This window comes from Drosophila willistoni (assembly GCF_018902025.1).
Source record: "Drosophila willistoni isolate 14030-0811.24 chromosome XL unlocalized genomic scaffold, UCI_dwil_1.1 Seg142, whole genome shotgun sequence".
Classification (NCBI taxonomy): Eukaryota; Metazoa; Arthropoda; class Insecta; order Diptera; family Drosophilidae; genus Drosophila; species Drosophila willistoni.
The window spans coordinates 4,099,657-4,243,835 of record NW_025814053.1 but is presented as its reverse complement, the minus strand read 5'-3'; the positions used below and the strand labels follow the sequence as shown (position 1 = coordinate 4,243,835).

General features: G+C 35.4%; 8 protein-coding genes across 13 annotated transcripts; 2 read left to right on the top strand and 6 right to left on the bottom strand.

The window, feature by feature from the left end:
* Positions 1-46,247: 46,247 nt before the first annotated feature.
* Positions 46,248-48,956, bottom strand: LOC6652884 (DNA repair protein XRCC1). Its single transcript, XM_002075481.4, has 5 exons — positions 48,793-48,956; positions 47,536-48,729; positions 47,384-47,472; positions 46,996-47,327; positions 46,248-46,931 (listed from the first exon to the last, which is right to left on the bottom strand). Exons 1-5 carry the CDS (start codon positions 48,841-48,843, stop codon positions 46,804-46,806), a joined length of 1,794 nt encoding a protein of 597 aa, XP_002075517.1. The 5' UTR covers positions 48,844-48,956; the 3' UTR covers positions 46,248-46,803.
* Positions 48,957-49,431: 475 nt separating this feature from the next.
* On the top strand, positions 49,432-52,917 carry LOC6652883 (protein DENND6B). Its single transcript, XM_023181366.2, has 2 exons — positions 49,432-50,727; positions 50,793-52,917. The coding sequence occupies exons 1-2, from the start codon at positions 49,534-49,536 to the stop codon at positions 51,630-51,632; spliced, it is 2,034 nt and encodes a 677-aa protein (XP_023037134.2). The 5' UTR covers positions 49,432-49,533; the 3' UTR covers positions 51,633-52,917.
* LOC6652882 (DNA replication licensing factor Mcm3) lies at positions 52,785-55,756 on the bottom strand. Its single transcript, XM_002075479.4, has 3 exons — positions 54,252-55,756; positions 53,958-54,191; positions 52,785-53,896 (listed from the first exon to the last, which is right to left on the bottom strand). Exons 1-3 carry the CDS (start codon positions 55,608-55,610, stop codon positions 53,015-53,017), a joined length of 2,475 nt encoding a protein of 824 aa, XP_002075515.1. The 5' UTR covers positions 55,611-55,756; the 3' UTR covers positions 52,785-53,014.
* Positions 55,757-56,160: 404 nt separating this feature from the next.
* LOC6652881 (protein MMS22-like) lies at positions 56,161-59,748 on the bottom strand. The gene is made up of 3 exons (XM_023181337.2): positions 59,330-59,748; positions 58,625-59,262; positions 56,161-58,567 (listed from the first exon to the last, which is right to left on the bottom strand). The coding sequence occupies exons 1-3, from the start codon at positions 59,674-59,676 to the stop codon at positions 56,181-56,183; spliced, it is 3,372 nt and encodes a 1,123-aa protein (XP_023037105.1). The 5' UTR covers positions 59,677-59,748; the 3' UTR covers positions 56,161-56,180.
* A 460-nt stretch (positions 59,749-60,208) lies between these two features.
* Positions 60,209-61,291, top strand: LOC6652880 (nucleoside diphosphate kinase 6). Its single transcript, XM_002075477.3, has 2 exons — positions 60,209-60,517; positions 60,581-61,291. The coding sequence occupies exons 1-2, from the start codon at positions 60,318-60,320 to the stop codon at positions 60,837-60,839; spliced, it is 459 nt and encodes a 152-aa protein (XP_002075513.1). The 5' UTR covers positions 60,209-60,317; the 3' UTR covers positions 60,840-61,291.
* A 2,633-nt stretch (positions 61,292-63,924) lies between these two features.
* Positions 63,925-82,655, bottom strand: LOC6652879 (b(0,+)-type amino acid transporter 1). Of its 5 annotated transcripts, none has more exons than XM_002075476.4 (9): positions 82,251-82,654; positions 68,644-68,818; positions 68,486-68,532; positions 67,699-67,800; positions 65,473-65,715; positions 64,910-65,408; positions 64,734-64,830; positions 64,192-64,510; positions 63,925-64,122 (listed from the first exon to the last, which is right to left on the bottom strand). In XM_002075476.4, exons 1-9 carry the CDS (start codon positions 82,300-82,302, stop codon positions 64,052-64,054), a joined length of 1,605 nt encoding a protein of 534 aa, XP_002075512.1. In that variant the 5' UTR covers positions 82,303-82,654; the 3' UTR covers positions 63,925-64,051. The 5 variants fall into 5 exon arrangements, with proteins under 5 accessions (XP_002075512.1, XP_015031958.1, XP_023037087.1 ...); XM_015176472.3 differs by lacking the exon at positions 82,251-82,654 and adding an exon at positions 68,970-69,565; XM_023181318.2 differs by lacking the exon at positions 63,925-64,122 and having other exon boundaries at positions 64,287-64,448; positions 82,251-82,655.
* Positions 82,656-83,538: 883 nt separating this feature from the next.
* Positions 83,539-85,967, bottom strand: LOC6652913 (zinc finger protein 664). The gene is made up of 4 exons (XM_023181406.2): positions 85,498-85,967; positions 85,195-85,438; positions 84,767-85,126; positions 83,539-84,699 (listed from the first exon to the last, which is right to left on the bottom strand). Exons 1-4 carry the CDS (start codon positions 85,898-85,900, stop codon positions 84,639-84,641), a joined length of 1,068 nt encoding a protein of 355 aa, XP_023037174.1. The 5' UTR covers positions 85,901-85,967; the 3' UTR covers positions 83,539-84,638.
* A 1,053-nt stretch (positions 85,968-87,020) lies between these two features.
* Positions 87,021-140,894, bottom strand: LOC6652912 (netrin-A). 2 transcript variants are annotated; one of them, XM_002075474.4, is made up of 7 exons: positions 139,661-140,894; positions 105,065-105,253; positions 93,124-93,273; positions 92,882-93,061; positions 88,101-88,166; positions 87,699-88,026; positions 87,021-87,633 (listed from the first exon to the last, which is right to left on the bottom strand). In XM_002075474.4, the coding sequence occupies exons 1-7, from the start codon at positions 140,835-140,837 to the stop codon at positions 87,492-87,494; spliced, it is 2,232 nt and encodes a 743-aa protein (XP_002075510.2). In that variant the 5' UTR covers positions 140,838-140,894; the 3' UTR covers positions 87,021-87,491. The 2 variants fall into 2 exon arrangements, with proteins under 2 accessions (XP_002075510.2, XP_046867595.1); XM_047011639.1 differs by having other exon boundaries at positions 87,572-87,633; positions 92,878-93,061.
* Between the last annotated feature and the right edge of the window lie 3,285 nt (positions 140,895-144,179).

Genomic DNA, 144,179 nt, shown 5'->3' with positions numbered 1-144,179 from the left:
TTTTAATAGGATGCGAAAAAATAAGGAAAATAGTTGAGTTCCCAAAATGGCAACAGATTAAATGTTCCTTGCATTTGCTCAAGTGTTAATTTGAGTCACTTTATATGATTTGTCGTTGTGGACTGGAATAGTATTAACTATTTTTCAGTAAATTTTAATAGGATGCGAAAAAATAAGGAAAATAGTGGAGTTCCCAAAATGGCAACAGATTAAATGTTCCTTGCATTTGCTCAAGTGTTAATTTGAGTCACTTTATATGATTTGTCGTTGTGGACTGGAATAGTATTAACTATTTTTCAGTAAATTTTAATAGGATGCGAAAAAATAAGGAAAATAGTTGAGTTCCCAAAATGGCAACAGATTAAATGTTCCTTGCATTTGCTCAAGTGTTAATTTGAGTCACTTTATATGATTTGTCGTTGTGGACTGGAATAGTATTAACTATTTTTCAGTAAATTTTAATAGGATGCGAAAAAATAAGGAAAATAGAGGAGTTCCCAAAATGGCAACAGATTAAATGTTCCTTGCATTTGCTCAAGTGTTAATTTGAGTCACTTTATATGATTTGTCGTTGTGGACTGGAATAGTATTAACTATTTTTCAGTAAATTTTAATAGGATGCGAAAAAATAAGGAAAATAGTTGAGTTCCTAAGATGGCAACAGATTAAATGTTCCTTGCATTTGCTCAAGTGTTAATTTGAGTCACTTTATATGATTTGTCGTTGTGGACTGGAATAGTATTAACTATTTTTCAGTAAATTTTAATAGGATGCGAAAAAATAAGGAAAATAGTTGAGTTCCCAAAATGGCAACAGATTAAATGTTCCTTGCATTTGCTCAAGTGTTAATTTGAGTCACTTTATATGATTTGTCGTTGTGGACTGGAATAGTATTAACTATTTTTCAGTAAATTTTAATAGGATGCGAAAAAATAAGGAAAATAGTGGAGTTCCCAAAATGGCAACAGATTAAATGTTCCTTGCATTTGCTCAAGTGTTAATTTGAGTCACTTTATATGATTTGTCGTTGTGGACTGGAATAGTATTAACTATTTTTCAGTAAATTTTAATAGGATGCGAAAAAATAAGGAAAATAGTGGAGTTCCCAAAATGGCAACAGATTAAATGTTCCTTGCATTTGCTCAAGTGTTAATTTGAGTCACTTTATATGATTTGTCGTTGTGGACTGGAATAGTATTAACTATTTTTCAGTAAATTTTAATAGGATGCGAAAAAATAAGGAAAATAGTGGAGTTCCCAAAATGGCAACAGATTAAATGTTCCTTGCATTTGCTCAAGTGTTAATTTGAGTCACTTTATATGATTTGTCGTTGTGGACTGGAATAGTATTAACTATTTTTCAGTAAATTTTAATAGGATGCAAAAAAATAAGGAAAATAGTTGAGTTCCTAAGATGGCAACAGATTAAATGTTCCTTGCATTTGCTCAAGTGTTAATTTGAGTCACTTTATATGATTTGTCGTTGTGGACTGGAATAGTATTAACTATTTTTCAGTAAATTTTAATAGGATGCGAAAAAATAAGGAAAATAGTGGAGTTCCCAAAATGGCAACAGATTAAATGTTCCTTGCATTTGCTCAAGTGTTAATTTGAGTCACTTTATATGATTTGTCGTTGTGGACTGGAATAGTATTAACTATTTTTCAGTAAATTTTAATAGGATGCGAAAAAATAAGGAAAATAGTTGAGTTCCCAAAATGGCAACAGATTAAATGTTCCTTGCATTTGCTCAAGTGTTAATTTGAGTCACTTTATATGATTTGTCGTTGTGGACTGGAATAGTATTAACTATTTTTCAGTAAATTTTAATAGAATGCGAAAAAATATGGAAAATAGTGGAGTTCCCAAAATGGCAACAGATTAAATGTTCCTTGCATTTGCTCAAGTGTTAATTTGAGTCACTTTATATGATTTGTCGTTGTGGACTGGAATAGTATTAACTATTTTTCAGTAAATTTTAATAGGATGCGAAAAAATAAGGAAAATAGTTGAGTTCCTAAGATGGCAACAGATTAAATGTTCCTTGCATTTGCTCAAGTGTTAATTTGAGTCACTTTATATGATTTGTCGTTGTGGACTGGAATGGTATTAACTATTTTTCAGTAAATTTTAATAGGATGCGAAAAAATAAGGAAAATAGTGGAGTTCCCAAAATGGCAACAGATTAAATGTTCCTTGCATTTGCTCAAGTGTTAATTTGAGTCACTTTATATGATTTGTCGTTGTGGACTGGAATAGTATTAACTATTTTTCAGTAAATTTTAATAGGATGCGAAAAAATAAGGAAAATAGTTGAGTTCCTAAGATGGCAACAGATTAAATGTTCCTTGCATTTGCTCAAGTGTTAATTTGAGTCACTTTATATGATTTGTCGTTGTGGACTGGAATAGTATTAACTATTTTTCAGTAAATTTTAATAGGATGCGAAAAAATAAGGAAAATAGTGGAGTTCCCAAAATGGCAACAGATTAAATGTTCCTTGCATTTGCTCAAGTGTTAATTTGAGTCACTTTATATGATTTGTCGTTGTGGACTGGAATAGTATTAACTATTTTTCAGTAAATTTTAATAGGATGCGAAAAAATAAGGAAAATAGTTGAGTTCCCAAAATGGCAACAGATTAAATGTTCCTTGCATTTGCTCAAGTGTTAATTTGAGTCACTTTATATGATTTGTCGTTGTGGACTGGAATAGTATTAACTATTTTTCAGTAAATTTTAATACGATGCGAAAAAATAAGGAAAATAGTTGAGTTCCTAAGATTGCAACAGATTAAATGTTCCTTGCATTTGCTCAAGTGTTAATTTGAGTCACTTTATATGATTTGTCGTTGTGGACTGGAATAGTATTAACTATTTTTCAGTAAATTTTAATAGGATGCGAAAAAATAAGGAAAATAGTTGAGTTCCTAAGATGGCAACAGATTAAATGTTCCTTGCATTTGCTCAAGTGTTAATTTGAGTCACTTTATATGATTTGTCGTTGTGGACTGGAATGGTATTAACTATTTTTCAGTAAATTTTAATAGGATGCGAAAAAATAAGGAAAATAGTGGAGTTCCCAAAATGGCAACAGATTAAATGTTCCTTGCATTTGCTCAAGTGTTAATTTGAGTCACTTTATATGATTTGTCGTTGTGGACTGGAATAGTATTAACTATTTTTCAGTAAATTTTAATAGGATGTGAAAAAATAAGGAAAATAGTTGAGTTCCCAAAATTTCAACATATTAAATGTTTCTTGCATTTGCTCAAGTGTTAATTTGAGTCACTTTATATGATTTGTCGTTGTGGACTGGAATAGTATTAACTATTTTTCAGTAAATTTTAATAGGATGTGAAAAAATAAGGAAAATAGTTGAGTTCCCAAAATTTCAACATATTAAATGTTCCTTGCATTTGCTCAAGTGTTAATTTGAGTCACTTTATATGATTTGTCGTTGTGGACTGGAATAGTATTAACTATTTTTCAGTAAATTTTAATAGGTTGTGAAAAAATAAGGAAAATAGTTGAGTTCCCAAAATGGCAACGGATTAAATGTTCCTTGCATTTGCTCAAGTGTTAATTTGAGTCACTTTATATGATTTGTCGTTGTGGACTGGAATAGTATTAACTATTTTTCAGTAAATTTTAATAGGATGCGAAAAAATAAGGAAAATAGTTGAGTTCCTAAGATGGCAACAGATTAAATGTTCCTTGCATTTGCTCAAGTGTTAATTTGAGTCACTTTATATGATTTGTCGTTGTGGACTGGAATAGTATTAACTATTTTTCAGTAAATTTTAATAGGATGTGAAAAAATAAGGAAAATAGTTGAGTTCCCAAAATTTCAACATATAAAATGTTTCTTGCATTTGCTCAAGTGTTAATTTGAGTCACTTTATATGATTTGTCGTTGTGGACTGGAATAGTATTAACTATTTTTCAGTAAATTTTAATAGGATGCGAAAAAATAAGGAAAATAGTTGAGTTCCTAAGATGGCAACAGATTAAATGTTCCTTGCATTTGCTCAAGTGTTAATTTGAGTCACTTTATATGATTTGTCGTTGTGGACTGGAATAGTATTAACTATTTTTCAGTAAATTTTAATAGGATGCGAAAAAATAAGGAAAATAGTTGAGTTCCTAAGATGGCAACAGATTAAATGTTCCTTGCATTTGCTCAAGTGTTAATTTGAGTCACTTTATATGATTTGTCGTTGTGGACTGGAATAGTATTAACTATTTTTCAGTAAATTTTAATAGGATGCGAAAAAATAAGGAAAATAGTTGAGTTCCTAAGATGGCAACAGATTAAATGTTCCTTGCATTTGCTCAAGTGTTAATTTGAGTCACTTTATATGATTTGTCGTTGTGGACTGGAATAGTATTAACTATTTTTCAGTAAATTTTAATAGGATGCGAAAAAATAAGGAAAATAGTTGAGTTCCTAAGATGGCAACAGATTAAATGTTCCTTGCATTTGCTCAAGTGTTAATTTGAGTCACTTTATATGATTTGTCGTTGTGGACTGGAATAGTATTAACTATTTTTCAGTAAATTTTAATAGGATGCGAAAAAATAAGGAAAATAGTTGAGTTCCTAAGATGGCAACAGATTAAATGTTCCTTGCATTTGCTCAAGTGTTCATTTGAGTCACTTTATATGATTTGTCGTTGTGGACTGGAATAGTATTAACTATTTTTCAGTAAATTTTAATAGGATGCGAAAAAATAAGGAAAATAGTTGAGTTCCTAAGATGGCAACAGATTAAATGTTCCTTGCATTTGCTCAAGTGTTATTTTGAGTCACTTTATATGATTTGTCGTTGTGGACTGGAATAGTATTAACTATTTTTCAGTAAATTTTAATAGGATGCGAAAAAATAAGGAAAATAGTTGAGTTCCTAAGATGGCAACAGATTAAATGTTCCTTGCATTTGCTCAAGTGTTAATTTGAGTCACTTTATATGATTTGTCGTTGTGGACTGGAATAGTATTAACTATTTTTCAGTAAATTTTAATAGGATGCGAAAAAATAAGGAAAATAGTTGAGTTCCTAAGATGGCAACAGATTAAATGTTCCTTGCATTTGCTCAAGTGTTCATTTGAGTCACTTTATATGATTTGTCGTTGTGGACTGGAATAGTATTAACTATTTTTCAGTAAATTTTAATAGGATGCGAAAAAATAAGGAAAATAGTTGAGTTCCTAAGATGGCAACAGATTAAATGTTCCTTGCATTTGCTCAAGTGTTAATTTGAGTCACTTTATATGATTTGTCGTTGTGGACTGGAATAGTATTAACTATTTTTCAATATAATTTAATGCGATGCGAAAAAATAAGGAAAATAGTGGAGTTCCCAAAATGGCAACGGATTAAATGTTCCTTGCATTTGGTCAAGTGTTAATTTGAATCACTTTATATGATTTGTCGTTGTGGACTGGAATAGTATTAACTATTTTTCAGTAAATTTTAATAGGATGCGAAAAAATAAGGAAAATAGTTGAGTTCCTAAGATGGCAACAGATTAAATGTTCCTTGCATTTGCTCAAGTGTTAATTTGAGTCACTTTATATGATTTGTCGTTGTGGACTGGAATAGTATTAACTATTTTTCAGTAAATTTTAATAGGATGCGAAAAAATAAGGAAAATAGTTGAGTTCCTAAGATGGCAACAGATTAAATGTTCCTTGCATTTGCTCAAGTGTTAATTTGAGTCACTTTATATGATTTGTCGTTGTGGACTGGAATAGTATTAACTATTTTTCAGTAAATTTTAATAGGATGCGAAAAAATAAGGAAAATAGTTGAGTTCCTAAGATGGCAACAGATTAAATGTTCCTTGCATTTGCTCAAGTGTTCATTTGAGTCACTTTATATGATTTGTCGTTGTGGACTGGAATAGTATTAACTATTTTTCAGTAAATTTTAATAGGATGTGAAAAAATAAGGAAAATAGTTGAGTTCCCAAAATGGCAACGGATTAAATGTTCCTTGCATTTGCTCAAGTGTTCATTTGAGTCACTTTATATGATTTGTCGTTGTGGACTGGAATAGTATTAACTATTTTTCAGTAAATTTTAATAGGATGTGAAAAAATAAGGAAAATAGTTGAGTTCCCAAAATGGCAACGGATTAAATGTTCCTTGCATTTGCTCAAGTGTTAATTTGAGTCACTTTATATGATTTGTCGTTGTGGACTGGAATAGTATTAACTATTTTTCAGTAAATTTTAATAGGATGTGAAAAAATAAGGAAAATAGTTGAGTTCCCAAAATGGCAACGGATTAAATGTTCCTTGCATTTGCTCAAGTGTTCATTTGAGTCACTTTATATGATTTGTCGTTGTGGACTGGAATAGTATTAACTATTTTTCAGTAAATTTTAATAGGATGTGAAAAAATAAGGAAAATAGTTGAGTTCCCAAAATGGCAACGGATTAAATGTTCCTTGCATTTGCTCAAGTGTTAATTTGAGTCACTTTATATGATTTGTCGTTGTGGACTGGAATAGTATTAACTATTTTTCAGTAAATTTTAATAGGATGCGAAAAAATAAGGAAAATAGTGGAGTTCCCAAAATGGCAACAGATTAAATGTTCCTTGCATTTGCTCAAGTGTTAATTTGAGTCACTTTATATGATTTGTCGTTGTGGACTGGAATAGTATTAACTATTTTTCAGTAAATTTTAATAGGATGTGAAAAAATAAGGAAAATAGTTGAGTTCCCAAAATGGCAACGGATTAAATGTTCCTTGCATTTGCTCAAGTGTTCATTTGAGTCACTTTATATGATTTGTCGTTGTGGACTGGAATAGTATTAACTATTTTTCAGTAAATTTTAATAGGATGTGAAAAAATAAGGAAAATAGTTGAGTTCCCAAAATGGCAACGGATTAAATGTTCCTTGCATTTGCTCAAGTGTTAATTTGAGTCACTTTATATGATTTGTCGTTGTGGACTGGAATAGTATTAACTATTTTTCAGTAAATTTTAATAGGATGTGAAAAAATAAGGAAAATAGTTGAGTTCCCAAAATGGCAACGGATTAAATGTTCCTTGCATTTGCTCAAGTGTTAATTTGAGTCACTTTATATGATTTGTCGTTGTGGACTGGAATAGTATTAACTATTTTTCAGTAAATTTTAATAGGATGCGAAAAAATAAGGAAAATAAAAGAATTCAAAAGGGATGGACTCTAAAATGAAGTGCCCGTTGAACCTAATAAACAAAATTCATATATTTAAAGATTGCCATGCCATTGTGGATTGGAAGAGTCAAAAATATTTTATAATAAATTTTAAAGTGATGCGAAAAAATAAGGAAAATAATAGATGTTGACTCTGCTGCTCCGACCAAATGAATGATGTTAATGCCACAAAATACTCATATTTATACCAGTCGAAGCCACAGCCTACTTGACGATAAAAGAAAATAGTGTGACTGTAGTCGTTCACAACGAAAAATGCATGGCTGAAATTTCAACCGAATCTTAACCTGGTCACTTTAATTTTTTGGTAAATATTTACTTAAGTTACTCGAGCCCAAAATGCGCTTAAACTACATAAATACGGTATCAAACGAAAGAGAAAAATGCGCCTTTGCGATTTATTATGTAGTTTTTGTGTAATTACCAAAAGAAAAATTAAGTTTATAGCGCGATTATAGCTAAAAGTAGCTATTTCCGGCTAAAAGAAGCTGTCAAATTTGGAGATAGTGTTGCCAGATGCCAAATTTCGGATACTCGAATACGCGGGCTTTTTGAAACTTTTGTTCGCACTATTCTCAACAAACGAAAATATTGTTGAGTTTACATTATTTTTTTGATTACAATACAATATTCGGCTGCCAGAGCAGCGGAATATTCCCTAATCTTATAATTTAGTGTAAAATATTTAGCTGCCAGGGCGGTCAAACAACGCGCCAAATAAAAAATAACATTTGCCAACACTAAAATCGAGCTTTAGCCGTTTTTCACTTTTCAACACTGAAATCTCGAGTAGCTTAAGTAAGTATTTACCAACACAGGAAACAAGACGCAATCGAACCGGGCATATTTTCTAAGCGAGCTCTTTTAAATTCACTATGCGTTTTCGACCACTTCAAGTCTATTTGCCACAATAATAATAACTAACATGCCTTCACCGTAATTTTCTTGGATTTAAAAAAACAAGCTAAAATTTTCTTGAGACATTTACCTAAGAGTGTGGGGTGATTACAGTATTTAGTTTGGTTTCAGGCATCGCAGGACTCAAAAGTTCCAAATTATTACAATAAAATTATTGTGTGTGCCTTTTATTCGAAAGAACAAAATAAATTCGATAGTTTTTGGTTAGATAAACTAAGAAAACTTTAACTTTAATCACCATCTCAAAGTTATTTGCAATTATCTTTATAGCCATTGAAGTTTACATCAAATAAATAAATAAATTAAGAATTTTGCATATTTTTGTATACAGTTGAAAATAAATGTGTGTATATACCAAAATCCAAAATAGATAGATAGATGGGTTAGCATCTTAAAGTAATTTGAACCTATCTTTATGGACATTGAATTTTTGCCAAATCGAAATATGTTTATATACAATTTATGTGTTTTCTAGCAATTTTGGTTTTAAAAGTTCAACTCATTTGTCATCCTATCGTTGCTTACAAATCTTGAGCCGTAAAACAAAAGGTCTGGCGCTCTGTCGCTTCGTCTTCCCAGGCACATCTCATCGCCTCTCATCGCATACAAATATTGTTAAGCCTTTTGGTATACTCTTAAAAACAAAAGTGGGTATACACATATTGACAACTTACTTGTGACGGTAGCCAGGTTTTACGAAGATGTAGAAATTTATGTCCTTAGAATTATAGAATTAGTTCATAAAATGCAGAAAATTTAGAATTTAATTCAATATCCGGCAAAAAAGAAAAGTTATTGGAAAATATATGAAGAAAACAAAAATTATTTCATTTTTTTTGCATTTTTTTTGTATCAAATTTTCGTGCATAAAATTAACCTTTAAATATATAAGATTAACTGTTTCTTTTTTTGTTTTTGTTAGTTGTTTTATATAAAGATCTTAGAAAATCTATTTTTCTAGTTCTAGTTATATTTGTTTTTGGGTTTACAACTTAATAAATTTATATTCGAATTAGTAACGTGGTATATTCGTTTCAACTTGTACTTGTAGAGTATAAGAACTTCGGCTGAAATGAAAAATAGTCTTTTTGGTTGGCTTATTTTTTCTTTGTATTTGTGTTTTTTTTTTTTTGTTTATTCTCTAAAGTATGGCTCCCAACTGACCGAGAGTAACCATATCATGGGATCATCGTAAAAATGTAGCGAATTTATGTAGTTTGTGGGAGGGGGAGGACGGGCGGGCAACCCTATGGAAAATAGGCAACAATATATTTATTATTTTCATGCAATTTCATTTGGGAACAGAGCGCGAAATATTATTACCCCAAAAAGTAGCCGCTGATGCAATCGCAGAATGGATGCTACTGCTCTACTCAACTCAACTCAACTCTCTGACAACGATGATGATGATTATGGCCTGTGCCTTCTGTCTATTGTCAGGGAAGAGCTCAGCGACTCAGGGCCTTTCGTCCAAAACATATGTGTAATGACTTTTTTATAGCCAAAACAACAAAAAATTGTATATAAACATATACATATAAAGAAGAAAGAAGAAATATTTTATGACATGTTATTAAAATTGTTTGCCATCGACTGTGTGGGGAGGTCCAGGGACCATCATGCTGGTCTTGGCTGTCAGGTGTAGGCAATGGTTTCCCCGAAAAAAAAGCCCAGAAAATGGAGATGAAGATGAAGCAGATAGATGGAATGGGGGGGAGGGGAGGGGTCGACATCAAGATGCAAGCGAAGCGATATGTATCCGTTGATTATTAGAAAGAAATTACTTGTCCTGTCTCGCCTGGATCCGGCAGAGTTCTTGAAAGAGCGATAGAGAAAGAGAGAGAGAGTGTGACTGAGAAAGAGAGTGAGGGGTAGGAGTTGCATTTTTATGTTATGCCAAAATGATGTTCTATAACATTTTTTATTATGAATAACGGTTATAAAAATGTTGAGGCAAAACAAAAGCAACAACAGCAGCAACAGTCGCAAGTCAAAAGGAAACGGGAACCAACAGCCAGTTACAGAGCAAACTGAAGATGGGCCACAAAAAATAAAAAATAAAAAAGTAAAAATTACAAAAAAAAAAAAAAAAGAAAGCCAAGCCAACACACGAAATGCAAATTGTAAATTACAAATTTGCAATAAAAATTTTTAATAGAATGAAACATTTTGCCTTTATGAGTTTGTCTTTCGGGTGAATTTATCTGCTTTTATGATAACGTTATGGCCTTGCTGTTGCTGCTGCTGCTTCTTCCACCTTCTCCAACCATCAACCACCCACTCAACATACATCCATCCATCCATCCATCCCTTGGCCTCCTTTCTATTTTACTTCTTTTCGTTTACGTTTCAGTTCCTTCACTTTCTACGCCGTCATCATTTTGTCGTATTGTTCTTGTTTGTCGTAACAGTTTTGCATTAACATTAACGTAATTCTTTTTAGCATTATCATAAATACATTTTACGCATATTACTTACAAGAGCGGATGCAAAAAAAAAAAAAAATGGAGGACCAAAGAGTGGATCCCAACTGGAAAGCAAATCATCATATCATCAGACATGTATGTATTTAAATTTGATGTCATTTCATCTATGGATTAGTTTGTAACCAGACATATGTACATATGTAAATACACTAAATAGTTTCAGTTATGACAAGATCGATCCCATTCAAATATATAATCCTCAACATTAAGTAGGATTATTTTGATCAAAGTTTGATGATCTTCAATAGACATAAGATATAGTTTTCCCTTTCTTGATTACCCTTGGGAGTTGAATGATTTGATCTTGAACGAAGTACTAGATTTTTCAAAGTTCCGTACTACTAAGAACTGAAAAATTTAGTTTTGCTTTGAATTCAAAATCAATTCGGCCTAAATCTATTCTTTTTCCCCACTTTTACAGATAATCCGAGATATATATTTCAAGGCTCTACCTACCAAATAATGTAACATTTTCATGACCCAAACAGAAAAACAAAAAGAAAGTCAAACGCGAGTGCTATGAGTTTTATAAGGACTCTTTCCACTGTCTGTTGGCTGTCAGTTTACGAGTATGTGTGGATGAATTTGTGCGTGTGGGTGTGTGTGTTTGTGGCATCAACAGCATCTGCTATCATTTGGGCTCAAGTGCCTTTGCTATGATTTTAGTGCTAATTTTTACAGTTTATCACGCAACATGCATAGAATGTTTATGAATTAACACACAAAAAGACAAAGAGAGAAAGAAGAACAAAAAAAATAAAAAAGAAAACAGAATACATAAAAACCAACACAGAGCAAGTCAAAAAAAAAATGGGAAATAGAAACAGAAAATTATAACATTCATCTTGAAATGGTAAAAGAAAATGAAATCATAGTTAATCAAAAAGCATTACGAACTTTTAAAAAAATTGAATGAAGAGTATTTCTAATAGAAAATTTCTATCTATCTATATTTTCAAACAAAAGGCCAAGTTAAGTGAAAGTAATTTAAAGAAACGTATTCACAATATTAATGTCTTGAGATTTAAATGTTACATTTTTCTGTTCCTGTGTTCTGTTTCTTATTTTTAACAAAGGCCACAAGAGCTCAAAGGAATATCATTTCTATAATAGAACAATGTTAAAGTATCAATAAGGGAATACATTTTTTTAGATGCCTCTAAAATGAGCAGTACGAAAATAAGAGTTCATGAAAAAGATGAAGAAGGTGTAAGAAGGAGCAGTTAAGTAGCATCAAAAAGCTGACAGTATTGCAGTTGGTGATATTAAAATTTACATTTATTTATATATTTACCTACAGTATATGCAGTTAAATAAATCATAAATAATAATGGAAGGTCAAAGATTATCTAATTTATGGATTTAAATTGGTATTTATATTATCAGAATGTTACAACATTAAAATGGTTAAAATGGTTTTTAATGTAGTAACATTCTAATAATATAAAAATATAAAAATCATGTCCTTAATTATATGAATACTTGAATTTTTGTTTAGTTCGAGAAAATAAAAAAACCAATTAAGTTTTGATGATTTTGTAATGCACTTTCTTTATCAAATTTTCGCAAATGTATCTAATGTAAGATCAAAACCCCATCCACTTCTGTATAATCTAAACACAGGAATCTTTACAAAGTATATAAAATCAAGGCGATAATTCTTTTTATAAGGTCCTAGAGGCAATAACTTTCAACTTCTGATTTTAAAAATTGTACATAAACTAGGTGAAAGTTTAGTGATGGCAATTAAATTGATTTTTCGATTTCGATACAGCGGTTAATGAGGATCTTTTTTCAGTGAATTAAACTTAGCATGGGAGTTATTATTAGGAACCAATTTCAACAAACGTAAAGTGGAGTAAGCAGTATGTATCACCTCCCAGGCATTTGCATGGTTCCCAAAAAGTTAAACACGTCTTGAATTTGGGAATAATGATTGGACTTTATACGGCACTTGTGTGCCAGACTCTTATGGTATATAAATCGTTTCTAAGGGTTCATTAAATTCATTCATTTCATTTTTTACTGAATCCAACTAAATCAAAGCGGTGGTCCGATATCAGAGAACCTTATCTCTGCATAAAATAGTAAATATTAAAACTATTGATGAGCTCCTCACTCACTCAAACACCAAGTTTATAATTACAAAATCATATTTAACTTACGATACGGGTTAATAGTGCCCTTGTCCTACTATTTTGTATAAAGTGCCTTCCCTTCTAGTTTTAAGTTACTATTTAAGTCGCAACTAAAGGCTTTTCATCCATTTTCTTTTAGCATCTTAATATATCAAACAATATTCAAATTCTATGTAAATATGATATCTCAGCTGCACAGTCCACACTCTGTATAAAGGCAAAAAAAAAAACTAGCTTTTGTATTCATTTGGAAAAAAAGCATAAATTGAAATTGCATTGGCGGCCATTTAAGAAATTGTCGATTTTATCGTTTACTAGAGCAAAAGAATCGATTGTAGCGTTGCATATAATTAATCGTGCCGTCACTATAAAAGCCTGAGCTGTGTTGGCTAGTCAAAAATCACATATTTTTAGCACGGACCTCTTGAACAGTTCTTGTTATTGGCTCAACTGCCTTTCGAGCACAAGTGCTTAGAGTTGTACAAATGATTAACTAAAGAAAAGCTGACATTTATGATTCAAGTCCAAAGACTGGAGTTGCCTAATATAAATATTCATAATATTTGGATTAAATATTTAAGTCTAAGTAGAGGTATATAATTCAGTTACGACCTATAATATTAGGTTTATATGTTTAATAATGTTTGTAATAAGTTGTAAAGAGTTAAAATCAAAGTAGTTTACTTTGTGTTCATTGTCACTAACGATAAATTTCATTATGAGGTGGCATCATTTCGATATGACCCTCTCATATCGATAGTTTAGCAACTCTGTTTTATATATGGATTTGTATTTGATGTACCTTGACAAATGATTTCAACTGCCTTTTAATTAGTTCTCTAGTCCACCTTTACATATGTAATTATTATTAGAAACATTTTAATATTTTAGATAAATTATCTATGAAAATTAAATGGCAAAAACTCAAAAAACCAAGCTTTATAACAGATCAACCAACCATAATTTCGCGTTCAGCCATTCGCTGGCTTCATATGTGGAGGTATTTTGCCCGTGTGTGTGTGTGTGTGTGTGTGTGGAGGAATGCAGGTCTGTCGAATTAGTTTCCATAGCTGAATGCCCAACCCTTACAACAGATTTGCCGTGCCCTATAGCCTTGGCAAATGGCTAGGCTAGAACAAAATGCTCGTGCGCCAATCAACGTTGCCAATGAAGACTTAGAAGCCTTTCAAATCGTTGCATTCACATTCGGCAGGCTCGTCGGGACCGCACACACACACACACACACACACACACACACAGGATGAATGCCAGGCATCCAACGCATCCTCGTCAGAAAGTCTCGTATTCGGTTGTCGTCGGGCCTTTTTGCACAAAAGCAAAACTTTTGCGCTTTGCGCTTTTTAGTCGCTCTCTAATCAGAGAGTGGCCAGTGTGTGGGTCATAGGGACAGCCAAGTGTGCCAGGGGCTTGGGGACTTGGTGAGGGCAGAGGGAGGGATTGCTTAGTCGGTTCGTTCGTTCGGTTGCGCTTTGCTTCCATAGGTTCTAGTTCACACACATGAGGATAGAGAGATATAGACGAAAAGATGGGAATAGGAAGAGAAGGATGTGGTCACATACAAGCACACACCTACACACACACACATGTGAATATTTAGTTGGGTCGCTTATACATATACATAACTAGCATCCCCCACCCCCAAAAAATGTAAAGCAACCGCCCAACCACTTTTCTCTTGCTCGCTCTTACACATTTTGATAGACTCTCTCAAAAGTTCTCGTTCTTTCTCTCTCTCACACTCGAATGAGCTGGTTCTCTCACTCTCGCTAGCTCCCTACACCCACTTGAAACATCGTATATTCGCTTCGTGGCTCGTCTCGTTGATTCGGCTCAAGTCCCCTCCAGGCGCCTCATCTAGTCTCTCTCTTTCTCTCTCTCACACTTTCCCTGGGTGTGTATGTGTATGTGTGTGAGTGGGTGGTTGGGCAGTGTAGTGGTTTATGTCGGTTAGAGAAGTAGGCGTTGGGATAATAGAGATGGGAGAAGGCTTCGCTGGTGTCCTAGATTTGTTTAAATTATTTGCGATAGTGTGATTGGCTTTTGCTTGTGCCCCACCAACCGCACCGACACACCGCCCCTTACCCACCCTACGCCCTCCCGCCCACACCACCATTACCCCCAAAGGCCATCGTGTTGCGTGCCGGCATGTATTTGTTGCTGCTTTGGCCATCAACCAATGGGAGAGTTGCACATGTTTAGTCGCACTAGAGTTCTGTCCTGACCTAAATGCGTGTCTCGGTATCTCGGTGTGTTGTTGTCGTTGCCGTCGTCGTTGTCGTTGGTGTCGGTTTGTCGTTGTTACCGAATAGTGCAAGCGGCAGACAAAAACGACTACGAACTACGTCAAAACGGCAAACGACTACGAGACTACGGGCCGGGGTCCTGTGGTTGGCGCAGCGTTGAGCATGTGTACGGGTTTTGATTCTATTTTTTGTGTTTTTAGAGTTTGAGCATGGGTTTTTTGGGTGGTCTGTGTGTATGTATGTATGTATGTGTGTGTATGTGTGTGTGTGTGTGTGTGTTTAGTTTTCGTGATAGGCCAGGCCATCCGTGTTTGGGGCTGAATTTGCATTCCGAACAAGTTGGGCGGCCGAGTGCTTAGAAGAGCAAGCATACAATATTGTGACTGGTGCAAATGCCATCCAAGCAATCAAAATGCGTTGCTCTGGTTTAGTCCAATCGTCATGCAGCACTCAAAACAATGACATCATTTGCCAACAAAAATAGATAGAAATAGATAATACAACAGACCCCCATACGATCTGATACATTAGTAAGTCTTCTTCTTTTGGCTTTCTACATATTGAACGACATTTTAGAAGAAGAATTAGTTTATGTATAGCAAAATATAGCATACTTTTTAGCGTGAATAGAGAAATTTTTGAATTAGAGAAATGGAAATGGTTTAAAAAGCTAAAATTGACTTTTAGTTTAGGAGAATGATAACTATTTTTTACTCTACATAGCACATGTATCATAAAGATCGTTTACATGTTCAATTTGTTTGTGGTCTGCATTTAAATTGGACGTTTAGTCCTAAAATGTTAAAGTATCGTTACCATTATCTCATTTAGTTCAACTTAGATGTACAGTTTAATTGTTATGTTAATGTTTTATAAAGAAAATAAAAGGAAATCTATTTGAAAACTTGCTTAGTTTTCCTTAAAGATACAATTAACTAGATAATCTTATGTCGTATTTTTTTAAAAGTAATCGCTTGTTACTATCTTTTTTCATTGAGAAAGACACGAGAGGAAGAAAGTTAAGCAAATTTTAGTTTTACCTTACTGAATTCTACGAATTTTTTGCGAGTTTTAGACTTTGGGGAATTAGTCAAAAGAAGCTTAAAACATCTCGAATATATTTAAATGAGCTTTCTTAAAAAAAATGTTTGCGGTAATGTGAAACGAAAAGAACAAAAAAAAAAAAAAAAGAGGGGGAACAGAAGATGAAGAATGAGAGTGATGGCAACATGCGAAGGCATTTAAATTAATTTCAAAATAATCATGAGCAGGAACTGTATATATATGTATGTACATACATGTATGCTCATATATGCATAAGTAGCTGGGTTCAGCCCAACTTCCTTAATTCTTTACCAAGGGGCCACCCTAACACACACATACACACACACACTGGGGTAATTTTTTCCTTAAGACAAAAGACAAAACAACAACAACAACAAAGTAAGATGGGCGAACATCCGGAATGGGTGTGAGTTTAAGAATTTTTCAGGGTTAAATTAGCTGACAGTCAGTTGCCCCCACACAATGTCTACCCACCCCAGCCCCCCTTGGGTTACTTTGCGTTGCGGTTAATGTTGGTGCCACGATGGAGGCAGCCAAAGGCATCCCATGATGTTGTTGATGATGGGCACGAACGATCTTGCTTGACATTTGAAATGCTAACACAGCGCCCTATGCCATCACATACACCCAACAAACACACACACACACACATGCTCTATATACTCTACCCCTACTACTCATCATCACCGTATGTAATGAAATATGCTTAAGAAGTAGACGACGCTCTTTCCGCCCATTCGCCCTTATTGTGTAGGGAAAGGCGCCTCTGCGCCCAATTCTCAAGTTCCTTTCATTCTACTATATGTTTGACGTTATTGCATCATTGTGAAAAGTAAATGATAGCCATATCATGAATACCCTTAATTGTAGCAAATTAGAGAGTCAGAAATTGATATTTAGCTAGGTCTTTTATGATTGCATCAACAAATCGAAGGACTTACATCAAATTGCTTAACATCATTTAATAAAATAGTTTAGTCAAGTAATACCTATTTTACAGATTATACAAATCTTAAAAATCTTTAAACCATTTCCACACAAATTCTAAATATATTTTAGAAACATATTTCTATCACCTTTCTGAAATTATATAATAAAAACATGAATTATTTTAGATAAACAATTCAAACTTAGCAGAGCGATAATGTGAGTCAAAATTACGAAAGGGCATAACAAGCATATGAAAAGTTTGTTAAGAATTCTTTCTGCGTGTGTGTGTGTGAGTGTGTGCACAGCAACATTTGCGGTTTTAATTCTTTGGCATTTCAAAATTTTTGTAGATTTTGTTGTTGTTGTTTTTTTTGGTTTGGCTGGTGAACGAAAGAAGCTCTACTCAGATATATAGACATTTACATATACATACGTATATTCACGTATACAATGGGCAAGGTTAAGAAGTTTTCAGCCAAATTTTTTCTTAATGAACAAGTTTTTTTATCTTCACATTGGATTGTTCAATTTTTCAAATATTGTTTAACAAATTTCTGTTCATAAAATTTGATATGTACATATGTATGTAGAATTGCATTTAGGTCTAAAACTAATAATCAGCTATATATTTTTTGGAAAGAAGAAGATCGCACAACTTATTTCCACAACATTGAAGAAAACAGAATTTAAATATAATAAATAATAATATACATACATAAATTGAATAGTTAAAAACTGCAAGATCTTATTAATTCAAATTTGATTAAATGGAATATTTCTTGTTTTAATTTCTTTCTTAGAACTGTATTAACATTTTGATAAAGATTGAATTGCTATATATCGATAAATGATTAAGTTATTATTGAGTTTCTGATATTATTTAATTATTAGTGATTTTTTTAAATTGAACCAAAATTATTAAAGTGTTTCATTATCATTAAGAAGAATATTTCTATGTTAATAATGAAAGGTCTTGAGGTATGGCAAAGGTTTACTATAACGAAAACCCCAACACACCTTGAGTTTTTTGGAATATCGTTCGAACTATTCAATATTTTTCCACGAAATATTGGCCAAACATTGTTAATAAAGTGTACTATTAAAAAATAAAAACATTCGTCTAATGAATTAATTGCCACATACCTAAAAAAAAAAACCAACCTTTCCACTTTTTCTTCGACAAAGAAGGTTTATAACCCCTTAAATCAAATCAGAGGAGCAAAAATAGTAACAAATTTCTTTAGTTTTAAAAATTAAAAGTGTCAATTTTAAATACCTTGTAGCATCATTCACTCGAGATATTTCACAGTCAAGCCCTTTCGATTGTTATATCTAAATTGGCGCTTATCACCTTGTTGTAGGTATACAAAACTCAAAAATATTAATGTTTATGACAATAGCTAAGAAAACAACGAAATTCGCAAGAAAAGCCACCGTTCGTGGCATATGTGATATATTGATCCGATCCAGTTGAAGTACATAAAAGCTAACATGCAAAATTTCAGCTCTGTAGCTCTAGACGAATGGAAAAAGGGGATAAAATCTCCCATATTAATAGGCAAACAAATATTTAGAATTTTTATCCGATTTAAAGGAAAAATATGTAATTTGACGGGAAATTTAATTTACTTACTTTCGTTGTTCAAAGAAAAAAATACTTTGGTACAACCTAGTGTAGCAAAACACTAAAAATGTACATACAAAATTCTGAATTTCAATTGGCTCCAGATCGAAAGTTGGGGCTAAATTAATTCATGGTATGCAGTTTTTTTTAGTTTTGCTAGATCTACAACTTCTTCAAAAAGTTCATACTTGTGTCTGTAATATTTAAGATTTTACCAAAAACGTTTTAAATATGTGCCCCCCAAAAAACGGACTTTTCTTTATTCAAACGGACCCGTGAAAAAAACGGATTAAACTATAAAGACCATTTTCATAGTTCATTATCTGAAAACAATAACCAACAAATTACAGAAACAATTATTCCATTAAGTTATTTAGAAGTTGAGAAAATCAGAACTAATGTAAAAAAAAACTAATGACTGAACAAGTACTACTGACTGAATCCGTAATACAGTTTTGGAGTAAAGAATGCTTCATAGTGTGGTGTCATCTTTAAATACGAAGAATTATTTATAAGTTTTTTCCTCAAATAACTAAAACCAAATATAGATAATTCAAAAAAGTAACATAAGATCAACTGAACTTAACTTGATTTCTTAACCCTTATATCCTATCGGATTTCGTAACATTTTTATCCTATGATATAATAAAGGTCTCAAGACATTTAGGATTTATTCGTTATCTTGACCTTGGCACAGAGCAAAATGAACACATGAGACTAAAGAAAGAAATCGATGTGTTTAAGGTTACAGGGCTCAATTCAATCAAGGCTAATGGATAATTTTCATATGATGCCATCTAAATTCACTTTCCGAATCCGTCTAACTAAATGTGTGTGTGTGTGTGTGTGTGTAGTATATATATATATGTACTCTACTGTCCACATATGTATGTACGTATGGAAAGAATTCCATATAAATGAATTTTAACTTATCCCTAACGGCAACGGCAACGGCAACGGAAAAAACAATGCTGCGGTTTTCTTTCCCAGGCAAATGAACGAATGGATGAGGTGTAAGGGGGGAAGGCGAGGAGGGGTTAAAAAAAGAATGGTGAGGACCTTGGTTGCCAAGACAGTTTAGCGCAAGCATGTGGGTGTGGGCGATGTGTGTGTGTGTGTGTGCCTCAGTTGCCTTGAGGCAAATTAAAAATTTCGTTTCTCGACTTTTTCTCTATGGTCTTTACTTTCTTTTTTTTTTTTTTTTGGGCGTTCTTTTGCAACTTTTTGTTTTGTTTTTTTGTTCTTCTCTTCTTTTTTTTGCGCGCGCACACGCATCCCGTTCCCTATCACCCTATTGCCATCACTCATACCACTTATGGTCCACCGCCTTCTCAGGATTCGTCTGTGTATGCTTAATTTTTTCGGTTTTGGCTACAAGTTGCTCCATTTCCGCTCTCCTTCTCTGCAGTTCTGTTCTGTTCTGTTCTGCTCGCGCGGCAATGGAAAACTTTCTAATAATGTTGTACACAATTTAAATAGAATTTGCCCGAGCTGCTCTTACCCCTATCATACCGTTACCCCCTTGCCCAACATTTTGCCACACATCATGGCGTAAAATACTTGCGCAAAAAGAGGCACAATCAAGTTGCTTATATACAGATATATATATATATATATATATACAGATGTATATACATATGTATAATGTATATTCTTAGCTGCTCATGTGGGCGTGCAAATGTATGTGTGTTTGTGCGTATTTTTGTGTGCTGGTGGATATGAACACGCGGTTTCTCATTATGCTAACGAAGTAAAAACTTTACAAGCACATATGAGCACCGAGCACCAAAAAAAGGAAAAAGGAAGAAAAACCCACACACTGGCATAAAACAAGTGCGCAAGAAATTGAAAAGAAGACTACGCAGCATCCAGAGACAACAACCAAACTACCAACTCTCTAGCCCCCCCCCCCCCCCCCCATGAAAAAAAAAAAAGTCGAAATCAACTAAGTACGAGTATGTATAATAATAATATGCACAATAATACATGCATATGCCGCCCATCATCCATTCACCCAACCATTGCGTGTATGTCTCCTTATCACTCATCATCATCATTATCATCATCATCATCATCATCATCATCATCGTCGTCATCATCATCGTCATCTTGCCGGCTTGTCGCTTAACTCTGCGGCATGGCACGGCACGGCATTGAGTTTTGGATTTTTTTATTTTAATTTTTTATTTCTTTCTTCTTTTTTTTTTTTGGTGGTTTGTTTCTTGGGCTCTTCAGTGCTGCGGTGCGTGCGGTTGCCTCTGCCAAGTTGCTAACAAGCTTAGTTCCCCTTGCGCAACTTGCTCATTTTGTTCACACACACACACACACATGCACACCCATACCCTCGAGCTCTTTTTTTTTTTTTAACTATGAACAGCACAAGACAAGTCCATGACTTCCAACACTTCTCCACTTCCGAAGCAACTTAAGAAGAGCTCCTTACCCAAGAGATATATGTATAAGAAAGAAAGAAAAAAATATTAATTAATTTAGTTGCCCCAATCCGTCGAAAAAAAAAATGAAGAAAGAAAATGTTTCCATTTTATTTGGAACATTCTTAGCAAGTTTTCCATTTTGTGTTCTCTCCTTTTTTGAAGTGAACTTTGGCTTAAAAGCAACTTCTTTGCGAAAGATACTTGCTATTTAGTTAATATTCATAATGGTAAGTAATTTATGCTCACGATACAATATTTTAACTGAAATTTGACTCTTTATAGTCTTATAAGTGTGGAAATTTATATGAATTGTAATAAAAAAACCCATTGCAGGCCATAAAACCGAAACAATAATCTTAATAGTCTAACTTAGTTATGTAAAATGTTTGACAAATGTAAGTTAATTTGATCAATACCATAATCTTGATTCAGTAAAGTTGTAGATTTTTTTGAACCGGTTTTAGAATTCAAATCTTAATTAATGTTGATAGCTTTTCCAATAACTATATGGACAGCCTGTTTACATTTTTGTGTGTCCTTTTGAGCTTATATTTTTTACAAGATTGACCTGATTAAGTGAATGTTTTGCTTAAAGAAGCCCGATAGCCTCGATAGGCCATCTAGACAGGTTTTAGTTATACTTAGTTGACTTGTATTTATGTTTTTTATTCATTAATTAAGTATTTTAATTTTGATATGTACCTTTGATGTGTCAAAGTTTAGATAACTTCGAGCGTTAGGAGTCCCATGTAAGGATTTTTTACTTTAATTGGGTATATATATATATGTAAAAATATTTATAAAGAATTAACCTCATGGTTTATTTGTAAGTAAGATGAAAATGTCAGCAAAAACACCTTCCATATCTCTGTTTATCTTCTTTTTTTATCCCTAACCTAATTTTTCTAACTCGTTGATAAGTACTCTTTGCCCTTTTCTTTTATGCCGAGTATATATGCATGTGGTTGACCTTTTCAAGTATCTAAATATATATTGCAAACTCTCATGAGTTTGCTTTTTCGTTAAATATAAAGTTACAAAATCTTTGTGACAAACAAATTCTTGGAAGTCAAAACGAAACCAATGTCTCATTTTTAGGTCTGCTGTCACTGCTACCTGCTATCTTTCTATATTTTTATATTTGAAACGTTAGTTAATTATATTAATTGATCTAGTAGTTACTATAAAAAGTACAATAAACTTATTGCTTGAGAAATATTTGTACTTATTAAGTCATAAAACTATGCACTTATTTATATGATCGACCGATAATCAGTTTAACAGATCGATAAATGTCTAATCAATGTTACGTTGAGCTTATTTTTTTATGCAACATAGATATTGAGCTTGATAACTGATTAATCTGTTGTTTACTTGCTTTTAAGAATTGCCTTTAAAGAAAGATTAGAGAATCTTCAGTGTTGTTAAGCAATGTAATGCTGTCCTTATGTAAGATCGATAAACAAATAAAGAGATCGATAACACAAAACTACATAATGATATTGAATAAACTACATAATGATAGTGAGCTTGATAACTGATCAATCGCTTGTTTCTTCTCTATTATGCCTTGCCTTTCTTCCACGTTTAGTATTTTGAAGCAATGTAATGCCTTCTTCATGAAGGATCAATTTACAAATCAACATATCGATAACACTAATCGTGATAGCGATATTAAGCTTGATAACTGATCAATTGGTTGTTTTATTTGCTTTTATTGAAAAGCATTCAAATATATTTCCTATGTAAGATCGATAGACAAAATAACAAATCGAATAATTTTTCGATTCGTCTGCTCGATAAAACATAATTTTTATTCTTTGTTAATTTCTCTTATTAAGAGATTAGATAACCCCACTAATTCAATATTTCTCTATTCTATTACAACCCGAAGATCTTGCATACAATATTGTTTATTCCATTTATTGATTTTATAGTTTAAACTTTAAAAAATTCTTGTTTGTCACTTTCTTGGTTTCTGATCGGAGTCAAATTTTTGCTGGGATTAAGGAATCTTTATTTTTTACATTTAATGAAATTAGTATTTCTCTTGTATATGAAATTGAAATAATCTGAAAGTTAAGACTTACCAGCTAGTCCTTGTTTCTATAGACAATAAAAGATCTGAATGCCGAATCTAGAATCTTTGAGCAACAAAAGAAGGTCTAACATCACCTCTCTGAATTGATAATTCATGATAATTACTTAAAACCATAAATACATTGTAATTCCATTATTCTAGAGAAACAAAAGAAATATGGACACTTAATGAAATACAAAAAAGTGACAAATGGGAAATGAAAAAATGCTTCTTGACAAATACAACAAGAATAAAAAAGGATAAATGTGTCGAAACGTCTTTGCCTGGTCTCATTTTGAATCATACTTTATGATGTTAGCAAAAGCCGAAAGGATATTACAATAAACCAGACAATATTTAACAACAATAGGACACAAGTATTATTTAAGTGCATTAAGAATGCATCAGCTTGATGACAGGATACAACGAAGAGAAAGAAAGGATAAAGCATACAAAGTGCCCATTCTTAAGCATATCTTAATATCCTCTAGCCAATTACCATTAACGGAGGCATAAAGTTAAAGCTATGTAGACACCAACAGACAGGCAGACATACACAAGACAAGTTTAGATGACAATTTCCTCGAAATTGCCGACATTTACACTCACTGGCCAATATCGATTGACCGAAAAAAATCTGTGTCACTGGGAGTCGCACGGGGGTGAACAAATTTTTTCTTAAACCAAAAGAGCGGAAAAAACCGAAACCCCCAAAAAAAAGTGTGTGTCCTTGAAGTACCCAAAACAAGAAGAAAGCAACCCAACAGAAAAAAAAAATGAAAAGAAAAAAAAACCAACAAAAAAAAGGAACAAATAACCTTACACTTGCCTGTTGCTACCGCTATTGACTTGGATTGTACACTGCAAGAAATCGTTAGCCATATGGAAGCAAGTAAACCAAACTGAGCTCAAAACAAGCATAAACTTATTGAGCAGCCTATACAAATAAAATGCCTTATTTCGGTTATTCGAGTTAAGCTATATATTTAAGTTTAACCAACTAATGCGACTTAAAGCCAAATTTAGTCAATGAAGATTAACCACGAGTCGTAAATAACCCGATTATTCTTGCTTATCTATTGGCTCAGATAATGAAACCATTCTTATCGGTTATTCTAACTAATCAATGATTATATAGGAATAGGCTTTTTACTTTGAACACTTCGACAGTGAACCGAGACCAATAACATGATCATTCTCAGTCATAATTAAACCAATTTAAAAATTGGAAAAATCAAGGAGTGCTTTATAAAGGAATATTCACTCTATTGATAGGCATTTATCGATAGTTATGGACCTTATGGGTTAGCCAAAAAGAACCTTGCAATTTATAATCGATAGCTTAGGGTCCATAACTATCGATAAGTGTCTATCAATTGAGTAAATATGTTATCATAGATTAACTTAGATATATTAAAATATTGTTTTCGAGTTTTTCAACTTTATAGATTACCTGAGACAGTTATTAAAACAATATTTATTGTTTGATAACATCGAAAATGAACCGAAACAAATAAAATGATCCTTTTTGATTATTCTTTAAATATTTATTCTTTCGTTAAAGCATTATGAATATGTATGTATGTATGTAATTATCAACCTTAAACCGATGTAAATCATAAGGTTTTTTTCGATTATTCTAGTCAATCCATAAACTCACAAGATAAATCAAATGGTTATTATCGGTTATTCTAGCTAACCTAGGCTTTTCAAAAAAATATCTATTCTTTGAAAACAAATAAAATGAATCTTTTCGGTTATTCAAGCTCATTGCTGAGTGCAAATATTTGATTTGAATTTGAGATAATCCAAATTCAATCTGTATTCAATTACTCAATTCGTCCATCATTTTTTTTTTGGCAGTGTATGTCTCGTTGTCTGTGTCCATGTCCGGTTTGGTGTTCGAGTCTGTCTGTGATGGACTCTGAATGTTGAAAGTGAGGTCTGGGTCTGGGGTTGGTCTACTCACTTCTTCTTCTTATTGGGTTTTCCTTTTGGGAGAACATTACTCAGCACCCATCAGCTAGCACCGTACTCCCCCCTCCTGCCTGCCTCTTGTACCTCTGTCGTATATCTGTGTTGCTTACTTTTGTTTTTCTTTCTTTGTTATTATTATTATTTTTTGTTTTTTGAGGGGGGGAGACACACGTGTGTGTGTGTGTGTGTGTGTGTGTATGGGTCTGTGTGATATGCGTGAAGGCTATGCGAGCAGGTGCAACAGTTGCTACATTTTCCACTCGTTGCCACCTTTAAATCATGATAACTATTCAATTTTGTTTTCTTTTATAGTTTGCCTCCTTTTGATGCTGTTTATTTTTGTGTTCGGTTTCAGTTTCGGTTCTTAATTTGTCAATTTTTTTGTGTGTTGTTTTCTTGACTTTTTTGTGAGTTCACATTGTACATATTTGAGTTGCTTGGTTGAACTGTGAATGCGGTTAACAAAGTCGGAGAAGGAGAAGGAAGCTTTTAGAATTCGAAATGAGGCCGCAGTTACCTGAGTGCCGCAGCTTGGGCAATTAGCATTAAATTAATAACAAAAACGAATGCAAGACTTGACTGCAAAACTGAAAAAAAATAACAAGAACGTTTATAGTCTTGACTCTATTTGTCTGTCATTTTTTGTCTTTTCTCTTTTTGGTTCTCTTGGGAAATGTTGGAGATTTCGGAGATGGGGTCTCCAGCTACTGCTGCTGCTGCTGCTTGACCGAGGCGAATGACTTGTATATTGGTGCACTGCACTTGGCCTAAGAGTACACACAACAAATGCGGCGCAATTTGCGGGCCCAGTGACAACAACACTGCAACCTGAACATGGACATGAACACTGAAACATTGCTAAAGGATACGGATACGGATGCGCGGCTAGGGATAGGGATAGGTATAGCTACACGTACAGATACAGGTGCTGTGCTGTGCTGTAGATGGGCCGGACTGGACCGGACCGAGCCGGACCGGATTGGGACAGGGACCCGTCAAAAGACAGAGAACGAGAACAGAGGCTTGGTTTGGATGGCAATCAGGCAGGCGTAAGTCAAACAACGCAGAGAAATGAATTATAAAATAACATGCCAGCGAAAAACCATCGGGAGTAGAGTGAAAAGAGAGGGGCGGGAATTTCTCTTCTCTTCTCTTCTCGTATTTTTTTTTGTGTCAGGGTACACAGTTTGTTTGTTAGGGTGGGAAGGGGTGGGGGGGAAGTAGGTAGGTATAGGAGGGCGCCACATGAAATTTTTATTTTATTTAAATGTAATTATCTGCTTGAATACAACAACAACAATAATAAACACACCAACAACACAAAAATGCTCATCATGATGAGCAACCCGTACATGAAGTAAAAACAACCCACACACACACACGCTCAAACACACTCAAACACACCCACATACATGTGAGCAAAAAAATCCATTAAAATTGTGCAGGAAATACAACCAAAAAAAAAAAAAACATCAACAACAACAAAAAGCAAAGAAAAAGAGTAAAAAATAGAGGGAAAATCGCCAGCAACCAAATAAAAAACGAAAAAAAAACCCACAACCAACCTCAAATGTGCCCAACCTTCTCACAAGGCCTCGCAGTGCAAAAAGGTGAAAAAAAAAAACGTAAAAAAATATAAAACAGAAAAAAAACGGAAAACACGGAATAAAAAAAATAAATTAAAATAAAGAAAAAGCAGCACAGCAAAGGCAGAGGACCAGGCAAGGCATGTGTGTGTGTACGCGGGGGGAGGGAGGCATTTCCCTTTTTCCAACAGGCGTGGCCTTTTTGTGCTCATTTGCAACGCACTTTGGGTAATTCCGCGCTGGCTGCGCAGTCGCCGCTGCAGTTTCGCGGAAGTCTTGCCACATTCCGACACCCAACGCCCTACCCCACCACACACCCATCCACTTACCCACCCACTCATCAGCAGCAACAACAACCCTTTGCCCCACCCCATCGCCCCGTTGACCAAAGCAAGGCCCACGACCAGGCCCAAAAGGCCCAGATCCACCTATTCGGTTTGAAAAGTTTCGCATCGTCCTTGGTCCGTTTCCTTAGTTGCCTGGGTTTTCGGGCCTATGCCTACGCCTATCGACCATGGTCGGCGCTTGATTATGCACATGCCACCAATGACGTGTTGCCTTTTCGATTTATTTTTCGACAGCCGCCTTCTCCCGCTTTTGGATCCAACTTCTTCTCTCTCACTCTCACTCTCGGTCTCTTTCTCTCTATCTCTATCCTTACCCCTTCCTTCTTCTTCTTTCACATACACGCACACAAACCGCCTATATACGCACACACACACGCACACACTCACACACACACACCCGCGAGGGCTTTCATATGCACTTGGTCATGTGTGTGGGTTGGGGTGATTTTTTTTCTTTTTTTTTTTTGTGTTTTATTTTATTTTTTACTCTTTTTGTGTAAACTTTTTTGCCTGCTTTTTCGTGTTTTTTTGTTTTTTCGGCGGCCGACAAAAAAAAATGTTCAAAAATAAAATAAAGCATACCCGCATTACGTGCGACACCCCCTGCCCACTGCCCACTGCCCACTGCCCACTGCCCATTGCCTTCTGCTGCCCAAAGTCCGTCATCCGCTTGACCACCATGCGTCTCCTTCTCCTGCTCCTGCTTCTGCTCCTCATCTGTCACCACCCTCATGGATGTATATGTCAGTCCCAGTGGAGTTCCGTCAGAGTTCAGAAACTTCAAGCACAGACTTCGATCATAAACTAAATTTAAACAAAATGTTTGTTAAACATTAAACCTAATTAATTGCTCACTTCTTTTGTTTCCGTAATTTTTCAATTAATTAATAAACTTACTCTGTGCTTATCTTTCATTTGCTATCATTATGAGATGCTAATAATTCATATTAAAATAACTAGTTAAAGTCTCTCAACTACAAATCATCTCAAGACTTTTTCTCGTCCTTTAAACTTAAACTTAACTATTCGAATTATTTTCGAACTTTCAAGTGAAAAAAGTCAACTTAAGCTATAACATACACAAAAAAAAAACTACAACTGAATTGATCATGAATGGAATATAAGTCAGACTTTATACAACAGATTTAAAATAATAAACTAAGCAACTATTCATGTCAAATTTGCAAAACAAAAGGCAAAATCCATCAAATTGATTGATCTTGAAGTGATCACATATTGTTAATTGTCTGGACGTTGACGCGTACAATGCGAAATATGTTCAAGTGGCCCATACGATCGCGTGGACAAATACAAATAAAACGGACAAACAATTAAAATATGATTAACTACTGCTAATTACGAGCTAAGTGTGCTAAAATAGAGGTTTTCACAAGAGAAAGAGAGGCTTCTGTTCTGATTACGGGACACAGAAGATTGTAATCAGAACATAGGACTCGAAAAGGTTCATGCAAAGAATAGTTAGAAGTACAGTGTTTTAAGGATAGAGGAATAAAATTTCTAGTACAGATAGGTTTAACTGGTTCAATACGCCAAATTCCAAGGATTTCTTAATAATTAGGTGAACAATAATTTAAAATTTTTAAACCCTTGCAAATAGTGTCAGAAAAAAGCACCTTCTACCATAAAAATTATATACATATTCTTGATCAGCGAGAGGACTTTTATGTAGCTAAGTCCGTTTGGCTCAACACAAACTTCTTCTTGACCCTTAAAGCTACTGCTTTTGCATGCAGCATGTCTTGGATTTAGTCGGATCGGATTACTTTATCTTATAGCTCCCGGTCGAACACAAGTACGAACGCGTTTATCATATGGCTTCTATTGAAACAATCGGTAAAAAATACAGACTTTTTATTTTTAAAACAATTTCACATTTAATATTTGTTAGTTCTGAACAACGAGGATACGGGTTCGAATTCCAGGCTAGTGTATGGATGTAGTTTTTGTTGCCAGTTGCCAGTGCTTGTAAAATGTAGTTAGGTTGATAGTTAATAATAATAATATTTGTTAGTTTAATAAAGTTTCATATGGCTCCCATACAAACAATCTGACAAAAATAGGGACTTTTTATCAGTAGCTTTATCTCAAGAATAAAGTTGAGAGAATTGTTAGACAAAATGCATATTTCTTGGTTAATGATTATGACCAATTTCATAAATGTCGCTTTACTTTGCAGGGTATATAAACTTTTGTTTTGTGTAGACTCAAATTTTACATAAAACTTTCTCTTTTCTATAGGAATATAGAGAATCCGTGACTTAATAAATCTATAATTCTGTTGTTTCCAGTTCGAGACCCCAATATAGGTGACCTTTACCGTAAGATGAAGCCGTGCTGAAAGAAAGTTCTATGGAGGAAATTGGAAAGAATTGTGGATTATCGAATAATTTTACGTTGCTTGCTTTGTCAGAGTTTTCTATTTTTATTTTTAACTTTATTTATTGTAAGAATTACCATTAGATCTTATAGTTTATTAGCTTAAACTAGTCCCCCCAAAAAGGCAATCAAGTAAGTCATAACGTTTACTTGAGTTTCTCATATACAAAAAACCACTTCAAATTGATATTCCGCGACAGCAAAAGCAAGCTATCTTGCACTTTAGCGCACCTAGCGGCTAACGTTGTACGTATCAACCTTTAAAGTACATATGACAATATATTCCGTCAAAGTATATATATTTTATTTCGATATTTCTAAAATTTATTATTGATAAAGGAGGTGGAGTTTTGTAATTGGATAACAAAACGTTTAAAACTGCGAAAATGAAACATCGATATAACAAACACATTTATCATTGTAAAACTTTTCTTTGAAAGCTTACTATAACGAATTCTCTGTTGAGTTCATTTGAAAAAACTTACAATCACTTTAAAAACTATATAGCGGGTCAATAGATATAACGCTGAAATTTAAAGATCGTTATATCGAGGTTTAACTGTGAATGTGAAAGAAGCCTATGAGTCTGTACTATATCATTTTGTCATTAAGTTCGGTATGGTTACCGAAAATTTTGTTTTTCATACAGGAAGAAAATTAATAACTATATTTTAAGCGGTTAAGAGTGCTTTCTTATCATAATGAAAACAGTTATTTTAAGTTATTAGTTTTCTTCTAAACTTGATCTCATTTAATACATCAACTTAATTGTTATCCATAATACCACTATATAAAGTGTTAAATATTTTAAAAGAATTCGGTATATGTGTTTAAAGGAAAGTAATTTGAAACATTTAATAATTCGATACTACAGCTCTTAAAAGTATGCTAAGAAAAATTCAACTAATTGACTATTTAGTGTCTAGCAACCAAAAAACAAGCATAAACAAATACAAAATTGCACAAAACATGGAAAAATAAATACACAAAAAAAGGGGAAAAAATAAACAGAAAGCGACACAAAAAAATCAACAACAACAATGAAATGATGGTGACAAACAAGTGCGAAATACTTGTATGCACATTTATGTTTTGTTTGCTGGAAGCGATTTGGAGAACATCACACGGATGCAGCAAAAACTCGTTTTTCTCGCTTTTTGTTGCATTTTTCACGCGTGCCATTGCATAGCGGCTAAAAGAGTCAGAGAAAGAGCGAGAGGGAGAGAGTGAAAAAGGGGGAGAAGGCGGCAAGGCTTTGGCAAGTTTGGTATACACTCTTCTTCTCGTCGTTGTAATTAAAATCATGTTAGAATGCTTTGTGAGCGCAATTGCAATTGCTGCACTTGCTCAAGCCCTTGAGTGGTGCTTGGCTTTTGGCGAGTTGAGAATGAAGGAGGTGGCGGATGAGAGGATCCAGAGCGTCTGGTGACTTGGAGAAAGTTGGCAAATTGTGGGGATTGGGTGTTTTGGGGATTGCGGTTTGCAGTTGACAGGCGATGAGCTCAAAGAGATATACACACACACACACACACAAAGGGAAGAGAAAGAGAATTTCAAATTCGGTTGCAAAGTCTTTTACTTTGTCCTGCTTTTGCCTCATCCTCTATTTGACTGCAGTTTGCAGTTAAAAATTAAAAAAAAAAAGATAAAATAAAATAAAAACGACACAAAACAAAACAAACACTTTGCAGCTTTTGATGCAAAATTGTGTCTTTGATTTTAGTAGTCACTGTCATCCGCATAGCTTTTATCTTTTATTCAGTCCAGCCTGAAGCTGCTCCAAAAAGATGAAAAAATATGTTATTAACCACCAAATAACAGTAATAATTAAAACAATTTATAAAAACAAACAAAATGCGGTAAAACAAAAAACATTCAAAGTAAAGAAAATAATAATAACAATTAGAAAACTATAAAATAAATCACAAAAAGAAAAAAACTAATAAAATAAATTTAATTCATCCATAAGAGAAACAATAAAAGGGAACATAAAAAACTTAAAAGGCAAGAATAAACACAATGAAAATTTAGAAAACAAATTATAACAAACAGAAAGTATTTATAACAAATTTAATAATAATAATAAAAACAAAATAGAAACATTCAAAAAGAAACCATCCCACTCAATTAGACAAAAAAATTACTACTTTATTTTGTAATAGTATTAGTAAGAACACAAAAAAAAACCTTAAAAAGGAAAAGAGTATAAACTATAAAATAAAAGTACACAAAAAAAGATTTAGAAAACAGAATAAACAAAGAAATCATGGGAACAGGATTAACTAAGGCCAGATATATCTACGATCCGGGGCCACAGTTCGATTTGAAATTTTAAAAGTAAGTTTAAAGTTTAAGTAATAAATAAAACTCAAAGTCAGACTAACTTCAAAAGGGGACGTACATAAATTACATGGGTTTCTATACTTTTATCTGTTTTTTCATTTTAAATTTAAATGCATTTATTGAAACACACCTAAACTCTTTTAGTTCCCTAATTTGCAGAAACAGATATACTTTTTAGTGTAAGTCTCACGATTTGGGAAGAAGTTTGATTTTATTAAGATTTGGTGCAGTTCTCGGTAGATGAGTTGTCTAAGTGGCCCAGTCATTTAGTCAACTGAACAACGAGGATCCGGGTTCGAATCCCAGGCTAGTGTATCGATCTAGTTTTCGTCTAACAATAAGCCGAAGGCCTAAGTTGCCAGAGCTTGTAAAATATAGTTAGGTTGATAGTTTACAACTATATCATACACTTTAATATTATTATTATTATTAATAATACTAAGATTTGGTGTTTTGCTTTTCTTGGGTGTTATGAATTTGAAATTCGGTTTTTATACCCTTGCAGAGGGTATTATAAAATTGGTCAGATGTTTGTAACGCACAGAAGGGGACGTTTCCGATCCCATAAAGTGTATATATTCTTGATCAGCATGAGAAGCTGAGTCGATATAGCCATGTCCGTCTGTCCGTCTGTCCGTCCGTGCATATGCGTTTTACTCAGCCGTCTTAAGAGCTATCTGTGCTTTTTATTATCTGGAGCAGATCAAGTATGAAAACCATTAGGATCAGACCACTACAACATATAGGTCTGGAAGAAACATTTTCATAAAAATTGGAGTATCCCCATAAAATTTACCAATGTGATAGTAATGTAAAATATCAGATCCCAAAATTTCAATCCGATCGGATAAATAGAACACAAGTTACAGTCAAATATATATTTGAAATTGATAAATTGATTGAAATTTGATAAATCGGCTCAAGTGCTGCCTATTACGTCATCATCAAAACAACAGATCACATGCATACAGGGCCGTCGAGAAGATATCAGGGCCCGGTGGTAGTAAGCTCCTTTTGTATGTTACATAATTTTTAGTGACTTTAATATCCTAAATGTGTGTAGATATAGATAATAGTGATATCCTTCGTTTTAGCAGGGAAAATTAGTCTTGGGTATCTTGGCTTGCCAACGAGATAAAATATAGTTTTTCCATTTCCTTCGCTACAGTGTGTGCATTGTATGGTGACTTAAAGATTCGTAACCTCGATTGAGATCGGCAACATCCGGATTGCCGGGGATCTTTGAGTGTGAAGTTACGGATTTTAGGTTAAGATATGGACAAGACTACGCAACTATGGATGCAATTTGTTCAAAATTTGTTTTTTTAACATAGTAAAGTTGAGCTTTGCAATCTCCTATATCTATGCCCGTGTTCATTTTTGGGTACATGTCATAACGCCCAGTGTCATAAGGCCCTTGGGCCTTATGACACACATTTTGCGACATAAAGCCCACGGGCGCAATGACACTTTTAAATGTGACATAAAGCACGCCGGACTTTATTTCACTTTTTTATGGGCGTTATGACACGATTAAAGGGCAAACAATTACATTTTTTAAATATTTTATTGAATATTCTTCAATTGTGTCGTAGCGCCCTCGGGCGCTATTTCGTTTTTGGAGTGGGCGCTAGTTCACATTTAAAAGTGTCTTAGCGCCCATGGGCGCTAAGACACACATTTTTGCGACATAAAGCCCATGGGCCTTATGACACTGGGCGTTTTGACATGTACCCTTCATTTTTACTTCAATAATAAACAAATCGTTAATAATGTTATGTGTAATACAATACAACTCATTAGCCGCAAAACCCTTTCTATATGCTGAATAAAAATACATCATTTGATGGGTAAATAGAATGAATTCTATTATAAAAACAAGAACCTTCAAATCTCTAAATAAAATCAAGCGATAAGCAATTGCTTCTTTTGCATTCAATAGATTCACTATTTGACTACATCTATGAGATGAAATTTAAAAAATTGGGGGCATCTTGAAGGCACGTTTGATTAATGCAATGAGGTGTATGAGTGTGTGTGTGTGTGTGTGAATGTGTGCAGAGTCCAATGTCCAAAGTGGTGTCGAGTGGTGAAAGCCGAGTGCCGGAAAAAGGATCATTCCCCACTAATATCTGTCACATACAACCCTAAAAACATGTGGCATGTAAAATCCCATTAAAAATAAAGCCTCCATTCGCTATCCATTTGCTATCCACTGACCACCTTCAGCGGCATCGCACACACATACACACACACACACACAACCCCCCGTTGTAGTCATGGTGGAAATATATGTGCTATAAAAACTTGTGCATTAAAATTCCAAACAATCGCCGCTAGTCACCTTATCTAAAACGAGCTTATGCCACAAAGCATTTGTTTGTGTGAGTGCTTGAGGGTTAAGAGTGTGTGTGTGTGTGTGTGTGTGGGGGGGGGGGCCATAGCAAAGGGATATAATTTTTGTGTGCTGCTTTTGGTGGAGCACATCAAAATCGCCAAAATACAATGAAGGAAAATCCTTTCATTTTTTTCGGTTCCCTTTTTTTTTGCGTTGTTGTTTTTAGTGTGGGCAAGAGAGGACTGACGGCGGCGGAGTAGGGGGAGAATGAGTACAGGTGCCAGCTCCCCATTATGTGTACATACATATGTACATATGTATGTATGTGTGTATAAATAAATATATAGAGGAACATATCTATATATGCATCCTGCTTCTGGTTTTTTTCCTCTCAATTTTGTGTGTGTGTTTTTTTGGGCTTTTTTTTAAATTTTAATACGCGCATTTCACACATGTCGACGGTTGCGGTAGCGGCAACGTCAACGTCGACTTTTTATCGATCTGCCTGCATAGTAATGGCTCTCTAGCTGGCCAACAGGGAGGTAGATGGCCAAATATATGCCTAGGTTGAAGGCAAATTGTTTGTCTCCCAACCCTTCCCCTCCCCTCGCCTCCCCTCCCTCACCGTACACCGTCCACCAAAACAAACCATTCGCAACGCATCACCAAATAAGTCTAGAGTATGAGGATGGACCCCCGAAAAAAAAAACCCCCCAAGTGATTAATTCCACATACAAGTATTCATATGTGCGTGACGTTCAGGCTCGGGCAGCATCCGCCAGTGGCCAGCGTAATGAGCAAAAAAAAAAAAAAAATTAAATAAATAAAATAACAAGCAACCAAAAAATAAAAACAGGAAAAAAGAGGAAAATAATAAAAATGCTGTTGACCAAAAAGAGCGGCTTCCTGGTAGACTGAGTCGTATGGGTTAGGGTTGGAGTTTCTGTTTTTTTCGGCTGGTAGAAGGAGCATTGAAAAATGAGCGGGCGCTGCGTAGATGCCGAGTTGCCGTTTTGACCAGCGACCGCAGCTACTTTCTAATTAAGCGTGTTTAGTTGTTGCAAAGTGACACGGGCAAAAGGAGGGTAAAGCGGCGAGGGGGGGGGGGGCACATACACATTGTATAGAGATTGGGGGTTGGTCCAAGGACCAACATGTCAGGAACAGACCATGTCTTTTTTTTCATTTTAGGGTAGGGTGACGACGTCGCGACGGAATTTTGCACACGCATGTCTAAAATATCTAAATCGCCGTTCGCGTTTATCTCTCCGAAAAAGTAATGTTACGGGCACGGGCATGGTTACGGGTACGGGTACCCGTGTATGGGTTTAGGTTTAGGTCAGAATGCAGTGGCTTAGTCAGAAGGCACAACAAATTTAATACTATTCAAACTTTTTCCAAGGTATTTGTAGAGTTATACCCACCTAACATTTGGAAAACAGTTTTGAGAGGAAATGAGTCTTTTTTGAATCGTTTTGACGATCATATGACATATGACTCTCTTTCATATGACTCGAAACTGATTAAATCAGGGGACTTTTCATGAAGAGTTGAGACTAGGATAGCCACGAATGGGTGATTTATGATCATTTTCACCAGCAAGACGGGAGAAATCATTAAGGAAACAATAAGGAAACATCAAGGAAACATAAAGGAATCTTTAGGGGATCATTAATGAAAAATTAATGAAATTTTAAGGAATCATAACTGAATCATTAGTTAATCATTCATCAATTATAAGCAAATCATTCATGAGTCCCTAAGGAATCTTTAAAAAATCATTAACGAATCAATAATGCATCATTATGGGATCAAAATGATTAATAATTAAATACATATGTTTGGGATGAACAGCAAAAGAAGGCCTAGAAAAAATTAATTTAAAACCGGAATCAATAAGAATTTAACTCGGGCAACATATTTCTAAATAAAACATCGATAAAAGATCATTCACTGCAAATTTAAATTTTAAAAAAAATAATAAAGAAAATATTAAAAGTCAAAGAGAATTTTATTTTCTTTGTTCCCTTTGAATGGGTACTCGAAACCCCTTAATCAGCCTTCCCATAGGCTAAAACTAATGCTGTCTTTACACACCCACACACACACACACAGACACACACACTCAATGGGTGTAGTATGTGGAGATGAACCCTTTTTGTTTTAACGTTTTTGCTGAAAATGATGTTGGCAAAAACAAAAACCTGCTCAAAAAGTTTTCTAATGAAAACTCCTTACTCCAACTGCCTAAAACTGAAAAGTAAAAGGGACTCGAAGCTAACGGGAGACCCCCACTAACACGCGGACACACACACACACACACACACATAAACATACTCACAAGGAGGGTTGACCTCCCATTCCTAAAGGTTACTCTTACCTTTTATTTGGCCAGCAAAACCGAAAAGCTCACTGGACTAGCCTCGCTCATTACACACAATGTGTATAAATTTACTTTCACACACACACACACACACACACACACTCATGCACACAACATAGATGTGTATGTATGTATATACAACATATGTATATGAATATGCAAATAAAATCTCACATACTTTGAGGCGCTTGGCTGTGTCTCTCTCTCGTTTGTTGTTTGCCTAAGCAGCTGCAATAGACGACACAGACGATACCCCATGGTCCTTTTTTTTTGTTGTTTTTTTTTGTGAAGCAAACTGCAATTGCTTGCATCCCTTAATAGCACAAAAAACAAATGAGCCCCCGCCCCCATAATGCCCCCCTCTAACACTGCACATTGGCACAAGCAACTTACATCACGTACATTTATCGTTATCGGTTGCGTTTGTCGTGTAGTTCAAGTGCAGCTCTTCCTTCTCCGTTCTCCTTACACTTATCCACCTTGTTGTACTTCATGTCCATCTCACCCTGCCGCTGCCCTCCATTCTCCTGCTTCGTCTTAAATGTGACACATGTACAAGTATAACAAGCAAGATGACAAAACAAAAGACGAAACAAAAGACCCAGAACCAGACCCAAACCCAAACCCAAACTCAGCTCCTTCTCTTCATTTTCACTTTTTTCCACAGTTTTTGCGTTCGTTTTTTGTTTTTTTTTTTTTTTTCGTGCAGGCTTTACAATCAGTTTTTCTTTTCACATTCTTTACACTTGGTTCCTTTTGGCCTGCTGGATAGAATGGTTGGAATGGATTCCTGGTTGCTGCTGGGCTCGTTATTTCAATAGCGTCTCAAACTTTATGTTTTGTTGCATTGACAAATAATTTAGCTTTGTGTATATATGCTGGCTGGCTGTGCGACAAGTAGGGGGTAAATCTGCATACATACATACATGTACGTATATGTATGCATGTGTTTTGACATTCATTAGCTTGTCCTTGCATTACACTTGCAGAAAAAGGCAAGAAATCTCTTAACTTCTAGTTGCAAATAACTTTTAGATGATCAATTTCATTAGTCAACAAATAAACCAAACGGAACGCTTAATAAATTATAAAAGACATTTTTAAGAACCTTCTAAGATAAATTTAAAACCAACAATGAGAGAAGGATAATAATATAAAGAATCCAGACGACGCGTCGTCTTCAATCTCACCTAGAAGCTTAAAAGAAGAGATTCACAAAAAGGTCTTAAATTGACTTACATTATAATTATAGAGTAGATTTTGCTCCAAACTGATCGATGTGCTTCTAAAGACATGCACAGCATAGTTAGCGACGAGGTAAATGTAATAATGAATCGCTAGTTCACTTACTTATTCACTTGTTTTTTGACTCATTACTTGAATTGTTTGCCCACATACTTATTTGATCACTTACTTGTTTATTAAGTATCTTCTTTAGTTGTGCTCTGTCTTATTCGCTTGTCTTGCTTGGTTGTCTTGAACGTCCTCGATCCTTAATATATAAAATTATCATATCATATGGGAAAGCGTCAACCATTGTAAGTGTTAAAATGTTTCTTCTTGTTGTTAGTGTGGTATTTTGAATTGGGAGAAAAGATGGAAAAAGTTACTTAGTTAGTGATCATTTAACATGGAAACATGTAACTATTTAAACATAATATGCAATATACTGAAAGTGTTTAATATTTGCAAAAAGTTTATAACTTTTCGTACGTCTCTTAAATTAAGAATTGTGTTCAAGCAATGGTTGATTTTAGAATTTTTTTCATCCTCAAAATTTTCCAAAACTTCAGTTTTAAAAATCGAATTTTTCGTCAGCTTACTGCATACTTTTGGGAGCAAATTTCCCTTATTTTCTCCGACTAAATCCACCTATGAACATATGCTAATACGCTTTTTCAAACATGTAAAGAAGTATTGGAATATTCTGTAGATAAAATCAAATCTTTAAAGTCAACGTAGCTTGTAGAACATTTTGTAAGTTACAAAGCATTCGAAAAGATATAAATTTGGTGCAAAACTTGACAACTTTTGCAGCCTATGGCATACGTTAAGGGGCAAAGACCTAAAACCATCTAGTTTGGATAGAGACGTTAACTTGAGAGGTTCTTAACTAATTCGGGTACGCTGATTCTGGCTGCATACTTGGTTTTTGTTTATTACGTCCAGATTTTGTGAAATTAGGGGATCTGGAAAATAGGCACCCAAAAGTATACTTTAGAAAGTTAAAAAAAGTGTAAGATATTATGAATTACTACCCCTTTGATACTTTGTAAATTGCTTTTAAATTATACTTGTTATATTAATGGGTTAAAATAAATCTGTGTTTAGCATAATATGCTATGCAAATGCGGTCAATTTGATTAATTTCAACACACTTTTCTCAAAAACCTGACGTGATGAACCAAAACTAAGTAAGGCCCTCAATTTCTATAGGACATCATTATATTAAATTACTATTATTATAAATTGTCGGCCTGTGTAATTCAAACCTGAGGTAGAATAAATCCCATATTTTAGAGATCTTTTCTATGAATTAAAATTTAGTTTCTGTAACCTTTTAAATGGGTTTTATTTTTCCTGAGTGTATGCAAATTACTTAGACTTTCAGCTTTTCTTCCTGTTCTTGTTTTCCGTCTTGTTTTCGCTTTTTCTTTTCTTAGTTTGCAACTTAACCCTTTGGACTGGCTATGGTGGTGAATGTGTTTTTTTCATCCTCCTTTTTTTTGTTTGTGCGACTGGCATTGCAATTAAATGTTAGACATCTGAGGATTGCTCCTAATCTTTATACGTTGCTACCACTTGGGCAAACGAGAGGCGTCAATTGCAGTAAAATAGGAGTGGAAAAAAAGTGAAATTTCACACACACACAAGCGCACACACACACAGGGGGCACAGGAAGAGGTAAAGCCATTCGGAGTTGGAGTAGGAAGTGTGCGTCATCAGGTTTATATGTGGTAGTGGTGCTTAGATGTTGCTGCTGCTGCAGCTGTTCCCTAAAACAAAATGGGGTTAAATTGTACAGAAATCACGCGTCATGTATCCCCCCACCAAACACACAGAAAGAGAGGGATGGGTGAAGAGGTGAAGGGAAAGCGTGTGATATAGTGTGGGACTAGGGTTATGGGTTGCCTGCTTTGTTTGGGAGCACTTAACACGACGGGCAAACGGGGCGCTGAGTCCAACGACGACTACGACGACTACAACGAGGACGATGACGACGACGACTACGATGACGATGATGATGATGATGACGACATGCACTTGAGTTGCACAAAAGGCTGCCACCCACTCAGCACAGTTTGCACCGTTAGATGCACTAGACAGACACGAGACAAATAACCAAAAATAAGAGGGAATGGGCAAGAGTAAGAGACGACGAGAGTTTCTAACCCCTTTTTATTTCTGTTACCGTTTTTCTGTTTAGCATCCCCCAAGCAAAACGTCAACGTCGACTGCTCTGCTCTGCTCCGCTCTGGTTTGCACCGAGGCATTGCAGCTCTTGATGTCATGTTGACATAGAATCATTTTCTGGCCGCAGGTTTAGTTGCAACCACCCAGAGACACTCGTGTTGCAGGTGCAAAAGTGCCTCAAGCTCAACTTAAAACTAGAGTATGAGAAATCACTGGAGATGTGAATGAAAGTGAAATGGTGGTGGCTATGCACAATGCTCAAGTGGTGTGATGGAGCATGGAAAGGGAAAGGTTCGTTGCTTCTGCTGGTTGAGTGCACTTTTTTGCACTATTCAAAAGTGAAATATGATGGGGAGGAGAGGAGAGGGTAGAGATTGGAGGACTGAGTTGCATTGGTGGTGCGTCGTCTACTGGCACTTCTTTTGAGGGTGCGTCTCGTCTGGCATTTACCACCTACCCAGCTACCTACCTCCCACTCACTCACTCACTCACTCACTCTTCCTTTCTATCTCTTTCTCTCTGTGTGATTGACAGAACGGGGTGCGAGCCTCAACCAGACGAATGTTGGCTTAATGCAAAGATGCCAATGTCGCGGCCGAGACCGAGACCGAGACCAAGGCCTTCAACTGAAGATAAAGGAACTCACATTCAGTTTCTTTTATGCAAGCATCCTCCACAGGGTGGATGGCTACCGTAAAGGGCACAAAGGGTACATTAATGAGGTTAATATCCATATAACAGGAGGAAGTGCCAAGTGCGATCAAACTTAGTTGGACGATCAATTCCATAATCTTTCTTTTCTTAAGTTTAAGCCTTAAAATTCTCTGACTTTTATTGGAGCTTCATCTATAAATTCCACAATATTGAAATGATTTTTGTCCAAACTAAAGCCATTCATTGTATTTACTTAAGCATTATTTGAGGTTATTTCATTTTCAGTTGTTCCATCAATAAAAATGGCCGAATTTGATTTTTGGATATAAAAGAACAAAAATAAGAGTGTTCCATATGCTTTGTTCCATCGATTCAACACGGCTTTGGCTTAAAGCTTCTCTTACCTATTCGCCTTAAAGATTGAAACGATCTTTAATCTGTCTAGAATTATGACTATCTCAGTTCCAAATTGTTTTCTTTTGCTTCGAAAACGATCTTTAACCTATTTCTTTAACTAATGTTATACCATACACCCATAGGGTGAAATGGTATATTAAAGTCGCCAAAATGTATGTAACAGGCAGAAGGAAGCATCTCCGACCCCACAAAGTATATATATTCTTGATCAGGATCAACAACCGAGTCGATCTAGCCATGTCCGTCTGTCCGTCCGTCCGTCCGTCCGTCCGTATGAACACCTAGATCTCGGAGACTATAAGAGCTAGAGCCACCAAATTTGGCTAGTGGCGGCGCTAGAGTGCTCGTGTGTTTGTAGAGTGAGCGAGATAGCATATGGTATGAGGGCATGTTAAAACAATTTAATAGACATACATTTGGTTTTCGAAATTTTAAATATTTGTTTCACCTGGTGTATGGTATACCCAAATCGGCGAGACGACTTACTTCCTTCATTTTCTTTTGAATTCAAAAACGATCTTATGCCGGTGTATAATAATCACTTTTTCATTTCTAAATAGTTTTCTTTTGCATTCGAAAACAATATTCAACCTGTCTATAATGATAACTGTTTCATTTTCAATTCAGTTTATTTTGCATTCTCATTTTAATCACAGATGTTTCTTTACTAATTGTTCCAAGTCGCAGTCCTTTTTGCATTCTCTCTCTCTCGATTTTACCAATTCAAATTCAATTAAGAGTGTTTCATTTTTCAGAAGTTTTTTTGTTTCTCTTCTCTTGTTCATTATCTTCTTTAGAGATCCTTAAGGCTATTTCCTTTTTATCTGTTTCTTTAACAATCTTTACGAAATCGTATTTAAGTAATAGTCATCTTAGGTTATCTAACCAAATACATTTCAAATACTTTATTTGAAAACGAAACAATAATATAAAATATCACGAGCATACAATACATAAATGCATATTAAATGAGATGGGGCGAGAGATTTGAATGTGTAGAGTAATGGCAAAGTCGGCATTGCCTCTAGACATAAATGTGGAAAGTGAAAGCAATGAAATTTCGCTTAGGCTCTGATGCCCGACCTGCGCTTTACGAGCCCTCAGGAACAGGAACAGGAGCAGTAACATGGACAAGGACACGGGCACGGACACGGACCACGGATCGTACATAGCTGGGCCAACTGTAAAAACTTGAAATAAAAACCAACTGAAATACACAACACTAATGTCCTTAACGGCCAAATGCGTTTGACTTGGGAATAAAAATAAAACAAAAAATAACAGAAGAAACTTTGGCTTTACCCACACCTACCCACCTAATCCTCCATCCAACCACATCATGCTACTCCTCCTCCTTCTTCTTCCTCTTCTTCTCATTCTCCTTCAACTCCAATAGATGCTGGTCTCATGTGTCGAGGACGACGATGAAACGCACAACTTTTTTTTTATTCCTTTGTTTAGAATAAATATAAATGTGCACGTGTTTTTGGCAAATGTCCTGCTGCTGCTCCTGCTCCTGCTCCTGCTACACTGCTCTTGCCCGTTTTTAGTGGTGGCGCACAAAAACCGCCGTTCATGCAAGGGGGCGAGGGGACAGAGGGCATTGGGGTTGTTGCTGTTAAATTTTAATGCCATCATATCGATATAGTACATATGTATGTCTGTATGTATTCTGCATACTTAGATGCTACTATGTATGTGTGTGTGTATTTATATGTGTATGTGTGTGTATGCGTGCATAAATGCCAATGGAATCTATAAAATCCACAAAGAAGATGCTTCGATGCGGCAATGATGCGGTCGCTGCGCAGTCGCGATAAGAATGACGACGCTTCCAATGTTGGCAAAAAGGAATCACTGGGCACACACACACACACACACAGGCACATGCACACCCACTTTGCCACACCTATGAATATCCCATGAGCCTATGCGAAACTCAAGCAACTGAACATTTGTTTTCACTTTACATAAATTTGCAATTGCTTCAAATTTGTAATCAATACCTACCCCCGGTGTATAACAGGAGCATCGCGCTTACCCTTCCCCACCTCCACCCCCCCCTTCATAGTGTCTAACATCCGCTTTTGCTTACCACGAAATCACAACATGTAATCTTAAAATATCTCAAAACAGTTTTTTTTTCCCATCCACATAGTGGAAGAAAAACTACAAATTGTCTTGTATTTTTTTTTTTTTTGAAAGTTTCTTCAAATTCAAAACGATATTTTGTACTTCAAGCCTGGCATTTAAGCCGGATCGAGGTCAATTAACCACCAAGTTCTATTATCAGCAGGCTTTGCTAAAGATCTCCAGAATTGCAATAGCCATACAGTGTCTACAATGTCTGTCGCTAAAACTAGTTGGGAATTTCAACTAAATAAAACGTAAAAAATTGGCAAACTCTACAATACCCAAGTATTAAAAAGGTCGTAATCTAACCAGATATTTTTCTAACAGTTTAATAGTTTAAATTAAGTTATAAGAATAAAACTTTTCCTGGATTGAAAACCTAATTAATTTCGATTCACTCGGCTTACCCTTAAACATGATCTAAAAAGGTTTCTAAAATATGGACAATCATAAAAACCAGAGGGCCGGGGCTAACTTCGACCGCGTCAAAGTTTGTATACCCTTGCAACATTTTTGGTAACTCTTTCCTTACCTATAGCCATCAAAAGTGGAAAAACGTTTAAGCTAAAAAGGCTAATGTTTGCGAAAGAACGGCCTACATAGGAAATAACGGAGTTATTGATGAAAGTCACTGTTTTCCACCGATCGTTCCTATGGGAGCTATATGATATAGTTACCCGATCCTTATCAAATTTGGCACAATCATTTACAGATATATTAAACTAACAAATGTTTAATTTGAAAGCAATCGCGTCAAAAGTAACGAAGTTATTTACCAAAGTCACTGTTTTCGAAAGATCGTTCCTATGGGAGCTATATGATATAATCACCCGATCTTGATCTTGGCGTAGTCGTTTATATGTGTAATTAACTCACCAATATTAAATTTCACGACAATAGCTCAAAAAATTACGAAGTTATTAAGAAAAGTCACTGTTCGTGACTTTGCCATTTGTATGGGAGCTATATGATATAGTGATCCGATCCGGCTGAATCCGAGATATACAACGCCTGCAGTATATACAAGCCTACATACAAAATTTCAGCTCTGTAGCTCTTACGGTCTATGAGGAGTTTGCGTTGATCCAGACGGACAGACGGACGGACGGACGGACGGACGGACGGACGGACGGACATGGCTATTTGAACTCGTCTCGTCGTGCTGATCAAGAATATATATACTTTATATGGTCGGAGATGCTTCCTTCTATGCGTTGCACACTTTTGACCAAAATTAATATACCCTTTTTGCAAGGGTATAAAAATGTTTTTTTGAATAGATTGTTTTAATTAGTTTTAATAACAATTTTCATCCGATTCTAAACATTCCGGTTTTATTCTCATTTTCTAATCGTTTTCGAACTGAAATCAGTTTAATAATCAAGACGTTTTGGAACTAAAAATTAAAATAAAAATGTGTTTGAGACAAGGATTCCAAGGATTTAAAGTAAAATAATGTATTAAAAAAAAAAACCAAACAAAACTAGTATTTAACATCGTTTCCGATTCGGACACATTTATTCGGAATCGAAACGCAGAAGAGGAACATGATTTTCTTGCCAAGTGAATAAGGTTTTAGCTATGTATGCCTTTTTAATTTATGATTTTTAAATTAATAAATGATAAATATGCAAAAATCTGTTGATTTCCTTTTGAACATTTGTTAAAGACTTTATTAGAGTTTAATAAAAAAGAAAGAATCTATTAATATTTACTGAGATTCTAGCAACTTTTAAAACATTTATTATACCCTTGCAAAAAAGGGTATATTAATTTTGGTCAGAAGTGTGCAACGCATAGAAGAAAGCATCTCCGACCATATAAAGTGTATATAATCTTGATCAGCACGACGAGACGAGTTCAAATAGCCATGTCCGTCCGACTGTCCGTCCGTCCGTCTGGATCAGCGCGAACTCCTCCTAGCATGTAGGCTTGTATATACTGCACAGTTTGTACATCTCGGATTCAGACGGATCGGACCACTATATCATATACATAGCTCCCATACAAACGGCAAAGTCAGGAACAGTGACTTTTCTCAATAACTTCGTTATTTTCTGAGCTATTGTCGTGAATATTGGTGAGTTATTTATACATATAAACGACTATGCCAAATTTGATCAAGATCGGGTGACTATATTATATAGCTCCCATAGGAACGATTGGATGAAAACAGTGACTTTCGTCAATAACTTCGTTACTTTTAACGCGATTGCTTTCAAATTAAACATTTGTTAGTTCAATATATCGTTAATGACTGTCCCGAATTTGATAAAGATTGGGTGACTATATCATATAGCTGAAAAAAGTTGCAAGGGTATTTAAACTCTGACGCGGTGAAAGTTAGCCCCGGCCTTCTGGTTTTATCATCATTTCGTGGCTTGAATGACTGTAGGAGTCCATGTCTCGGCTACAGGACCCCAAACACATCCTGCAGTTTCCGAGGCCATAGGAATTCAAGTATTATTTGTCTATTCCTCCAAAAGGTTAATGAAAGCAATAGTTTATACCTTTTTCACAGGAAATAACAGATATAGTCGAAATTCGAAACAACCAACAACAATTTCACTTCATCTCCCTCATTTAAGAATGGAGTTAAGCCTAAGGCTTAAATACTTAAGGCTTCTTAAAAATGAAATTGAAATGAAAGCGGTTCATTAATGCACAATTCTTTGCATTGAAATTGAGATTTGTTTGTTGCTCCACATGTAATCAGAGGACCAATACCATGACAAAGCTTTAGATACCCAATTTGCAGAAAATCTATTAATTTTTGTATATTCATAGAATATCAAAACATCTTTGACTCTGAAAAATACTTTCAGTTTCTCACTAAAAGTATTTTGATCGAGTATTTCACATTGCTTTTTGTACTGCAAGCTGCACTTACCCATACAAGATACACACTTTAATTCGTCAAAACAAACAGTAGATAAAATATCGACCATCTATTAAATTAAAAAATATTAAAGAAAAACGTTTAAGTAATATTTTCATAAATTTCAATAAAGATACCAAGATTATCGTCATTGTCTTCTTTTTTTTAAATTATGTGAAAAAAGAATCATTTTAACCAAAACACAAACCCTTTTTGAAAAGCTTTTAGCTTAAAGTTGTTTCAGGATGTGACTCCTTTGAGCTTTACTGGAGCTTTTAAAAGCCTATTATCTAAAGGACAATCGTTCTTATGCTAAGTTTAAAACCTAACTAAAAAGACAAATGATTAAATATAGAGAAATGGTTAGACAGTTGGATGAAAAATTGGATATCTATATACTTGTTCATATCCTTAATAAAGGATAAGCAAAAACTCCATTAGAAGTTTTCATACTTAAAAAGATTTTCACACGCAAATCATCAGACATATGTATAATTAAAAAAACAGACAGCAGCAAAAGTTAATAATAATTATTAAATTATCAAGTAACACACAAAAAAATGGAGCTCCTTTTCAAAATTATGTGTAAGAAATTATGGATTTAGAAAACTAAAAACGTTTGTTTAGTAGGTGGGAATACTCGTACTATATTCTCTTAGTGACCCCGAACGCTTTAAAATTATCTTGACTGAAGCATTAAACAATTCATATTGATATTAACTTACTAGAGAATTTCATGTAACAAACAATTTAGGGTAAATAAATATGTATATATATGTATAAACTTAATGATCAATACCATCATGAATCTGTTTCCTCTTTTCATCTAAATAATCCTCCTCATCTGTGCTAACTTCGTAGACATCCCGAGATTTGGTTTTTATCTCATTTTGTTTCTTCTTTCGATTGTTTTCTGTAAGAAAGATTAAATTGAATAAACATTTAATGAAATCAAGTGCAAAATAAGTTTGTTTAACCTTCAGTTACTCGCTCGAGTTCATCTTCAGTATCAATGCCTGACGAAATATTGTGTGTAATGTTTTCTTTGTCCTGCGGTACGAATTCCACATCCATTTCATCATCATCATCATTGTCGTCGTTCTGATTGGTTAATTTAGTTTGCGGTTTCATTGATTCGTCAAGTAACTCAACATCACTTTCCGGTTGACCCAAATCATTGGTATCCAAGGCATAACGTCGCCAGGGTAAATACTTTTTCAAAGCATAACATTTCTCAATCCAACTGCGTGTCACAATTTTCCCCTTGCCTCTAACTTGATTGTATTTGGGTGTATTCTTAAAGGCACATCTGGAGAATGGAGATGAATATACATTATCCCTATGAGTGACTTTTGTTAAACTTACATAAGATGAGTACAACCAGATTCCCAGTCTGCTTTATATTTTGCACCCAGTGCCGTAGCTTTGGAACGTAAATCAGCACGATCGGGATTCTGGTAAGAAAAAATGTATGAATATTTTTTAAAAAATTTAATTCAATTCTAGTGGAAAATCACCTGTATACCACTTATAACTAAAACCACACCACGCAACAATTGATTAAAGGGTCGATACTGAAGTTCAATCTCTTCCTTTTTATGCTTCTTGGCTGGAGTACCTTCTTGATTGCCCTGATCTATGAGGGAGGAGGATAAACGTTTTGGCGCTCGACTTGGACTTTCTTTGGGCTTCGCCTTGGCCTTGGCATCAATAGTTTCGACTTTTGCCTCTGTCTTGTCTATGGATAAACGTTTTGTTTTGTTCTTCTTGTTATTGTTTTCCAATTCCTTCTCTTTTTCGTTCTCCCGTCGACTCTTGTCTGCCTCTATGTGTTTACTTAGACGCCGTAGTTTGGCATCTTCAATGGGAACTTTATCCGAGTTCTCGTCTTCGTTATCATCATCATTGTCGTCGCCAAACAAAAGAGATTCTCGATTGCGATCAAGTGTCTTGGTCTCTGATTTAGTTTCTGCTCCAGATGGCTTTGCCTTGGGCTTAGGTGTTACAGTTAATGGAGAGGGTCTTGTTTGACTCAATCGCCGTAATCCTGATCCACTTGATGCATCGCGTATGGCCGCAGCTGTTGTCGCTGGTGTGGGAGTCGGAGTGGGAGCTGATGCTGTTGCTTCACCTTTGGTTGACTTCCAACGTTGAAAGAGTGCCACCTGACTCTCTGATTCCGAATCGGGTGATTCCTCACGCATTTTAAATATACCAAACTGTTTAAATTTCTCCGGCACCAAGGATTTTGTTTTGGGAGTCGCCGAAGCGCTAACCGTATTACTAGCCACCGCCGCTGGGGGACTTCCATGAACATGTATTTTGATGAAGGAAAGACCATATTGAACATGCTTGTTAAATGGTTGAGTGCATATAATCTTAACCAGTTTCCATTTATCTGGCAATGCAGTCGAACACAAGGCATCGCCATTGAAGCAACGCACACGATTCAAATTGCTGGAATTCTTACTCTCAATGGGAGTCATAAACGAGCTGGACAAGAGAAGGGCATTAAAGTCATTCGGTTGGCAGCCACTGCGACTGACCATTACCTCAATAAAGGCCGAATGCTCGTTTCCTATATCAATGCCCGTAATTTGTTGGGGTTCATTGAATTCTAATATCACATAGGCAGACTTTTCGCCAGTCTGTTGGGTCTTCCATTTCAATTTGCCGGACTGCTCCTTGAGTAGATTTGCCGCCACATGCACCTAGGCGGGAAAAAGAATAAAATCAATCCATCAACAAAACGGACTGCCGTGGGGACTACTCACTGTATCTTCGCTGCTAACTTCACGCACGGCTTGGAATACACCAATGGGCATTCTGAGCAAATTTCTCCAAGAGATTGGACTGGAGAATCAAAACAACAATAAACTTATTTATGGCGGTTTGATGAAATTTCCTATTAGTGTTGAGAAATGTATCGTTGTGGCTTATCGATTGTCTAGAATTCTGACACTATCGATAGTTAATTTTATTTTCGTGTGTGCTTGGATTAAAATTTGATTAAATCTGTAATTAGTTCAATGTTTTAGTTTTAGTTTTAGTTCATTATGGATTCTATATAGACTATTATTTTATAGTTGCAGGTATTCTTTTTTATATACAAATAAATATATATTCCAAATAATAATTAGTATTACTTTATGCAACTAGTTCTTATACCTGTCAAACAAGAACACATTTTCAACACATTTGTTTTCAATGAATTTTTCAAGTATACTTATATGTTTATTTTTTTTTTCAATTAATGAATTTTCTATGTTAATTTCGTTTATATTTTTATAGTTTTCCATTTAGTGCAGGGTATACCTCAAGTCGAGCCGATAGTATCGATATTGTGGACATACTATCGATTTCTTTTTTCACAATTATAGCAAAGACAATCGACAATCGTTTGTTGATTTCTATCGATGTGTCTCCCACCGCTAGTTTACGTGTGTAAATAAATATAAAAGTGAAAGTAGAGATTAAGCAATTCCTATGCGAATGTAAATGTTGCTTTTATAATAATGAACACCGAACGCCAGTTCAAAGAGTCTACAACATCGGATCACCGCCATCCTGCAGATATGGCGACGACCACGGCCACAGCAAGAGTTAACCCAAGAGAGAAGCAACCAGCAGAGGATTTGGAATCCAATAGCAATATCAACAATCCCAATACCAGCAGTCTGAACGACAATGCCACCAACGATTGGATACACTTTTCCCAATGGATCCACTGCTTTTGTGTGGTCACATTTGATTTGAATTTAGGCCAGGCGCTGGAGCATGTGTATCCACCACAGTTTGTGCCCAGTGATCAGGAAGTTAGCAACATTTGCTATATGGCATTCCCCGACTCGAATTCGGGCTGTATGGGCGACACCAAATTCCATATGCGTTTGCGTGCCCTGTCCAAACCCAGAGCCTATGCGCCCATTACCCAATACAATGGAGATTGTGCCCCAGCCATGCGCCAGGATGCTTCCCATTTCTGGGGTTTTGTCTATTTTCGACAGAAACGTGATGCAAATCTGCCGCGTGGTTATTTCCAAAAGAGTTTCATTATAATCACAAGGCTACCGTTTTTCAATCTCTACTACGATATGCTCTCCCAGCTGGCACCTCGTTACTTTGACGAGGGCATGGATGTGATAATGCGGGCCAGCGAACAGATTAACAATCATTGGCCCGGTCTGAGGGTCGGACATATGCTAAATTTACCCCTACTTGGTTATAATTATCAAATAACCATACCCAGAGCCCAGAGCAGCAGTCGTAGCAGCAGTAAATCATCATCGTTATCCCACATTGAACAACAGTCCAATAACAAATCTTCCAGTGCCGAAGTGGCCACAATGATGACCATAATTTTGCCATCGGTCAATGAAATTGATTTATTTCGTAGTTTAAGCATGGTCCTTGAGCAAATCTATACACTCTGGGAGCTTGTCATAACCGCCGAACCCATTGTGGTGGTGGCCACCTCACCATCGGATTGCTCACATATGGTGCAATCCCTGTTGGCACTTATAGCACCCTTGGAATATTGTGCCGAGGCGCGTCCATATTTCACAATCCATGATAGTGAATTTCGGGAATTTACCCATGATTGTTCCAATAAGACGGGACCACCGGCCTGCATTTTGGGTGTAACGAATCCATTTTTCATTAAATTGCTCAAAGATTGGCCACATATGCTGCGTCTGGTGGACAATCAGGTATGAATCTCATCACCCATAATGAATTTGAATTTGAAAATTTTGTATTTTTTTTTTAATTGCAGCAACAATTATTGCAATTGCAATTTCAATTCCATAAGAATTCACGAAATGCCTCATCATCATTGATGAAGACGACATCAACCAGTGCCCATAATATACTCAATGGTGGTGAAATCACTTCATCCTCCACATCTGCATCCACCTCTGGTCTATTAACCAAATATAAGCCATATCTGAAAAAGGATAAAACATTGATTAAGAAAGTTTTGCTGGGCATGAAAACCAAACGGCCGGAGCATGTACAAACCGCTCTCATTCGACGTCATCTGTTGGAGTTGACGCAAAGTTTTATGATACCATTGGAGCGTTATATGGCCACATTGATGCCACTGCAAAAGGATATTAGTCCATTTAAATCGGCACCAAATGCCAGTAGCTTTAAATTGGATGATTTTCTGGCCACCGTCGAGCTGGCTGGACCCCAATTAACGTCACCTGTGAAGGGTGATTGGAAGGGACTATATAAACGTTTCTTTCGTTCGCCAAATTTTCGCGGATGGTATGAGTCAAGACATCGCGAATTGCAGCTAACCCTACAGGATCTTCAATTACAGGCCCTATCGGAGGCCAATTTAGAGCATTGGGCCCATGATAAGCAAGAGGTGGAGATAATTGATATGATACTCAAGTTGAAACAAAAACTGAATCTCTACAGTGATAACAATGCACAGGGCATTGAGGGAATCTCCTGGCTGAGCACGGCTAATGGAAGTGGTGCTGGTGCTGTTGCTGGTGGTGCTCCTCCTTTTAGTGGTAACTCTACACAACAACAAATTCGTGCCCAGATTGAGTGTATGAAAAGTTTATTGCCACCGGATCTCAAGAATGTGGTGAATCTTTGATTGTTAGCCAAATATTCTCTCAGCCCTTAAAATTCCCGCCCCCAAACCCAACCCTCCCCCCGCCCTAAACATATATATATATCATTTATGAGAAATTTATAGTCGCTTTAGAGTTAATGTTGCTAGATTTGATGAATGTTGTCCCCTGTGTGTGTTATTTGATTTTATTTTAAACTAAACTTAAGAAACATTTTTTTCCCCCACTTTTTTTTTTTATCTCTGTCTAAATATAAGTTTTAACTGGCAGCTATATATATATATATATATATATACAAAATGTAATCCAACTTGAGATCAGATTTAAATCTAAAAGAAGAAATAAAACCAAATAAACAACAAAAGCATAGTAAAAAAAACCCTGTAAAATAAGTCCAAGTATTAAAATTAAAAACAAAAACTGAGAAGAAATTGGTCACAATGGCAAAATCAATTTGAAATTATCTAATTATAAGTTAGTTAATAATACAAAAAAAATCTAATATATCTCGATGTAAAGAATTTTTGGCAGACTAAGTAAAAATCGAAAATAATCTAAACCAATAATTAGGGATTAATAATATTATTTCCTTTTTTTCGAAAAATGTTTTCCAAAATATTTCAAATTTAATTAGTTCTTCCTCTCGAAATGTACAATTAAATATTTGCTACCTTAATAATTTCTAGTGCTAAAACATTGAATTTTATCAAATTTTCAAAACTAAAACTAATGAATCGCATTTTTTAGCTCATTAGTCTTATTAACTTACTATGTATTAGCATGTTTGGAATTAACTATTCGTTTTTAAACAATTTAAAATTAAAGGGGAAAGTTTTTTCTTTCAAATCGCTAACGTTTCTGTTGATTTCTTTATGTTTTGAAAATGTTTTCAAAAGTATTTCAAATACTTCTTCCTGTAAAATCTAAAACTTTCATCTTCTGCTTCCTTAAAGATTTCTAGTGCTAAGAGACTTTTAAAATTAAGGCGATTTTTTAAACAATGGCTCAATAGTTTTGAAATTGAACTAATTGTTGATAAACAACTCAAAAAAAAGTAAGGTAAAAGTTCTTTCTTTTAAAAAATTGCTCAACTATTTTCAAAATCCTGTATCCTTCCTTGTCGAAATCCACTAAATTCGATTTGAAACTGAACTGCCAATTGTTCCATTATTATAATTATTATTATTATTTCTTTAATGAATTTTTTATTAGGTTATCAAATAAACATAAAACAAAAAAAAAAATATTACGATTATATGTTTAAAACTTAACCAAAATATATGAATGTGAAATTAGATAATGAAGAAATGCCAAAGAATTGTTTAATGATTGGAATGAGAATCTCTATATATATGTATATGGGATAGAATATAGTTAGGATGCGAATTGAGATGAGATTTGGTAGTTAGATAAGGAATACAATGTCATCGGCGACCATGATTTGATTGTCCTCTGTCATGCGATGGACGGCAGCATCGATTTCACCCTGAGAGAATGTCTCCGGATTGTTCTCATTGATGGCCGCTGTGATGCGAGTAAGGGCCAAACTCTGTTCGCGTGCCTCCCGGAATAGACGCTGCAATCCATTCTTAAAGGCAGCCAGACGAGAATCTGAGATAACTGCCGGCTCTTGGCTTGTTGATCCAGTGGATGACTGCTGCTGGTCCTCACTGCTCTGGGCGGTTTGTTGACTCTGGCGTGAGGGTAACGAACGGCGGGTCTCACGACGCGTTAAATCACCGGCATCCGGTTGTGGGGTCTCAATCTCATCATCATCATCAGTGTCCGCCGCCGGATCGGTGCGGGTACGCTTGGTGCGTGCCGAACGTGTTGTATTCTCATTGCCATTGTCGTTCTCGTTGTCCTCTTCACCCGAGGAGGCGCCATCACGACGACGTTTGTGACCACCGCTGCGTTCCTTTTCGAGAACCTTCTTGAAATAGGCAAACTGTACCAGCTCAATGGCGGAATGGGCATCAACCATGGACACCGTCTTGGACAGACGTGCCCGGGCATGAGCCGTGGCCAGACGAATCAGTGTCTCCAGTGTACGGGCCGTAATCGGTTGTGTGCGCGCCACATCATTCTCCACAGCCTCCTGGGAACGAAGACGCGAATACTCATTGGCAATGGCCTCGCATGCCTGTTCGCTCAGCTTGGGCTTCATGCACTTGGCAATGTGTATGTATTTGCGCATAAATTCCACCGACAGAATCTTCTCATGACGTTTGCGTGACTTGCCATGAAGTAGGGCATCATATTTCTCATACAATTCGGTATCCTTTTTCTACAAGAGGACAAAAACCAGTTAATCGAAAGCTGGCGCATGATTTCGAGATGAATCTTACCTCCTCTTGGTTGGACACAAAGGACAGAGAGTCCGCATAGGAGCTGCCCATTGAGAGTGGTTCACCATCTGCCTCCTTGGGATTACGATAGCGATGCATGCGTACCACATGATCGGATATCATTTGATCCACATCACTATCAATCACATCGAGCATGACGAAAAGCAAATCGAAACGTGATAGCAATGAATCCTGTAGACCAATATTCTCCATGGGCGTCTTGTATTGATCGTACTGCAAAAAACCAAAAGGGTTTAGATAGAGAGAGGGAGAAGATGGTGAGATCTAACTTACCCGTCCATAAACAGGATTGGCAGCAGCCAGCACCGAGCAACGTGCATTGAGTGAGGCATGAATACCGGCCTTGGAGATGGTCACACGACCCTGTTCCATTACCTCATGAATGGCTGTGCGATCAATGTCACTCATCTTGTCAAACTCATCGATGCAGACAACGCCACGATCGGCCAGGACCATGGCACCGGCCTCCAGGCGTCTTTCGCCCGTCTCCTGATCCGTGGTGACTGCTGCTGTCAGACCCACACCGCTGGAACCACGACCCGTTGTGGGTATGGCGCGCGGGGCAGTGTTTAAAACATAACGCAACAATTGGGACTTGGCCACAGATGGATCCCCGATGAGTAGAACATTGATGTCACCACGCAAACGTGTGCCATTCGGAAGTACCTTCTCCACGCCGCCTAGCAGCAGGCAGAGAATGGCTTGCTTCACATACGTATGACCATGTATCGAGGGCGCCAGACTTTTGCTGAGCAGCTCAAAGATGTCATTGTTTGTGGCCAGCTTCTTGCACAGCATGATATCCTCACGAGAGATGACCAAGTTGCTTTCCTTACTCAGCAGTGATATGTTATTGGCCAGCAGAACTGTGCGGAAGGTACCGGAGGTGTAGCCACCTTGTTTGCCCGGCAGACAGCGATAATTGCCCACAATTTGGACACGATCGCCGGGCTTGCAACGATCCACCAGATCATCGTCGCATACAATGTCCACAGAGCGTGGCAATTGACCAGCTGGTGCCTTCTCCGGCATCTCCTGTATGGTCAGTGTCTGATGATCCTTGTAGACAGATAAACCGAATTCTGTTTCCAGAAGATTACCATCCTCATCCTTGGTGGGATAAACGGCACTCGAGGGCACAGCCTCGAATGATGTTAGATCTGTGTATTTACGCTCCATAACCTTGCGTGTGGTCGGACAATAGTGTACACTGCGCACCACCTTGGGATGAATGAGAGAGACCTTTGTCACAATGCCCTCGACACAGACCAGATTACCCAAATAGACGGAGGTCAGTGAACGTGGCGTCACATGCCGATTGCCAAAGCAACCCTCGAAGCCCACAAAGAAATCCTCATGCTGTTTGGCATAGCTGGGATCCACAGTCGATGTGTATTCCTTGAGGGCACGACCGAAAGCCAATTGCTCATCCGAGGCATTGCTCAGTAGACCCAAGGCACGGGCCGGATTCTTGCGCTTTAGATCATTGATATTGACCACCAGACGCTTACTTTTTTCGGCTATCATGTCTTTGACATGACCAGCATAGATACCCTGATCCTCTTCATCATCCAGAAAGTCCATATATTCCACTTGTATGTCTCGGATATATTGCTCGGCATCGTGGGACATTTTTGTATTTATTTATTAACTAATTAACTGTATTTTTTTTAAACAATTTTCTGGAGTTCCTTTCACAACAATGCAGCAAACCAAACAACACAAGAATAGCAGAATATATTTATAAGTATTCTCTTTTTGCACGCCGTTCGCAATAATTTTGGCGGGATATGCATTTATCGATAATCGTATCGATAAGCAGTGCTGCCAAGTTGTAAGCAGTTTGCCTCATATCTGGCAATATTGCGAAAATTTATTGGCGGCAATTTAAATTTTTAGTAAGAAATGAAATATTATTTTATTTTAAAGAGAAAAAGAAACATACATATTTATTTTTGAATAGTTGGGTTAGAAGCTAATTAACCAATTGAGAGATGTGCCTGGACAGTGCTGCCAATTAAACTGCAGAAATCTGGCAACACTGTGAACAAAAACAACTAATGGCGCCATTTTCAATTTTCATAACTACATTTGATTAAAAAGAAATTCTTAATGTTAATATAAAAATTTATTATATTTAAACGTAAACTATATACAAAAAAAAAAAAAAATACTAATCGAGTTGATTTTGTTTATTTATTGCTAAGGGAAAACCTGCTGCAATCGCTGAAGGCATTTTCTTATGCCCACATCTTCGCCAGCGCCACGTTTAAGCTCTACCATTTCTGCTTCTTGCTTTACGAACGGCAACAATGGTCTAACCAATTCTGGTGCCTGTTCAGCCAGTTTGATAAGCATTTGGAAATAGAAATATGTACAATGAGCCAAATGCTTTTTGGCCAACGAACAAACGACACTTGAGCAAATCTCTTTGGCTTTTGTGGATGATTTGAATACTGGCAGTGAGACAAGTATCCGATAAATGGCCAAAACCTGGCCCCGACTATGCTCAAGTTCATCCACAAACATAATATGCTCCAGCAGGGGCGAATGAATGGCTCTCAACAGAGTGAGAAGCTCCCTCTCCTGTTCCACATTGAGTCCTTCCATCAGTTGCTGCAGCAATGTGATAATAAGACCAGCATGTGTACCCGCCTTGCGACGTTGTACGGCCAGAAATTGGCTAGTAAGTTGATTCAAAACATATTGAGCCAACTCTCCATCGTTATCGGCCTGCAGGAGAATGGAATAGGGGCGAGCCACCAGTTTCACATTGGTGGTAAAACTAAAATGTGGTGTCCAATGATGGATAAGCTGCTCCAGAGTCTTGCCCAGATATGTATCCGACGTATACGACAAACGTCCAATGCCTTGCAGTAATACCGGAAAGATTTTATGCACAATTTGTGGTAGACGCGGCTCGGGCGGTGTTCCAGCCTGCAATTGGGTGGTCAATAGAAATCTCACCATTGCCAGGTGAAAGAAACAACTGGGCTTCGATCGAACATATGAAAGGGTGGGGCAATTGTAGATAACAATGGCCAAGAAGCTAAAGAAACGTGAACCCAATTCACTGCGCAAACGATCCGGAGGTAACCACTGCTCGAAATGATAGACATAAGCATGAAGCTTATGACTATATTGCATCCGCATGTGCAGTCCTTCCGATTCCTCCTGATGCTGGACACGTTGGCCCAGGGCTCGAAAAAACGAACACAAGGGTTCGCGACTTGCCTGCAATGATGCTGGCTCCAATTGCAATTGCCGGAACTCCTCCAGTTGGCTAATATGTTGGGTTAGAGCCACAACCACCTCATGTTGGGCCGTCAGAAGAACCAAAGATTTAACCCAAACTTGGATCATTATGGAATTTGTTGGATTTTTGCCCTCCGCTTGCAGAATATATAGCAAAAGCTGTGCCGATGCCGACATATTGGCCGGTTCGGGTCCTTGGAAAAGACCCGCAATTAGATTATCTCGCTCCTGATCCTTTTCCAGGCCAATGAAATCGGCCAGCAATTGTGTTAGCTTATGACTTTGAGCATTATTAACGTATTGCATCTTGAGCAGGGGTAAAATGTGTTGCTGTAGGGCATCTTTCATGGCCACAGCTCCACCTCGAAGATCATTCAGACGTCCAATTAACATGTGCAACAGCTCCCATATACGATCCTGCGAAGCTTGTCCACACTTTTCCGCATAAATGGTTAGCCAAGGACCCACCAAAAGTTGCTCGCCGAGACTAAAATCATCAGCCAATTCGAATATCGATTCCAAAGTATTAGCATAGATTCCGCCAATTTCCACATCATTTCGAATGGCATTCAATTGACTTAATAGTTTAACAATATAGTCCTCCATATTGTGATGTTTGCGAGCATGTAGTAAAAGCACAGCCATATGTCCTTTGGCAGCCAAAAAACGTCGTCCTGGTGGCAACTTCTCCAGCACCAGGCACAGCAGCATCTCTCTCAGTTTCGTGGCCACATCGGCAAACGATGCATGCGACAATAATATGCACAGGAATAGCTCGATTATATGATGGATTCCAGATTCATTGAGGGCCAATAGTTTTGCTGCACTAAATTTACTAAATATACGACCCAAAAGCTTTTGTCCTTGCGACGGATGCGAACGCATTGTTCGACCCAATAGCCAAACGTACATGCTAAAACTACTGAGATTCAAATCATCCAATTGCCTTTGATTCAGAAGCTTTGTATAACGCTCCAAATAGGCCAACCCGCTGGCCTGGGTGAGGGGCAATTGTTCCAATTGCTGGACATGGAAATTGGAATTTAACAAGCGATGCAAACATTCCCAAAGTTGACCCAGAATATCGGGCAATGCGGCAGTAGCATCTTTAGCTTGCTCTAGCAGCGGAGCTAAGAGGCATAGATAGACACGACGTTGCTGCTCGTCCGGAGAAGAGGCCAGAAATTGTCGTAAAAGCATTGAACATTGATAGTCTCCAGACAGAGATCCGTCATTATCATCGCCAGCATCATGATCGCTGGCCAGACGGGCCAAACCAAGACGCAGCCAGGCATAGAACTCATGATAGGCTAAATTATGATTAATGGATTCACCTAAACAAAAGAATTCTTAATTAACTTTCATTTGGTCTTCCTTTGACTTAAACTTACTCTGACTATGTCCTTGGCTTTGTGTTATCTTTAGCCTTTGCATGGCCTGATGAAAGTGTGTCCAAAAGTCCATGTTCTTAACAATTAAACGTTGTTTGATAAGCAGCCACAATTCTTTGGTACAACGACAAATGAATGGTGAACTATGTATCAATTCGGGACGATGCTTGTTACGATAATTATACCAAGAACATAATATTAAATCATCCAAATTACGTTCCATTTGACGCACAAATTGTTCACGATTTCTATCGCCTTGAGATAAAAGTATTATATCCATTAATCTCCATTCCAAAATACCATGATATAAATGATAGCTTGGAGCCTGACATTCATTTCCTTTGCTATTTTCAGCAAAATATAAAGTTTTCCATTTCTCGGCATCCAATTGTTGATTAAGCAATTGTCGCACATCCTCCAGCCAGTGCCGGGACAATGTATCCTCATCATCTGCATCTGCATCATCATCATCATTATCATCTGTATCCTGATATAGTACGATCATTAGATGATAGAAATGTGTGACCTGTTGGCGTATTTTAAACCAACTCGATCCAAGAGACAAACGTGTTGAACTCGTGGCCCCTTGTAATTGCTGCTGACCATTAACAGCCGCAAAAAGTTTTTGTATATTTTTACTATGAAATGAATGCAAATAATTGATATGATTTGTATAGATTTCATCACAAAGTAAACCATTCTTACCAAGCCTCGCCTTGCAGATAGTTTCTTACAGCGACCACTTGTTGCAGCTGATTGCAATTGAAATCAAAATTTAGATTCTCAATATTAAGTCGTGGCAAATTTGGCTGACCATAGCCATTTCGTATGAAACTCTCGTTAGGAAATTGTTTTGTTTTCAATGTATCACGACCATTGCAATTGAATTCGGGTATAATGTCCATAAACATCCGATCATCATCATCTTCTCCATGGTGCTCGAGTACCGATTGCTGTTGGTGTCCCTGCTGGGAGTGGCATCTTTGGGTGGCCTCATTAAATGCAGTGAGTAGATCATCATCGTCATCTGATTGAAAGAGATCATAATCCATGATCCCATTCAAAGTATATTATGAATAACAATAATAAACAATTTATTCCTGATGAGCGCGGCTTTTTAGCGTTGCCAGACTGCGGAAAGTATTTTTTGCCCAGATTCCTGGTGAGTGCAGCGCACATTTTTAGCGTTGCCAAACTGCAGGAAATATTTTTTCAAATATGCATTAAGTCACTTGTTGCTACTTTGAACTTACACACTATAAATTTATACAATTCAGGCAAATGTTTACTTTTTTTTTATCTATATGTATACTATATTACAGAAAATGATAAAAACAGTAACAATGTAATTAATGAATAATTAATTAATTTTTATATGTGATTTCATTAAAAAAACATTAAATAAATATTAAGATATTATATTATTATACACTTAATTTTATTTTACATATCATTGGATTTATTATTGTTAATGCAAATTATTTATAGCAGCAGCACTCGTGAACCTCATGACTCGTGAGTCTCATTACTCGTGATAGTTACAACTCACTTAAGCGCATCACTAACAAGTGCCATCACTATGAACACTAGTTCTTACTTAATGGTTCCAAACTTGAGGCGGCAAAAATCTAGCAATTTATTTATTTTTCTTTAATTTTTATTGTTATTCGCCATAAATTACAAATTAAACACAATGGAAATAACATTGGCACTACTCAAGCCACATGTCCTGCGTAATACCTTTGCTTTGAATCAAATCAAAACACTAATTGGCAACAATTTCGAAGTGCTCGAAGCGAAAGAAGTTCAGATTACGAAAGAACTTTCCGAACGTTTCTATGCAGAGCATAAAGGAAAATTCTTTTATCATCGCCTAACCAGTTTCATGAACAGGTGAGTCTCACTTGCAATAAATAGCTTATTATTTCGATTCAATTATCTCCAAAAATTTCGCAGTGGTCCCTGCTATGCCCTGATCCTGCAAGCAGAGGCGGGCATACAAAAATGGCGCCAATTGATGGGACCAACAAAAGTCTTTCAGGCTGTGTACACTGAACCCCAAAGTATTCGTGGAATGTACGGTTTATCCGACACCCGCAATGCCTGCCATGGCTCCGATAGTAAAGCGTCCGCCCTTCGTGAGATATCCATCATTTTTCCCGAATACAACATGGAGAAGGAAAAGTTGCACCCCAAAGCAAACTTAACAAACTAAAATAAATACAAAAACATTAAGCATATAAGTTAATCGGATGAAACGGTTTTATCGTATAATCTCATTCGTTTAACGAGTTTATGAGAACAAATCTCCAAGAATTCTCGATCTCGAAACACTAAAACAAAAAATCTAAAAGCTTTAAGACTCTAAGAAGTACAGATGGAATCCTAGTCGGTGATTCTTCTTGGGCTGGAACTATTTCAGCTTATGTTACTAAGTTATTTATGGATTCATCTTAGGATTACTTATAGCTAAGAATACCAAAAAATTTGGACAATATTAACTTTTATATGTTGGAAGCTAAGGTAAGAGCCTAAACCAAACATGGCATTTCTTTTAGAAGTTTATACATATATATACATAATATTTATTGATCTAAGGACAAAAGGATTTGTCCACTGAATATTTCTTAATTTATCTCTTAAGAGAAATAAAAAGTCAGAAACAAATTATTTACATTTAATTCGATTTCCAAGCATGAATCATACAAAGTTTTGTAATAATGTTAATATATTTTCTTGTTCAGACGAATTTCTATAATCAAAATGTCATGTTTCGTCCGTTTATACGTTCTGTTTGGTTTTTTTCATTATTCATGTTAAATCAATTTTCATTCATAATGCAATAACTGTGAAAGATGATCATAAACTTTGACCAAATCGTGCAACTCTTAAATATCATTTCGGCATCTTTGTTTCATGATATTTGAAACTACAAAACTACAGCATTAATTGCTAGAACTACTTAACGATATCTAAAATATCTTGAATAACGTAGTTTATTATTACTTAAGGAAAATGTATATTGTAGTCTCCTAAATGTATGCAACAAAAAAATTTGACAAATTGATATACTTTTAGATTAGATCCCCCCACCCCCCACATACATTTTTCGTTATTATTGAATATTTTTTAAACGTATTAAAAATATTAATATATAATAGTGTAACTCAATCCTACAAATATTGTCGATAACATGAATCGACCTGAGGACCAACTTTTCATATTGCTTTTATTCAAAAATTTCTTAAATTTAACAAATAGTTTTTAAAATTAAGTGTCCATGGGTTATGAACATTACATAACCAGCGAGGGATTTCTTATTAGTATATCCTTGTTAGTTGAGCAATACATTTTCGTCACTCAATCAGCATAATTTAAGTATTTCTTGGGCTTGGTCTTCTGGTCTTGGTCTTCTACTTTGAAGCTATTACATAAAATTTTGAAAACAAAGTGGGTCAATGCCGAAATTTGCTCCGTAAAGTATGCAATAGGCAATCGAAAGATGTTAATCACGTTTATCGCTACATGATAATGTAAAATTTCTTTTAATTTTAAAAAATTCCAATCTTTAACAGCCCATTGCATACTTTAGGGGACGATTTTCACTCATTTAAGATTCCAAAAGGATGTTACTTCGCCGCTTTCGCTTCTCTATTCTTGTAAGCATCGATTATAGCCATGGCGTGATATATTGTCGTTGTCGTTTGTTGCTTTTAATTGCCGCCAAGGTTGCTCATTCCCCGTGGCCTGCCCCCCTCTCGGGACTTATGTAAGTATAAATTGCATTTAATTTTGTGTTTCAAAAACTTTATTTCATAAATTTCATCTGGTTTACATAATACAATTTTTACTTAGCGTTAGGTACGTGTATAGATAAAGAGAGCTGTAATTTTCGAAACGAGTTATTTCAATTTGCTCGATTTTCTATCGAATTACCATGAATATACATATGTACATATAGATATAAGTATATACATATATATATCATTAGTTTTGCTCTTTTTATTATTTGTTTATCCCCTTTGGTTTTTGTGTTTTTTCTGGTTGTATCCTGTTTCTTAGTTTTTCCTTTCTGATTTGATTTTGTAAATAGTTTGTTGTAATAAAAATTATAAAATTTATAAACTTAACAAATTAGATGTACATATATATATCAGATACATATATATTTGTGTGTATATGCATATGTGTGTGTGTGTGTGTGTGTGTGTGTGTGTGTGCGTGTGTGTGTGTAGTTGTAACTTCAGTTCAGACAAGCTGCGAGGTGAACAGGAACAGGAGCAAGAGTGTCTCTCTTTCCGTCTCCCTCTCTGTCTTGCTTTCCATCTCTTACACTCTCGCATTCTCTCTTTCATTCTCAAGTTTTGAGTGCTCGTACCCATTACCTCATCTTGTTGTTTGTCTTTTTCTAACTTATGCTTCAATATATTAACAATTAACTGTAAAATTTATTATATTTACTTTCTCTTTTCTGTCTCATCTTCACCATAACCTTAGAATAGAAGGATATTTGTGTGTCTCATACACACACACACACACACACACACACACACACACACACACACACACACACACACCCACACACACATCAAAATTCTAGAAACATTCGTTCAGTTGGAACAAGGAATACTTCTTCCCCGCCTATGCCTACGTCTACACCTACGTCTAGATCTACATCTAAATCCTCTCTCTTACAATATATGCATGTAATATATAGCTATATATTTATATATATATATTTATATGTATAATAGTATATATTGCTATTCAAATGGATCACTAAGAATCGATCCTAAACGTTACAAAACAAAATGAGCGAGAATTGGTGGTCATTCCGCGGTGGTTTTTGGAGTGGTTTGGATTGGATTGGTTTTATTTTTGATTTGGTGGATTATATTTCCCTTTTTTTTTTCGTTTTTTACTTTGACCTTTTGTCGAACCTCCTCTCCTTAGCCCCCGTCATCTCATCTTGTTTTGCCCATACGTTTTGTATGTATGTATGTGTATATCAACAACTATGCAACATCTTTTGCTCCTACATGTAGATAGATTGATTGTTTTTTTGATAGATAGATAGTAGTTTAGTTAGTGTATATATATAAATATATATACATTGTAATATATAATAATATAATAATAATGTTTGAATGTAAGCAGCTATTTCGAATAGCTGTCCCTTATTAGCTTTGTAAGTGTAACTGAATGTTTTTTTGCTTTGCATTTTGTCACATGACTCCAAATCCACAAACATACACAAACTTTTCTTTTCTCTCTCATACCACGATCATCATCATCGTCATCATCATCATCATCATTATCATCATCATCATCCTTATCATCATCATCATCACCCGTAAACATAATTTGCAGGCGAATTGAGCATTCTATTTTTCTCTCTTGTTTTATAGAGTAGTGACTATATGACTATTACTCAAACATGGCCATTGATGAGGTGGGTACCACCTCCAATAGCAGCTGAAAGAATAGCGTTACTTTGTCTAAAAGAAAATGAGAGTAAAATTTGTAATATAATCTTCCATATACTTATATATATTTAATGTACTTACTCATAAATCGCGGCGTCATTCCCAATTTAACAAATGGCACATAGAATATGAGGCCAGCAAAGATGAAGATCAACGCATATAGATACTCAATGCGTGGTGTTTCAAATATGGGTGCGGCAACCAGATATATGGATATAACCAAAACCACAACAGGAATGATAATTGGCACTTTATATGGCCGTGGATAGTTGGGTTTGGTATAACGCATCACGATAAGGGCCAACATGGCTCCGCCATAGAATATCCAAGCGGTGAAACTGAAGAAATCAATCAGTGAATCAATTGTGCCATGCAGCACCATAGCCGAGGCAATCAGCGACTGCAGAAATTTAACAATCGAGAAGAGTTTTTTTTTTGATTTTTCATTTTCTTGTTTTTTCTTTTTTTTTTTTTTTTTGGGGGGGGGAGGTTTGTTTGTTGTTGTTTTTTTTTTCTTATGAATTTCATTCAGAAGAAAAAGAAAGAAAAAATCGAATTCCGTTTCTTTTTTCTTTCTTTTTTTGGGTTTTTTTTTTGTTTGTTTTATATGTATATATACTTACATGGAATATCAGGCCTGGAGCTGGTGTTAGACGTCGCACATGTACATAAGATAGAATATCCAGTAAATGTCCTTCACGGCTGGCCGCAAAGCAAAGACTGCAAAGTGGAATGAAAAGAGAAAAGAAGATTTTAAATGAAAATTGCCAAATGTTTCCACTTGAGGGTTCTACTGTACCGTCCGGCAGCAAAGAGTGTACCATTTGCACTACCAAATGTACTAATGGTAACACTCAATGGCATTAGCCAGGCCAAGGCGCCCAATATCCGATTGCCAAAGGTTACCGCCACCGCATCCGATTCAATCATCTCTTGCGGTGACATGGCTGCCAAATAGGAGATATTTATAAGGGCATAGCATAGGGTTACCAACGGTATGCCAATTATAATTGAACGTGGCAAATTCTTGCTTGGATTCTTGATCTCTTCGGTTACATAGTTGAGATTATTCCAGCCATCGTAGGCCCATAATCCTGTATAAAATGCTGTAGCAATTGAGCCAACATTTGGTAATGGCCCACTAAATGCATTCGATAGATGATCCGTATTGCCCTGTAAGAGTTTCCAGGCACCGCCACAAATCACAATGAGCACAGCAACCAATTTGGCTGCAGTGAATACATTTTGAACGGCCATGCCCGCATTGACGCTATAGCAATTGACGAAAAGGATCATCACTAAAAAAAAAAAAAACAAACAGATTAATAAGGATATTGTGTGTCTCAGTGTGTCTCCACTTACCGATTGCCACCAGAGCCACCATTTTGACAACGCCACGGGGTGGATCACATTCCGTCATAAAGGCTTCCACTGCATATTGGGCAAATGATAAACATATTATGGCCATTTGTGATGGCTTCAATACCAATGTCGATACCCATGAGAATAGAAATGCCGGCGCCGGTCCATAGGCATCCATAAAATAGGCCCATTCTGCACCAGATGATGTGTTCATCGTGCCAAGTTCAGCATATGCCAGAGCGCCTATAAGTCAAAAATGTATAAAAAAAAATCCAAAGTTATAGTCAACGATCTTAAATCTTTTAAATAATTCACATAAAGCTAAACATGCAATTATATACTTTAATTATGTCCATAACGTGTTTTTCAATGATTCGTCGAAAAATTTGTAGTTCTTTGAGAACCATTTAAGGCTCAAATATCCGAAACGAAATAGATTCGAAACATTCCCTAGATTACTAGAAACGATATTCTCGTAAAAAGTTATGAAATAAAGTCTACATTACGCTTACTAAATACCCATTCAATTTCGAAATTTCGAACTAAAGACGTAATAACAGTTAACTGAAACTTTTGAAATCCCTTCATTAAAGGTTATTTAATTCTAGAGCCCCGACACTCGGAAATTTCTTCAAAAAATAATCCAAAATTAAAGAAAAAAACAACCAGATTATCAAACTAGATACTAAACTCTAGTCTTTGTTATTTCAAATGATTGAACATTAGGATAAAAGTTAGTTGGTACTTTGCTCATAGTGTAAAATCAACAAAATCCTATAACATCTTCTAAATAATATAAAACAACAAAAAAAAAAACGCCATCTTTAGTTTTCGAGAAATTTTTGAAGAATACGAATACGATAGAAAAACGTTTTGAATGTTTTAAAAGTCGTTTTCACACACTTTAACCAAATATTCTAAATATATAACAGATCTGTTTTACAAGTTTGAGAATATATTTCATACATTCTGAAAAAGTAAGCAAAATAATATATTTTTTCAGCTTTCTAAAAATTAATTCTTTAAACGTTCTAGTTTACCAAAAACCTTAATCTGTCGCAACAAAAATTTTAAAATTACCTATTGAGATATGTTTTTGATAGTTTATCAATTGGGCGGTCACTTCAAAGATTCACTTGTTGGGCATGAAAACGTCCGAAAAAAAAGCAAAAATTATTCGAAACTTTTTCGATATTTCTGGAGGGCCCAGAAGAAAACTAGAAATACCTAACTTTTATAAATATTTTACTACTTCTTATTTTAAGTTTAAGTTAGTTAGTTAGCATTGTGCTAACTAAACTTATTTCGTTTCGGTTATTAGTCGAACATTTATATTTCGGTATTTTTTATGGATAACTGGCTTGTAGTTGGTAATTTCACAACCATTTTGTATCAAAGTTTTTTTTTTTAATTCCTAACAATGATTATTTAAAGAAACGTTTTTTAAAGTTTTGCCTTATCGACTACTTGACTGCGTCAAAGGACATTTTGGAACTCCTTTTGCACTTAGTTGCATGTATATATGTGTACCCTTGCTATAATGAAAGGTTCCCATTTTAAAACGGTGCCAATTTCAATTTGTTTGAGCCATGGATTGACTGAATAAAACACTAACAGAATTTTGATGTGTGCTTTATGTTCTAAATAATTTAAAAAGTTTATATGACGGAAACTTTGGTTTTGAAATTTTCTGAATAATTTGTTGGTTCATTAATTTTAATTAAGGAAAATTTTTTAATCTAAAGGTCTCTCTGTTTTTCTATCTCTCGTTTTGATGAACTTCTAGTGTCTTGTGTATTAATTTTAAATGACGCAAACAAATATACAAAATATTATTGGAATCGGTTTTATGGACTGTTTGAAATTGCTAGTAAAGGGTATTAATCATGTCGAAACTAGTTAAATTCTCGAAAAAAGCATTGACCTTTTAATTGTTAGGGAAATTGGAATTGTTCTGAGTTGAGAATTGACGAAAAAAGAGTGAATGAAAGAGCGATAGAGAGAAAGAGAGGGAGAGCCAACTATGCCATTCACTAATATTCTCTTTAGTTTGGCCATTTGCCAGACTAAGCAACAAGTTGTATACACATGTGATTAATGATGGCTCCGCCTGATGATGATGATGATGATGATGATAATGATGATGATGCGGTGATTTTGCCAAATAGGTCGTCCATATGCATGTGACGCGTGGTGTTTACACACATTTTCTTCATATTTACTTACCCAAGAGCGAGAGCAGACCACAGGCAAGCCAGATTATAAAGCTAACTCCAACGGAACCAGTGCGAACCAGTAAACCGGAGGGTGACACAAATATTCCAGACCCTGTTAAAAAAAAAAAATGACAAAAAGAAAGTGCAACAAGAAGAGAAATTTAATAAGTATATAAACTATTGCATACTTAGAAGCGTAATGGCAAGCAGACTGTCTAAACAGCTGTCTAGATATAGATATATGTACGTATACATATACATATACTATATGGGGTATGTATCTGTCTATATACGTATTCTTATCGATTTCGAAATGCTAGATAAACGTGTGGGCGTTTGCGACGTCATCATTTTGTTTTTTTTTTTCGAGGCGAAGCGAAGAGAAAGCTTTCGCAACATTAATAAAGTTTGCCATGCAACAATATTGACGAAGTTGACTTCATTGCGTGTCCGTCCGTTTAAGGTCAGAAGTGCAGTAACAAAAATTGTTGTCAAAAGAAAAACGAAACGAAACGAAACGTTACAAATTTCCATATAATCCTATACACGCGAAGAATTGCCTGTTGCCTGTTCATTTCAATTTACGTATACGTTATATATGTATATACATACATATGAATCTAAATTTATGCGTATACGTATTTTTGGCCATGCGGCACATTTAAGAAAAAGTATTAAAACGAAAAACGAAAAAATGTGCCACTAGTAAGAAAATGGCGTGTTCTGTTGTCTTATGTATGTACATATACTCAGACAGAATGTGCACAGATCATTAAATAGAAGGTAATACCACTTACCTATCATAGTTCCGACAATTAAAGCCACCCCACTGAAGAGGCCCAGCCTATTAACAAAACGAAGAAAACAATATTAGATCAAGAAATAATGAAAAGTTAGCATCAAAGTGTGAAATGTAAAAAAAAAAACTTTCCTATGGTTTAGACATTGATCTTACCTTCTCTCGAGGTGAACAGTGTCGTTCGGCGTTGAGCCATTCCTCTCCAGCGGCTTCCGCAACCGCCCGGTCCCTGATGTGTCGGTCTCTGTCGCTTCGGGCCCTTCTGTTCCAACAGACCCATTGGCACACATTGTCCCATTGTTGCACGTTGCTTTTGTTGGCACATTATGTCCTACAGGAAACATACACACACATACACAAACACAATTATGAATTAGTTACATGGATAATATTGTATAAAAACCGTCAAAAACAAAAAAAAAGTATGAGATATATAGATCACGACAATTTCTTTCTTTTGTTAGGATCCGATTTGGTGGTACCTCGATTATCTGTTGAATTAGTTTTGCATGCGTTCTTTTGCAAGCAAAATAGTTGTGATATTTTATCGCGCATGGCATGGACGGATAACAAGTAGCTAAAATTATTTCGCCGTGAATTTCAGCTCTCAGCGAAGAATACGAAATTCAATTCAACTAACGGAAGGGAAAAAAACGCGCGCGCGTTTATTAAAAAAAATTCCGGGTAAAGAATCACGAAAGTGAACGATGTGGGCGACTTATCGCAGGCAACTACCGTTTTGTGCCGCTTGGCCAGGCCAATATAGTTGTAGTCGAAAAATGCGGCAAGCCGAAGGCAACCCGAATGCCAACGAACACGAAACGAAGGCAAAAGCCGTAAACCGAATGTACAACGAAGACAAGAAAACGTAATGTAGGATGCTGTTATCTCTTTTGCGCGTGCTCCACACTCTCTCTCTCTCCCTAGCTTTGGCTCTCTTGCTCTCTGTGCTGCTGCTGCTGCTTTCACTCGCTATATAGCGCTTTTACGGGGCCTGTCTACGTGACATACAACAATGTGGCGTATACTTGTCGTACTTTTTCTTCATACATACATACACACACATATATCGTATATGTATATCGTAAAATGTATAATACACGAATGCGAGTTTTGTCCTCCCCTCCTTGTGATTTATGCAATTTGTTAAAACTTTTTATTGTTTTTATATAGTAGCAACAACTGAATCAAATAGAAAAACAACGAAAATTTTCTTTTCGTTTTCTTCGTTTTTGTTTTTGGTTTTTAATTTGAATTGAAATATTTTCTGCTTCAAATTGCCAAGGTGAAGGCAATTCTATACTCTTCTAAAGAAAATTTGCTTGTTTTTTTCCTTTTGGTCTTTTTGGCGCCGTCGCTTCTATTTTTAACGTATAATTTCAAATTGAGTTAGTCGAGTGTGTGTGGTATATTTTTTTTTATTTTTTTAAATTTTCTTTTTGATTTTTTGTCGCTCAGTTGTTGGTTTGTTGGTTGCTCAATCGAAACTGTAATGAGGTTTTTGTCTTTTTTTTTTTTCTTTCTTTTTCATTTGCTGGGATGCTGCAAGGGCTACGAGTATTTACGAATTCTCTTACAGTCTTTCTCTCTCTCGCTGGTTGGCCTTATTTCTCTTTCTCTGTCCGTTGTTCTCTCTTACTCACATTCGCTCTTTGGATTCTCTAGATTTTAGTCAATAAAAATTGTTTCATTTGTCTCAATTTGTGAAAGAACTTTTTGCAGCAGCAGCAGCCGCAGCCGCACGCACTCCAAAAAATGTTGCCAAGCTTCGAAATTGAATTGACAAACTGGGGGGACAAACTACGTCACATACCACGCGCTGACAATGGAGCTCCTTGCCGACAACAACAAAATATAAAACAAAATTTCATCAGTTCAAAGTTCTAGATTCTCAATTCCCCGCACACTTTTTTTTGGTGTTGTTATTGTTGTAATCTATGTATGTACATATGTATGTATCTGTCTTCATTCATACTTTGTATATATGTATATATCGTTCCGACTGGATGTGCCCCCAAAAAGCCAAATAGAAAATGAAAATTAAAAATCTTCTTTCGTTTTATCTTCAAGATGAGAAAATGAGGTACGATAATACATATGTATGTTTAGACGGCTATACGACGGGTACGTTCCGTAAAACACGTCGGGGGCATATGTATATAAATAAATACTAGATATACATATATGTATGTATATGTACGTATGTATAGGTATGTATGTATGGCCACCTCCTACATACAAATATTCTAAGACTCTTTGCATACATATAGCCACATATCTGCATATAAACATAAATAAACCGAAGAAGCGTAAAAGCCGTTCGTTTTCTTTATTGTTATTATTCGTCTTATTTTTATTTTTTTTTCTCCTTTTTTTTTTTGCTTCTTCGTCTTGTTTTCTGTCATAAAAGTCACGCGGTTCATGAACGAACATGTTGCGATGTGCTTTTGGGCATGGATTGGGGGCGTTCGGGTTTGTTGGGTAAGGGCAAGGAGGTGAATTCGTTACTATTTTCGATCTTAATAGATTGGGCAATATCTCTAGTATTCTCTCCGTAGATGAATGGGTGGAATACGAATTATGCAGTAAATAGAATTTGAAAATGGGTTAATTATATATGTATGTATGTATGTATGAATGGTGTTTTATTTATGTGCCTATACAGGCCAATATACATTGGTCATTGGGTCTTTCATTGGAGCAATCGAGTGTATTCATTCAATATATAATTAGTCATTTTTTTTTTTGCTTTTTATAAGTAGGGGTTTCGCCCATTTCAGATGAGTGGGCGAATTGAAATGGAAATGCGTTAAGTAATCGCTTCATGGTAGACACATTGACGGGAGAAATTGACTATATTTTAGTCATATCAAGTGAATGCATTCATTTGCACCAATTTGGTTGAATGTTTACATGCTTGAATACCATAACCAAGATGCAGCATATTCAATCTGACAGCTGCCGCCTCCCAATCGTTCTGCTGTTGTCAAATCTAAACATTTATCCCAAAAATTGGTCACATCCTTTGCAATTCACTTTGGGGTATACACTCATAATAATGTTGGCTATAACCGACTATGACTGCACTATGTAAAAGACTTGTCGTTAGCAATGAAATAATAATTTTGCACACGGCCTTTTTTCATCGTCACTTCACACTGTATTAACTCAAATTGTACATATATATCAGATAACTTATGCCATAGATAAAATCGGTCTTGCCGAACGGTTTTTAGTTTTCAATGGCATTCTCAAGAAGATCACACTAGTTCTTTTAGATAAGATCCGTTTATGTTTTTTAATTGAATATTTATTTGAACGTTTAACGTAAATACGAACGATAAATATTGATCTATTGATGAACTGACGAAGTGTCTATAGATAATTCAACTTTATATTCCTGCACTTATGGTATAAAAGGGTATATCCATTTTTGTGTAAGCTAGAAATTTTTCGAGAGAACTCAAATTGTCAAAGTTTATGATCTTTTATTTTTTTGTGGTATATTGAATTCATAGTCCTTTTTGTAGTCTGTGCGGAGCTCGATTTACTTCAGAAAATTTGTAGTGTCACGAATAAAATAGCTGACTGAACTATAGATTGGTTGAACAGTAGATTTAATAGTTGATTGAATAATTGGTTGCACTATAAATTGAATAATTAAATTGAACAGTTGAATAGTTGGTTCAACTGTATATTGAATAGAATATGTATTTGGTCGATTAAACTGTTATTGATTGAATAGTTGATTGTACAGTAGATCGAATATTTTTTTGAACAATTGAATTGAATTGATTGAATAGTAGATTGAATAGTTTGTTGAACAGTAGATTGAAAAGTTTATTGAACAGTTGATTGCAAACTTCATTGAACAGTTGGTTAAACTTAATAGTTGATTAAACAGTAGATGGAATGGTTTTTTGAACAGTTGATTGAACCGTTGATTAAAAAGCTGATTGAATAGTTTATTGAACAGTAAACTTAATAGTTGAATCAACAGTAGACTTGATAGTTGTTTAAACAGTGGATCGAATAGATTTGTGAACAATTAATTGAAAAGTAGATTGAATAGTTTATTGAACAGTTGATTGAATAGTTACTTGTCAGATAAATGAACAGTTGATTGAACAGTCGATTAATAATTTTGATAGCAAGGCTTTTTTAACAATTGATAGCCGGTTGAACTAATGTTCAAAGGTCTGAAGCAAGAGCGTATTATATACAAGCCGTACTCCTTTCTATTTACCTTTTAAATCTTGAAACTTATCAGGGCCAGATGATATCCTGTAAGATATATAGCTTATGTCTCATTGACAGATCACATGGATTCTATCGCTCACTAAATTTATAGAAAATGTCAATTTTTGACATAGGGCATATAAATATCGGCTATCTGATGCCATAAAACTTTCGCATATCGTTTATTTTGGCAAGTGTTTTATTAGATATGATTTGGATTCTTTGCTTTGTCGTGCCCAATAGACCCATTTGCAATATAATGTGCCACAAAATTTTAATACCGGGGCAATTAGTTTTGGCCCCAACACCAACATCAACACTCATGCCAGAGCCACACAGAGTACATGGGCACGCCCGTAGGTGCACGTAGACAAATTGGCCCAGCAAATAGACAAAAGCAGTTAACAGATCGGCTGCAGCTACACGGGATGGTTACGCAGAGGCAGCGGAGAAGGAGGCGAGACGAAGGTGAAGGTGTTGGCGGGTACACAGGTCGAACGCCTGATCGGTTAATTATTTAGACAAATTAACACACGACAAGTGCAAAACAAAATATCTACTATATATAGGTACATATTTAGATAGATAGACAGATAAGTGAGAGCCAAAAAACCGACCAGCGCAAAAAAAAAAAAAAAATGGAAGAAAAATAGAATAAAAGTAAATAAATATAAAGCTTGTTACTGGACACCGCAACGGACACAACGGACGGACAGCAGTGAATATTTTTTTTTTGTTTTCTTTCTAGGTGAACGGCAAACAAAAAGGGGGCAGGTTTGAGGTTTTTGGATGGACGTACGTATCTGGTATCTGGTGAGGTTTTCGTTTGTTTTTTTGACTGGCCAAAAGTAATGCTGTCAACATGCGTTTATTTTAATCGCCCCCCCTTCGGCACATCTTTATTCCTAAGCGCAAACCCCCCCTACACCCACACACCCACCCATTGAAGACGCCTCTGCAAGTGACGCAAAGAAATCGCCGACGCTTTTGACGTTAGCAGCGGCGCTAGCGCCGTTAAATGAGTAATAATCACGCGCTGGTTTTTTTTTCTTCATTCTTCGTTGTTTTATTTTTCATCCACCTCCCCCGAGCCCGAGAAATTTCAAATATGCAAAAGCGAGAGGCGACAGGAAAAAAAAGGCAGGGCATTAGGAAAAGTCGAGCATAACCCTGAGGTACAGGTACACTAGGAAAATAAAGAAAAAGGGGTCCAAGGGGGTGGGAATGGTATGTGGTTTGGATTGGTTGTTTTATGCATTTTAATTGGCAAATATCCAAATTAAAATCATGTTGTCTTGGTCTCTTAAATATATATAAATATATATATATATACATGTGTATATGTATATCTTTATATATGGAATACTAACTGAAGTCTATAGAAATTGTAATCAAAATGAGAATAAGACAATATTGGGTATTCTTTTTGAAAAATATTTATCCAATTGATTTGTTAAATGTTTGATAGATGATTGTTTATTTAGCTATTGATTGATTGATTGACTAACTGTATGACTGACTGACATAGTTTACCTTTGACACTTTTGAATATCCAACGATATGCGCGCGTGTCTATATCCTGGGGTTTTCGTCAAGTGTTTGCTCAAGTGTCGACAAGACACGCAAAGCCAAATACATGAATGGCTATATATATACACATATATCGGCATAGATATTTTTGTATATGTATATACACATAGAGGGAGAGAAAGGGAGAGAGAGAGAGAGAAATGGACAAAACACGAAGACTCTTAATTGATTTGTGTGTATTGATGGACAGATTGTCAAGCCATCATCATAAATATGTACATACATATGTATGTACATATGTACTATGTGCCACTGCCATTTATTGGTTCAGTGTCATTGGCCTCATCTGTGGTCATAAGTGGAGAACTGCAGGCAACCAGTTTCAATCAATTTAGCAAGTCTGGTAGCTCACTCAACAAAATGTCACAATTTTCGTCTTCTGCAAAGTTCTAGCTAAATCGTTTTGCAAGCTTTTTCTGCCGCTTGCCTTTAGGTGGCAAAGTCTACCAAAAAAAGTGAAATGCCAAAAAGTCCTGCACAAAGGGCTGATCTTAGTTTTCTGAATCGATTTAATAATTTGCTTGTCAATTAAGTTTAAGTATATTCTGTAGTTGTTTATAATGGTCAAGAGCTTAAAAAAACTAATTTTAATTGACAAAAGTCTAGCAACTCTAATATTTTGATTAGGTTCCTAATTATATTAATTAAACGAGAAATAAATGTAAAAAAGTCATTTAAAACTTTAATCGATAATTGAAGACCAAAGAAAAACATGTCAATTTTTGAAAAATATGCATAAAGTATATAAAAACTGTTTACGCGGTGAAGAAATTTCTTTAGAGTATCCATTAGAATTTCTCTCTCGCCAAATTTCACAAAAAATCTACAAAAAAAATATTGTTGATTAAACAATGACTTAAAATTGTTTTAAAAGTTTAAAAGCTGGTACTAAGTCTGGTAACACTGACAAAAAAATACTGTAAACTCTTATTATAATGCGTAATGCAGGATACTCTTTAGCCAGATTTTACAAAAAATCTAGTTAAACGTTGTTGAATACCTTGCACACTTCAAATTGTTTTTAAAAGCTTTTAAACCAAGTCTGGTAACCCTGACAGAAGGATAATCAAAACTCTGGCAACTCCATGTCATGCCTAAACCTTTTACGTAAGCATCTAAAACTACTCTTACATAACTCTTTCTCAATGCGCCAATAAATATTTTAAATTTAGTGAAAACTTTAGCAATTTTAAGTTATTTAAGTGCAATCATTTAGTAATTATCAATAAAATGAGACACAAAGCACGAGTAAATTAAAAAACAATTTAACGCAACAAGCATCGATATTTAATTGCAAACATTTGTCAGACCATTCGTTTCTTTCTATTATTGTATATATGTATGTATGTGTGTATATACATACATATAAAGGTCGGTCTCCACATGAAACATAGAAATGGCTGATCCCATTTGCGTCAAACACTACCACAGACAACCACATCCAGCACCACCAGCGCTAGAACCACCAACACAACACCATCGTCACGACCCTCTTTGCGGCTGCCCCCGCAGTGTGTTCACTTTATTGGATGCTGTCGAAATGTTGTGAGTGTGTTTTCCTTAATTGAAATGTATCGTTTTGTTGTCGTTTACTTCACTTTTTAATTTCAATTGAGTGGAGACCCCGCAGACAAATACACCGACGGGACAGACAGACAGACAGACAGACCGATAGACAGAGAAAAATGCAATTAAGTGGGCGTGGCAAGGGAAAAGAAGAAATGCAAGTCAAAGTCAATGTCAAGTTTAACTGCCGCTCATTTTTATTCATTCAGCGCCATTTTGTAATAAACGCTGCTGAGTGGGGAGGGGGTGAAAAAACACGAAATAAATAATAATAAAAAAAAGTTAAAAATAAAAAAAAAAACAAGCAGAAATAATTTACAGCAATTTGTCACTGTGAGTGTGTTTTTTGTTTTAATTTTAAAATTTTTTCTGCCGTTTGTTTGCCTATTTTATTTATTATTATAATTGTGGCATTGGGTTGCTAATTTATGTTCCCAACGACCTTGACATTGTCACCACAAAACACACCAACACATACACACATACACATACACACACACGTCAGAGAAAGTAAATCGCAATGAAATGACCAAAAGTTTAAACTTAATTTAATCACTGACAAATTGTTGCAAATTTTCCTAAGCAAATAGCCCAAATCTAAAAACCATTCGATCACCTATACTTAAAGTTAACTAAATGAAAGCTTAAATTAAACTATTTTGGTTTAACCTAGAGTTATTTATTTTATCATTCAGGTAACGTTTATATGGCCAGTAAATGAGAGTACATACATAAATTTAAGGTGAAAGAATTAATAAAACTTTTAAATATGTATATGACCAAGAACCAAAGCCTAGCTAAACTTTTTGTAACTTAAACTTGTTAATAAGGAATAACAGATTGTTGACTTGGCTTAAGTTCGCTTCTTGAACTTCAAGTTGGTCAAGTTTTGGAGATCAAAGGCAAAAAGAAAGAAATTGTTTGCTAACTTCTCGTGAAAGTTTATGTAACTCCAAGTGTAGGAAGTTTTAAATGTGAGAATAAATTAGATATTAACCTCTGGTTTAAGTTTATACAAGAAAGTAACACCCAATCACTATTTGCTAACTTCTCGTTAAAGTTCATTTGATTCAAAGTTAATATCATTTTGAATATATTAACAAAAAGACAAATTGATTCAAGTTTTAAAAATCAAAAAAAACTAAGAACATTGTCTGTTAAACTATGGTTAAAGCTTTGATTTCACTTTTGGTTGTACCAAGTTTGGAAATGATAAGAAAAGACAAGTTGATTGCAAAACCTCTGGTTAAAATTTTTTGAACTTTTTGTTGCTTAAGTTTTGAAGATCATTAAGAACTACAAACTTTGTTTGCCAACCTCTGTTTTAAGGTTACTTGATTTCTAGATAAAGCAATATTGCAAATGCTAAGTAAATACGAGACTCTGGTTAAAATTTATCGACCTTCTAGTTGATTAAGTTTAAAATTCCAAAGAGGAACTAAGAAATAGTATGTTAACCTCCCTTTAATATGTATTTGATGCCTAGTTAAAGTAATTTTTGGAAATGGTAAGTGAAGATTGATAGCCTCTGGTTAAAGTTCAGGTTAACTTCTCAACTTGCTCAAGTTTTGAAGATCCAAAAAATATAATAAATTGTTTGCTTTACTCTGGTTAAAGTTTATTTTTCTTCAAATTGCTTATGTTAATTTTAAGTTGATGCAAAATTCACGTATAATTAGCAAATATTTTGCATTGAATCGGAAGTAGATGATTTCTCTCTCTCTCTCCCCCCTTCTCTCTCTCTCTCCCTCTGTCTGTGTTCATTTTTCTTTTAGTATCTGTTGATCGGTTGCGTATTTGCTGATCTTTGCAATATATTTCATGGGGCTGAGCTATTCGTTATGGTTATGGTTTGGGGTCTATGGGTTGTTGCGGCTGTTGTCGCTGGCATTTCAATTTAAGTCAATTGAATTTTATTTGACTCGTGACGTGCTAGTTTAACGCTGAGTTTCTCCCTTTCCGTTTCACTCTGTTCTGCCGTCTCGAAATGACGCTAATGATCGGCCATAATAATTACAAAGCGATAAATTCATTTGCCCAGCAAGAGAGAGGGAGAGAAAAATAGATGGAGAAAAAGTCTATTGGAGGGTAAGAAGAGAGAGAGAGAGAGGGAGAGAAAATAAGATGCTGCTGCCATATAGAAGAAGAAGCGTTATATCCCCCCTCCCCTCACACATTCTGCTTCGTTTGTAGGGGCAAAAGCAATTTACGACAGCCGCCGCCGCCAGCGAGAAAAATATATGGAAAATTTTTGAGAAAATAAACAAAAAATCGACTTTAAATCACCCTGTTAATCAAACTGGAAATAAATTTTTGTAAGCTCGAGAACTTAGGGAACTTTTAGCAAGTCCAGGGACTTAAAATTGAATTTTCTTTTCTAATTGAAAATAGAAAATGCCATCAAAGTGAAATTAAAAATGTGTTGACTTGAAACCAAAAGCAATGGCAAAAGTTTTTTCTCGGTCGAATGCAAGAGTTCACATCATTGAAAAATAATAATCGAGCGCACAGGTGCACATCCTTGTTTGTCCTTTTCTCATAAATGTTTTATGCATGATGGCAGTCTCAGCACATGTCCAGCGAAATGAAGGTAAAAAAAAACCTTAAAAAGTTTTCCCCTTTTCCTTTTTTTATTTATATACATATGTACATATATATTTTTTACTCATTTCTTCATTGTTTAGTTCGTTCCATTTTTGTTTTTGTTGGTTTCTCATGCAAACTTAATGCCGGCTGATGAAATACGACAAAAATTGGCTGGGCTGCTCCTCCGCCTTCTCATTCAGGCTGTTGCCATGCGGCTAGGGTCCAGGGCTCAAGTTCCAATCTATTTTTAGAGGCAAGGCGATACGAGACTCAAGGAGAACGATTCACAGAAACACAAACACAGAGAAAGAGAGAGCTAGTGAGAGAGACGGAGAAAGAGAAAGCCAGGGAGCGGACGGGGGAGTTTTTGTCGAGGCATTGAACCTACTTTCGTTGGCGGCTTATGTTCTAGCACAGGCTGCCAGGCGCCTGAGAGTCAGACATTCAGCCAGCCAGACAGTCATATAGTCAATTACTTGTAAGGACGACAAGGATTCTTTTTACTTTGCTCTCTCTCTCTCTCTCTCTCTCTTATACTTCTTCCTTTCGTTATCTCTCTTATTTTTGTTGCTTACCTGTCTGCCTGTCTGTAGATGGGTGGAAAATGAAATTTAGAGGCTCGTCCTTTTTGCTTGTTCCTTTTAACTTTGCTCCAGGCGTTTTCTAACTTGTATGCTTGAATACTCTAACCAAAAGTTGTTTCATTATGAGATTTGTAATGTTTTATAGCTACAAATTTATAGTTTCCTTTCTTCTTCAATAACTTTATGTCTAGTAAGTTTGATTGCAGACTCTCAAACAGGTATTTTACTAAATGTAACCTTATAAATGTTCTTTAGTTGATTTGCTACTACTTTCAATTGAACAAAAAGAGCATTTACAGTACGCCATTGATACATATGTACTCAGTGTATAGTGGCTTGGCATCCAATTGAGTTTCCTTCAATATGTAGGCACGTACATATTGTGTATGAAGATTTTATAGCAACGTCTGTTGCCTGTTTCATTCGTTGTAGCGGCCACACGTGGCCTTTATATATCCCCAGCCACGCCCCTTTTGTAAAGGAACCAAACAAACGAACGAAATAAGTAAATGCCTTTGGCCACCTGTTTTTATGGCCTTCCTCACGCTGTTCCTACCCTGTCTGCCGCTGCTGCTGCTGCTATTAGCCTTACGCAATGTGTCGTTGAATACCGGCTGCTGGTGACGTTACATATACCGTCATCCTACAGAGAAATTTAGCTCTCCAAAGCTTAGAGAGAGAAAAGTGTGTGTGAGTTCTTTACTTTTTTTTTTTTTTTTTGAGGCATGCGCCAAGCAGCTTGTCCTTGCCAAGAGGACATCTCTCGTTAAGGTTTGCTGATAACGCCAACGCTTTCGTTGTTATTGGTCTCGTAGGCTGTGTTATCGTTGGACCCAACCCCCCCAACCCCCCAGGCCAATTCTGGTGTCTAAAGTCTTGGCTTCAGTTGAAGGCTACCAACTGATTTTGCTGAGCGCCGATTCATTGTGACAAAACTTTTGCAGGGCAAATATGAAAATCCTTAGCATAGTTTTCAGCGCTATGAGGGTCGCCCCAAGGTCCTATACAAGTAAGAATATATAGATGTATATGTATGTATCTTTTAGCTAGTCAATGAATGGCAAAGCCATAGACATTGGATAAAATGCAATTAAAACTTGCGAAATTGATAATTACGCGGCGAAATTTTGCGAGGGAAGTGAGGGATGTGCGGGGCTTTGAATTAAAACAAACATTACACAAAAGGGCAGTGAGAGATTTTAATGAACTGCTGAGATCATCGGCACTATTTTTGTTATTATTATTTTGATTGATGAATGAAATTTTAGACAAGCAAAATAAACTTGTACTGAAATCATCATTAATATTAGATTAAAATTCAACAAAGTGTGGCTAAACTGAATGGAATTAAATTTGGACTTTATAAAGATTCCTTTGTTCTTTATGCCTCTGTGTGTGTGTGTGTGTGTGTGTGTGTGTGTGTGTGTGTGTGTGTGTGTGTGTTTCTTTGATTGTTAGCAAATGCGTCACAAATTGTGAGGCAAGCACAAATTATGTCAAGTGCCTTATCCTGTTTCTGCCGCCATCCCCCTTTACTTTGTGTCGTTCTCTCTCTTTTGCTCAGTATGTCTATCTCTTTTCTTCTCACTGATATGCTGCCCCAACTGCTGTTTTATACAATCGGTTGCCTTGACTTTGTCCTTGACTCTCGCTTGGCTTGGCTGCAACATTTGGCATTGTCTTATTGTTGCTTCCGGCTGCAACGCAACTAAATAATTTCCGTTCTCCCACTAACCGACCCCAACCGCCCAACCATCCATAAAAGCCGGATAAGCTTGGCTGGCTGGCTGGCCAATGGCAACGCCTAAAAATAGACAATGTTTATTCTCGAATCATAGAAAACTTTTATGCGAATGTTGGTACAGTTAGTTAGGCTTTAATAATAATAACTAGAACTAAAGTTGATAACGATTGCGTAACAAACATTCCGTTGGTAAGAGGAAAATAACCAAAACCCAAAACCATAAAAAAAACAACCACAAACGAAAGTGAATGGACAATAACAGACAATAATCGGTAATTTACTTTATGTATAGCCGATTAGAAGGTCTCTTACATACATATGTACATATATAAGGTTAACAATTTAGTCAAATGAATCATTGCAAATTTGACCATGCTAGAAAAAACATAAAAAAAGTTTAAGCACGTAGGGTTCACCATTTGAGTTTGAACCTTGAAATTGTTTCTCACATAAAAAAAATATAGAAAGTCGTTTAACAGAATGAATTTACTCTCCGGCGAAGCCAATCTGTTGATCTGATCCGCAAAGGTTAAACCTTTGATCAAGTACAGGTTCGACAAATTCAAGATCCAAAAAGTATGCTACAATTTTGTATAAATTTTTAGGGCATTTCTGATTGTATTGAAGCAATGTTTACCGTTATGTTTAATAGGTTATCTATTAGATTAAATACATGTGCTGGTATTCACATGGCACTTTCACTAATTGACAAAAGAAACATATATAGAATATATGTACATATATGTAGATTGTATATGTATGTGTATATGTATGTACCGTAAGCAGATAGATAAAAAGATAGCCTCTGCCCAATGTATTCTACCACGTGCACTCTTTAATAAGAGTGGTAAAGAGAGTGAAAGAAATATACATATAAGTATGTATATATATATATATATAGATGCACAGCTGTTTATTATTGTTGGTTTGTTGCATGCGGCAATGCCGGCTGCAACTTCAATGAACTTGGCTAGGACGCGGAACAGCTGTTTTGTTGCAGCACACACCGACACCGACACACACACACACACACGCACACAAACACACGCACACAAACACACACTCATTTTTTTCGTAATGTCCATAGTTAACCGTTATTTTTAATCCAAACGCATGCGTCGCTGAACAAAAAAAAAAAAATTATCAAAAAAAAAAAAAGAAAGAAAAGAAAACCGACTTTTGTTTAAAGAAGCCCATCAAAAGGCTTGCCGAGGCAAACAACATCATCACATGCTGACTGGGGCACTTAGCACCAATCACTAAAAAATCACAGTAAAAATCGCAGATATCGAGAAGCAAATAATCATTGCTAATTTAAGATAATTGAATTAGGGATATAGATGAAATAATGGATTTTTGGAGGCTGGACCGCGCTTACGTCCTACGTGATCTCACTCACATATATATACACCACACGCACACACACACACACACACACACACTTGCACACTCACCATTGGCATGAATATTGTGATTTGTGTCGTTTGGTTGGACATGCTGATACATGACTTGCTACAGTGCACCAATGTCGTCACTATCATGTCACTTTAACCACTGCAAGAGAATGAAAGCGGCCGCGTCTAGCTCTCAGTATTTATAAGGTTGACGACTATTCGGAAATGTTTTCGGTATCCGAATCGAAATTTAGTTAAGCGTTGCCGGTTGTTTTTTTTTTTTGCAGTCGTCGAATTGACTCCTTGAGCTTTCTGCCCTTTTTGCAGCCACACACGCGAGAGAGGGAGAGAGAGTACGAAAGAGAGCGAGACCGTGTGTGCGAGAGAGCGTAACTGTAATTGAGAGGGTCCAGCGAGAGCTTGTGTAGGCGGAACCTTTCGAGTTAGAAAGCTTTATTTTTGGTGCGTCACAAATATTCGATATATATGTAGATATATGTCGTCTCTTTACATATAGAAATATATGTATGTATGTATGTGTGTGTGTATCTATATGCACTAATTATTTAGCTTGATCGGCAAAGAAAAACAACAAAAACGTGACGAAGAATGCACTTGTCGTACAGCTGGTTAGCTACCAACTGAAATGCATTTCTGCACCAAACTGCATGCAATTCGAGGTGAATCCATTATTCACAGTGCCTCAAAGCATATAATGAACAAATTATTCAACAATCACACTTTGATTTTTAAGAGACCCTAACCCCTTTTGTAATGTTATTGGCAATTTACAAAAACTTTTATTCTCATATACTCATCGAATTACGATCATTTGTTTTAAGAAAAGTGTCCAAAGTTTAAATTAGATATATCAGTTTATTTAGTCAAGATGATGGGAACCACTGTGTAACCAAATATATGTATGTATGTATATACAATACATGGCTAACTAACTATGTACATATAGGTATACCTGCATACATCTATATGTCGCCCGTTAGACATAAACAACCTTTCAATGGCGAGCCATAAAGAAACAAAGGAATGATAAAAATGAAAAACGAACCTAACCAAGACCAAACAAAAAATCCCAAAATCCGAGCCGGCACCAAGTAAATAAGAAACAAATTCGCTGACTACATGGCATTTCTCTTCTAATGTCATGTTGCTTGTTCTTGTTCTCATTGCTTGTGTGTTTTGCTTCATTTCACATATAAAAGAAAAGGAAAAACAACAGTAACAACAACTAACTATAATTAGCTGACTAGACTAAGTTTTGCTAGCCGTTGACGTAGCCCAGTTAAAACACTGAAATCTGAGATTTTGTTCGTTAACCAGTTAAAAGCGATTATACATACAAAAATATTTATTTATTTCCTTTTTACCGCAATACAAGTTGAATGAAAATGCGTAACCGAAAAGTCAACGCAAATCGATTAGTTAACCGCACTAAACTGGCTAATATCTAGTTATTTATAGTTATTCATTTTTACATTACACAAAACAAATTGCAAAATTTCAATAGAAAAACGCATGCCGCAAATCGCACGTAGCTCAATTTTTACTTGAAATTCTTTGTGATAACTCAAATATCACGTTATTTGATTAATTGCTACAGAATTGCTCATCGCATGATTATCCCATTATCCGCCCTCCACGTGAATGGAAAATAACCCGTGATGTATTATAAACTTGCCATGCATCTGAAATAAGTAATCTCAAATTGGTATTCATTAATTTTGCATAACTCTAAAGCAAGCTCTAGCTGAAGAGTAAAACAAGATCTATGTACAAAGTCTTTTTAAGTTATTAAATAAAATTCCTATACAATATTTTACGGAATTCACTAAAATCGTGCTTTCTTCGTTCTTACAATAGCTAAATTACATGATATAGCTGTTCTCTAATCAATGTTCTTGTCCGATTCAAGGTTTAGGTGGAATTTACTTTGCTAATTTAGTAAGCCTCAACCAAAAATGTTGTAAATTATGTAACAAATGTTACTATAAACAATACACAATTCAATACATTGACCAATACATTTATCAATACATTGGCCAATATACTAACCAATACATTAACCAATTCTCTTCAGTTTTGTTTGTGTATCGATTGATTTTCTTTAGTTTCAATTTCAAATTCATTCATTCATTCATGCCAATCGTCGTCCGTAATTCCATTGCTAACGTTTCTTTTTTTCCTACATTAACCAATGCATTATTCAATGCATTGACCAATATACTAACGAATACATTAACCAATACTCTTCAGATTTGTTTGATCTTCTTTAGTTTCAATTTTAGATTCTAAGTCTGTAATACCATTGCTAACGTTTTCGTTTTTCCTACATTAACAATACATTACTCAATACTTTAGGCAATACATTGACAAATTTTCTTAAGTTTTCTTTGTATATTAAATGATCCTCTTTGGTTTCAAGTTGATATCCTAATAGGCAATCGTTGTCTCTAATTCAGTTGCTAACGTTTCTTTTAAGCAGTTGTAATTCCTGTAAAAATAATTTTAGTTTTAATTAATGAATTTAACTTTAGATTTTTTTTTACTCTCATACTCACAGCGATTCTTCCATTTCTTGATTGCGTTTAATTTGCTGTTGTTGCTCTTCCATTGAACGGAATTTGGTTACTCGTTGTATTAAAGCCTTCTCCTCTATGCCATGCTTGGCCATTTTATGCAAACGCAATTTATAGTGCTGCAGAAATGTTGCCGGACAGCATTCACAACGATAACGTTCGCCGGTATGTCGACGTATATGACATTTCAAATCATTCGCCTGGGCAAACGCCTGTGGGCAATGTGGACATTTGTGTGGTCTTTCGCCTGTATGAACACGCATGTGTATGGTTAAATTGTATTTACGCAGAAAACCCTTATCGCATATTGTACAGAAATGTGATTTTTCGCCGGTATGATATCTAATTTAACACAAAGAAGAATTATTCATATACTACAACTGATCGTTTGAATCAATTTGCTTACTCACTTCTCATGCACTCGAACATCATCGAGTCGTGGAAATCCCTTGCTGCAGAATTTGCATTTGTATGGCTTTTCGCCGTTATGCCGACGCAGATGGATGGCCAAAGTGTGACTATTCTTACAGCGTAAACCGCATTCCGGGCAAAGCATTGGCTTATTATGGCCTAGCTGCTTTATATGGGCATTCAGTTCGGCTCGAGATTCATGACTGATGGTACACTCCTTGCACATGTGCGATTTGCTTGTGACTAAAAGAAATAAATAAAATTATCTACTTCTTGGGATCCAAATTGTTATGTATTTGTACCTTTTAGTGAATTCTTAGTCTCCTCACTCTCTGCTAGGCAATCGTTTTCTGTTTCTAGTTGCGATTCCTGGTCATAGTTAATTAGTTCCTCCTGTTGAACATCATCATCGGCATTGTCTAGTAGATCGTTTTCCTTGCTCTTGAGTAACTGAAGAAGTTGGCGATAGCTTTGCTCACACTTTCGCTTAAAGTGAAATGCATTCCGGAGAGCCAAAATACATGCACAGCATATATGCTGAGGTAGTTCATCTCTCTGGACATGGCAATTAGTACACTCGTTGAGCATTTCCAATAGACTTGGTTCCAGTTTCTCATCCTTGTCCTCCTTATTGGGATTATCAAAAATGTCCATTAATTTCATATTCGTGTCCATGCAGACGCGGCACATTTTCAACATTGACATGTCCTTGACTTGGAATGGTTTATAGAAATTTGGCCAAGCAAATACTATTATGATTGCAAAATGAGTCTGAAAACAAGTATTTCAAAATTTTATTATCAAGAAGATTAAGAAATAAGAAATAGGTTAAAAATGAAAATATATTACATATTTCCTTATTTTTATTTAACATTTAACAGTTACGAATCTGTTGAATCATTTCGTTTTAATTTTGATCCAAATTTTAATTGAATATCTCAAATGCCGTTAATTTTTTTCGATTTTAATTATGTATAAAAGCGATAAACGGAATATATCTTTAATGAAAGATATTATGTTTTGTCAAATGAAATATAGATTTGAAATCTAAGCAGTCAATAAAAACTGCTTATGCCAAAATACTCTGAATATTCTGATTACTCTAAAATATCTAAAATTTGTATTCTTTTTAAAAGCAATATAAAGTATTTTTTATGGCTCCGATAACCATAAATTTTTAAGAAATTATATTAGAATTTTAAATCTGATTTATTCTATAACTTATTTAAAGTAAATTTTCGTTCAAACTAGATTATTTTGTGTTATTTTTGTTGGCAGTTCGAAATATATTAAAACTATATTAAGATTACTTTAATATTACTAAATAATTTCACATTAAAACACAAAAAAATGTGATTTGTATAAAAGTTATTAGTTAAATTTGGTTAGCCCGAATTTGAATTAAAATTGTTTATGTTTTGGTTTCTTATCAATTTGTCTTATCGTATGTATAAACTCACCCGACAGAAAACAAAAAAACAGCTGTTAAACTCACCACCACTAGCGATGGTCCACAGGAATATCGTGACTGCTATCGATAGTTTTGCATAGGATAGCTATTCATCGTTGGTTTTTTACAATAAAAATGTCAATATTATTTTATTTATAACAAAAAAACTTTGGAATTTTGTCGTTATGAATTTAATATCGTAGAACAATTTGCATTTGCTATCGATTGGTAAAACGCCTGTGCTGTTGGTGATTGTTATCGATATTTTTGTGACGCCATCTATGTTTCAAGTATATGGCACAACTGTTGCAATTTTCGAAATAATATTTGAAATAAAAGTTTGTTTGAAACGGTTTTGTTTCTTTTACTGTACAATATCTATTTATTATTGATTTATTTGTTCAGTTGTTGGTTTTGCTTACAATTATTGCTTGTTTTTTTTTTGGGCTTCTTTCTGTTTGTTTGTTTTTTTCTATTGCTGAGACTGTGTAAGTGGCAAATATTTGCATTTCTTTTTTGTTTAGGAGTGGAGTCTTATTGGATAAAATAATACAAATCATATATATAGGTATATATATATATATATATAGATAGATTGAAATTTTTACGTATAGATAGATGCTTGGTGTTAACAATTAAAATTAATTTTAATAAATTAAATACCGCTAAGGTAGCTCTTAAGATTACCACAAGGGAGAAGATAGAGAGATAGAAAAAAAAAATGAAATTGATTTGATTTCTGATCCTTATAATATAAATAGGGGTAAAAAGATCGAGAACTACAGATTGAGATTTCAAGAAAAGAGCTAGAGTTATAATTAAAGTTGGGAAGAAAGTAGGGAAAAGTTACGCGCACGAACGTGCTCGTCTCTGAAAACGTTTCATGCGCCGATACCAATCATCTTTCCATTCGATAACAATCGAATGTGGTCCTAGACCCAAATAACCTGGCTGGGCCTCGTTATCACGTCCCAATATCAAATAGGATCTGAAATAAATTTAGGAAAATTTAGTTGTTATGCTCAGACAGACAATTACACTCTTTAGACTCACCTGTTCACTTTGATTTTGGGACAACGACACTCGAGACTCTTAAATGGTATGATCCAGGTCATAGGACCTCGTCTTAGCATTGTACTCGGCATTCCATAGACGGCGGCGTTCCCTTTCGTCGCGATTTTGGTACGCTTGAATATGGCCTGAATTTGTAGATCGTAGCGAACCATTTCGTTGTTGTCGCTGTTGTTGTTGCTGTTGACCTCCGACCCCGTTTGATCCACCTGCTGATCCATTTCGTAATCCGCGTCGGTATCCATTGCGCGACTTGCTGCTGCTGCCGCCTCGCTGCTCGTATCGATACCAATCACTTTGGCCATTATTGCTGAGCATAAAAATCCCAATATGTAATCGGTTAATCAATTGAATTGATTCATTTGTAAATTTACTATATCTTACCGTAATCTCTTCTGCAAAACTTGTTGAGATTTAACCTTTTGGTGCTTATTTTGCATCTGCCGCAATCTATAAGAAAAAAAAAATGAAAAAAATCGAATTTTCCAATTAAAATTTAATTAATTTGTAATAAGGGCACATTTACTTTGCCAATGCGTAAATGAGGCCCCAATAAATTTTAAAATAGATGGAAATGTGAAGCTGACATAGGCAAAAAGCAAAATTCGTATGCACATACATTTATCCATTCCAGCCAGCCCCTGTCGTAGCCCTTTTGCAGACTAAAACCCACCATTCCTTGCATATGCCCTTGTGTCCTTCGTTTAGTTCATTCCACTTTGGTGTTTTAACATTTTAATTGCAAAATTTATGTCTTTATGGCCAATGCCAATTAGCAGAAACAGAGACCCAGCAACAACAACAACAAACTCAGCTACAACAACAATAGCATACACACTTATATACATACATATCTGCACATAGCTCGATCAGTTTCACATTAGCCTTCATTGCTTTACTCCACTCCACTCCACCCCAATTGGCTATCGGTATTCTGCATGCCAACTAAATTTAGCCAATGCAGGCGGCAAATGTAGTGCAAAAAGTTGGCCAAAGAGGCGACTTTTAATATACCCTGTGGATGCCTCTCTTCCAACATTAAAACTCACTTACAATTATCCTTTCTAGCGGGGCCTGGTTTTGCTTACAATTATTGCTTGGGTGAAAACAGGGTGAAAGAAATATTGCATTTCCCTGGAGATCGATTTTTCTCAGACCAATTGTTTAATATTATTGCCATCAAAAGTAACCACAACACATGACGAACTTCTATTCACTTAACTAAACGACCTAAAGTATTTCATAGTTGAATCCTTGTAACTCTTTGAATAGCATTTAGCTTAGTGCGAGGTTTATGTACTTTAAACTCAGAAGATCTTGAAGTATTTTCTATATAATTTTTGCCATAAACTTTCCGTTAATCTTTTTAACGAATATCAGACCTTTTTGTTTGCCGGCTCAAGGTCGTTAAATAAAATACAAAATTTATTTCCTTATTATTATTTCCTAATATACAGTGGAGTCCCGCTAAACCGAATATCTCAATATTTCGTAAGAAACTGCTGGTCCCTTGCAAAAATGTCGTCCCTTGGAAAACCCAGTAAATCAAAAAATTCTTATTATCGAGACTCGACTGTATTTTGATCTACTTGTGGAATAACTAAATTGATGTTGTAATTGTAAAAATTAAGTCAATGCGAAAATATTTCTATTATAAAATTTAATGATTATTTAAATATAAAATATATATGTCATATATTATGCCTACTAATTGGACATATTTAACAACTAGTTTTAGCAACAATCACTGTAACATTTGACTATAAAACAAAAAAGGTTTTACACCAGTCGAAATTTCATACGCCCCGTTTCCCAGAAAAAGAGAAAATTTTAGTAAATTCCTATCAAAGGAAATTAAATATATCAAACAGAGATATAAAATATGTTGTTATTTTTATTTGGTAAAAGCATATTTGAATTCTTATAAATTTGTAGAATTTTTCAACATTATTTCCATGGGAGAAATTAATTGTAATAAAAAGAAGTTTTTGCTTATTATACCTCAAAGTGATGGGTATTAAAAGGCAGAAAATCGATTTTTATTTTGTTTATTTATTTGTTTGTTTGTTTGTTTTGTTGTTTTGTTGTGCTGATTTTGCTCACGATCGATGGCAATGTCAAAGCACATGGCACATGGCACATAGACTTGTTGAATCGTGTGTTAAAAACGAAACAGCAACAAACGACAGATTTGCCCCTTCACGCAAATCAGTTGAGAAAAGTTGAATCACTTCCATTAGCAGTGTACACACACACACACAGAACCACACACACACATACAGAGAGAAACACAACTTTAAATTAACTCAAAACTCGAACAGAATTTTAAATTAATTTAATAAGATTATCAAATTATAAATTCATAATTAACATTCATGTTGAAGCACGGTTGTTGTATGGCGATAGGCGGAGTCAGACCAATGGGCCGGGCCAATGAATGTGGCAAGGACTAACTTTTTCCGCTTACCCCCTCTCGCTCTCTTTTTGTCGCTATTTCTCCATCTCTTCTCTCAGTTTTCAGTTCGCAAGTCTCACAGTTTAGTTTAGTTTTTTTTTCTTTCTCTTCTCTCTGGTTATGGCAAACTTTTGCGCTTTTCTTTGCCGTTGACAAATAAATTTAACTGGCTGCCTTTGGCTTGAATTGATTTGCATTTCATATGACGGTATGATGATGATGTTGGCCAAGTTAAATGGCATAGTTACGTTACGGATAGGCGGCTCCGGATAGTTGACATTCGCATACATCAAGTTTTGGTCTCAGTTAGTTTGTAGCCAAAAATGGAAGTTGCTTAATCGAGTTAGGCAAATTTGCATTTAGTTTTAAGATTTTCACTTATTGATGCTTGTTGATGTGGCTTTGATACTGCTACTTGAATTAAGACGATTTGCCGAAAAATAAAATCAATTTTTATTCCATGTATTGCAAAATGCTTAGTGCAGCGCCCATAAGTATGCTTTAATTTTTGTCAAATTTCACTTAATCAATATAAACGTGAATTTTAAAATGTAAACACTTTAACATTCAATTCAGTAACAACTTTTCGGTCAATAGTATTCAAAAACAGAATGGATTGCAAGTATAATTAACTTCTCCATATCCAGAACATAACAAACATTATCTCATTCTTTTATGCCATTCGATTTTATTTCAGTATAAAGGATCATTCCAACATTAAGTAGCAGAGTTCGAGCTTCTTTGGAATTTTAAGAAGCTTGTGATTTTTTTTTCTCAAACTTTAACTAGCAATTGTCTTTGTCTTTAGTTTAGTTGATACATTTTGGTTAAAAAATACCGAAAAAAATCTTGATTTAAAATCAAATCAAATCATTAAGTTAAAACTTTGAATATTTTCTGGCTTTCACTATATAGTTGATTATTTGTATATCATATATTGTCTAGAAAATATTTTGTATTAGTAAACTGTCCCTTCTGTTTGGGGTATTTTCTCGCTTTTTTTACTCAGCCATTTTGTCATTGTCTCCAGTTTACCCATTACCCGAGATCTCTTTCTGTTTTGCAAAGTAAACCACTTTTTTTTTGGGTAATGCCATGGGCAAATAGTTGGACAGCAATTAGCTTTGGCCAGGGTGAAAAGTGTAGAGTAGCACTAAAAAGTATCTAACAGATACTTCTCCTTGCTTATTCATGGGAAATTAAATAAAAGAGAAACTTTTTAATACATTTGCGTAGCGTAGTTCTCACTCCATCTTCATCTTCTTCTCCCTAACTCATCATTTTCATTCTCTCGTTCCTTATTTTATATCACTTTTTTGTGTGTTTATGCTACTTTAGAGAAAAGTTTGCTTGTGCTTTTACTTGAGCACGCGCCACCTTGAAGAGAGAGTTGTCCTGAAGCAATGAAAGAAATGTTTTGGTGGCAACTTAGTCGTGGAATGGGAAATGGGGAAAGGAGGAGGGAAGGAGATGCCATGGTTTCAACTGGGCTTACTATGATTTATGCTGCGTGGCGCATTTTGTTTGCTTGTTGCATTCTCTTTTTGGCTCGCCATCACTCGGCCCAAAAACTGTAACTAAAAGTTGCTGGCAAACATTCTGTCTTGTGTCTGTTGAGTGCTGTTGCTGCAGCCACGCCTCCTCTCAGTACAGTGGCCAGTACTATTGTTGTTGTTGTTGCTGCTGTTGCCGCTGCCTTTGGAGAACCGACAACCGACTGCACTTTAGCGGATTTGTGTTTTCTCACCCATTTGAAAGGATTACAAGAAACCAACACACACAAAAGCGTTAGAAAGCGCCGCGTTCAACTTGAAGTGTGATAAGCGGTGAGTAAGAAGAGACAGAAGACTGGTGAAGCAGAAGGGGAGAAGAGGCAAAGTAATAGTAAACACACGATAACTAAAATTGTATTTTAAACATGGAGAATTTCAGTTACCTTGTAAAGTTTTTTGTTCTATACAATGCGCAAATAGATCTTGAATATAAAAGGTTTCGATCTATCGGATTTAATCAACTCGATCTGAATATATTCAAAATTTGGTTACTAGAAAACAATCCTACAATTCCAATTCCGGTTTATTGCATTTCAGTTTTGAAACATTTTTTTAATGTAAAATAAATTTATCTTTATAAAGTCGAAAAATATCTTAATGTGTTGTCGAATTTGAATTTTCCCATTCGTTAAATTATTTTTTTTGTAAAGGTCGACACCAATTTTCTTTACTCGTCTTGCAAAGTGTTGACTTGTGCCAATCTGAATAGATTTTTTTTCTATTTTACTTGGACTATTCTGTAATCGTTCTACTAGTTAACTTTTAGTGATAAAAAACACAATTTCCTATACATTTCGAAAACTTTTTGGCTCATCATGTCGATTCTAAAACGATTCATTTTAAAAACTAAATTTATTTAATAGTTAACAAGAAACATAAAAAACATCGGGTAATATTTTTATTTGATGAGTATTTTCTTTGGTAAGATATTTAACGGTGGGCTTTCTTTATTAAAGAGTAGGAGATGTTAAAATTTTCGTTAATTTACGATTTTTCAGACTCGAATTTTTCTTTTTTAGCATTGTAACTGTGTTTTACAACACTAAAACGGCTGCGAAATTAGTGGGCGAGAGAGGCTGTAGTCGAAGCGATGATGCATACATATATACACACACACACACACAATAATGGAGAATGAGTTGAGATCACTTACTTACCCCTGCCGCCCTCGTTGCGATAATATTGAGATTGAGCGGCGGCGGTCATTGAAGAAGAAGATGGCGATGATGCTGATGCCGCCATTCCTCCTCCTCTTTCTGCTGGTGATGATTCATAATCGGGCGTCTCCGGCTCTGTGTTCTGTGTGTCCAGCATATTGGTTATACGCGGTGATTGCTCTATGAATATATGATAAATATTTAAAATCTGTTAAAAGGTCAAAGCTAATTGGATCACTTACTGATACAGGGTGCAATGTGTGAACGACTCTGTTGATAGCCGAGGGCACAGCGATTGCAGGTTAAACCAGTGACACCGTCCTTGCAGGGACATTGACCGCTGGTGCTATTACAGATCTTGCCAGATGAACCAATCGGATGGCATGCGCAGGCTGTAAGCAGAAACAAAAACAAAAATCAGAATACAAAGAAATTGAGCAAAATCGAAATGGCAAATCAATGGAAGAAAAAGAAATCGGAATTTATAATAGTAACACAGATGTTGATCAGTGTGTTGAGAGCTTAATTGGTAAATCCCGCTAACTCCCCTCCCCGCCATTATATCGTACATATGAACACTTCAAAAGCCATAGCATTATCCCCCACGTTCAACGAAACGAAAACAATTTGCCAATTTTGGTCCACTTGAGTTTTACTCAAAGTCGTTTCAAGTTTCTTTTTTCTTCCCCCCTTTTCAATGGGATTCCTTTATGAGCCGTGGAAATGTGCATTAAGAGAAACAGTTACAAGTAAAGAAGGGATACAGAAAGAGAGAATGGCAAAAGTACACGGGGAATAATGCCCTTTCAACGGTTCTGTCTATCAGTTAATTGCAATTAAAAGTGCCAATTGGCCAATGGCAAAATAATTACCACTGAGTGATGAAATTTTCAAAAGGTCACAAATGCATTTGGCTTAATGACCAGGGTTGCCATGCACTTGCAACATTTTTAGCACTTTTGACGAGACTGTACGTTTTTTTTTTGCTATGTTTATTAGAAAATCGTTTATTTTATTTAAGAAATTTCAAGTATTTTCGGGCTTACCATATATTTATATGGCAATAAATTTTAATACATAGCTATACATTATTAGCTTTTATTTATGAGACTTTGCAACACTGACTATTAGGTGATTAGGCATTGCATCACTTTAATATGGGCATTTCCACAGAAAAGTCTACCGGGGTCAAAAAATGAAAAATTGACAAAACAAGTCTTACCTTAAAAGTAAGCAGATTTTACAAATAAATTGTAATTTTAAATAATCTTGTCTTAGGTGATTTGAGCTGTATTTTGGTAAAATTAATGTTAGTGAAATGTGACAAAAGTCTGTGAAGATTTTTTTCTTATGCGGTATCGTGGGTCAGTTATTTTATCTAGAAAAATCTTTAATTTTATTCTTGGACATTGCAAACATTCGGTCAGGTCAGTCAGAAATATCTAAGGGAGTGCTGGAATCTCACAGCCCGTTAAAGTAAGGACAAAGAACAAGAGGCAGCCTCAAGATAAGTCGATCCTTGGAGCGCTCTTGCAATCACCAAAAGTTTTTTTAAAAACTAAAATCCATTTGATTGGGATTTATTAAGATTATTGCTATTAAGATCTTATAGAGTAGAATTAACGTTTATTTTTTTTTCATTATCATTTTTGGAGCGTTTAGTGTCTGGATTATAGAATTTAATATTCTGGTTAGTGTACATGAAGGCTTGACTCTATATAGTTTTAAAACTATCAAGTATAACTAATTTGGCACTTGAAAAGTTTATGCATAATATTTTTTCGCCTTATTTTTTGAAAGCATTTTCATCTATTTGCTTTTCTCTTGGTCATTGCAAAAGTTTCTTTTCTGCAGAGACTTTGTATGCGATTTGTATGTCATGTGTTATTTAGCTTTATCTATTATGAAGTAGTTTTAAAATTAGCCCCTCTCAGGCTTTCATGTTGTTGACTTGTCTAGTTAATAAGCCGCTTTTGGGCCACATTTAATGGGGCTTTATGTTGTTAATTCTTGGCCAAAAGCTGTTGCATATTTAAAGATATCTGTTGTCAGTTAATGGCGAATGGAGGACAGACATGTGGTTGAGGTGGAGTTAAGGTAGAGTTTTTGGGGAAGGGGTAGGGGCGGTAGAAATGGAATTAGTGGAATATGTCAACTAGTATTACTATCTCATTCTCTCTGGAACTTTTTGACACTGCCACACTGTTGCTGTCTCTGTCTTTATCTCGTACTCTATGCACCGAGTGCGTGCAACATTTGGTAATTTAATCCGATTTACAATAAATTAAATGCGATTTATATGCACACAGCGACACGTCCGGAAGATAACAACAACAATTCCAGCAACAGCAACAACAGCAGCAGCAGCAGCAGCAGCAGCAACAGAAATGACAATGACAACAGCAACAGACAATAATAACTGGCTACAGCAGCAACAGCTTCACAGTGTGTCCATTGTTACCAGCCCCGGGCATCATAGCCTCCCCCTTCCCCCCCACACACACACTTTTATATCATTCCTTTCTCCCCTTGATTGCACATGAGCAAGAAGGGCAAAGACACAGGATATGGCACAGTGATGCAAAAGCTATAGAAATGCTCTTCGAAATAAGCAAACTAAATGTTGTTCATACATAAGTAAAGTTGTTATTATAAAATGAGTTTTCAGAAGAACTGAGCAAATGTTTTGAATATAAAACTTCCTCGTCTAGGCCTTGGTCTTCCTCCGAATACTATAATTTTTCTCCTTTTTTCACACTGTAGCCATTGTTAGAATGTCTTTAAACTAAAGAGTTCAATTTATAGATAATTTAGTTATATTTGTTGCCACTGTTCAGCATGTTGTGCTATAATGGACATTTACCAATATGCGTATATTCGGATATTGTTAAAATAACCAAGAACGGAAAACCAAAAAGAGCTACTTCAATAACATTCAGAAGACAGCATCGACTTTGCATATACCCTTTATAGAAATAACACATCAGAAAATCCTATAAAAGGATACGAATATTTTTGTAGTATAGTTAAAATGAGATTGCCTCAATTTGGTTTTACTTAAGTTCAAGAATAAGTATACCCATTAATATAATCGTTTTAACTCGTAATCGTAAATACTACAAATACGAAAAACTGAAATGAACAACAAGTTCATTACGTAAAGAACTCCTACCAATGCCACCCATCAAACCATTTCCACTTCGCGTGTATCTCTTTATCAGTCCATTGGCATAACCCCGGCCATATCCCTCCATTCCAAAATCCTCCATGCATATCCCTGGCGCATTGCATATGTTGCCTGCTGTTGTGCTTTTTTTTTTTTGTTATTTTTGTCCTGACCAAGCAAAAGATTATGAATTTTCATTATAACGAGCGAAACCGTAGAGATACAGAGAGTGAAAGAGAGAGAGCGAGTGAGAGAGAGCGAGTGAGAGAGAGAGAGAGGGGAAAGAGATAGGGATGCAGATAACAGAGGAGCCACATGATGAATGCAAAATGCATGCAACACATTTCGAGTGGCTTCATTTTCGGTCAGTTATTGTTGCTCCGTTTTTTTTTTGCCGGATTTCACTCTCACCTTTTTTCCCCGTTTTTATCTTGGCCAAGCAACAGGGTATATGGATTCTTGATCCCCGCCAAAGCAAATGAACATATTTAATCGGTTAAATAAACTAAAGCCTCTGGACTATCGAGTTATTGATTGACTTTAAATTGATTAGTTCTTGCCATTGCAATTAATATTAATTGAGGTCAATCAATTTATGACATTATGTCGTTCTCATTAAATCTTTTAAAATAAATAAAAACGAAAAGGATCAAAAAATATGTAAAAAATTAAAATCATTAAAAGAAACTTTTTAAATTTTCTTAAAATTATTGCTGATCCATTTCGAAATATAAAACATATAAACATTTTTAAGATACATTGTTAGAATCGTGAAGAAATTTTGTTATATTAGTTTTTTAAAATTTACAAACATTTGAGCATCTTATTAATCCTCTTATTGTTATTTATAAACTTTGCTTTTATATACATAGTTTATCGACTGGAACTTTAAACAATAGTTAAGACTAGTTAAGCTGACAATCTAAAATTAAGTTTTGGTTTTCAAAATGTGTTCTTTTTGTTTTTTAAGTGTATACAACATTCGATACTTAATTGAATATATTTTTAATTTCTAAGTTGCTTTATTCGGATAAGCGAACAATGAGGCGACTGCATCTCTTTTTGGATTTTGAGTCATAAAGGACGACCTAAATTTTTGGCTTTGATTTGTCCAAGAGATAAAGCCACAAAAACAGTTGTTAACCAGGTTCAACACGAATGAATGAATGAATAAATGAATCATCATTCATACATCAGCCACAACATCTGTGGATGATCATTTGTGGTTGGTTTGGCTTGAATTGGATTGCACTTTTCTGTGGTCTGGACAAAGTTTTGGCTTTCGAAGTGGTCTGTTTAATGTTTTAGCTCTTTGCCCTATAGTCAGGTGAAGTTTGCATGTATGTATGTAATCTTTCACTGCAAATCATTCGGTTGCGTCAAGGATCTGGGAAATTTTCTTCATAATTCTAAATCTTTTTGTTTGGTTTTCTTTTGAAAATTGCATGAATCTTTTTCTTGTTGCTGCTGCTGCTTACATTTTTTTCTTTTTCTTTCTTTGTTTTTGCTAATAATAACAAACAGAGGGGAATAACAAAAAAGTACTCCACCCAGCCACCAAGCAGCTGCCGCTCCCCCCAATCCCATTTACCCTTACACTTATCCACTTGCAGCGCTTTCCTTTTTAGCCTGTCCAGCTGTTGGGACCGAAAGAAAATTCTGTTTCGGTCTACTATTTTATGGCAATTGATAGAAGGGGCCAACAAAATTTTGCTCAACGTGTACCAAATTTATGTAAAGGTGATTGGCAGAGGGAAAGGGATGGGCGCGGGTTGGGTCTTGGCGGGTGCAAGAGGTGCAGATTGTACGGGGGGGATGTGTATTCGTTTGCGCAAAGTTGAAATAAACAATAACAAATTGCGCTTGATTTGCTTTATGATTGTTTACACTTTGCCCTGTGCCTGATGCCTGATGCCTTTCTGTGTTTGGTTTTGCGTAAGTGAATGCCTCTGAAATGAATATACGATTGTGTGCGTGTGAGTACTCACACTATGATGTTGCGGTTAATTAAGCAACATAAATAAATAATACATATGCATATATGTATGTATGTACATACATATGAACAGCAAGACAAAATTGGGCAGAAAAAAATCTTTCGTTAAAATTAATATGAAAACTTTGCTGAGTAATGGATTCTTTTGAATATTTATTTGGCAGCTGCCATAAATGAATACTCAAAACCTATCCAAAAATAAATGGATGAGGTAAGAATTGGGTGAACTCGAAGAGTATGTGAGCAAATGAGTTAATAGATTAAGTGTTAGTAGATTTTAACCAAGTAAAATCAAGTTAAACTACTGACAAGTTCTTTTAAATTTCTAGATAACTTCATATTTATATTGAATATGTTGCAAAATATGAATATTCAAAGTGAATAGCAAATACATTCATTACTGACAAAGGTTTTATGATAGTTTTACACTCATTTATTGTATAATTTATGGTATAAATGAGAAAACTAATTAGGATTAACAATGAATGAGACATTTCTCGAATAAATTAAAACCCTAAAAAAGTGGTAACCTTTTTTTTTGGAATTAAAAAAATTAATATGCATTAAATCTTGTATGTAAAGAACGATTTAAAAATGAACAACTAAATCAAATCAAACTATTACCAAGAGTTGCCAGACTAGTATGGCAAAAAGTTAAAGAGATCTTTGAAAGGAAAGCTAATTTCATTATCAAACTGGTTTAATCGGATTCTATTTTAAAGGCGTTTCACACATGGCTGCAATCGATGCTTAGTTAGTTGGTTTTTCAACATTTCATTCAACGACTAAAAGTTCCTTTTTTGAATTTCTCTTTTTGTCTTGTCTGTTGCTGCCCCATTAATAAATCAATGACGACTCCACGACATTAAGGCAAAAGTTATGCCAACAAGCTGAACCTACTCATCCTACGCAATCTCCTATATCTTTTATACTTTGCCTTTGCCACTACCATATAGCCCTTTACAAGGTAGTGAGGCAGAAAGTAAAGGGGGGTGGGAGTGGTGAAAATAAAACTTTATCGCGGTTGCAACTGGCGCAAAGTTTTGCTCCTTCAACTTTTGCCCCGTTTGCCAAATGAGCAAAGATGAGGCTTCGTCTTCGTCTCAATTTGGTTGCAAGAAAACTTTTACTGCACAGGTGACGACGATTGAGTGTAAGGAGGGGGAGCGGAGCTGTGGGGTCGGAGATGAGTGAGAAGTTGTGTAGTGAGAAATGGAATGGTAGAATGCTTCAACAGGCAATTGTATTGCAAAAAAGTTAAAAAAAAACACACACAAAATACAAACTTTTACGCGCTTTTTAAATTGTGCGTTAAGATTGAAAATGGAGATGGGGAAAATGGTGAAAGTAAAGTTGGCCGCCTATTGAGAATCAAACGATGCGCACAAAAGTAGGCAACGCCTACACATTTTACCTCCTCTTTTTTTGTTTATTTTTTTGGTGGAACGTGCAACGTTTCGGAAAATGATTTTCCAAGCGGTAAGCGACGGAATGAGTGGCCCCCAAAATGGCAGCGCCAATTTGACGCTCGAACAATTTGCACAGCTTTAAATGTCAACTCGCATGCAAAATGTCATAATTCAAATTGGGTTTTTGGCCTCTTTCCCTGCTCTCTAACCGCCATTCATTCAACTCTCTTACTACATTTGTCCACCTCCCCCTCCGTAACACGGTAAAAGAGCCAAAAATCCTTGCCATGACCAGGAGGGCGTGTTATGAGTGTGTTATGAGGGGGTATTGCAGGGTTAAACTATACCGGATTTTTATACTCTACAAATAGGTTAATTGGATCTAGCAATATGTAAGGGAAATATTTAGCAATTTATATAAATATGTAAAACTTGATGTATTATAAACATAATCCATAGAAGTCCTTTCATGAATAAATATGAACATCGGTTGATTTTACTATATATACTACTTGTAACTAAAAAGATTTATTACCTATTAATTTTTTTGAAAAACCAACCAAAGATGGTTTTGTATAAAATCATTTTTAGAGTATTTCCAAATGTTCTATAAATTTTTATCATGTTGTATCTGTAGCATTTTCTATCAATTTACAATTTTCCATTTTTATTTTATTTGTGGACTTTTTTTTTTGGTTCATGGCATAAACTTTTATTGCTTTGCTAGCATAAAATTTGCCACGCTGCTTAGTTTTGTTAGACCCAGAGATAGCGCGAAAGGAGAATTCAAGGGTGAGTTAGTGGGTTCGTGGGTGGTTGGAGAAGTTGTAATAGATTTTCCCAGCTTAGTTGAAAATCGCCTTTTGGCTTAGTGTCCTCTCGTTCTCTCTCTCTCTCTCTCTCTTTCTACACTTTTTTTGCTCAATGATAAATGCATTTAACTTTGGCATTTTCAATTTTGTTTCAAGTAAACCCCAATTGCCGCCTCATTTCGTTTTCCACCGCTCCCCCACACTCCGTAGAAGAAGTAAATGGAGATAATATTACAATCAAAAAAAAAAAAACACAAAATCTAATGACATTTAAGTGAGTGTGGCACTACCCCATCCGTCATATACATAAAGTTGGTTATAAACGCACAAAAAGGAACTTTTACCTTCAATCTTCTAACCATAACCTCGTCACACAATGTCTAGGTAACTTTATGGCATTATTTTAATTGCTATTCCTGATGTTGCCACCCCCGCCCTCTATCGTTCTCATTTTGAGCTCTCTTCACCCTCCACCTAACACACACACACACACACATTCACCTTCATCCTCCCTCGCCCATCTGGATGTAGTCAGTTGTGCTGCTGTAACATTTCGCACGTGACTTTGTAATTTTATGGCTTTTAATTTCATGTATTTAGTTACGGATAATGTTAATTGTATTCAGGGGCATGCTATGGCCCTGCCACGCCCTCCGACCTCGGCCCTTCCTTCGACGAAACGTTTACTCATACATTTATGAATGCCATTTTGCCATTGACACCATGCAATTATTATTATTATTGCCGTTGTAGGAATGCAAAATGTAATATGAAAATTATCCGACTAGTAGATAAGCACACACCTTAGCTATGACTTAGGAATTCATCTACAATTGAATGATAGATAAGATAGTTCATTTGGAAATCCTTAAACATCATTATGATAGCAATACAAAGCTAAAGAGGATGTGAAATGTTTGCCAGCGTTTGAAGACGTTTGATGATGGGAAACTAAACCATCATATTGGTTGATATTTCACAACCTTTGATTATTATAAAAGTTTTTTTCGATATCCTGTCTAATAGTTTTTTTTTTTAAAGAATAAATTTTGAAAATTTCTTTAGCATTTCGATCAAAATTAAAACAGATCTGTGTGGAGAAAGTTTAATTTGCCTTTCCTGATGTCGAGTTAAGACTGTGACAAAACAATTTCGATTCCATTCAATTAAATTGATCCATAAATATAAATGATTGTATAAAAACGGAGCTGGGAATGTCATTTCCATGAAAACTAGAAACTGGAAACTGTTCTACACTAGGTTAGTTTCTAAATGAAGAATAAATAAATAAATATATCTGGGCACACTTTTTTTTACGTTTTGGCCCGAAATTATTGGTAACTGAAACATTTCAGTTGGCCAATCAACTAAAATCTTAAACGTGCCATTCGGATTTTAAATTGACTTAATAATTATGTCTTGATTCTGTATTTTTGGTACTTTCTTGTTAGTACAGTTTCAAAATGAAACTTTAAGTAAGGCAACACTGGTGCAATGCATTTTTAAAACGACATTATTAAGAACATAGAGAGTAGGAAACACACAAATCTTTCTAGTAAATTTTGCACACACGTTTAACCCAAAGAGATTTATTTCTCGAAATGAAAGGGCATCAGCATGGTCGCATATTAACTTGGCTAAGTTTATGATTATTTTTTTGTTGCTCTTGCTTTTTATGTTCATGTTGTTTGCAAGCCAATTTAATGATGTCAATACAGGACACAAACACGCACACACACACACACACACACACACACACACACACACGGTGACAGACCGAGAGAGAGAGACTGAGCGAAAGAGAGAACGAGAGAGATGAAGAGCATACTTTTTGGGGCCAGATTTTAATTATCAAAAAGAGTCGTACAACAGAAAAAGCAACAACAACCACGATGAATAATGATAATGATTCATTTTATAAGCCAGCAATCTCTCTTTTCATTGGACAAATAATAATATGTAATTTTCCGGTCATTGCAAACACACATTACGCACACACACACACACACACACACAAAGATAGATATGATATTTGTGTATACATATGTATGTACATATGTATGAGGAAATTGACTGAAAGCCGAGAAACACCAAAATGACTTTGACATGTCCACAGAGCCAGGTGACATCTGTGCGTATTTGTGTGCTCAATGTGTGTGTAATGGCTTCTCAGTCTGTCCATGTCCAAATACATTTGTGTCCATCTCAGCTCAGGGAGCAGCCAATGATGATGGGTGATGGGGGGGGATGGTAGAGATACATAGACATACAAATATACATATATATGAAATCCCGAACAAGAGAAAGAGAGACACATGCCTCCAAAGTGAGTGATGAATTATGTCTTTGGCAAGTTGTGGTCTGTGCCTCATTTGTCCCTTCATTTTGAAATCGTGCCATTCGTTACTCAAAGTAAACCATTTGAATATTTAAATTGAATCAAAGACAACAACATGCAACCGGAAACTGACTTTTAAGACATTCATTATAATGCATAGACATGCAACTGAATCAAGAAAAGAAATCATCCCACATTTGGGGCCATCTAATCCAACTCCTACTCCTTTTTGTTGTGCCAACATTTCATTCATCACTTGACATTTTCTCATATGCTCATAGCTTTAGTACAGCTGAGACCCAAGATGAATACATACACATACATACATACATACATACATATGTATGTGCATGTATTTTACCAAAAATTTTCCTCAAGCATTTTCATTTTTCTTTTAGAAATCATAATCGGTTTGCATTAAGCAGTCAAAACCGAGAAAAAGGAGAAGAAAAACGAGGACTAACTTACCACAAATGAGTGAGAGTGCCAGAGTTGACTAATTGAAAGTCTGAAAACATTTTGTGCCAAATGTGGCAACATGACGTAAAACATTTTGCGAACAAACGACAAAACGACACCAGCAGCAGCAGCAACAGCAACAACAACAACGACAAAAACAATGAATGCCCAACAACTGTAAAGCGGGAGTGTAAAATACTTTTTTTTGTCTTATTCTTATTTTTGTTGTTGTTGTTGTTTTCGTGGTTATTGTTGTTGTTGTTGCTGGTTGAAAACAAATTGCAAGCATGTCAAAATTAAAATGAATAAATTTTTTTATGACTTCAGTCATCTCAGGCGCTAAAAACAAAGTCGAAATCTCTAAATAAACCAAAAACAAAAAAAAAAATAAAACAAAAATTACAAAAATAAGAACAAAAAACCGTTCCGGAAGCAACTTTTAAACAACGAAGTTGTTAACACTCTTACAACAACTTTGTCATCATCATTTTTCTGCTTTTAATTAACAACATTAAATACTAATTAAATTTTTATACTTTGAATGTGAAAAGGTTTCTTTCGATCTATTAGTTTTATACATAAAGATTGAAGCTTTTTGAAAGTTTATGTATTTAATTTAACAAAAACTTCAATAAACATTATGTAATTAATGTTTCTTGAGATATCCATAGCAAGATATATTCAATATATATTTAAAACTGGCAATATAAAAATGTTTATTGCAAAATTCAGAGAGAGATTTAAAATATTATATTTTCATGAATTTTTTGAATTTTGATTGAAATGCTTGATTTAAATCAATATCAATCATAAAAATCGTATATAGAATGGTATGACAGATCGATTCATTACCAATTCTAGAACTCATTATAAGAGAACACAATCTTCTATTGTTTCTATTGTCATAAAATGTATGCAAATGCCTAAACATATTTCTCTTTTACTTTCTTTATCTTGCTTTTACTTTAAATCTTAATATCAGCAACCTAATAACAGTTTCAGTAACACCTTTCCTATAAGAGTATCGAAGAATGTGTAAAAAAAAATGAAAAACGAGAACAAATAAATTGTCACAGCGGCGCCTTTTGTCGTCGTCGTCTTCGTTCTCTGATGATTTGCTGGCTTCGTCGGAAACTGGACGGTTGGTGTAGAAGAGGAGCGGGGGGTGTAGGAAGAAGGTTTTGGGGGAGGGGGCGACGCGGAGTGTGACTTATTTCAATTATTTACGATGTGGTTCTTTGACAGAGTTGTATAATTAATTAAAAATCGATAAGAATTCGATTTGAATGCGCATCGAACAATTTTGACTTTTCGCTTAGCTTAGTCAGAAGATGCCAAGTCGTTAAATGGAAAAACAAAATTTAACTAACGACAAGCGGGCGGAAGATTAACAAATTAACTAAAAATAAAACTAAAACCACATACTAACAATAAGTTGTTTATATAATGCTTAAATTTTGTTACGAAACGAATGTTTTTTTTCTTTCTGTTAGTTGTTTATTTATTCTAGTTTATTCTTCAAATTCCCCCCAACGATTTGCAATTAGCCATACAAATTGATTTTTTTTTCTTTTTGTCGACGGGATATACATACATTTACATATACATATACATACATACAGGTAGTATATAGCATATTCCATACAATAAACGTTTCAATCTATAAATACCGCCTACGAAAATTATTGCAAGACCATTAATTTTGGTAAAAGAAACCAAAAAAACGAAAAGGAGAAAAACTTCAACCGGCCATGTAAGTTTTTTCTTTTTGTTTGCAACGCATGAATTTATTGTTTTCCATAAATATAAAATGAATCGGACAGAGAGAGAGAAGAAATATTTTTTTGTGTAAAGGTCGCTTCTGCTACCTAGAGCGAGTTTGGGTAGTAGTAGTCGTAGTGGTAGTGGCTAATTACATTGTAAATTTTGTGCATTCATATCTTAAATAGAATTTACGAAATCGCAGTCGATTAAATTGGCTTGTTTATTTTGTTATGGCTTACCTTTGCACACCTTGCGGTGAGTTAGCGGCTTGCTGGGATCCCTATAGAAGCCCTCCTTGCATTGATGGCAATTTCGCCCTGTGGTCGAGTGTCGGCAATTCTGACAGACGCCACCAGAGACACCCTGCGAGAGTCGAAAGATTTCCATATTGAAGCGACATTGACGGGCATGCTTGTTGCAGTTGCACACTAAAAAGAAAAAAGAAAACAAATCGATTTTTATAGTTGTGATAGCAGTAGTTAAACTTAAAAAAAAAATAAAAGCCATTAAGATTCAGAAACAAGTGTGTGTATATACTTTTTGCAGTAATTTACTATCGTAAATACCTAAATGAATTCCTTTTTATAAATCCAATTTTACATATATGATTATCTAAAGAATTATTGAATAACTATTAACTTCAAGTACTTATGTCTATTGTTAAGATAAATATATATGACTATATAGCTTAACTAATCACATATATATTGATATTTAAGTTGATCATTTCTAAACGATCAATAATTAACTACGATTCCATTGTAAAAGTAAAAAAGAAGTTTGTTAAGGAAAATCTGCATATCATCATCTTATCATTATTCAAATAATTAATGAATAATTGATTATTATTCAAGTAGAAAAACATCGCCTTCATAATTCCAATTTAAATGACCACAATTAATTAATTTAAATGCTTTTGGTCTGTAACTATTTAAGTCATTCTGTAATTCTTTATTACTGCATTAAAATACTCATTTATTACTTATGATCATGAATTATGAGATGAAAACATCATTCTAAAAATTGTAATTTACTATAATAATATTATTTGATTGATTTCTTTGAGTTTGTTTTTCAAAATAACTACTTAAGTACTGCTCCAATTTGATCATTAAGTACTTAAAAAGTGAATAAATTACATGTAGCTGCCTTTTCATTATTCTAATACAAATTACTTGTTCAAATGCTTCTATCGGTAGCTATAATAGATTTTCAGCGTGGAGAGTTAGTTAAATATTATAATTATATTAGTATCTAATCTAGCTTTAAACCTGCTCAAATTTTAGACCGAGAAAGATACTTTCGTTTGATTGGATTAAAAAAGAATGATTAGCTCTCAAGTGCCTTTAATTAGTTTACCCTTAATAAAACGTAAACGTTATCTAAAAAGTAAGTAAAGTATCTTAGATACTTAAAGTTCTATCGATTTGCGTCCTTGTTAAACTATTCATATGTATGCATGGTATATATCTTTATATAGTTTGTATATGTAGTTCATATGTCCGTGTGTACATACAGTATAAGAATGCGAAATGCTAACTGTGATGTCTTTATCAGTTTATGTTGATTGTCGCGTGTTCGACACGCATTTGGCAATTGGCAATGCGATAAATGAAAATAAATGGCACGCAAATGCTTTGCTCGTACCGAGAATGTCCCAAGTAAACGCCAAGAAGACCCCAAGTAGCCTCCAAGTAGTATTAGTCCCATCATCATTTGTCTAGCGGGTTTCCATTGGGCGCTTAAATTGTATAATTTATGCGGCGATTTGTTTTCACAAAAAAAAACGGAAAGAAAACAAAAGCCTTAAAGCAGACCAAATCGACCGAACCGCCGAGGGTTGTAGGGGAGTTGTGGATGGTGGAGTTGAGCCATCCAAGGAAGGGTGTAGAAATATCGTTAAGTGGGTCGTCTCAGTTGCTTTGATTATTTTAGCTTTGCCTTGCTTTCGTTTTGTTTCGTTTTTTCATCTTTTTTGTTTCTTCCTTTTCGTGTCCAGCTTCTTGTTATGCTTTTGGCAAACAATTTTGCTATTGACATTCGACTAGGGATTTCTGGCGTTGATGTTGATGTTGCTGCTGAGTTGGCAACTTTGCCTTTAGCTTGGAGCAAAAGCAGCTGTCAATGCCAAAGGCCACAACGACAATGTCGATGGGGGGGATGCGGAATGCAGCGAAATGCAATTTTTTTCTTTCTTGAAATCTTAAGTCAACGAATTGGTATTATCCTATAGCAATTACATTACCATAACAAGTTGGGAAAATCATTGTTAAAGCTTTCCGAACATTCCAAAAATACTTAAAAAAATAAGTAATGGAACTATATATTTAGAAGAATATCATGAAATAAGATAAATTGTCACCCCCAAAACTGAAACTGATCATATTTCGATATTTAAGAACTTTTCTTTCAAAATTATCGATTTCCACCCAACTGGGTTACTAACCCGATCAACATAATGAGCTAGATCCGCTACAGTATATCAAATTGCCTGAAATCAAGGATTGAAAGCTATTTTGTGCATAATAATTACAATATCTGAAATCTTTTGAGTTAATTTTCGATTAAAACTAGCTATTGAAGTGGCATTTCGATTACTATCGATCCTCAAAATGCTCAAAATGTTGAATATCAGGAATGATGGCATGGAATGATATCATTTCTCTTTAGTTCTTGGTTCTCTTCTCACTCTGAATCTATTTTTCATTTATATTTTGGATAAATAAAGTTTCGATGCCTATTACATTTAGTTTTTAGATAGATTGCTAATGATTTTTAGCACACACACGCGATAAACTTTCAAAAAACATTGCTTAATTTTTTGTAGCTGAATATACTTTCTCTCTAGTTACAGGGTATGAAAAAAAGAGCGAAAAAATAAACTTGAAGCGCCATCAATGTACTTCTCTTAGCTAAATGTGTGTATGTTGTGTGTCTGTGTGTGTATGTTATAATTATCTTTCACACATTGGGCCAGACAAAGCGGCTGCTTGTCCTTCCTTGGCAGCTTTCCCGTCCGCCCTTGGCGCATGCCAGCCGCAGACAAAGTTATGTCAAGGCAAATATTTGAGCTGAAGCTGATGCTGCTGCAACTGAAACTGGAGGTTGGAAATGAAATCGGAGTTGTGAGATGGAATTGAAGAATCGTCAACAACAAAAGAGCTAAGCAAATATTTGGTAAAAAAAGTCAAAGCTCGTCGTCGTCGTCGTCATCGTAGTGCAAGGCAGCAGCAGCAGCACGGCGTGTGGCTAATTGCCAAGCCCCTTTTGTGTTATAGGGATCGGCTCGGTGTTAAAAAATGCTAGATAATTAATTTTAATGACACACTTTACGGCTCCCCCAGCAGCAGCACCAGCAGCAATAGCAGCAACAGCAACAGTAACAGCAGAGGCAGCCACATTCGACTGCTGGCGAATGCAACTTGATTTATGGTCAAAAAATATAAAACCAGTCCGAATCAGCCAACTGGCCGCCATCTATGTAAATTTTCATTCGAAATGCAGACAAACGGACAAGAGATTACAAAATGATGCCTACGAATGAACGAATGAACCGATGGACCGATGATGACCGGCAAAGAGAGCTCAATCAAATGCAACTTAAAGCGATGCATAAAACTGTTCATTAGCTCCAAGACCTCTAACTAAGCTCTGTTATCTGAGAAAAAAAAGGTGAGCCCAGTAATTAAGTTCAAATTTGATAAGTGGCACCCAAAAAACAACAAAAACAAAAACAACAATCACGAAACTGACACTGAAACTGAAACTGAACACACACTCACACACAATGAAATTGTCAGTATCAAGATAGTTGGTTGCCGTAACTCTAATTAACTCAAACTTTCAGTTCAAACGATTCAAATTTGGGGCGGATTAGTGTTGTCCGTTTTTTTTTTGTTGGTCGGTTTGGTTGTTTTTCTAACATTTTTCTTCATGTTTTTACAGTCAAGCACACATACACAAAAAAGAGGAAAAATAAACCCAATTCACATGGATGCAATTTAATTGAATAATAAGTTTGAGGCTTAAGTAAAATATGAGCTTCGAGATCGATATATTTCTCTCGTTTGTTGATATGCCCGATGAAATTCCAGAAAATATTAAACTATTTAGTTAAACCATATATTTATACCCTTGCAAAAAGGGTATATTAATTTTGGTCAAAAGTGTGCAACGCATAGAAGGAAGCATCTCCGACCATATAAAGTATATATATTCTTGATCAGCACGACGAGACGAGTTCAAATAGCCATGTCCGTCCGTCCGTCCGTCCGTCCGTCCGTCCGTCCGTCCGTCCGTCCGTCCGTCCGTCCGTCCGTCCGTCTGGATCAACGCAAACTCCTTCTAGACCGTTGAAGCTACAGAGCTGAAATTTTGCATGTAGGCTTGTATATACTGCAGGCGTTGTATATCTCGGATTCAGCCGGATCGGATCACTATATCATATAGCTCCCATACAAATGGCAAAGTCACGAACAGTGACTTTTCTTAATAACTTCATTATTTTTTGAGCTATTGTCGTGAAATTTAATATTGGTGAGTTAATTTCACATATAAACGACTACGCCAAATTTGATCAAGATCGGGTGACTATATCATATAGCTCCCATAGGAACGATCTTTCGAAAACAGTGACTTTTATCAATAACTTCGTTACTTTTAATGCGATTGCTTTCAAATTAATTGTTTGTCAGTTTAATATATCTGGTAATGACTGTGCCAAATTTGATAAGGATCGGGTAACTATATCATATAGCTCCCATAGGAACAATCGGTGGAAAACAGTGACTTTGATCAATATCTTCGTTATTTCCTATGTAGGCCGTTCTTTCGCAAACATTAGCCTTTTTAGCTTAAACGTTTTTCCACTTTGATGGCTATAGGTAAGGAAAGAGTTACCATAAAAGTTGCAAGGGTATACAAACTTTGACGCGGTCGAAGTTAGCCCCGGCCCTCTGGTTTTATGCTTGTTTTAAATATTATTTACTCAATATTTTACAAATAAATTTCATGTGTAAAGTGATAGTGAAACTGTGGGATAATGTTGAACCTAATGGGAATTAAAAAGCGTTTCTAGTGACAGTTTTAAAATCGTTTGCCGATAGTTTTTATTGATAACAATAAGATGAAAATGTTGTTCTAGAACGAAGGATAATTGGAGATTTAAGTGAAATTGAGAGTGAGAAATGAGAAAATACTACAAACAATCTTAACAGTTTTAACATTAACTTCATTACTTTTTCGAGCAAAAATCGTTCGATGTAATAAATCGATTTTGCGTTTGATGCAAAACCTGCATATATGCATGTATGTATTTGCAATACTATTCATCGGGTATCAAGGGCGTAACCAGGATTAAAATGTTCTAAGGACCATTTTTTAAGTAAATTTTTCGAATGCCTCAAAAAAAGTATAATATACATAGTTAATTTTCGTCTTCAAATGAGCTAAACTAAATGAATGATTAAAAATAACTAAATATAATTTTAAATTGACCGAATTCTTCAAGAAATTAATCAAATTTAAAGCTCAGTGGGCTACACTGTGAAAAAAACTCGTACCAAGTCTCAATAGAAGATACTTTTATGTTGAAGTGAAGATCACTGATCAAATTCTACAAATTGAAGCAATTGGAGCCGTTAAATATTTCCCTAACGAAACAGTTTTTCGAAATGTGATTTTGGATGTATTTCAAACGTTTCAAAATCTCTTCATTCAAATGCTCTTACTCCTTTTTCAAACCTTAAGCGATCGTAGCATTTCGAATTCTACCACTTTTCTATGCATTTTGGTAAGGATTGAAAAACATTTCGGTAAAAGGGGGACAAACCCTGTATAAGCTCTCTAATTAACTGCTAAAGCAGACCATCAACTGCTTTGTTGGTTCTGCTCCCCTCTGACCGACTGGCTGTCCGTTTTCCACTTCTCATTGATAAATTGTCGAAAAACGTTTTTTGAGGAGTGAAAGCAGGAAGAGCCAAAAACCAATGAACGATGTAGTTTCCGTTACGCTTTTGACTTTTACCCTGTTTGCTGGACGTTTATTTTTTTTTTTTTTTGTTTTTTCCCCCTCTGCATTTTCTTCATGGAGAGTAAGGGGGTCCACATGGTCCATGGTCCTTGCAGCATTTTAAATTTGTGTGTGTGTGTGTGTGTGTGTGGATGTCCTGGTCGTCCATTCGACAGACATTGCATCGTTTTATGATTGATTGCGTTCGCCTAGCAGTGATTTTCGGTTACCGAAAATTGTGAATTGAATTCGGTGACCAGTCCCCTCTAGTATGCACGGTAGATGTCTACCTCATCCAACCCCCTCCCTGCAATCACTCACCACACCCAGCCCCCACTCCCCAAAACCCCTTTTTGAATCTCCAACAAATACGTTGGCCAGAAAATGTTGTTGGTGTTGCAGTGTTGCGGTTGCTGTGGTTCTTGCTGCTGTTGCGTTTTTCCACTGCAATTTGACAATTTCATTGGAAAATTGTTTTGGTATTTGCGGTGGTGTTATGCTTGTGGCATTTCGCTTTCTCACTCAAACTCACCAGTTTTGCTTTCTCACTCACTCTCGCACACTCTCTTTATGTCATTGTGCTTCCTCTGTGATTTATGAAAAACGTTTTGTTTACACGCTTTTCTGGTAATTAATAATTTTCCAACAATAAATTCATTTGAATTTTATAAATATTTTCATGGGATATATTCCACATTGGATGTGTGTGTGTGTTTAGTGTAGTGTGTGTTTTCAGGTGTAAACATTAATCTTTTAGTGCCTCTTTGACCTATTCCACATTTTGTTGTTGTTGTTGTTTTCAGGAGAAAAAGTAAACCAATTTCAATTGCATTGCATTTTACCCATACTTAGAAATGTTGCAAAAAGCCCATAAAAATTTAAACTCTTTCATATTGTTTAAACACACTCGTTGGTGTAAATTGTTGCCACTTTCTTTTTCAAAAATGAAAAGCAAAGAAGCCAAATACCAAGAAAATGTATCATCTATATCTATCATCTGGCACATGGCCCATGGATTTCAGTTCAAAAGAGGGCAACGGGCGAATGGACGGCTAATAAGCTCTTTTAAGACAATTAACATGTAAATTGCCCCTTGAAGGCATATTTCGTCTGTCACCCTTGCTGATGATCATAATAACTCCCCCTTACTTTGTCTCAATTAAATTGTAATTAGCTGTCAAGCGAAATGTATGGCAAAAAAAAAAGAAAAATTCAATTCGGTTTACCAGTTGAAAGAGTTTACATTGCCCATTTCCTTCGTCGCTTGTTACCAATAGTTTTCTTCAATCATCACATTGGAATCCGGTGTAAAATTATAGGTAAATAAAAGATTGTGGCGCATTTTGTTAAACAATAAGCAAAAATAAAGGTGGAATTACATCACAAAGTAGTGATGGCAAATAAAAATCATAAATTGAATTTTTTTTTTTTGGTTCATTATAAGGGCGCGATCATTATTCACGATACTACTTAAGCTATTAACGATTAAATTATTCAATAGACATTTTTGTATACAAGTAAAGTGCACAATTATCGATTATTACTTATCATCGTGCCATCACTATTATTAGGTACTTCTATATATTGTTAAATCTCGCATTTAAGCCAAGTTGCTGATACTTTATGCATTCTCGTGATCTTCTTTTTTGAAAATAATCAATTCCTTAAAGAATCATTGAAGAATTCCTTAAAAAATCGTGGTGAAATTCACTGAGAAATCATTTTTTTTTACCAATTCAAGAAATCTACCTGGAAAAGTTGACTTCTCATCATGAGAAGATTTACATATGTACAGTACATAAGGCGAAACGGAAAAGTTTTCTTCTTCCATTTCAAATACCAAAATGATGAGTTTCACTCGAAATTTACAACTCCATCAATTATCTTGTATTAAAAGGAAATTTAAATAGTTTCTGCATAAAGTGTTTTGCATTAATTGAAAAAGACTTTATTTTAAAAGTTTGGCACTTCAATATGAAAAACTTTTATTTTAACTATTTTTAAATCCAGTTAAGGAAAAGTTTAACATTGCATTTTTAATTTGCCGTATAAATAGTTTATTGCATCTCATGTAACTATTAACCGTGTTCAGTTATAATTCTGAAATGTTTTTATATTTATATCAAGTTAAAATTTTCAATTTTTCGTTGCAGCTACAACATTTTTTGTGTCAAACAATCAGCGACAAATAAATAAATACAATTTAAAAATAAATGAAAAATACCATTGAAAATGTATATTTCGAGATTTGGGAATGTGTATGTATGTAAATACAAATGTGTGGGTACGTGCGAGTGTGTGTGTGTGTGTGTGTGGCATTTTCAACATTTTGTTTTTCCTAATTAACACAAATGAATTAACATGAAAATCGTCTCGGGTCGGTGGGGATGTGCGTTAGTCGATATATCCTGTCGCTATAATAAAAAACAAAGTTCATGGCTGCACTTTGGTTGCCGATGAGAATTTATGTTTGGTTTTTCCTCGAATCGCCTTGCTTTGCCTTTTTTTTTCTTGGTTTCTCCCACTTTTATTCACCTTTTTACGTTTGGCGTCTTTGTTATTTTATTTAAATCAAGGTACCAAAAATTATTTCAATTTCCCAATTTCGAATTTCACTCTGCGGCTCTTTTAGAGGACCCCAAAAACCAAAAGAAAACGAAAAAAAAGGCCAAACAACAATAAACAAATTTTTCGAAAATGTTTTCTGTGCTCGGCTTCAATTTGATGTTAGTTTTCAGAATGAGACACAAAACACACACACACACATACACACACACACTTACACAGACATCCAAGATGTGGAGAGGTGAGAGAGCGGTCGAGGCAGAAGAGGGTGAGTTAAATAAACGACTCGTTAAAATACATAAATAAAATGCTCCAAGTTTCCTAATTAAGTCGCCCTAAAGTGAACAGTGAAAATTGGTCCCCTTCTCTCAATCACGAGAAGAGAAAAAAAAAACAAAAACAAAATATATAAGCAAAAGAAAAATTGTAAGGGAAATCCGAAAACATCAATTCAATAAGGAAAGAAATTTCTCAGAGAAGGAAAAGTCTTTTAAAACTAGACTTGAATTATTGACTCATTCGAATTGATAAGGATCTACATATCAAAAGATAGAACATTGCAATTAAATCAAAGTTAAAATGTAACTAAATGACTTTAAACCCTTATATTTTTAAATCAGTTCTGTCTAATCGTGAAAATTACAAATTTTACTCTTTACTTATAATTCATTGTTTATTCATATTAAATTCGCATTAAAAAAACCTCATATATCGTTTTAAGAGAACTTAATGACAAATATTTATTTTTTGTATCATAATTTGACTAGAAATTTGGTTAAATAGGCCGAAAAGCAAAATGACACGTTAAGAGAATTTAACACAATAAAAATTTTGGATTCCGTAGTCAAAAATATAGAAACATTTTTTGTTAGGGCAATTTGTTAAAAATTTTTTGTTAAAGCAATTAAACTTTACAAAAAAGTCATTTTACGTTTAATCAAATTATTTAAAAGTTTATATAGCTAAAATTTAATTGATTAATTTCTTAACCTTGAAAAAATTAGCCTTTATAATAAAAGTTACCCTTGATTCCCATTTGACAATGTGTCCTTTAACACTAATTGTGCCTTAGACGACATTTGTTTCCATCTCTCTTTTAACAATTTTGTTTCGAATCATTTTTCAAACGTTTAATGGAATTTGAAATTTATGTCACCTTATAAAACATGAGATAATGTCTCTCTTTTACTGCTTGGAAGTAGTTTTCTATTTAAGTTGTTTTTGACTTGGGTGGTTTATCTTTAAAAGATTTTATGAGTCATTTCTTAACAGATGCTTGAATTTTCAAACTTTTCTTGCGTCTATGGAAATCTGGCAGCATTTTCCTTTAGCCTAAAGTCTTTAGCAATCATTTTTGTTGATGGTATTGAACAAACTTATACTTGTGGAAATTAACCCCTTAAATATGAAAGAACAGAAATCCTATATTAAAATCTAAAAAGAAATTCAAAATATATTTATCAATATAAGAAATTTTCTACTAGATCTATACTTAAATAAGATACTAACCCAATGAAAACTGTTCTGTTGATATTTTGGTGTAAAGTGATCATGTAAGGTTTCTAAAATAGAATTTTGAAAAGGTTTAGAACTTCCTTTTCTTCTAGAGGGCAAATCATGTTGCATTTAAGGCAAAGATTACTTGTATTGAGTTGTGAGTTAAATGTTTCAAAACGAGAGACATAAAAAGAGAAAAGACCCTTAGATTCATCTCCTTTTGTGTTGCCAAAAATGAGCAGTTAAAGGAAAATTTCTTGGTAATTTTTGTGTGGTTACTTTTTTTTTTTTTTGTTGTTGAGTGCTTTGTGGTTTTTTGTGTGTATATATATTTTATTGTTATTGCAACTGAATAGGGATTCCGGGAGAAGGAAAATAACCCAATCTTCATTCGTTGAATTCAAAATATGAACTGATTTTATTTACTAAAGTACGGAGTTTATATAGGAAATCTTAGGCTCTAGTAGGTAACAATTGTTCTTAAGTAGATCTTATTCTAGTACGACTCACCCCACGCATTCGGGGGTTGAAAAATTATTATTATTTTGGGCACGGCGTCGGCCACTTGACATCCTGCCGTTGTGATCGTTTGGGTTAGTTTACAATTACAAGTGTTTGTTCCCACAACATGTGTGGCTGATTGTATTTCTAGTCATATGCTAGGTTAGTTGTTTTGTGACAAAGTACAGTTGTATTATATTTTCTTTAGTGCATCTGATTTGGTGAAGCCGCTTCAGATAAACCCGATGTTTATTCTTAAACATTCTGCGAAGGGCAGCCAAATGGGACGTTTTGGAATTTATTTGTGTAGTATGTTATTAGTTTTTTATTTAAGCGACCTTTAAATTGTTAGAAAACCATGCTTTGCCTCCGCTCGCCTCTCCTTAAACTCGATTGAACTCCGCTCGCCTCTCCGATCTGCTCCTGCGGCCACCTGGCACCATCCTTTTCGTCTCTGAAACTATGTTGTTGCTCTTCTGCTAACGTGTTGCCTCTTTGCAAATATTTCATTGCTCTTCTGCTGTCCTTTGTTGGCTAATTGCAACTGTTTCATTGCTCTGCTGCTGATCTTTGTTGCCTACTCGCAACTACATACAGCGTTTGCAACGATATTAGTGTACATACACACTGCCGAAATTACTACAGTTGCTCCACTAGCCAAACTGCCTTTAAAATCGGTTAAAAAACTAATAACATACTACACAAATAAATTCCAAAACGTCCCATTTGGCTGCCCTTCGCAGAATGTTTAAGAATAAACATCGGGTTTATCTGAAGCGGCTTCACCAAATCAGATGCACTAAAGAAAATATAATACAACTGTACTTTGTCACAAAACAACTAACCTAGCATATGACTAGAAATACAATCAGCCACACATGTTGTGGGAACAAACACTTGTAATTGTAAACTAACCCAAACGATCACAACGGCAGGATGTCAAGTGGCCGACGCCGTGCCCAAAATAATAATAATTTTTCAACCCCCGAATGCGTGGGGTGAGTCGTACTAGAATAAGATCTACTTAAGAACAATTGTTACCTACTAGAGCCTAAGATTTCCTATATAAACTCCGTACTTTAGTAAATAAAATCAGTTCATATTTTGAATTCAACGAATGAAGATTGGGTTATTTTCCTTCTCCCGGAATCCCTATTCATTTTGCTAGACTCTCCTTTGGCTAGTAATTTGGCTGCCATATCTAAACCTTCCTCATACTTCCCATCTGTGAAATAGTAGTGTTGAGTTACACCACTCTCTAGCATTTGACTATGGTAACTAATCCATAGCTTCTGTATCTCATTTACTTCGTTAATAATCTTGCTAGTAAACTTACTAGCATCTAACTCTTCTAGCTTTTTTAATCTTTTATGCAACTCGTGTTGCTTCGCTAATAGTTTTTCAGTTTTTGTGGGGAACATTTTTGTCTTATTCAAATATTAGGATATTGGTATAAGAGTATAAGTATATATAATAATATAATATTAATAATATAATATAATATAAACTATTTTAATTTATATCTTATCTGATGATCCTGTTGTAGACACCGTTCGCCACTGTTGTCCGCCAAGTAGAGTTATCTGCCGCTGCTTGTCTGCCACTGCGTAGCGAAAGTTTGCTCGCCTTTTTTGTTTTCTATCTCGATCAGCTGCTGTTGTCCAGGGCCTATGGGCTCAGGCGGTACCGGTGCCGGTCATCGCACCAGACTTTCTTCTATTGGCAATGTATATTCTCCCGCGGCCTCTCCTTTGCAACTATCTTGTTGCTCTGCTGCTTTTGGTAGTTGGCAATTTGCAACTACATATAGTTCACTTTTTTCGATATTAGGGCTTCGAATACGCCACACACCAACTTTAAATTTTTTTTTTTCACTTTATATATATATGTGGGCTTCGACTTAGCCACACACCAACTTTATATTTTTTTTTTTCACCGCCGCCGAAATTATTGCAGTTGCTCGACTAGCCAAACTGCCTTTATATATTCGGTCGCACGCACTTTTTTATTTATTAAGCAATATTTTGCTTTTATATTATACTCTGTCTCTTACCACTGGTGGGGGAAAACAAGAGTTTTTTATTTTGCTACCTTTATCTGATCTTATCGTAAGAATTCAGACCTTAAGGAGCTGATTCATTCTCTGAGTCTCTTACCACTGGTGGGGGAAAACTACAGAGTTCCTTTTTCTCGAAGGACCAAAATGAATAGGGATTCCGGGAGAAGGAAAATAACCCAATCTTCATTCGTTGAATTCAAAATATGAACTGATTTTATTTACTAAAGTACGGAGTTTATATAGGAAATCTTAGGCTCTAGTAGGTAACAATTGTTCTTAAGTAGATCTTATTCTAGTACGACTCACCCCACGCATTCGGGGTTGAAAAATTATTATTATTTTGGGCACGGCGTCGGCCACTTGACATCCTGCCGTTGTGATCGTTTGGGTTAGTTTACAATTACAAGTGTTTGTTCCCACAACATGTGTGGCTGATTGTATTTCTAGTCATATGCTAGGTTAGTTGTTTTGTGACAAAGTACAGTTGTATTATATTTTCTTTAGTGCATCTGATTTGGTGAAGCCGCTTCAGATAAACCCGATGTTTATTCTTAAACAGCAACAACAATAAAAATGCAAGGGAAAAGAAAATACGAGATATTTGCAGAAATCTATATATATGTATGTATGTATGTATATTAATAAATTCTCAGTGACATTGAAAATGCCGCCAACCTCGGACTGTAAGTCAACTTGTCTCGGATCGCCCTGGCCTCATTTGATTTATGTATTCTTCTGTTCCCATTTCGACCTTCTCTGGACGCAATGCAACTCAACTCAACTCAACTCAACTCAACTGAACGCATCGCATTACATCTTGTAGAATTCTAGGAAAAAAGCAATTCGAATCATTGAATAGCAATGAAAAGAGAAGAGATAGTTAGTGAAAGAATTGTTGTAAATGGGGGAAAAAGTGAAGTTTGCTTAATTAAATGCAATCTACAGATACAACTCTATTGTTTAGTCTTTCACACTCACTCTTTCACCCTCTCTCACCCAGTTCATGTAAATCAGTTGCAGTTGGTATGGAGTTGCATATTTTGCACATTTAAAAATCATTTATATGAATTAGCCTGACTACAAGAAGACTTGGCCCGATCTCTTAATGGTAATTAAGGCGTGCCAGAGTCCAAACGATCACCCGATCACCGATTCACGATTTTGTTTTTTTTTTTTGTTGTTTTGTCGCCCCCCTCCTTCTTCCCTCTTTGAGGGAGCTGCTGTTGCTGCTGCTGGTATAAGATAAACAAACAGCAGCAACAACTGAAATGCAAATGCAACAGAAAAAACAAAAACCAAACCAAAGAAGTTAAACAAAACATATTGCCGGCACTTGGAGGCCATGTGCAGAGTCATACAAAAGTGCCTGACATTTCAACACTGCAACAACCTAGGCAAATGGTGTGAGAGCTAGATGGGAATGAGAAGCCGAAGCAGTGGAGAGAGAGGAGGGGGTTGGGGAGAGGTGGCGGTGGCGGTGGCGGTGGCAGTAGTCAGGCAACTAACATCTAGCACCTAGCACCTCCACCAGCAACACTTATTCATTTCATTTCATTTCGTTTCATTTCGTTTCGTTTGTCTAATGACAAAGCCTAGTCGTATGATCTTTTTGAACTGTAGGCAAACCGAAACCAAAAACTGAAATTCAAAATTCCAAATCCAATCAAAACAAAGATCAAAAAACCAACAACAACCACAACAACACTACTAGGTGGACACTTGAGCGGCATCAACGACAACAACAACATCAGCAGGAGGGCGAACTGAGGTCGAGCATACCTTCTTTAGTATCTTATGTGCCATCACCTGCCCCTGTCTACTGCTGCCGGTTTTTTTTTGTTGTTATCTCTACTTCTTCTTTAATTTATCTAACAGATACAACAATAGAAAGACCGCAGTAAAAGAAAGATAGATAGAGAGAGAGAGAGAGAGAGAGAGAGACAGTAAGAGAAAGGGAGATAGTCTGTAACATTTAATTTGAAATGAAATCCTACATACAAATCAATTAATCGTTACGAAATCAGTTATTGCTAATAACGGTTATTTAACTTTTCGTAAACTAACGTCAATTTAAAAGAAAATTACAAAACTAAACACAGAAAAGGGCGAAAAGATATGTCAACTACAAACTGATCGAAAAGCAGTCGATATATTTAAAAATATATTTATATAATTGATCTTTTCTGGACTTCCACAAATAATGCCAAAGACCAATAATTAGCCAAATTTGTGAAGTCGTTTTGCCTAATTCACAATTTTAACCTGTCAATAGACAAAAGTAAATGAATTAGTAACTCAATTTTACTTATTTAACTATTGAAGGACTAATTTTAAGCAGCTTATTGTTCAAATTTTAAGTAAATGTAGTTCAATAGCAAATTCAATTCAATAAAATTTGTAATAAGATTAGCATAGATAGTCAAACAACTAAAAACAAACAATAAAACTAACAATAAGATAAATTCAATGAAGAAGAAGTCGGTGAAACTTAAAACAATTGAACTTTGTTTATATTACTTAGGTTGTCCTTAGTTTAGTTGTCCTTAGCTGTAACGTTATGTAAACTATTATTGACTTGCTATGTGGAAGTCTTGCTGATGCCTTCTATTACACAATAGGAGTCTGTGTCTGATATGTTGGCTAGTGCAGAACTGTCATGTTGTTGAAATTACATACTAAACGTTACATAATTCCTTCGAAGGGTTTTTTTTTTGCTTTGATTTCGGTTAATTCGTCATGGTCAGGTGGCAGAAATGGCAGCTACGTGTAAAATCTCCAGCTGGGCGGTTCAAGGCGCAAAATACAATGCCAAGAATTGTACAAGAGGTAGGCAAAAAAAAAAAGAATTACAGAAAGAGAAGAAGCCGAAAGGAAATCCTTTTGTGGCCTCACTGGGCGAGTGTGTATGTGTGTGTGTGTGTGTGTGTGTGTTTGCCATTTATGGCACTTAAACAAATTAATAAGAGATGCCCAGGCTGGCTATGTCCTATGGCTATGACCATTGACAATGGCCATTATGGGATATAATGAGCTAGAGTAGCGGCCTCTGTTGGGCGTGTCCATCTCCATCTCCATCTCCTTCATACGCTCATCCTGCATAGGGATTTCAATCATTTGATGCTTTTACTTTTTGTTACGCTTGAACAGAATGAGATCTCTGCATTCGTATTCACATTCGCATTGGATTTTCAATTGTTCAATGGGCATTGGTAACAGCTGCCAGCAGCTCTCTTGCCTGGGTTCGGAGTCCATTCAGCATAAATGAATGCATGCAAAACTATGTTCCTCGGCCGCTCGCCTGCTCGCCTGCTCCCCTGAGTGCCGCGTGAGTTTGCCTTTTGCATTTATTTACATTTGTCCCCTTGGTCCAGAGACGACATAGTGCAACTGCTGCAATCGAGTGTTGTCTGTGGGAAAGACCGTCCTTCTGTTCGTCTGTCTGTCTGTCTGTCAGTCTATCTGGCATTCGCATATCGCATTCGCATATCGCCAAGTGAATTTGGAACCCTAAAACCAGGTACAGGTGTGTGCGTGTGGTGTATTGTTAGCGAAATGAAAAATCTAAATGTTATTTTAACTCTGTGTTCTCTTTTACCCTCTCCCTATTGATCTTACTCCAAGGCTAATCAGTGTGTCATATAAATCGATTTATTTGTAAATGAAAATTATTGAGCTGCAAATAATATGTTGCCCTTACACTTGAAAAAATGTTAAGCGAAAATCACAAGGCAAACGTAATACCCTTGACTGGTAACTCAAACAATCGAATAGAAAAACTTACATATGCAGCTGTTATGAATAGCAGTAAAGGTTATAAACTAATACTATGGCTTATGTAGAGTGGTTACTCTTAAGGACAATAAATATGAAAGACAAAAATAGGAGCTAACTTTATTAGAAATACTGAAAATTATCTGAAAACAGCTTTGAAACATATTCTTAACTCTCTGCTGTTGGGCACACTTTTAAGCAGTGTTGGTTAACATTGAACTTAAGCAAAGTGTTTGATGTTTGGTCACACTTTCGTGCAGTGTGAGTTAACGGTTAGACATTTGAGTATATAATGAGAATCGTTTCGAATTATGGTGCTGCGTTTTCATTGTGTGTATAATCTTCAGAATAAAATAAAAAGTAAAAGATGCTTATCACTGTGACTGTCGCACTGACGACTGACTCATGGTTGAGTTCACTTCAATAAGAAACAGGAAGAACTGACTGGAAATGCAGGCAGTCAGATAGTCAGGTCAGTTACCTGATAGCTTCTATGTTGGCTTGTTGTGTCTCCAGTGTCATTGCCATTCACTTTATGCCTGGCCTAAAGTACGTATTATTGTCACAGACAAATCGTGAAAGTAACAGCAGCTACAACAACAACAATAACAATAACAACAATAATAATAAGTAAAATGTGCAACAATTTTGTCTCGATTCTAGTCATGATTCGTTCGAGGAGCAAAGCGAACGGAGCAACCACAGTGAGGTACAAGAAGGGATTCTCTATTAATATTTTTGTCAGCGTATTCCGCGCGAGGTCACCAAAACGAAACGAAACGAAACGAAAGAAAACAAAATGATAAACGGGAGCCCACAATCTGTTGTCTCTATCTATATCTTTGTATCTCCATCTTTATCTGCTCAACTGCTCTGCAATTGAACCCTAAACCCGAGACGGGACAATGCAATTTGCATTTTAAGACAATGGCAACCAGGCAGAAATATTTCCTTGGTTCTTTTTTCTTTGGCATTCAAGAAAAACTGTCACGATGTTTTCATAGACTTTTTAGCTGGGAAAACCCGCTGGAAAAACTGGCCAACTTAGCCCAAAAACACAAACGCAAACACAAACACAAACAACAACATTAAATCAGAATAGAATAGAACAACACTGTGTAAAGGGGACATGAGGTGCACATGAGGGGGAGGAAAGTTAATTGCAAAGGGGAAATTAACACTTGACCAGCCCTCACGAAAAACACAAAAAACTTTCTCACAAAACAAGCCACAAAAAGATGAGATGAAGATGTGAAGAAGACAAACTAGAAGTTGGAGGCGGAGAGTCATAAAAACCAAACAGAAATGGAAACTCTCAAAAAAGTCAAGAAAAAGATACAGAGAGACAGAGATGGACAAAGATGGGGCTAAACAGAAGACGAGATGAATACCGAGGCCTAGCAACCGACCAAGTCAAGACTTGGCCAGATAATATTTATGGCCAAGAGACAAAACACAAGCCACAAACTAGAATACTTTTTTGTACATAGATACCCGTATCTTCTTATGACTTTTGGTCACTTGGGTCGTCTGTTGTTGGTTCGCCCTATCTTACCAATTTCATTTCATTTCATTTCCATTGGCCATTTCAAGGGACACATTCTTTTTCGTTGCTCTTTAAGCTATTTCATATTCTTACTCGGTGTCCTGCCAACTTTCAGCCGCCACTACCAACCCAATCTCCCACACACACAAAAGACGGATTATAAAATATTGCAAGACCCAACTGGCAACCTTAACGGCTCTTTGTTTTGCTAGTTGCTTCTGTCACATTTATCGCACTTTTTGTAATTAAAAGATGAAGCAGCAAACGAAGCACCAATCTGTGACCATGGGCGTAGAGAGGGAAAGAGAGAGAAAGACAGAGTGGGAAGGGTTTGTGCCCAACCTAACCTAAATACGAAATGTTCTATACTTTAAGCCACGTGAGTTTTTAATCGATTGTCATAGGATTTAACAAAAAATGAAAACTTTTAGTTTTTTAAAAATTTGAAAAAAATTAATCAAAGTTGGGAATAAGACAAGTGAAACTTTTTAAACAAAATTAGTTCCCAAAAAATAGACTGTATTAATAATATGTGTCTTGAAGCACTCTGATGTTTTAGAGGGTTAGGTATATTACAATTTGTCTATTTAAATGATTATCGATGTCGTACTATCGGTCACTTATATGTGACATTAGACTGCTTATCATTTCGATACTGTTTTTTTCAAAGGTCACCAAATTTTATACTTGTTTACATTATTATTACTAAATCTCTATACTATACTATTTTTAAAGCTATCGATAACAAGTTACTATCAGATATCGCCTTTAGTCTCGAGAGCAGAAATGTTCGAACTGTGTTGTTCTTTTTTCTATGATAGTTCAATTTTCTACGATTTTAAGAGATTCCTTTATTGTATATACCCGTGGAGTACCCTTTAATAATTATAATTATACATGTTTGTGTATTCTTTGATTTACTAATGATTTCTTGGCCTTATATATGATTACTTGATACTCTGCAGTTGTTATCGGAAAAAATGTACCCATTACTCCTGAGACTCTGGACTCGCTACTTTAGTTCCCCATTTCCATTCTTCGCCTCCAAGAGCAGCTTTTGCTTGTGTCCTATCAGTTGGCTAAATAATGATAACAATAAACAACAACAAAAAAAGAAGAACAACAAATGAGAAGATGAAAAAAAGGGCCAGCGTTTTGTTGTAAACTGTTTTACTTCGTTTCTGTCTCACTGTGCCCCGGTGTCACTCCAATTCTTTGGTTGGGGTTCTTTTTTTTTTGTATTTTGCTTCCTTCTTTTAAATAAATTACATATTTATGTAGCTTTGTTGTTGTTCTCTGTGTGTGTGTGTGTGTGTTTGTTGTGCTTGGCTACTACCCGCGCTAGTTGGCATAATTGTCGCTGCGTTGCGACGCTCTGGAAGATTAACAACTTCCGAAATGGCTTTTTTAATGACACCAATTATGAGTTTCTTATCGGCGGGGACACCCGAGCAAGTAAGCAACCAACCAACCACTGTCCCCATTTCTACTACTTCTCGATGCTCCACCAAGCTGTTTGGACACTTCTTATTCAGCTTTCTTCATTTCGAACTTTTAATGAAGTAATTTTTCCTCGTTGTTCTTTTCCTACTTGGGAGATGCTCGTGAGGTAAGGTGTGGGTGACGCAGGTGAGTTTTACTTGCATTGTGTTTGTTCATTTCTTGGCTTCTTAACTTACACTTTTTACCTTATTTCGTGTCTCTTTTTTTGTTTTGCTTTATTTTGTTTTTTGGGCTCATTTTACTCATCATTTAACCATTTAATCATAAACTGCTCAATTTCCTTTTTGACTCTTGAGCCTCTTTCAATTTGTTTGCATTGATAATTTTTGTTGTTGTGCGTGGTTTTTGATGGTAATGAAGCCAATGTCAAAAAGCTTCTCTTTCTCCGTCTCCATAACTCCAACTTTATTCTCTTGATTTTTGCTACGTCATCTCTGGTCTGTTGTTGTGTTGTGGTAGACCTCAGTTTGGTTGATTAATTAAATGTAATTGAGTTTTAATAGACCCTTCTCTTCTCCCGTTCCCACATCTACCTCTTCCAGTTTACCTGGTCCCAAAGATGCGGGTGTCACTGAAGGTCGCGTGGGCTGCCACTTGGATTGCCGTTTGGACTTACATCTCTCTCTAGCATTAATGACTCGGCACGGCTCTACCTCGACTCTTAACAATCACTTAGCGCATTATTAAAAACGCTTCTTTTGATTGCGCTTTGGCGTGTTGCTTTTATATGTACATATATAGCTATATCTCTCGGCATCGATTGTAATCGATAGGTGATCTTAGCTAGCGGCTTTTCCTAATACATTCATACATACACTACAAGCACAAGGGATATTAAGCTAGCTAGTCGATTACGTATCGAATGGGGACAAAATGTACCTTAAGTAAAGCATTCAATACTTTTTAAGCTGCTAATTCTTAATAAAGGGTTTCAAAACAACAAATAAAAACTAAAAACTAAAACTAAGAATTCTCAAAAATGCAAAGTTAAGGTTGAAAGTTGAAAGAACAATTTTTAAATTAATATTTAAGAGTGCATATTGCCTTTTAAATATATTTATAAATATTTTTTTTAATGTATTCCATTTTTAACAAATTGTAAATAATAAAAATATCACAAAAACTTGATCTAATAACGATCAAATTGGCAAAATTAAAGTGAAAAGTTTCAAGAAAAAATTAAACATTTTTTTTATGTATTTTATTTTTTTAAGATTTGAACTTCTAAATATATTTTAGTAAATTTTTAAGTAGATGATCAAAATAAATAAGCAAAGTTTTAATAAAATATTAAAAAATAACTTTAAGAAAACAAAAATCAAATTAGGCAAAATTTGACTGATCAATTTGTTAGCGTATAGGATAATTCGTCATGGTGTGGTATTGATTAAGTTTTAAGCGGCGGTTCTTCAATGGCTCATGGCCAAGAAGTGGCACTTGGAAATGTCTCAATCAAAAAATACAATATATACCTACATACATATATATCTTAATATAAGTTTATAAACAACCCACGGCAAATCTACATAATTTTTGTTTTGTTTCGTTTTTTTCTCTCTTCTTGCATGAAAAGAAAGAGAAAAATAACCGAATCGAAACTTTTTCTTTGAAATTTTGTTTTTGGGGTTTTGTTTTTTGGTTTGGTTTTCTTCGACACGCCCCGCACATCAAATATGTGTATATATGTATATATGTGTGTGATTGTTGTTGATAATTTGCATTTGATTATGTGTTTGTGTGTGTGTGTGTGTGTGAGTGTGTGTTTGGCTGCAAATTGTATGTCCGGGAAAAGGCTTTTGGATGTCTAATCAAAGTTGTTAGATCTTGTATATGAGCTCGAACAAGGGTCTTAAATCGATGATGATATTCGATCTGTGGATAAAGTTGTCAATGTTCTTTGACAAGGCTAAAAGAGGGGTCACACGCGAGAGAGGGAAAATGACAGGGGGATCAGAGCATCGACACAACATGCCGCTAATAAGCTCATTTTCAGACCAACAAAACAGAAATAACAGAAAAAAAAAACAAAATTAATAACAACCAAAAAGGAAAATTGTCGTGACAGAGAGACACACAAGGTCTGTTGCCTGGAGAGAGGGGGTGAAATTTATGTGGCAACAGCAATAACAAAAGGCAACTCAATAACAATAAAAATAACAAGATGTCATAAAATGAATAGCCAAAAAGAAAGAGAGAGTGAGAGGGAGAGACAGAAAGAAATAACAAGAACCCAGCAAGTATAAAAAGTAAACCCAAAAAATGAAAGAAGAAAGCCAAATAAATAAATAAATGAAGTGAAGTTGAATGCAAAAAGGACCAAGACGAAAAAAAAACACAACCTGGCCGAAGAAGGGGCCCAAGGAGGATGATAATAATGATGAGGTGGTGGAGAAAAGAAGCAGGGGGCGGGCACCCCGCCTAGGTGAAGCGTGCAAAAAAGGATAATTACGTGCTCAAGATTTCTCTTATATACATTTCCCTTTTTTTATTTTTATTATTATTAAGAGACGCATTCAATAAAAAGGAAAAGAAATCCCAAATTTGTCACTTTCAAAGATTTAATGCTCTTTGGAAATTTCTGGTAATCTCTTTAAGAATTCGCTATTATTTCACTAAAGAGTTTTACAATTAGAATACGTCTGTCTAGAAATCTAGAATTTTGGAAGTCTAATGAACAAGATTCCAAAAGTAAAGCTCTAGGATCAAAGGATCTCTTTGAACTAAGCAAGTACACAATTAGAATGGTCACTGACTAAGTTAGGCTTGTTAAATATGCTTAGTCGGATATTACTTACTAAAGAATTTTTAAACTGGCGCTGTGTTTGCCACAGGCAAATAAACAACAACATAAACACAATTGATAAAGAGAGAAGGAGAAGGTTAGAGAGGGGAAAAAGAGAAACTTGGGGGAAATCGAAAAAACAAAAATTTGTCATAACGAAAAATATTTCCCTTTTTTGCCAAAAATAAAAAGAAGCAAAATAAAAGAAGGCCAACCACAAAGAAAAAAAACGAAAGCGATAAGGAGCCAAGCGACCATCGGTAGAACCAACGAACCAACCATCAATTCATATCTGGCGGTCGGTCTTGCTTTCCTCCTGTTTTTCTTTCCTTTTTCCTGATTTCCGCCTCGATGACTTAATCTCATCGTCTTTTAGCGCCTGTCCAGTGGCAATGGGAAACAAAAGCCTTTAAAAAGTCAAGAAATCTCGCTTAGACTTGTCAGAGAGGAGTACAGACAGATCCCAGGACTAACTACGGTGAAGGACTATGGACCAGCCAGAGGCAAATGCGTCTTTTGTCCAGTTTTCTTATGCCTAAGCCCCATCATGTCGACAAGAAACCCTTTTCTTTTCCCTTTGCACAGAAAAACAGGTGTTCTCTAGACCTACCAAACTTATCGCCCCATCCGGTCCCCCCCCCGTCCCCGCCTTCCCACTCTTGACTAAATCAAACCACCCTTACCTTTAGCCCAGGCATCCATCGCACCCTCAATCCCTGGCACTCTAACCAAATGGAAAATAGATGGTTAAATGCCAAGGGTGAGTTTCCACCTTCAATTTTCGAAAATATTTTGTGTAAAATTTAATTAAAGTAAAAATTGAGAGACGTTTGGAATGAATGGTATGGCAAAACCTACGAATTCCTAAAAAGGAGCAAACAAAAAAAAGAAAACAAGCAAAAAATAATTACCCAGAAGACTGAATATACTCAAATGGGTGATGAAATGCCCTACGATTGGTAAATGACTATCAAACATATAAAAAATATATGGTTAAGAATAATTCTTATTATTAGATAAATCTATCTGTACTTAATAGACCGAAGCTACACATGCTTTGCATAAACTTCTTTTAGTTGCCGACTATAACTTAAATCTTTACTAGAAATAAACGACTAGGAGAAAAGAAACGCGTGAATTTGGAACCTACATGGATTCTAGGACTTAGTGGTAAACGTTAAATGATCTGTAATCAAACCTATTGATAATACAATCAAATGTAACTTTAGATGGCTAACTGCTCCAGGCCTTATTGATAACAACATATTCTAATGATAAATATAGAACAACTGTCCCCAATTTCAGTGTATTGAATGTACCGTCAAATGAAAAACAATCTCAAAGAGTAACGCAGCTACATAAACCTTATGCGGTTGTATCTTTTCAGTCCATATCTTGGTGTGAAAGCTGCTAATGCCCATACTAAATGCCATTTGATGGGTTTAGGGTATTGGGGGAATGAGAATGACCTGGCCAGCTGTCAATTTGATAAACTTTTGCACCCAACAACAAACTTTCAGTTAATTATTTGTCTGACCCCAAAGGCAAAACCACCTGCCCCCAATGCCTACCACATCGCTACACATTTTACTCAACTCGAATGAAACTCTTTTCATCAGCATTTGGACAGTTTCAATTTTAATTGCTTTTGACGTTTTCTTTTTTTTTCTACTTTTATATCATTTTATTTGATTTTATTTGCGTTTGTTGATTGTGTGGGTTGGGCAAATTATTTTTATTTTCCATTTGTATTTGTGTATTTGAATTAATATATGTGTTTGTTTATTTGTATATGTTGCAATTTGGTCAACTCGACTAATGAACTTTTTATTTGGCTTCAGAGTGAAGAGAAATAGAAAATCTCTTTTTAGAGAACTAAAGAGGCGAAATGCCCTGCCCATATACAAATTGTGTGTGCGCGTTAAAGTCTTGTGATTAAAAGACTTTGGCACCTGCTGCCCTGCTGTTATACAACTTGCACCCTCAGCCTCACCCTCAGCCTCAGCCTCAACCTCACCTGCTGCACTTTGATTGCACTTCACACCTTCGTTAACCATGCCATGCCAGCAGCCGGCAATCGTTGTCTATGGCGTCTTTGTACAACTTTGGGGCCACTTGCTCAACTTCTTTGCCTTCGGTTTCGGTTTCGTTTTGTTTTCTGTATTTTGATTTTTTTTTGTTTGAAATAAATTTGCTTACTGACAGCCCAACAGCAGCCTCCAACATCATAGAGAAAGAAAAGAGAACACACAAAACAAAAATTTATCTAGCGGCCCCCAGAGGCGTCCATAGACTGTCATGATTTAAGACTAAGTAAATTATGTTAGCTGCAAGTTCTCATTCTCTAATGCCATAACATAGTTGCCAAAAACACAACAAAAAAAAAAAATTAAAAATTTGGCCCACATATTCCAACAAAGTTGATGGATTCATTCAGTTATCACATCATTAAATCAACTTTATTTGTTACTCTTCCAAAATGTAACAAGTAATCAAGTAATTGTTACCCCTTAGAGAAAAGTTTGTCAAGGATTTGGCTCTCATTTAACTGGAAAATTATATAACTTTAAATACATTTGCAATACTTATTTTATAAGGTAGTGAGCCAACAATTTAAGGATTTAAGTTCTCGTTTAAAAGCATAACAAAATATTTATAAATTAATTTTAAATAAATATTTTACAATGGTAGTCAGCCCAATGTTTTATGCTTTCAATTTTACTTAACAGCGATATAAGCTGACTATTTCTATAATCGAAACCTATTTAAAAGCTTTCGTTATGGTCGTTTTATCGCTTATTGTTCTACAGTTTTGGTAACCCTTTCGAGGTCATTTTATAGAAGGCCAACTTGGATATCTAAAACAACACAATTAATGCAGTTTATTATTCAGATAGTTTAATTTATAATGGTGCATTAATTTCAACTAAGGGTTAACCAAAACATTAACCGAGAAGAGATCTAAATAATCGTTTAACAGCTTAGGAAGGTTCCAAGAAGAAAGAAAGATTCTGAATGTTAAAGAAAGCTTAAAAGACATTTTCAATAATTACTTTTACTTAAAAACCTGAATGCAAATTCATTTCGGTTCTTCAAGTACACATTGTCGCTCTCTTAATGTTAAGTATTAATAAAACTATGTGAACCGATTCATAAGGAAAAATATGGTACAAGATTCTGATCCATTGCTATGTCTAGTAAGCTCTTTACCCTTGACTGCGATTATTATTATATGTTGCTGGTGTGTTCTTTTGGTTGCAAGGTGCAACAGCGGCAACAATAAAACAAAACAAAAAAGAAGAATAATAAAAACCTGCCCAGCACAGAGGGTAAGGATGCTATTTAAATAGTGGGAGGGGAACAACTGTAGGTTGTCGGTTGGAAACTCGAATTGCATGTCCAAAAGTGTTTTGAAGCGTGGAAGTGCAATGAAGGAACACATACATATACATGATGTGTGGGAGGGGGTTAGTGGTTGGTGGAAGGGGGGGCGGGGCGAAGGATTATGTTGCTGTTGTTACACGAGCATAAGTCAACATGTCTGCGGCAACACCATGTGTCAGTTGCTAGTTGTGGATGTTACTGTTGCTGTTGCTGCTGCTGCTGCTGCTGGTGTTGTTGATGCATGCATAAATCTGTTGCATGTTGTAAATGTTAAACTCCGGCAGCAACTTGAGTTGCTAAGTTTCATCTTTGCGTCGGCATCGGCATCGGCATCGAGCCTCTGTAAATTGCATCTTTGGCGCATTTGCGCTTCAATGCGATTTATTTGCCCGTTGTTTGTAATGCCATTTATTGCCGATGACGTTGCTGGTTGCTGCTGCCGTTGTTGGTTGTTGGTTGCTGCTGTTGCTGTTAAATGCTTATTTACATTACGTTTAGCGGCTCCTCCAAAAACTGTTGCCAACTTCTTTCTCTCTCCCTCTCTCTATCTCTCTCTCTCTCGCTGCCTCATTTGGTCATTCAACAAAAAGGTAAAACACAAAAAATTGCAGCGCCTTAGGACGTTGGCTGCTGTTGTTGCTAGATACATTTTGATTTATGTCGGCAATGTTGCAGCGAGTTTTTCTTAGTTTCTTTCAGTTTTTTTTGTATTCATATGCCACATACATATCATTAGCCAAGACATTGGGCATTGGGGTTGGCTCAAAGAGTTTTGATTGATCACTTGCTTAAGTAAAGGCAACTCAAAAATGTTTCAACATTTAAAGCTCATTTGAAATTCCGCCTACTGTGAACACATACAAATTATGCAAATGCGACAATACTACATATTTTATTTAGTTGGTATTTTGGTTTTCAAAATTATGTTGTAAATTTTTATTTCAAATTAATGAATGTCACACTTCTTTAACTATGACTTAATTAGTTTATTGTTTTTGGAAGCATGTAATGTTCAATTGAAGTTTCTTAATTTTAAATATTTCATATTTCCTTTACATGTAGTTTCATTTCGTTTTTGTTTCATTTATTTGTACTTTTTTTTTCGTAATTTTTTCAATTCTGTCTTCATTTACATTTCATTCTAATTCACTTCTTATTCTATTTGAATGCTATTTTCAGTCCATTTTAATTTTCTGTACTTATTCTATCTTAATCCAATTCTGTTCTTATTCTATCTTAATTTTATTCTCGTTCCATTGCCATTTTTATTTAATTTAATTATATTCTCATTCCATTCCAGTTCTATTGTCATTCAATTCCGTTTCTCTATTTACTTTATTCCATATCTATCCTCTTTCCTCTTCATGCTATTTTTATTCCATCTCATTTCCATTATCACTCCATTCCTAATCTATTCTCATTTCATTTCAAAACTTCATATTCATACTATTCCGACTACATTATGAGTTCCATTTCATACCATTCCGACTACTTTCTTATTTCCCTTCCATTATATTTTTTCCATTATACTTTACTTTTTTGCTCTATTCTCAATTTATTTTAATTTCATTACTTGTTCAAAACTATTCTTATTCCAATTCATTTCCATTCCTTATTTAAAACTATCCTCTTTCCATTCTAGTCCCCTTTCTAATTCAACTCCTGTTTCATTCTTTGTATATATGTATGTTTAGGCTAGTGTTGGGTAAACATTGCTCAATTTGAACATGTTCACTTGTTCTTTTTTTCGAAGTGAGTCGACTCGCTCACTTTGCTCAGTTGCTCATTCACATTGCTCAGTTACTCACTGTTCATGAACAGCTCAAAGCTAGTGAGTGTTGAAAAACAGCTGAGCAAAAGAGCATGTGAGCAAAAAGAGCAAGTTAACAATAGTGAGCAAGTGAGCAAAAAAGAACAAGTGAGCAATAAAGAACAAGTGAGCAAAAAAGAGCAAGTGAGTAATAAAGAACAATTCGAGAGGAACATGTTCAGTTGCTCAGTTTAAGGAACAACTCTTTTTTGTTCACTCACTCATGAGCAACCCAACACTAGTTTAGGCAAACTTTCAAAGCAACCCATCGCCTTAAGTATATAAAGTTCACCACGTCCTTAAACACTTGCAGTAGTCAGTCCATCTGAAAATATCTTTTGTTGTTAATATTTTTGTTTATGTTGCGCATGAGCAGTCGCCTTAGCTCTAAGAACGGATCTGCACATTTCCATTAACCATTTCGGCAGGGAATTTTCAATTCAAAAGAATTGTATATGTTTGCCGGTTTGCCGTTTATTCTGTAGGCACAGATGTTGCTTTTTTTAAACAACAAACATGTTTAAATAGTTTTTCCAAACTCAACCACAGACTGAACAAGGCAGAGAGAGAGAGAGAGAGAGAGAGATAGGGAGTAATTCTGATAAATCGAGTGATGTCTTTGGCCATATGCCAAAAGACTGACTGACAGCTTATTAAAAATTCATCTAAAGGCGCCTTCGTGTATGCAACAGAAAAATTGTTAAGTAAACGAAGAACGAAGTTGGGGCTGCGGAAAATACCCAAGCCCCTGATCCAATTAACTGCTTACACACACACATATACAAATGGCCAGACAAAAGAGTGAGAATTGTGTGTGTGTTCGTCTGTTTGTCGGAAAGAAATGAGTGGTCAACATTCATAGACATATGGCAAGCAATGGCTATAACGGCAATGCTCCGCCCTAAAAACCAAAATAATAACAGTAAAAATCAACGCACAGCATTCGTCCTGACATATCCTTTTTGGCCCCATCTACATGGCTGGCTGGCCGACTCACTTACTCACTGGCCTGTGGCTACTACACTCCAACAGACATAGACATGAGTCTGGGAATGAAAAGGTCGCTTAACTCATCTCACTTTGCCTCTACCAACTTTACCGCGCCGCCCATTTCTCTATCTCTCTCTCTCTTTGTCTTTTATACTCTCTTTGTAAGGGTATATTAGCTTATTTATAAAGCTCAAAGTGATCCAAGAGTGAATTTTCGTTAAAAATACATTTTTACATTAAAAATACATTTCAGTTCAGGATCTTTGCTTCCATTAGCCTTTGGACGTTGCATAAGAGTATTGTCATATTCTCATATAGGACCGGCTTGATGACAAAAACTTGACGATTTTTGTTTGTTTTTGGGCTTGAAGCTCATGCATGTCCTTCTGACTGCTGGGCTACTGGCCTGCTGGTTGGCTTTTGATGAGGCTCGTCTGGCGGGGTTTTTGGGGGTTGTAACGTTATGTGCATAAAAAATAATCATAATCACTTGAAAGCCAAATGCAAAGCCAAATACCGAGTACACAAAAAGGGTCCAACATATTCTACTCTTCTGCCACTTGGCTAACTTGGCTGCGAGCGCTTTGAGCACTTCACACAATAAATAAAACATAAATTGCAACAATATATGTAGAAGCAACGTGTGTTTGTCCACGTTTTTCATCTTCATCTTTATCTCTCCCTGTCTCTCTCTCTCCCTCTCTCTCTCTCTCTCGTTTTAACCAGCATTATTGTCATGCTCTTCTTTGTTTTCGTTTCGTTTTGGCTTATTAGAAACAAAAGTAAAGGGCTAAGTGAATTTTTGGCGGCAAAGACTGTTTAAAATTCATAAACGTAAAAATAATAAACACAAAACGAAAAAAAAATAAGAAGAAAACGAAGAGGGATGATGTGATGTGATGATATGTCTAGTGTGGCCAGTAAATCAGAACCCAAATCTGTTCTATACTAACGTATGGCAATGACAGTTCTTGTCACATCGTCACAAACAGCGGACGCCATGACGAATGGGTCGCTCGAGTCCTGCCTAGTCCCCCAAACCCCACCAAATACACCTGTGATTGTGTGTGTGTGTGTGTTTTCTTTTTTCGTCTGACCCTACCGTCTCATTTCCAGTGCAGGTCCACACTTTAGAAGGCAACCAGTAAACAACAATTAAAATGACAACGGTGAAGATAGCAAGGCGAAAGGATTTCTTGTTTGCTTTTTTCTTGCACGTTTCGCTTTCTGTTTCGGTGCGCGTAATGAAAAAAACGTATGGAAAAATCTAAAAAAAATAACACACAAAGAGAGAAAAACTGTAACACGAGAAGCATTTACAGAGAGACAAAGCGGGAGATAGAGAGAGAGAGCAACAAAAAAAATACTCCAAACTGATGAAAACTGACAGGGCACACAAGGTATTTGGAGTAGGAGTTTAGTGTGGGCATATGCTGGGTGAAATTATAGCCACAGGACATTCACACACAAAGGCAAGGGCAAAATCACATTGCTCCAAAGATACAAAACGGCAAAGAATGAGAATTGTACAAAAAATAAGGAGAAAAAAAATAAAGTTGAAACAAAAAAACACTATTTGCCAATCTGTTGTAAATAACTTGAGGACATGCCAATGCAATTTCCATGCCAATGTCAATGAAACACACACACAGACACACCAACAACACCAGTACACACAGCAAGCACGCAGTAAACAACGACATAAAGTTAAGTTCTTTAACCAAATTGAATATAAAAACGTCTGAATTTTGCAACAAAATTAACGTCAAAATTTGTAATTTTTAACAACAACAATTTAAAAGAAGTTATTTTAAAGGAGTTGCAGTGGGGACTTATTTTAAACTTTCAGTGTTTTTTGATCGCAATTCCAGTAGAATAATTGGACTAGCTTTTATGTAATACACATATGTAAACAAACAAAAGTGAAAGTAATCCCTACTTTTTAAATTTAAACCCCTCCGAAACATTTCTATACGTCGACCAAAAAAGGTGTATTCAAAATAGTTTGGGTATACCAAGAATATATTATGTTTTCAGAAAAGTTCCTTCATTTGTCCTTCCCTTAGTTAAAATAAGCAGCATTTTTTTCCTCCTCTTGGTTTGTTTGCAAAAAATTCCAACTTATCCTTAGTAAGTGAAGTAAGTTGAAAACACAAAATGAAATTAAAGATAAGACTAGCGAGCTCTACTAGAGACAGTCCATAATACATACATAAACCATTTTGATCTTTTCTGAATTCGCTCTGATTTTTTAGCTTCTTAATGTCATAGTTAATTCAACTCTCTAGCTTCCCTGAGCAATTGGCCGAACTTTCATTCAAAATCTGTATTAATAATTTTTCGAATCTTCAAAAAGAGATGAGAGAAGAGAATAGATTTCGGATACTTTTGCGCAACAAACTGGCTTAGCTAATTTGTTTTCACAGTGCCTGCGTGTAAGATGCTTTAACCAAACACTGAGATTAGCCCAACCGACCTTCATTAAAACCTTGCTCTATACACTTTGTTTATCATACATCATTCAACTCATTTGTAGTAAGTATTCGTAAATGCTGCTGATCAGCTAATCCCTACACAGAGAGAAGGGGATTACATAATAAAACTTTATGAGAACTAGAACCTTGATATGTGTTTGTATACAATATAATCGTATATACCTATATATATATATCAACCACCTATATCTAATCGCCTACACTAGTTTCTATATCCTATTTGACCGGGCAATCTGCTTTATCATCATCATCAACATCATCATATGTGTCTGAGATCTATTTGATTTCATTTCGACAAATTGTTTGGCTAATTTGCGCGGCATTTTTGCCTAAGCCCCAGGCACATTTATCATGATGTCTAAGCATTTTAGATCCATCTGCCTGCCTACTTGCCTGCCTGCCACCATTCCATCCAGAAGAAGAGAAGAGAGTGAAAACTTTAAGAAAAATGTGAAACTATTTTTGGTTTACGCGCAAACCAAAAAACCACACGGCGTATGAGTAATGTCTCTATTTGCCAAACGGCTTACGAATTGAAAATTTATTTATTTGAATTCTCGGCGCTCGGTGTTTTAATTTTAGATATGTCTTGATTTTATTACTCTATTTTGTTTTTTTCCTATGTTTTTTTTTGTTTTGTTTCTTTGGGTTTTGCTTGGCTTCTTTTTTTGTTGAAATGTTTTTAGTTTTTTATTTTTTGCCCATGCGAAAAGTGAGCAAATGGAAAGTAAATGAACGAAGACAGGGAAAACTCTTTGCATTATGATAAACTGAATATTTGATTGGTTTCCTGCAGAGGTCACAGTTCATGTGTGTGTGTTTATATGTGTGTGTGTCTGTGCCAACAAAGGTTATTGTCAAACAAAATAAAGTGGCAAATGTTGTCTTTGTCATTGTTTATGATCCAATAAATTTAGTTAATTAATGTGTTGACTCAAGAGTTTAAAAATGTTCGAAGAGAAACTTTGACTAATGACAAATGAGTTTTATTTGGGCAGTTTTATATACATACATACCTATCCTAGGTATATTTTGCATATTTAACTCAACAAAATTTGATGGAAAATATATTTGAATCATACTAATTGCAGATGACAATTAATTGAAAACCATTTGAAAAGTTTATTCGTCCAGTTACTATTTGACAGTCAAGCAAATACAATACTAATAAATTTGATTGACGAAATCCAGTTCTCTACGTCTACGTAAATACTTTTTAACTATATATGTCAGTGTATGTACAGCGGTGGCCACGAAATTCAGACACTTTGTGTTTTTCGTGAAAGAAATAATTAAAAAAAAATAGTGAATTTTATTTTGGTTCGAGGTAATGGAAAAAGATGAAAGCTCCTGAGAAACATCGTAATAAATTGCACATTTTTAGATGAATTACATTTTAAATTTTGATGAAAAACAAATCCACACAAACTTCAACAATTAATACAATATTTTGCATATAAATCGTAATTTATTTTTCATTATACAAAAGTATTTAGCATTTAAGTAACATTCAGAATCTGCCAGAAGATAATTATAAACCTATAGATTTATAATTAGATTTAGGTATGTAAATACGTCGAAGAGATCAATGAATCAAATGATTCGGCAAATAGCTTTTAAAATCTGTAAAGACTTTCAGATTTCTTTTTTGTTTTGCATTCCATTTAGAAAATTTCGATTCTAAAATAATTACTCAAATTTTTTTTAGAAATATCACAACTATATTAATCAAAAAGTTTTAAGTAGAACTATATAAATTAGTGATTAACTAGTAGATACCTGTTAGCCACCGTTAATACATATATTTGCAATAAATTTGGATCACATGGCGCTAAAAAATTCTCAAATTCCGTCTAATAGATTAGTTTGCTAATTGAAATTGAAATTGAATACAAAATTGAAATAGTAATGAAAAAGTGCGCTTCAATTTAGACAGAAGCAAAAATAAACTACTTGAAATTATAATACGTTTTTTTCTCGGTATTACGAACTCTTTTGAATTCATGGCAAAACACATTTTGTTTAAATTAGAATTTTTTTTTGTTGGAAACGAAGGCTATTTTCTGTCTTTCTCTTTTCGATTCTCTTTCTGTCTCTGTCTCTCTTTTATGTACATAAACGAATTTGTTTGTCGTGTCTGTCAATGATTTTTCTAATTTGTTGATCTTATCGAGCGAGTTATCCTTACATATGTGTGTTTGTATGTTTGTATGTGTGTGTGTTTGTGCTGTCTATACAGCAATTTGCATCTGCCATTTGATGGAGGACAAATGATTGTGAAATGCATTTTTTTTTTCTCTTGATGTTGTTGTTGTTTGGTTCACTCCTTTGTCATTATGACAAGAAAATTGATAGCAATATTTTTACAATTTTTATACGCCTCTCATGTGTGTGTGTGTGTGTGTGTGTGTGTTTGTAGGTTTGTCTGGTGAAAATTTTCCAATTTTCTGTGGTTTTTTGTTTTTGCCGGATCAGAACGGAAAAGAACGTTTTTTCCCCGTTACCGATTTGCTTTTGTTTCTGTAGTTGTTGCCTGTTTGAGGTCACATTGAACGTCAAAAGCGGCAACGTTAACGTTCATTTGCCCATAAACATGCAACATATGTGCGATGGCGAGGGAGTGAGAATTGTGGGCTGCTGCACACATATACATACATATACATATATGGTAGGCGGAAGGGTCGATCCTTTATGCCTGCATTTTGCATTTTGCAACCCTAATAAAGCGCAGGCAGGCGCTTAAAACGCGAAGAGAGGGTCAGAGTCGGGCACACGTGGCATGCCTCCGATAACACACAGTTACGTCTGTCCATTTGTCCTTTGTCGGTCTAGGCTTGTGTGTGTGTTTGTGTGGTGTGTGTGTGTGTGTGCCTGGTGTGACTGTGATTTATGCACTAAACAATGGCAAAAGATGACCAAAAAATGTTGGTTATTCCCTTTGCATTCTTGTTTTGATGATGTGTTATGGCACGTAGTGGCCATGGAGGACACAAGCTCATCCATACATCAGTATAAATAAATTTCAATTCTCCCTCATATTCATTGGTTGCCCTTCCTGTAATTTGTTTTGGATTTTCATTTTTGGTTTTCGTTTTCGTTTTTTTTTCCTATAAGCAACGCTTATCAAATTAATTCATGTTTATTTGTAAGAGCTAAGCTTGTGTTTTTTTTCGTCTTTTAGAGGGTTAATTGCGAGGGTTTATCTCCCCCACCTCCCCACTCCCTGCAACTCTGCGCTCTGATTGAATGTTTGTGTTTGTTTATTTGTTTGGCCTTGCCGAAAGGTAAAAGAGTCTCAATTACATTTGATTTTCTTTTCAAAAAATAAATGCCAGCACGAGGGTTGGCCCAAGAGTTATATGTATATTCCCCCTTTTTTTCAGGTCAAACACGTGTCCGAGAGAGAGAAGTTGTTCAATTATGTTTAAGCCAAATCCGCAGTACAAACATTTTTCTATCGCTCTGAAAAAGAGCAAGCAAAAAGGCGCCAAACCACCCACCCAACCCAATCCAATTCAACGCAACCCAACCCAACCACCCTTCATTGCCCTTCTTTCCCCCCAAAAATGTTCTATATGTATGCATTGTTGTTCATCCCATCTTAAAATTTTTGTGCTGCGTGTGTGAGTGTTTTCTTTTTTTTTTCTTCAACCCCGAAGCAATGTTAGTGCCATCAAATGGCCAATTTAAGACGAAAACTAAACACACGCGGCGGCATCATTTGAAATTAAGTTGCATAAATTCCAATAACAAGAATCTCCTCCTACTCCCCCACAACCATTTACCCGCCCTGCCCCCTTCTTGCATTTAAAAATGAATGAAATCAAAAGAAAATTCCTAAGATTATAGGTAAAAGGGAAATTAAGCCTCCCATCTATTTATGGATTTAAGTAAAATCGTTTGTCATACTTGTTTTACTTACTTTTGCATTCGTTGGCATCGCGAGACGTAGCCCTGCCCCAGGGACGATCAAAATGAAAGGGTTTGCATCTTTCGCAATCCCGTCCAGCTGTATTATGACGACATTCGCAGCTCAATTGTCCAGTTGTCTCATCCGGTGAACATTTTGAGGCATGACCATTGCATTTGCAACGACCGCCCACAGAGAAATCAGAGACAGCATAATGTAGGCCACCAGCAGCAGGATTATTGCTTGTTGCAATCTGTTCAATATTATTGCCCATCAATTGATTATATTTCGATGGGACTTGAGACTTGAGATCACCTCCAGCTACATCAATGGCATCGGCAGAGATTTGATGGTGTTGCTGCTGCTGCTGCTGTTGTTGTTGAATTGCCGTTGGCGGTTGTTGCAAACGATGGAAAACAATTCGTATATCGGTGGCTGTTACCCAATCCTGTAGAACCGGTGATGAGTCCAAATCTCTGGCCGATGGACGTCCATCTAGGGTACTAAATGCAATTCTCGAGGTTATGCCCTGACGATGAGGATCACTGCAACGTGGCTCCTGTTCGTTGTGCTTTGTGATTTGCATGCGACTATTCTTGCCATAGACCCGTCGACACTGTGAGCTATAGTATTGAAAGGGTTGCCAACTGTGACCATAATCGGAGCTCTTATATATCGCCAATGAGTCGGGTCGTGGCGCTTTGGGGCAAAATTGTAAACTCACATAGGTCAATTCGTATTTTTTACCCAGCGATAAAGTCAATGTGACATTATCGCCACTCGTTGCCATGGTATTTGGTGCAATGGGTGCCGATCTCCAGCAGGTTACATTATTGGAATTATTCAAATCGGTTAGAGCACGTGACGAGAAACTTTTCTGCAAACTGCGTGCATCACAACTCTGGCATGACATCTCCTGTGCATCCTGTGTATATTCGCAATATCTTTGCGGTTGATCCTCACCGCATGTGCTGCTGGCCACCACGGGAGCATCGTAGGCGGCATTCACAAAATCAGGAATACATAGACGAGCATTCTCATCATTATAGCATGGATCCTCGGCCGGTGGCATGGCAAACATTTTCATATATATATCATTGGGTATGGCTTCGTTACGGATTGGCCAAAAGCAGATGATGGCCAAGAGCCAAAAAATCACTTTACCACCACGATTACCCGACATTGACATTATCAAGCAGAAATCACAATGGACCAAAAAAAAAAAAAATACACACACTCACACACAATTGGCGAAAAAAAATGTGAAAAATAAATCAATAGAAATTAACTAAATTAGTTTTTAGTTAAAACTCCTTAAGACACTAGGATTCGAAAAATCCTTAGAGCACTACGCGCAGGCGTTTCGTTAACGCTAAATCGAGTCGTTATTTGTGTTTTTCTTTCTTTCTCTTCTTGGTTGGTAGTCAATCGCGTTTCCCGCACGGTACCACACGGTGGTTGTTGTTCGCGTTGTAGTCTTCGTTTCACGTCAAGTCGGCCTGCTTGTTCACAGTCGACTGTGTGGCCAACAGCATCCACGAAGCGGGGCGAAGTTGTTTTTTTTTTCGATTCTGATTTCGTTCGTGCGTCTTTGCCTTTGATCGCGTCTGCAATGCGCTTTGTGCTGTTGCTTAACAACATTGTTGCTGTTGGCATTGTTATTGACCTGCAACATGTTGCCGAGGCAGAAGGAAACAGCAACAACACCAGCAGCAGCAGAACAGCATCCCAGCAGCAACTCACCATAGACCCGACGCCGACAACTCACCAAACATCACTCTCTCGCGAGTTGCGCAGTCGATTGGTTGGTTGGTTTGTTGCCAGCCGTCGGCTGTTTGGCAACATTTGTTGTGACCATTTGGCGACACATTTGTCCGTTTGCCGTTGTCTTCAGTGCTAACACAAGCAAATAGACAAACAGTCCACAATTAAATGTCAATAAATTGTTGAATTTTTGCATTTAGCATAAATACTTGCACTTAATTAACTACATCTGAAGGCGTTAGTTGGCTTTGAGTTTAAATTTACTTGCTCTTTGTCAACAAATTTTCTTTTGCTTGCGGTTTTTTTTTAAATTAGTTTTCTTCTAAATATTTATCCACATACATACTTATTTTGCATTTTCATGTTTTGGAAATCTTTTAAAGACCTTTTGTTAGATATTTTTGGATAGAATTTTCATTGAGTTTTATTTTATGCTTTTAAATATTGAATAACTGCATCATTAAGTACAAAAAAATATCATGAAAGTATTGAAAAATAGATTTCTTTAGAAGCATAAAACTCAAAATCATTATTTATAAAAACATTTTTGCTAAAAGTTACACTAAATATATATAAAATAAATCATATATTTTAGATATCATCTTAAGACATTTTGCTAGATAGTTTTAAAATAATTGGTCACAATTTTCATTAAGTTTTATTCAATTCATTAAAAGAATAAGTGACTAGATCATTAATTTCCTAGTCAAATATGTATTAAAAAAATAATGAAATTACTAAAATTGTTTTCTTTTGGTAAATAAAATTTAAAAATCATATATTGAGGTATATAAATAAAAAATCATATATTTATAAACATTACTTTATTATTAATTCCCATTTAGCTTAGATTTCTTATTACACTTAAATTCTTATATTACTTCAATTTTCAAAACAAATAAATTTGGAAATGTTGCAAGCTCAATAATTGTTTTTTGTTTTAACGTCGGCTTATATATTATTTATTATATTACAAGGTTTTTGGTTTAGTTACATTTTTTTTTCTAAATACATTTTTTTTAAATAGGTATCTTTTTTTTTTGTCTTTTAAAAAGGTCTTGAAAGGTCGTGAACAGATTTTTCTTTTTTTTTTTGTAACATTGTTGTTAATTATATTACAAAGAATATTCACCAACAGTTTTTGCATAATATTACATTTCAAAGGTTTTTTTTGTTAATGCATAAACCATGAAAAACCTTTTGCAAATTCAACTTTTTCGACTACAACCTTTGTAATTTTTAATATTTTTTTTCAATTTATGTTTTTATTTCTTCAAAGAAGATTATAAAATGTAAAATTTGATTTAATGCTATTTGAGATAAAAATTGGATTGGATTACAACCCACACAAATTAACAACTAAAATCATACGGATAATTTTTTTAAATTATGTTTCTTAAATGTTCTTAGTTTGGCATTTTTAAGGGCGTATAAAATATTTGTATATATGTAAAAACAATTTCTATCTTTGACATAGCTTAGTTTTTCCAAAACTTCTTTTTATTCTCGTTTATTTGTTTGCATGTTTTCTCCTCGTAGAATTTATTTGAAGATTATTTACCATTCAATTTCTTTAAAAAAAATGAATTTATTTTCAGTTAACTATTAAAGAAATCCTTTCGTTTGTTTAACCATATTTACTTTAGGGAAATGTCTTAAAATTGTTTATTGCAACTAAGGAAAGTGAGAAAAAAAATATGAAAATATTGTTTACTGGCAAAAAAAAAATGATTTGAGACGAGTTTATTGCGTCTTTGGAAACTCTTAACACTTTTGCAATAGAGTTTGTTTTTTTCAAGAGCTTTTTACAATTTCAAGTTTATTTTATCCATCAAAACTTCTTTAATTTGAAATTGTCTTTTGCTTGGCAAGCTTTGCTCTTTTATAAGTTTATTTTTTTTATCATCATCTTCACTTTGCTGCAGTGGTAGTGCCTCTTCATTGGTGTTGTATGTGGAATGTGTTTACCTTTTGCGATGGCTATCCGATAATGAAGTTGGCCTAAGTTATTAAGTTGTCGTTAATGAAAAAACATCAATTTTCGAAAAGAGGCGCGTAATTACGTGAAGACTTCGATGATGAGGATGATGATGACTTCGATGGCTTCATTAAAAACAAAAACCCCTTCCTCTCTCTCACACTCTCTCTCCACTCACTCGATGTTCACCTACACCTTTGGCTCACCTGTTCTCAGTCAATCTGGTTGCAACTTGCTAATGATAAGAGACCGCGTTTCACTTTCTGTTCTACTGGCCCCCATGTGTTCTCCCCATCTTCCAACTTTTATCGTCAATTTCCAGTCATCGTATTATAATTTGCGGCCACGCGTTTTTGTTTGTTTTGGTTTCAAGGCGCACCTAATTAGCAACTCTCTATATGTGTGTCTATGTGTGTGTGAGTGTGGGCGTGCCATGGGTGTATGCGTGTGTGTAAGAGTGTCAATGGTGTTGACCATATCAAATCAAACACATGAAATTCTATAGGCATACATTAATTGTTCATTTTGTGAGAAAACTGGTTGATCAATCAATATTAATCGATTCAATTTGAATGATAGAAAGAAATGTGTGGCATATTTATTCATAATTATGCTCAAATGGCGTTGAAATTAGCACAAAATGACCAACAAACAAGTTCGTAAATGATACGTTTTAAGTTTCTATAACTTAACTTTTCGATTAATTGATTTTGGTTGACTTTGACCTTATACGATTTTCTTTAATAGGCTTGAGTTAACCTAAATGAATTAATATCTAGTACCTATGTA

Excerpts from the sequence above, each read along its gene's own strand:
- LOC6652884 (XM_002075481.4), bottom strand. The coding sequence starts at position 48,843 with ATGCCCATTGGTGTATTCCAAGCCGTGCGTGAAGTTAGCAGCGAAGAT. Across the intron at positions 47,473-47,535 it reads TAGTTATAAGTGGTATACAG|AATCCCGATCGTGCTGATTT; the intron begins GTGATTTTCCAC and ends TTTTCTTACCAG. Across the intron at positions 46,932-46,995 it reads ACTCGAGCGAGTAACTGAAG|AAAACAATCGAAAGAAGAAA; the intron begins GTTAAACAAACT and ends TCTTTCTTACAG.
- LOC6652883 (XM_023181366.2), top strand. The coding sequence starts at position 49,534 with ATGAACACCGAACGCCAGTTCAAAGAGTCTACAACATCGGATCACCGC. Across the intron at positions 50,728-50,792 it reads TGCGTCTGGTGGACAATCAG|CAACAATTATTGCAATTGCA; the intron begins GTATGAATCTCA and ends TTTTAATTGCAG.
- LOC6652882 (XM_002075479.4), bottom strand. The coding sequence starts at position 55,610 with ATGTCCCACGATGCCGAGCAATATATCCGAGACATACAAGTGGAATAT. Across the intron at positions 54,192-54,251 it reads CCAATCCTGTTTATGGACGG|TACGATCAATACAAGACGCC; the intron begins GTAAGTTAGATC and ends GGTTTTTTGCAG. Across the intron at positions 53,897-53,957 it reads TTGTGTCCAACCAAGAGGAG|AAAAAGGATACCGAATTGTA; the intron begins GTAAGATTCATC and ends GTCCTCTTGTAG.
- LOC6652881 (XM_023181337.2), bottom strand. The coding sequence starts at position 59,676 with ATGGATTATGATCTCTTTCAATCAGATGACGATGATGATCTACTCACT. Across the intron at positions 59,263-59,329 it reads TATCTGCAAGGCGAGGCTTG|TAAAAATATACAAAAACTTT; the intron begins GTAAGAATGGTT and ends TTCATTTCATAG. Across the intron at positions 58,568-58,624 it reads AAGCCAAGGACATAGTCAGA|GTGAATCCATTAATCATAAT; the intron begins GTAAGTTTAAGT and ends TCTTTTGTTTAG.
- LOC6652880 (XM_002075477.3), top strand. The coding sequence starts at position 60,318 with ATGGAAATAACATTGGCACTACTCAAGCCACATGTCCTGCGTAATACC. Across the intron at positions 60,518-60,580 it reads CTAACCAGTTTCATGAACAG|TGGTCCCTGCTATGCCCTGA; the intron begins GTGAGTCTCACT and ends AAAATTTCGCAG.
- LOC6652879 (XM_015176472.3), bottom strand. The coding sequence starts at position 69,042 with ATGCGCGATAAAATATCACAACTATTTTGCTTGCAAAAGAACGCATGC. Across the intron at positions 68,533-68,643 it reads ACTGTTCACCTCGAGAGAAG|GCTGGGCCTCTTCAGTGGGG; the intron begins GTAAGATCAATG and ends TTTTGTTAATAG. Across the intron at positions 64,123-64,191 it reads AATGACGCCGCGATTTATGA|ACAAAGTAACGCTATTCTTT; the intron begins GTAAGTACATTA and ends ATTTTCTTTTAG.
- LOC6652913 (XM_023181406.2), bottom strand. The coding sequence starts at position 85,900 with ATGTCAATGTTGAAAATGTGCCGCGTCTGCATGGACACGAATATGAAA. Across the intron at positions 85,439-85,497 it reads GACTAAGAATTCACTAAAAG|TCACAAGCAAATCGCACATG; the intron begins GTACAAATACAT and ends TATTTCTTTTAG. Across the intron at positions 85,127-85,194 it reads GATGTTCGAGTGCATGAGAA|ATATCATACCGGCGAAAAAT; the intron begins GTGAGTAAGCAA and ends GTGTTAAATTAG.
- LOC6652912 (XM_002075474.4), bottom strand. The coding sequence starts at position 140,837 with ATGTCAATGTCGGGTAATCGTGGTGGTAAAGTGATTTTTTGGCTCTTG. Across the intron at positions 93,274-105,064 it reads TCACCGCAAGGTGTGCAAAG|CCTGCGCATGCCATCCGATT; the intron begins GTAAGCCATAAC and ends TTCTGCTTACAG. Across the intron at positions 88,027-88,100 it reads GTTTTGCAGAAGAGATTACG|CAATAATGGCCAAAGTGATT; the intron begins GTAAGATATAGT and ends TTTTATGCTCAG.